This window comes from Elgaria multicarinata, chromosome 1, assembly GCF_023053635.1.
Source record: "Elgaria multicarinata webbii isolate HBS135686 ecotype San Diego chromosome 1, rElgMul1.1.pri, whole genome shotgun sequence".
Lineage (NCBI taxonomy): Eukaryota > Metazoa > Chordata > Lepidosauria > Squamata > Anguidae > Elgaria > Elgaria multicarinata.
In genome coordinates this window covers 217,799,491-217,921,386 of record NC_086171.1, presented here as the reverse complement: position 1 = coordinate 217,921,386, position 121,896 = coordinate 217,799,491, and the positions used below count along the sequence as shown (strand labels likewise).

Genomic DNA, 121,896 nt, shown 5'->3' with positions numbered 1-121,896 from the left:
TTCCTTTCTGTTGAGACCAGCCTGTTCGCCTTATGTAGAATGCAGACAGGCATTGCTGACAGAAGATGATGTTATGATCACACTGGGAGATGAGCGAGTAAATGAACCCCAGTGTTGTGGGTGGCGTTATTATTTGGTCCTGTGAGGCTGTTCCCAGAGTAGATTTGGGGACAGAGCAGGCACCGGGGTCTATCGCAGGGTGGGGTCCCTGTGATTGTATCCTTCTCAAGTGGCCCCTATCCCCTCTGAAATGTGGCAAGGCAGGGCTGAAGCCCCGATACCTTCCCAGGCATTTCTGCGGAATTATGGAAATGAAAAGCAGTGAGCCAGCCCCACAGGGAAGATGGGGGGTGCCTTGTGGTTTGGCCAGTTAGAGCACTGCACCCACTTTAATGCACCCAAACCCCATCATCCACAGCCAAGCATCCACAGCAGTCTCCTAGAATCAGAATCATAGAATAGCAGAGTTGGAAGGGGCCTACAAGGCCATCGAGTCCAACCCCCTGCTCAAGGCAGGAATCCACCCTAAAGCATCCCTGACAGATGGTTGTCCAGCTGCCTCTTGAATGCCTCTAGTGTGGGAGAGCCCAGAACCTCCCTAGGTAGCTGATTCCATTGTCGCACTGCTCTAACAGTCAGGAAGTTTTTCCTGATGTCCAGCCGGAATCTGGCTTCCTGTAACTTGAGCCCGTTATTCCGTGTCCTGCACTCTGGGAGGATCGAGAAGAGATCCTGGCCCTCCTCTGTGTGACAACCTTTTAAGAATTTGAAGAGTGCGATCATGTCTCCCCTCCATCTTCTCTTCTCCAGGCTAAACATGCCCAGTTCTTTCAGTCTCTCTTCATAGGGCTTTGTTTCCAGACCCCTGATCATCCTGGTTGCCCTCCTTTGAACACGCTCCAGCTTGTCTGCGTCCTTCTTGAATTGTGGAGCCCAGAACGACACAATACTCTAGATGCCTAACCAGGGCCGAATAGAGAGGAACCAGGACCTCACGCAACTTGGAAGCTATACTTCTATGAATGCAGCCCAAAATAGCATTTGCCTTTCTTGCAGCCACATCGCACTGTTGGCTCATATTCAGCTTGTGATCTACAACAGCTCCAAGATCCTTCTCGTTTGTAGTACTGCTGAGCAATTTGACTACAGCACACGGTTGTGGAAGGATGAGCTGTTGTATTAGCAATGAATTCCATTTTAGCTACCAACTCACAGACAGCAGCAACCGCCTCCTTCTCACAAGAGTAATACCTATGCGGAAATGTGCTCCAATATTGAGAGCTTCTGGGCAGAGCCGCGGAGTCACCTGTAGTGCAAGTGGGATTGTGTTGGCTGGTGAATTCAGCCATGAAAAATGGACCCAGAGGTGCAGGGAGGCCAGGGTCAATTCAACTGCACAAGTATGCTGGGAGACATTTATAGGGGTGCTAAGAAAACGGAACACCTTTTGAGAGGTGCACCCCAGGAAGGATACAGAGAGTCTTGGATTGGGCCTCTTTTGCAGATGCTGGGCACAGCAAGGATGTTGTGGGCCTGCCCCAACAGAGTATGGGCACAAAGCCCAGGGATTGCACAACTGTGGTGTACACAAATACTGATTTTTCAGTGCTGACTCAGGACCAAGCCATTTGGCTGCCTGAATCAGCCGGTGTCCAGCCTCCCCAATCCTCTGGTTAGGACCAACACTTTACAACGTCTAGCTACACTGTTCAGACACCTGCCTATTACACACACACACACGCCCTGCTGAGGTGCCACCTGCAACTCTTACATGCAATTGTTAGAGGGTGCAATCAACTAAATTTAAGCGAATTTCAGTCCTATTGTTAAGTGGGAAATTTGAGAAGGCTCTTAACTCCCTTCCAATAAAAACTAAATGGTACGCCTGGGTTCTTTCCAGCTCAGCTCCTTGGAAGAGAGCTATTAATCACACTGCCACAAAGGCCAACCAGCCCAAGAGAACGTCCTCCTGACCAAGTGGTGCGTAAGATTCGGAGAAAATGTCACGGATGAGTCTATCAGAATTCCTGGCGTCGCTGGAGCTTGAGACTGAGGCAAATGTTAATTCTTGGAAATTCATAGAATCCTAGAATAGCAGAGTTGGAAGGGGCCTACAAGGCCATCGAGTCCAACCCCCTACTCAATGCAGGAATCCACCCTAAAGCATCCCTGACAGAGGGTTGCCCAGCTGCCTCTTGAAGGCCTCTAGTGTGGAAGAGCCCACAACCTCCCTAGGTCACTGGTTCCATCGTCGAACTGCTCTAATAGTCAGGAAGTTTTTCCTGATGTCCAGCTGGAATCTGGACATTAGGAAATTAGACCCAACCGTGAGCCCTTTTTTTAAAAAAAAATTATTCAATACTTAAACATACATCAATACAATAAAAAAGAAACAACATAATACATAAATGTTGGATAACCTTAATAACTTATATTCTAGCTTAATCTGTTAACTTAATCATACTTAACATAAAAGTGCACCCCCCACCACGGGATCTTATTCCTGTTTCCAAAATCTCATTGTTTCTTCTGGAGGTGCTTTCCCACTCCTCTTAGATAAGACAAATTCTAGGAACTGTTTCCATATTCCCTCAAAATCATTCGTTTTTGTCATCCCTCGTCTCACTTTTATATTACATGTTAATTTATCATTAATAGCAATCTCCCATATCTCTTTATAAAAATCTTCTATACGATAATCCCCTTGAACCTTCCAGTTCCTAGATATCATTAACCTTGCTGCTGTTAGCAAATTCGTTGTCAGTTATTTTGTCTCTTAGTTACAATTTAATTATCCATATAATGATAACAATGCCACTATAGGTGTCTCTCCAATCTCCATTCCTAAAATTTCTTGAGGGGAGACATGAAAGCACTCTTCAAATACTTAAAAGGTTGTCACACAGAGGAGGGCCAGGATCTCTTCTCGATCCTCCCAGAGTGCAGGACACGGAATAACGGGCTCAAGTTAAAGGAAGCCAGATTCCAGCTGGACATCAGGAAAAACTTCCTCACTGTTAGAGCAGTACCACAATGGAATCAGTTACCTAGGGAAGTTGTGGGCTCTCCCACACTAGAGGCCTTCAAGAGGCAGCTGGACAACCATCTGTCAGGGATGCTTTATGGTGGATTTCTGCATTAAGCAGGGGGTTGGACTCGATGGCCTTGTAGGCCCCTTCCAACTCTGTGATTCTATGATATACCGCCCCATAGCCGAAGCTCTCTGGGCGGTTTACAAAAATTAAAACACAGAACATTAAAAGCAAATATACAAAATTTAAAGCCTCACTATTATTTATTTATTTATTTATTTATTTATATAGCACCATCAATGTACATGGTGCTCACGTGATTTGGAAGCTGTACTTCTATTAATGCAGCCCAAAATAGCATTTGCCTTTCTTGCAGCCATATTGTACTGTTGGCTCATATTCAGCTTGTGATCTACAACAATTCCAAGATCCTTGTTTGTAGTATTGCTGAGCCAAGTATCTCCCATCTTGTAACGTGTGTTTGTTTGGAGTGAGTGATGCTGTGTGTGTGTGTGTGTGCGCGTGTGAGTTGGGGGGATGATTTGGAAGTGATATTCCTATTAAATAATGCATTTTAGACCCATAGACATTCCTTTCCAATTTGTTTATCCAACCCCCTTTCAAAGCTGTCCAAATTGGTGGCCATGACCATGTCTTGTGGTAGTGAGTTCCATAGTTTAACTCTGTGCTGCGTGAAGAAGTCCTTCCTTTTCTCTGTCCTGAATCTCCCACCAATCAGCTTCATTGGGATAATGACCCCACTGGGTTCTAGTATTATGGAAGAGGGAGAAAAATGCCCGCTTATCCACATTCTCCACACCAGGCATGATTTTGTACACTTCTATCATGTCTCCCCTTCCTTGCCTTTCTTCCAAGCTGAAGACCCCCAGCTGTTGTAGCCTCCTCTGTCCCTTGACCATGTGAATTGCCCTTTTATCCCTGGGACGTGCATCACGGTCTGAAAGCATTCTCAGGAGAGACAGGTGTGCAGGGTCTGAGCTCAGAGCAATGGCGAAAGGGGGAGAAGAACTCTGGGCGAAACCTTTGACCCGGTGCATCAGGAGCCATGGAAGAGTCATCCACGGCGCCACGCTGGCTAAAGCAAAGACCTCCAGCCATCCGGAAGGTGAAAAATAAACTCTTTATTCAGTGATTTTGCATCGTGAATTCCCATCAGTGGAACATCCAAAAACAGTTTTTGCAAAAGAAGTTGGTTAAAAAATAAAGCAAGTAAACAACCGGCTGCACACAGTCAAGCTTAGGAATACTATCACGGCAATATATATATATTGTATACACAAACACACATGACTATATTGCTCACATTATTCAGCCGTTTTTCTCTTGTGCTGGCTTAATTGTTTTTGTTTTAAAAAAGTGTTCCTTAGCAGTGTGCAACAGGATGACCCAGCAGCTTCTTGGGACAAACAGGGAACTTTGAAACCAGAAAGGGGCTTCACTGACTGGGGCTTGTGTGAGTTTTGTGGCTCAGATCGGTAAAGGATGTCCCTCTGTTCTCCCAGTGGAGAAGAGAGCAAAGGGTGGGGGGCTGATGACACTAGAAGCCTTGGCCCCGAGGGACGGAGGTTCTCGACTGGAATGTTGCCCCCCACAGCAAGAGAGCACCTTCGCCTCTGCCTCGCAGACTAGTCGGGCCCCTGCAGCCACCTCGGCTAGTGAACTGGACATGTCACTTCAGATAGGGTGACCCTATGGAAAGGAGGACAGGGCTCCTGTATCTTTAACAGTTGCGTAGAAAAGGGAATTTCAGCAGATGTCATTTGCATATATGGAGAACCTGGTGAAATCCCCTCTTCATCACAACAGTTAAAGGTGCAGGAGCTATACTAAAGTGACCAGATTTGAAAGAGGGCAGGGCTCCTGCAGCTTTAACTGTTGTGATGAAGAGGAAATTTACCAGGTTCCTCATATATACAAAGGACACCTGCTGAAATTCCCCTTTCAATACAACTGTTAAAGATACAGGAGCCCTGTCCTCCTCTTCATATGGTCACCCTACTTCAGACCACACAAGGCTAAAAGGGGGCACATGAGGCCATGATCCCAGCATTCCCTCCTCCTCTTTCACCCCTCTCCTCATAGCCAGTCTTTTAGAGAAGCTGGGACCGTCCAACTTTTTCACGATCGACTCCTCCGCTTCCTTGGCTGTGCTCCACCCATATATCCCAGTCCCTGCACTCTTGCTCCATCTTTGGCGTGTCCACAGATGTGTCGGACCACACCTCCCCATGGCCCTGCAGGCTAGGGATTATAGGAGTTGTAGTCCAATGCATCTGGTGCCAGGGGAGCATTGCCATGAAAGGTGCCAACCTCTTTCCCCCCCTGCAGATAAAAACATCCCCGGTGGGCTTCTGACCAGACGCACAGCTGTGGAAGGCATGAGAGTCCAAGTCCATTGCGAAATGGCGAGGGGCAAGGACCTCATGGCTACAAGCCGACACCTTTGCCAGTTCTAACAGAAATGGTCTCGGTGTTTCTGTTCCCCAGAAACGGCACTGGAGGGGGACAGAGAGCTGTTTCCTTGTTCTCAAAGTTCGCTTCGCTTTCCTGCAGAGCCTTTTCAGTTACAAACACAGCTAAATAATTAAAGATAGCCAAGGAAAAGGTTTAAGCGGGAAGCTGTTGAACCCGGGCCGAGCAGCTGCAGCCGGCATCCCTGGCTGCTCCGAGCTGCTCTCTGACTTTGATGTCTGTGTTTGTCTCCCAGGCACGGCTGCCGGCTGCCTGCCCACCGCCTCTCCGGCTTCGTCTTAAACATGAAACGTTCTACTTGTCAGAGTTTTTACAGAAAGCACGCCTGCGTAGAGTTGACATCTAGAGGCTCAAAAGCGGGCAGCTCCTAGGATGCCGCTTCGTTACTTTAAACACTATTTTTCAAGTCAATTTAAGGAATATTGAGGTCATCTGTTCCTTTTGTGCTTTCCCCTGGGCGCCTCTCTGTCTGTTCTTTGTGCTCAGGTTCTGTACAGCTCTTGAAGTGATGCCACCAGACTGAAAAAACCCAAGACTGAAGGCCCATGTGCTTCTCAGTCGCGACGGAAAGGGTGGCTGGAGAGCTCTCAGCCCCGCGCAAAACAACGGTGCCCGGCCTTCGCCTGGCGAGGGCAGCTGGGTGGATGCAAGATCAGGGTTTTAGCAGAAACACATTCCAAGGGGTTCTGGGGAACGGCTCTGTCTGTGTACCGCAAGAGCCCTGACATGATAAGATAGCGGCTGTAGGTTTTAGTGGATAGTTTTGGAGTTAGAGACGTTTCTTTCACTTAAGGAATGTCCGGCAATCGTTAACTGTTGAAAAGCATGTAAACAACCACTTGGGGAACAGTGAGGAGGGGAGCATCTGTGCCCCTCCCCACAATGCCAAATGCCCTTGTGCAGATGCACTGGGACACTCCCAAGGCTCTGGCTCCCAGCTGTAGACTGCCAAGAACCACGTCCCAAAGTGGACAGCGTCCACACAGAGGCAATCGTGTTTCTAAGATCACTGGAATTTCCACAAGGGTTGGCTCAACAATACTTTATTTATTTATACGAGTCCTCTTTTGGCCCAAACAAAGACCGGTTTCGCACATCGTCAACAACCCGTAGGTTTCCGGAAATGGAGCAGCCGCTGCCGTGTGCGCTGCGTCCTGCCATCTTCCGCTGCAGCGAACGCCCCAGGGACAGCTCGCCCTTGGCTTGTTTATGCGGCATCTGAACCCAGAACTCAAGAGGTGTTTGGAGATGAACACCCTGGAGTTTGAACCCGTGGTTAAACCATGGGTCTGTTCGCCGTGGGTTGTTGCTGATGTTCAAACCAGGTCTTACACTTAAAATGTTCCACAATTTAAAAAACATTTAAACGTTAAAACAACACCGACAAGCAGAAATCGAGAGCAGAAGAAAACCTTAAAATCAGAGTGTGGGAGTAAGAGACTTAAGTTGCAATCCCATGGATGTTTAGACGGAAAAGAGCCCCCACGCTCCCCAGCTAGCCACGTTTTGTAGGACATTTTCGGTTGTTGAAATATGCATATGATTTAGGGTGACCATATGACCGGATTTGCCCAGATTTGCCCGGGTTTTTGATGACAAATCCGGGAGGGAGAGGGGAAATCCGGATTTCCCCCAAAAAAGCAGCTCTAATGGGAATTAACAAAAATGCTTATAACTCTGTCATTTTTTAAGATAGTCATGAAACTTGGCACCATGATAGCTTTTAGGTAGAGCTTTAGCCATACCAAATTTGAAACAGATCTGTTCATCCATTGATTTTTAGGAATTTTTTAAAATTTGAGGATTTAATTTTTTTAATGTTATTTTTAAAGATAAAAGAGATGAAACTTGGCACCATGATTGCTCTTAACAAGGACTTTAGCTATGCCAAGTTTGAAACAGATCTGTCCAGCCATTGAGCTTTAGGATTTTTTTTTAAAGTTTGAGGTTGTTCTTCTTTTTGGTTTCCAAAATATGGTCACCCTAATAGGATTGCACCCTTAAAATGCTGAAAAGCCACAGGGAAGAAAAAAGTTTGTAACAGCCCTCCTAAAACGGAATAAAAATAGGGCCAGCCTAACATCATTGGAGAGAGAGAGTTCCACAGCAGTGGTGCTGCCACAGAGAAGGCCCTGTCCTATGTTCCCAACTTCAAGATGGCGCCATATACACCAGTGCTGGTTCTTAGATGGCTTTTGCATGATGGTGGCAAAACGCCTCAGAAACATTGTGGCCCCTGTGTGGAAGTGTCGTGGAGGCCATAATTATTTCAATGGGCCACGGAAAACTCGTAGTAAGGGCCACCCATGTCTGAAATGAGTATTTCTAGGGAAGTGAGTCGCCTTAAGGCAGCCTCCCCAAGCTGGAGGTTACCAAATCAAGGAAGGATACCTTAAGGAGTGACCTGCTCCCCCTCACTAGCCCCCATGGTATCTCCTGGCCTATACATGCAACAGCCTGAGGTGGGAATGAGGTGGTAAAGTCCAGAAGTGGGAGAATGGACTGTACCACTCCAGACAACATGAGGTGGGGGTGTCACTTTTTGTATTGTTTCCCAATGCAAACCATTTCCCTGCACATAGAAAATTAGCCCAGCAGGGAGCTTTAGAACTTGCACAGGCCTATATATATAATGGAGGAGCACTCAAAACTTATGTATTCCACCTGCAGCCTGAAGCAGCCTAGAATTCTACTTCATTTCTGCTGCATGGGAGCTAAGGAAATCGTGTGATCTGGGGAAGGACTCCGTACATGACCAAATTGCCAATTTCCATTCCCTGATGAAAACTAAAAAGGAAGCATTTAGCGTTGGGTGTGGGGTGATGTGGGTACGTTGCCCTACTTGGGGTTACTGTGTAAGGGCCATTGCTTAAAAGGCCGCCTCGGGTTCCCTTTGCTACTGGAGTCATCCGTCTTGCCAAAGAGGAGGCTCATTGCAATAGGGGCAATCAATGGGTCACGGCGGGGGGGCCTTGTCCCCGTCGCCAAACAGGAGGCCCCTCGCGACCCTCGCCCTTTCACGGCTGGCTTTATTTGGGCAGAGGGGCAATGATGACGTTCCGGTGTCCCTTCACCCCTTTCAGCTTGTCGCTCTCGAAATCCACCACCAGCTTCCGCAGGCCCGACTGCCGAGGCACGAAGTCCAGCTTCACTTTGGCTTCCTCGCCTGGCCCAAGGGGGCGGTCACTGCAGGGAGAGAAGAGAGGGCCGAGAGGTCAGCGGCCTGGAGGCAAGCCTCACCCCCCACCCCCCGGCCTCCTCCCAGCCTCCCTCTTTGGGGCGGCAGTCTGAGCGGTCGCTGGAATTAAGTCCAGGCTCATTTCCTGTGCTGGTTATTGTTATTTACTTTTTGTTATTTTAGTTCGTTAGTATCGTGTAGTTTGTCCAGCAAAGTTGGGTTATGGATAAAGAAAAGAAATAAGGAGGAATTCCCTTCTACGTACATCCCATAGGTAGTTGGTGCATGGCTGCAAAAAAAAGTGTGCCTGCGCTTCATGCTAAAAAAGCACATGCAGGCTGCCTTGACGGCCATCTGGTTCAGGCCGGCCAGAGACCTCGAGGAAGCCTACGGGAAGGCGAGGAAAGAAGGCAGCACCCACCCCCCTATCTTGGCTGGGGTACCCCCACCCAGCATCTGGTAATAGATCCAGAGGGAGAAGCAGTTAATAAATATTATTATTATTATTATTATTATTATTATTATTATTATTATTATTATTGTCTTTCTTCGATTGTAAGACACCATTGATTGTAAGACGCACACTAATTTCAGTGCCAACAGGAAAAAAAACCCTAAGACACACCAGCGATTCTAAGACGCACCCCATTTTTAGAGATGTTTATATGGGGAAAAAGTGTGTCTTAGAATCGAAGAAACAGGGTATTATTATTGGGATTCCATCCATGTAGTTCTCATGGCTAACAGGCATCCATACAGCTATGCTGAACCTATCTCGTCCTGTAACCCTAATTTCCTAACTGCTTCAAGCACTGGATGAATACATCTCAGAGTGCAGGACACGGAATAACGGGCTCAAGTTAAAGGAAGCCAGATTCCAGCTGGACATCAGGAAAAACTTCCTGACTATTAGAGCAGTACGACAATGGAACCAGTGACCTAGGGAGGTGGTGGGCTCTCCCACACTAGAGGCCTTCAAGAGGCAGCTGGACAACCATCTGTCAGGGATGCTTTAGGGTGGATTCCTGCACTGCGTGGGGGGTTGGACTCGATGGCCTTGTAGGCCCCTTCCGACTCTGCTATTCTATGATTCTATGATCTCAGGGTCCTTATGGACAATGTGCTTGTGGATCAGGACCCGCTGCAAACGCACCTCCCTCGTGCCTTAGCAGCCCACTTGCCTGACGTACTGGCCAGCAAATCAAATGCTGATTCAGCCATCTGTCTGCCCGGTCCCACGGCCAATGCTTTAGGTGAGGTCCCAACCCAGGTAAAAATATATATATAATGTTTTGAAGAGCTGCATGTACCTCTTGTCTTCAATTAAATGCAGACTCCTATCCCCCTTTTATTTGTTGGTTTTCTTAAACGTTGGAAAACCCACTTTGAGAAGAGGCTTGGTGACCTCAGTGATTCCTCACCCCTCAACACTGTGATCAGCTGGTTTTGGCAGCTGTCCACGCCATTCAACGGGAGGGGAGGCATGGGGCCCCCAGTGTTTAACCTTGGCCCATGCCATCATAGAATCATAGAACAGCAGAGTTGGAAGGGGCCTACAAGGCCATCGAGTCCAACCCCCTGCTCAATGCAGGAATCCACCCTAAAGCATCCCTGACAGATGGTTGTCCAGCTGCCTCTTGAAGGCCTCTAGTGTGGGAGAGCCCACAACCTCACCAGGCAACTGGTTCCATTGTCGTACTGCTCTAACAGTTAGGAAGTTTTTCCTGATGTCCAGCTGGAATCTGGTTTCCTTTAACTTGAGCCCATGGTTCCGTGTCCTGCACTCTCAGAGGATCGAGAAGAGATCCTGGCCCTCCTCTGTGTGACAACTTTTTAAGTATTTGAAGAGTGCTATCAACAAACCAGGCACCAGCGGCCCTTGCCAGTGACTTGGGTGGCAACGCGCCATCAAACACTTAAAAGCCAAGAGGAAACACCTACAGCTCTTTGACCTTCTGTCCTTCCACGAGGCCGGCACCTTCCATGGTGAAGACGCAGCCGCTCAGCGGGGTGGGCAGTGGGTTGGTCAGCGAGAGCTCTGCCTGCAGTTTGCGCTTCTGCATCGGCTCCCCCATGACCTGCATTGTAAAAGAAGAAGAGTTGTCATCCGTGTGCACCGGCCGGGATGTCGCCACGTGTGCGCCTCAGTGTGGTGTCAAGCCATGAGAGGCAGGAGGAATCGCATGCTTCCTGGCAGCCTGCTGTGGCTGGAGTAAGTGGGCGCCGCGGTCTCCTAGGAAGCCCCGAGGCTACATCACGCGGGCCTTGTCTCAAGGGAGTGGGGCTGGACCCACATGCTGTGGGGCCACACAGTTATTCCCACGATCCAGAACATGCTCTTCCCATGAGTCATGGCCTATTCATGAGCAAAGAAAGGAAGCCAGGATGTGGATGTGGCTGGACAGCTACATGTGAAAAGGAAGAAAGGGAAGGGCTGAAGGTGGGCAGGAAGGAAGGAAGACCCACCCACCCACACGTCCTTCAGTCTTTCCCACCTGGCTGCAATGGAAAGACCGCCCTTTGTCACCAGGGACTGCTGGGGCTGGTTGCTGTGCAAATATCTCGCTTGTAGGAGGGGGTCTGATGGGGCCAGCAGAGTCACTGGGGAGGGCTCTGCTCTCCATGACCCCTTGGACCTAATCATGAAGCCAAATTTGGATACGTTGCACCATCTGGGCACGAAATTTGGAGTGCCCTCTCTTCCTTTCAAAAGGGACTGATCTTGCAACAGGCGTGGGCAACCTCACCCACTTCCCAGAAGCTCCAGGGATTGTCCAACGTTGCCTTACCCTGACTTTGATATCAGGGTTTTTGACAACGATGTCTCTGACGCCAAGGACCATCTCTTTGGTCTCATGTTCCATAAGGAGAGCCATCACCTTGATCATATTGTCCTGCGTCAGGCAGTCACCGTACTTCTCGTAGAGGACGCGCAAGGGGACAACCTTCTCTAGACAGCCCCCCCAGGAGGAAAACAACACACGGATTGTCAAAGTCAGAACCAAGACGCCTCTCGGCTCTCTAGCTTTAAAGATCCCACCACGCCACATAAAACGGCATCAGAGGTCCCTTCTGGTAATGGGATGGCATCTTTTGCACATACCCAGTTGAGAGAGAGAGAGAGAAATTCAATTAGGCAGCTATGGAACCACAACAGGCAGAAAGCATTCTGAGATGTGCATGACGTCCAAGAACCAACCCCTCCCTGTGAGGTGTGACACATGCGCAGCTGCAGCAGAAAGCACCAGGCTGCTCCCCCACCCCTGCAGCACCATGGTAAAGTCTAGTAAAGGAACATGCCCTGTGACATGATAGAGTCGTGCTCAGTGTTCTCCTGTCCCCACAGCACCACCTTGGCCACACTCGCAGGAGGTGGGCGCTCAAGGACCTCATGTCACAAGTTCCCTTTGACTAGAATCATAGAACCATAGAACAGTAGAGTTGGAAGGGGCCTAAAAGGCCATCGAGTCCAACCCCCCGCTCAATGCAGGAATCCACCTTGAAGCATCCCTGACAGACAGTTGTCCAGCTGCCTCTTGAAGGCCTCTAGTGTGGGAGAGCCCACAACCTCCCTAGGGAACTGGTTCCATTGTCGTACTGCTCTAACAGTCAGGAGGTTTTTCCTGATGTCCAGCCGGAATCTGGCTTCCTGTCACTTGAGACCATGAATCCTCACTCTGGGAGGATCAAGAAGAGATCCTGGCACTCCTCTGTGTGACAACCTTTCAAGTATTTGAAGAGTGCTCTCATGTCTCCCCTCAATCTTCTCTTCTCCAGGCTAAACATGCCCAGTTCTTTCAGTCTCTCCTCATAGGGCTTTGTTTCCAGATGCCTGATCATCCTGGTTGCCCTCCTCTGAATACGCTCCTGCTTGTCTGTGTCCTTGAAGTGTGGAGCCCTAAACTGTTCCCTGGAAGAGGATATAGCTGTGGAGCTGCTACTCTGAGTGGCTGCCATACATCCACGATACAGCCTTGTGGACAACAGCACAAGAGCTCAAATTTTAGGATGCTTTTAGTATGTTTTTAGTATGTTTTTTAGGAAGTTTTAACAATGTATACTGTGTTTGATTAATATTTTATGTATTTTATACTTGTTGTTCCCTGCCTCGATCAGGATGGAGAGGTGGGTTAGAAATTATTATTATTATTATTATTATTATTATTATTATTATTATTATTATTATTATTAAAAGCCTGCTGCAGCCAAGCACAAGTCAGCTACCCTGGGAGGCATTTAGCTTGGCTCACTTCTCCCCTCTGCTAAGATGCGCAGCGTTTCCTTTGGGGCCCTGACCTCGCCTATTTACGCCTCTCCCGAGTTCTGCCAAGCAGCAGGGCCTCTTCCACTGAAGAACGCTTTAATGCAGTTGGGTTCAAGCTAAGGTTGTTCTTGTAAAAGGTTTCTGCTGTACCTAAAATGCTAGAGTGCAGTCAGAAATAGCTCAGTGGCGGGGAGCAACATGTGGGATCAAAACGAATTGGATTCCTTCCCAGCTGTGGAAAAAAAACGTCACTTCTCTATGAGAAGATGCACAGTACGAGAGGGAGGGAGGGAGAGTTTGCCTTTTCTGTTCTAGTTTCCATTGTTTGCTCCTTCAGCTTTCTGTCTGATCACAGAATCATAGAATAGCAGAGTTGGAAGGGGCCTACAAGGCCATTGAGTCCAACCCCCTGCTCAATGCAGGAATCCACCCTAAAGCATCCCTGACAGAGGGTTGTCCAGCGGCCTCTTGAAGGCCTCTAGTGTGGGAGAGCCCACAACCTCCCTAGGTCACTGGTTCCATTGTCGTACTGCTCTAACAGTCAGGAAGTTTTTCCTGATGTCCAGCCGGAATCTGGCTTCCTTTAACTTGAGCCCATTCTTCCGTGTCCTGCACTCTGGGAGGATCGAGAAGAGATCCTGGCCCTCCTCTGTGTGACAATCTTTCAAGTCCTTGAAGAGTGCTCCCATGTCTCCCCTCCATCTTCTCTTCTCCAGGCTAAACATGCCCAGTTCTTTCAGTCTCTCTTCATAGGGCTTTGTTTCCAGACCCCTGATCATCCTGGTTGCCCTCCTCTGAACGTGCTCCAACCATAGCAGTGCTGACCTGTGCATGCGTTACAAGTTCTAAGTTAATGCGAATTCACGAGGGGCTTTCCACTCCCCTTTTTCACCCGTGAGAACGGTGCGCTCACAGGGGCGATGTAGCTTTGGAGCTGGGAGCACAGGGCTCCGCCTGACGGCTGTGCAGCTTACAACTCCTAAGGCTCCAAATCGTATCTCTGTCCTCTGTTCAGATGTTGCCCAAGTTGATGGCCGCTCTGGTGAAGAGTCTAGAAGGCCACTGGGGTGCGTGACGGGAGCGCCGGCCCGTGTAGCCAAGAGCAGCCCCTCGCCCGCAGCCCTGTCCCGTACGGCTGTCGGGAAGGCCAGCCCCCTGGGCTCCTCGCCCACGTCCGCTCAAGGGCCGTTAATCTCAAGTGCTCCGATGGTGTTCAAGGCACGTCGTGAGGAACGAGAAGGCGCAGCTGGCTTGGACAGGCCGTGGATCTGCTCAGGCGCCGAGAACCAACACAAAGGAAAAACAACACAAAAGCATTTTCGGATTAACGAGGAGCGACAGGCGCATGGAAGGAAAAGCGAGGTGGAGCTGGGAGCCAAGATCGCTGCTTCTCAGGGATAAAAGCAGCCAGTATGAAGGAGCATCCAGTCCTGCGTGGAGGTTTAGGGCAGGATGCCATAGCCGGAAGGGGACAAAAGCGGTGGATCAACTGTTCCAGTACCAATGAGGGGTTTCTATGATAGATCATGGAGCTGCCCAACTAGTCTGACACCTCTGTGGTCTCCAAAGGACAGAAATGCCCAGCAAGGCAGATTCTGCCGAAACCGAAGCAGAGGAAACTCCAGTGGCTGTGGCCTCTAAAAAGGGCACCCGTGGCATAAAGTGGCCTTCCGAGGGATGGCCCCCTGGGCAGCAGCTGCTTTTTGGCACTCGGCTTGGCTCACGTCCGTGAAGCTGAAGTGGGCTTCTGCCAAACAGCTGCAGGCCTTCAGCCTCAACCTTCTTTGCAGAGAGAAATTTCCCTTCCACCCCACTCCAGTCAGCGAAATGACAAACTGCTTTCGAGTTCCTCCCCAAAGGGCACCCAGCCTCTGTGCCTTCAAACGAAGGCCATTGTCATCCCACGAGGCTCACGTTGCCTTTGAGCCTCTCTCTCTCTCTCTCCAGGTCTCATCTGTGTCATTCATGGGGAAGCGCAGAGGCCTTTGTCATGGGAACGGTCACCCTGGCCAACTTGGGGTCTGACAGTCCCATTCCTGATGGAAGGAGCCCATGTGAAAATTTATTTATTTATATTTATTTATTGCACTTATATACCGCCCCCATAGCCAGGGCTCTCTGGGCGGTTTACAGAAATTCTAAAATTAAGATAAAAACAAGTATACAAAATTTAAAATTCTAAAACACAGAACATACACACCTAAAGCATTAAAAGCCATTAAAAAACTAAACATGTGGGTGATTAAGATGTGCCGCTATATGCCTGAACAAAGAGGAAAGTCTTAACCTGGCGCCGGAAAGATAGCAGTGTTGGTGCCAGGTGAGCCTCGTCAGGGAGATCGTTCCAAAGTCTGGGGGCCACCACTGAAAAGGCCCTGCCCCTTGTTGCCACACTCCAAGCCTCTCTTGGAGTAGGCACCCGGAGGAGGACCTTAGATGTTGAGCGTAGTGACCGGGTATATTCACATCAGGGGAGAGGCGTTCCGTCAGGTATTGTGGTCCCAAGCCGTGTAAGGCTTTATAGGTCTAAACCAGCACCTTGAATTGGGCTCGGAAACATACAGGCAGCCAGTGCAAGCGGACCAGAGCAGGGGTTATACGGTCGAACCTTCTGGTTCCCGAAATCAATCTGGCCGCTGCATTTTGCACGAGCTGCAGCTTCCAAACCGTCTTCAAAGGCAGCCCTACGTAGAGGGCAGTGCAGTAATCGAACTTGCAGGTTACCGGAGCATGGACAACTGAAGCCAGGTTATCCCTGCAGTGCAAGAGAAGGGGAAAGGCCCGTGGTGCTCCTGTCCTGCCTCTGGACTCCCCGTTGGGGCATCCGGCTGGCCACTGTGGAGACAGAATGCTGGACTAGACAAGCCTTTGGTCTGACCCAGCTCCAGGGCCCTTCTTGGGCCTCACCCCTCCCTCCCTCCCTCCCTCCCTCCCTCCCTCTCCTGCTTCATCCGCCGGCTTCCCTTCCGCATCCCATAACTGGTGCCTGCTGCCCTTCTCCTTGCAGCACCCAGCAACACAACAGGCCCCCTCCCCACACGAGGAGGAAAGGGGACTTCACACTCCCTCTGCGCTTGTGCTGGAGTGCCGCTTGGTGCACCGCCAGGGTGCCTTGATTTGGGCAATCAGGTCAGCTCTTCCAGTGCCCCAATCTCTGGGGGGCCTTGGCAAACATTGCTCCATGTGGCTAACAGGGACTGGCGTAGGGCAAGGCCTGGGCAGCCATCAGCCCCCAGATGGAGGTCAGCGGTGCAACAGTACCTGTTTTTACCTGGGACAGGGTTCACCCAAGCAGGAGCCCCGTAACCCCCTGTCCTGACATACCCTCAGTATGACAGAAGAGTGACAATTCTGGCCACTGGCCAAGGTAAATGGCACTGCTCCATTTGGGCCACGAACAATGCCTCGCTTAAGCTCCCACCTCCACCTCCAAGTCAGGCCGGAAGGGCTGTTTATCTCTGCGGCTTTGCCTGCGGCTGAGTTCCCCACCACTGCCCACAGATGGAATTTGAGAAGAATCCGGCTCCATCAGTCACACAATGCAAGCGCATTGTTCGATTGAACCAGCCCCCAGGTGCTCTTACGTAAGGGAGCTGAATTAAATCCCAGCTGCTGGCATAGGAGGACCGGTGGAGGACAGGAAATTGCCAGCTCCAGGGGAAACGCGCTCTTCTGTTTGCGCTTCATGGAGCAGGGTGTGAATCCAGGCCCTTGGTGCCAATCTCCGCAGCACGGGAGACGAGCCGAGATGGGCTCTCTCCATCATAGGGTTGAGCCAGACTCAGAGCAAGTCCCAAGTGTGCAGCAGCAAACTGAGGGAGGTGGTGGGCTCTCCCACACTAGAGGCCTTCAAGAGGCAGCTGGACAGCCATCTGTCAGGGATGCTTTAGGGTGGGTTCCTGCATTGAGCAGGGGGTTGGACTCGATGGCCTTGTGGGCCCCTTCCAACTCTACTTTTCTATGATTCTATGAAATCATAGAATATGAGGCTGAAACAACTGGCCATGTTTAGCCTGGAGAAGAGAAGACTAGGTGTGGGGGAGACATGATAGCACTCTTCAAATACTTGAAAGGTTGTCACACAGAGGAGAGCCAGGATCTCTTCTCGATCCTCCCAGAGTGCAGGACACGGAATAATGGGCTCAAGTGACAGGAAGCCAGATTCCAGCTGGACATCAGGAAAAACTTCCTGACTGTTAGAGCAGTACGACAATGGAATCAGTTTCCTAGGATGGTTGTGGGCTCTCCCACACTAGAGGCCTTCAAGAGGCAGCTGGACAGCCACCTGTCAGGGATGCTTTAGGGTGGGTTCCTGCATTGAGCAGGGGGTTGGACTTGATGGCCGTAGAGGCCCCTTCCAGCTCAACTTTTCTATGATTCTATGATTCTCCTACACCATCCTCAAAACTCTTCCTCTTTAACCTCCGTCTGTGCCTTCTTCCCACCCCACCCCCCTTTCTCCTTCTTCTCCCCTTCTATATTTGGACTCACAGACACATATTCAGTGGTAAGTTACACACTGTATAATAGACGGTGCATTATGTACTTTTCTGTTAACCATTATGTCACATATCCTGCCAAGATCACTAACATCTGGGATATTGATGGGCTTTTGTTAACCTGATAAATGCCAGTTCTTATTTACACACTTTTAAGTAAACTGCTGATCGTTTTCTTATGTTTTAATCCTTCATGAACAATTCACATCATTCTTTTAAAGCTTTGTTTTCACCATTTTGGTTCTCTAATAGCAAAGTGCTTATTTTCAGCCATGCTCACTGACTCATAGAATCATAGAACAGCAGAGTTGGAAGGGGCCTACAAGGCCATCGAGTCCAACCCCCTGCTCAATGCAGGAATCCACCCTAAAGAACCCCAACAGATGGCTGTCCAGCTGCCTCTTGAAGGCCTCTAGTGTGGGAGAGCCCACGACCTCCCTAGGTCACTGATTCCATTGTCGTACTGCTCTAACAGTCAGGACGTTTTTCCTGATGTCAGCTGGAATCTGGCTTCCTTTAACTTGAGCCCGTTATTCCGTGTCCTGCACTCTGGGAGGATTGAGAAGAGATCCTGGCCCTCCTCTGTGTGACAACCTTTCAAGTATTTGAAGAGTGCCATCATGTCTCCCCTCCATCTTCTCTTTTCCAGGCTAAACATGCCCAGTTCTTTCAGTCTCTCTTCCTAGGGCTTTGTTTCCAGACCCCTGATCCTCCTGGTTGCCCTCCCCTGAACATGCTTCAGCTTGTCGGCGTCCTTCTTGAATTGTGGAGCCCAGAACTGGACACAATCCTCTAGATGAGGCCTAACCAGGGCCGAATAGAGAGGAACCAGTACCTCCCGTGATTTGGAAGCTATACTTCTATTAATGCAGCCCAAAATAGCATTTGCCTTTCTTGCAGCCATATCGCACTGTTGGCTCATATTCAGCTTGTGATCTACAACAATTCCAAGATCTTTCTCGTTTGTAGTATTGCTGAGCCAAGTGTCCCCCATCTTGTAACTGTGCCTTTGGTTTCTATTTCCAAAGTGAAACGACTCCCTACACATGCTCAGGGTTCAGGGATGTCTAAGTGGCCGCACTGGCATGTCAGCTAGGCAACATGTTAACAAAAGGGCCGCAAGTATCATTACGCTCCATTCTGTGCAGACTTGAGCATATCTTAAACCCTCTCCAATTTTATCCCACCGTGTGTTAGTTTTTACCCCAAATCTGAAAACCACGAAACCATCCCATTGTGATATTACTTCCAGTTCTGTTTGTATAAATGGTTCAAGAGTAAGCAAATCTGAATACGTTCCTTTGTACTGAATCGTTCACCCTGCTTTTGCTAGCCTTGGGGAAGAGTTTTGAAGCCTCCTCTCTGTGGCCACTGGAGATCCAAGCTCCAGTGTCACTTGCCCACACATTTAAAAGTTTGCTTTTGCAGCTATAAGGCCTAGAGCCTTGACTTTTTAAAAAAAGAAAGAAGGAAAAGAAACTTGAGATTCTGTCATTACACAGCGTGATCAGGTAAACATGGAATGTTCAGGGCCTGAGTATTCCCATATTTTAACACTTGGGTCATACTAACACATGAAGCTGCCTTGTACTGAATCAGACCATCAGTCCACCCAGCCCAGTACTGTATATGCCAGGGGTGAGCAAAAGGTAATTTTCCAGATGTTTTTGACTTCAACTCCCAGCATTCTTGACCACTGGCCATGTTTACGGAAGCTGAAGTCCAAAACATCTGGAGATCTACCTTCTTCCAACACCCCACCAGGGGTGCTGAACGTGGGCACTCCCACCCTACAGGCCTTCAAGGAGCAGCTGGACAGCCATCTGTCAGGGATGCTTTAGGGTGGATTCCTGCACTGAGCAGGGGGTTGGACTTGATGGCCTTGCAGGCCCCTTCCAACTCTGCTATTCTATGCTTCTATGATTCCATGAGATCCTGGCCCTCCCCTGTGTGACAACCTTTCAAGTATATGAAGAGTGCTCTCATGTCTCCCCTCAATCTTCTCTTCTGCAGGCTAAATATGCCCAGTTCTTTCAGTCTCTCTTCATAGGGCTTTGTTTCCAGACCCCTGATCATCCTGGTTGCCCTCCTCTGAACACCATCTAGTCCAGCACTCTGTTCACACAGAGTGGGCAGTGAGGGAGAGATCTGGATTTGATGCCTGAATTCTGCAGAGAGTGTTCATCCTAGCCGGGGGGAGGGGTTGGGGGAGGGTTTGTGTTCTGCTTCAGCCAGCAAAATGCCTTGGGCTGGCACTATATTGAGAAACTGGGTGAAATTCTGGAAGATGAGACACTTACTATGCAATTGCCCTGCTTCATGGAGGGGAATTTTATGGGGGAGGGGGAATCAGATGTCTTCTTCTTGGTTAGGCCTCATCTAGAGTATTGCGTCTAGTTCTGGGCTCCACAATTCAAGAAGGACGCAGACAAGCTGGAGCGTGTTCAGAGGAGAGCAACCAGGATGATCAGGGGTCTGGAAACAAAGCCCTATGAAGAGAGACTGAAAGAACTGGGCAGGTTTAGCCTGGAGAAGAGGAGACTGAGGGGAGACATGAGAGCACTCTTCAAATACTTGAAAGGTTGTCACACAGAGGAGGGCCAGGATCTCTTCTCGATCCTCCCAGAGTCCAGGACACGGAATAACGGGCTCAAGTTACAGGAAGCCAGATTCCAGCTGGACATCAGGAAAAACTTCCTGACTGTTAGAGCAGTACGACAATGGAACCAGTTACCTAGGGAGGTTGTGGGCCCTCCCACACTAGAGGCCTTCAAGAGGCAGCTGGACAGCCACCTGTCAGGGATGCTTTAGGGTGGATTCCTGCATTGAGCAGGGGGTTGGACTCGATGGCCTTGTAGGCCCCTTCCAACTCTGCTATTCTATGATTCTAAGATTCTTCCTCTTCTTCTTGGGGAGATATCTGGAGCTTCCGGAAACTGAACCAAAGCACAGCTCTGTTTTACCTTGAAACTGAAGTATGATGCCTATCTGAGTCTGTGAGCCAAAGTGCCCCTCCCCCCCGGTCTGAAGCACATTCAGATTGGCACCTTTTTCCCTTTTGTGCACAGCCCTGTTAGGGAAGACTTGAGGGCTCCTCTAAAGGAGCCATTTATTTTACGCTTGTGATTGGCCACTCACTGAAGTTTATGGGTCAATTACATGACACTGTCAATGACCAGGACATCTCCTGCTGAATCCTCTCTAAATCTTGGGATAAAAAGAACCACTTTTAAAGTAGTAGTAGCCAGGAAACAGCAGGATCTTCCCCCACTAGATGGCGCTGTCTCAATAGAACTCAATGGAAATGAATAGAGGAGAAATATTCAACTCAAATCCTTTGTCGCCCCTCTCCTCCCATATAATGCAGCCCATAACAATTGCACCAAAGAACCAGGAAACGCACAAGCCCCGGGTAAACAATGTGATTTCCCTTAAGGTAGAGATGCTCTGAGCCAGGTGAAGTGATGGTCTGACCCAGTTTAAGCAGCTTCACATGCTGTATAACAGTTGGGCGCTGAATCCACTCTGGGTTTCAGTCAGAAAGGCTGGTTTGGACTGAAACCTCGAGCAGATTCTCTGCCCCACTGACACGGGAGACACCAACCTCCACTTCTATATAAGAATGTATATCTGCGCCCGTCTTTACCTGCATAAGGATCCAAATTGACATTGAGCAGATCTTTGCATCCACACTCCGGCCCCAGGGACCCGTTGTAGGTGACTGTGCGGGCGCCAAGCTTCAGGCGGCAGTGGCGCTCGGTGGCCGTGTTGTTGTTGATGACGGCAAAGACGTCGAAGTCGCTGCCGTTGTTCATGCCCTCAGAGCCTTTGATCCTGACTTTCAAGCCTTCCTCCATGGGCGGGGCCTTCTTCTGGGGCTTGGCCTTTTCAAACACAGCCCTCTCTTCCTCCGAGCCTGCCAAAAAGAAACAGTATTAGCTGCAGCTGCTCTTCTCCGGCATCAGCATGAGCTGCACGGAACACAGAACGTCACATCTCCTCGCGGCCGGAGGACCCAACACCTGGCTTCCCCACACCGCTGTTGTCCTCTTCCCGCGCCACCAGATGCCTGCCTCTGGGCTAGCTGAATTATTTTATTATTATTATTATTATGTACATGCTTACCCTTCCCTGTACCTGTTGGCATTCTCTTCCCCTCCTTATTGTTTTACTATGATTTTATTAGATTGTAAGCCTATGCGGCAGGGTCTTGCTATTTACTGTTTTACTCTGTACAGCACCATGTACATTGATGGTGCTATATAAATAAATAATAATAATAATAATAATAACATGGTGCTGTACAGAGTAAAACAGTAAATAGCAATACCCTGACGCATAGGCTTACATTTATCAGTTATGACATGGCTACTAGGTGTTGGCCCCCCAAGTATGGAACGATCTCCCTGACGAGGCTCGCCTAGCGCCAACATTTTATCTTTCTGATGCCAGGTCAAGACGTTTCTCTTTTCCCGGGCATTTAGCAGCACATGATGAATTTCAATTGATCCTGGATTCGTTTTTCATAGAATCATAGAATAGCAGAGTTGGAAGGGGCCTACAAGGCCATCGAGTCCAACCCCTGCTCAATGCAGGAATCCACCCTAAAGCATCCCTGACAGAGGGTTGTCCAGCTGCCTCTTGAAGGCCTCTAGTGTGGGAGAGCCCACAACCTCCCTAGGTCACTCATTCCATTGTCATACTGCTCTAACAGTCAGGAAGTTTTTCCTGATGTCCAGCCGGAATCTGGCTTCCTGTAACTTGAGCTCGTTATTCCGTGTCCTGCACTCTGGGAGGATCGAGAAGAGATCCTGGCCCTCCTCTGTGTGACAACCTTTCAAGTATTTGATGAATACTCACATGTCTCCCCTCAATCTTCTCTTCTCCAGGCTGATCGGTCATATATATATTCTGTGTATATTGTTTGTTTGTGTGTTTTTTATGTTTTAAAATTTTGCATATTGTATTTTTAATTATTTAAACTTTGTAAGCCCCCCAAAGAGCTTCAGTTATGGGGCAGTATAGATTTATTTATTTATTTATTTATTACATTTCTATACCGCCCAATAGCCGAAGCTATCTGGGCGGTTCACAAAAATTAAAACCATAATAAAACAACCAACAGTTTAAAATACAAAATACACTATAGAAAGCACAACCAGGATAAAACCATGCAGCAAAAATTGATGTAAGATTAAAATACAGAGTTAAAACAGTAAAATTTAAATTTAAGTTAAAATTAAGTGTTAAAATACTGAGAGAATAAGAAGGTCTTCAGCTGGTGATGAAAGGAGTACAGTGTAGGTGCCAGGCGGACCTCTCTGGGGAGCTCATTCCACAGCCGGGGTGCCACAGCGGAGAAGGCCCTGCTCCTAGTAGCCACCTGCCTCACTTCCTTTGGCAGGGGCTCACGGAGAAGGACCTCTGTGGACGATCTTAAGGTCCAGGCAGGTACATATGGGAGGAGGCATTCCTTCAAATAACCTGGCCCCAAACCGTTTAGGGCTTGGAATGTCAATACCAGCACTTTGAATCAGGCCTGGAAAGATCTGGAAATGTAATAAGCAATAATACTAATACTCCCAGTGTTTAATTTCTAAAGGAACTCTGCCCATGTTTAGGAGCATTCTTTTCTTTAGAATATGGAAGTAGAGGGGAATGGTCACAGATATGAATCCTTGCCATTTCTAAATGTTTAGATGAGGATGAGATAATGACTCTCACGTACAGGATCTGAGAACTCCCTGAGCCTCGCTTCCTTCTTCCCCCCCCCCCCACACAAGAGCTCATGATGTTGATGATGATAATAATAATAATAATAATAATAATAATAATAATAATAATATTTCTTACCCGCCTCTCCCTTTGGATCGAGGCGGGGAACAACATTAGAACAGGAATCAATACATCTTAAAAAATCATGATTTATCATTGATCTGGATAGGCCTGCCGGAAAAGGCTAGTCTTTAAAGCTGCCTTAAACTCACACATAGTGTTAATTTTGGCACAGGCCGTTCCACAATCTGGGGGTGAGAGAAGGAAAGGTCCTCTGGGAAACTGATGTCAGCCTAGTTTTAGCTGACTGAAGCAAGTTCTCCCCAGAGGACCTGAGTGTGCGGGGCGGACTATATGGGAGAAGGCGATCCCGCAGGTAACCTGGACCCAAACCATTTAGGGCTTTAAAGGTGATGATGCTCCTGTACCTTCACGGTGCTTGTAGTTGTGGGTGATGTCTTCCTTGGCATCTCTGCCCACGCTCTTGGTACTGATGTTCTTGCCCACGAAGGTGGAGGACATGGTCTTCTTCCGCGACATGTCGCTCTGCAGCACCAAATACGCCACGTCCGCATTGACCTCGGCAAAGACAAACTTTACGTCGTACTTCAGATTCACGTCTCCTTCCTTGACTGCTTTGACTGGAGTAGGCCCACAGCAGTAAACACCTGGGGAGTGGACGTAAGACCATCAGAAGAGCCCTGAGGCTGGATCAGACCCAGGGTCCATCTAGTCCAGCACTCTGTTCACACAGTGGCCAACCAGCCATCGGCCAGGGACCAACAAGGCAGGACATGGTGCAACAGCACCCTCCCACCCATGTTCCCCAGCAACTGGGGCACCCAGGCTCACTGCCTCTGATACTGAAGGTTGCACTTAGGCATCAGGAAAGGTGAAAGGTGCTGTCAATATGTAGCCTGACTACATGCTGGGGGAATTAGAGATTAAGGGGCCTTAGGAGACATTTAACTCAATCTCCAGCACCGAGGCCAAAAATAACCTCCTGTATATAATATCTGCTTATCCAGGCTCCATAGATGGAGATTCTGCAACTTATCAACATGAGAACTTGGCTTGTTCTGAGCCAACTATTTCCCCGTCTAGCCCCGGATTATTTCCTCTGGCACCGGCTCTCTGCAGTGTTTGCAGTTGTCCTTCCCAGCATTGACATCCTTCAAGCTCTAGGGCGAACCTCCTTGCGTGCAAAGGGCACAGTGTGGCCTCTCCCGAAGATCCTGATGAAATACACCCTAGAGCAGCCTTCCTCAACCTGGGGCGCTCCAGATGTGTTGGACTACAACTCCCAGAATGCCCCAGCCAGCTCTGCTGGCTGGGGCATTCTGGGAGGTGCAGTCCAACTCATCTGGAGCGCCCCAGGTTGAGGAAGGCTGCCCTAGCGTATCGAAGGAACTGGCTGAAGAACTGTCAGGGCTTCCGTTAATTATCGTTGAGTCCTGGAGAACTGGGGAGGTGCCAGAGAACTGGAGAAGGGCAAATGCAGCCCCCCTTCAAGAACAGAAGAAAAGAGGATCCCAGGAATTCTCGACCAGTGAGCCCAACATCATTTCAAATCCCTCCCAAACATGCCTTTGTTCACCCAGTCTTTCCCTGGCTCGCAATTAATTGTAATGTTCTATACTACTGTTGAAACTGAAATTGTTTTTAATATTGCATTTTAGAAGTGATTTTAATATGCTTAGGGATTAGGTGAGATTAAGAGGTACAGAAGTATCACTAATAAACACATGAGATGAAGACGAACACCCTCGTGCTGGGCAGAGCTACCTTCACTTTTCTCCTGGGGAGTTGGGTCCAGGGCCTGCCAGCCATTGTATCCACCTGAAAGATCTGGACGGGTCATCCAAGACTCCACCCAGCAGTGATAATTCCTGCAGTGATCATGGAAAGGAGGAGAGAGAGAGAGAGAGAGAGAGAGAAGAGAGGAGTGAGTTAGAAATACTGATAAGAGCTGCTTCTCCTGCGTTCTTCTCGAGGACTAACAGTCCAGAATATGTTGACCTGCTTCCAGCTGATAAGTGCTCAGCTGCCGGTTGGGCAATTTATCAGGTGGAAGCAGGTCAACCTCTTCTGGACTGTTACATTCCTTTCTGATAAAAGTCAGTCTTTGCTAGACATGGGAATCCTTACTCTACAAGTGGCTTGATAGTGAGGCTGTAGTTGCTCCCCTGGTATCTCACTGCAGAAAGAGAGGAATTCTTTGATTGCAAAGTTGGGGGGCGGCGGGGGGGGGGCGGCAAAATGTAGCCTTGGCTGCCCTCAGCGGTTGGTCAGCACAGGAGCCTTCAGTTGATGCTGCAAGGGAAGGCAGCGAAAGGAACCAATTTCTCAGCACCCCATCCCATAAACCATTCATCATTAGGACGCTACAAACAAAGTTTCCAAGTACTAGTCAGACGGGAACAAATGATATAAAAGCACACAGTTGCTTTTCATTATTTCCCGTCAGAAAATGTTTACTGCATGGATCTTGTGGACAGTCAGTGCACTTCAGTTCCTTGCTTCTTAGAGGTTCATAGAATCATAGAATAGCAGAGTTGGAAGGGGCCTACAAGGCCATCGAGTCCAACCCCCTGCTCAATGCAGGAATCCACCCTAAAGCATCCCTGACAGAGGGTTGTCCAGCTGCCTCTTGAAGGCCTCTAGGGTGGGAGAGCCCATAACCTCCCTAGGTAGCTGGTTCCATTGTCGTACTGCTCTAACAGTCAGGAAGTTTTTCCTGATGTCCAGCTGGAATCTGGCTTCCTTTAACTTGAGCCCGTTATTCCGTGTCCTGCACTCTGGGAGGATCGAGAAGAGATTCTGGCCCTCCTCTGGGTGAGAACCAATACATCCTGGTTGCCCTCCTCTGAACACGCTCCAGCTTGTCTGCATCCTTCTTGAATTGTGGAGCCCAGAACTGGACGCAATACTCTAGATGAGGCCTAACCAGGGCCGAATAGAGAGGAACCAGTACCTCACGCGATTTGGAAGTTATACTTCTATTAATGCAGCCCAAAATAGCATTGACCTTTTTTGCGGCCATATCGCACTGTTGGCTCATATTCAGCTTGCGATCTACAACAATTCCAAGATCCTTCTCGTTTGTAATATTGCTGAGCCAAGTATCCCCCATCTTGTAACTGTGCATTTGGTTTCTATTTCCTAAATGTAGAACTTGGCATTCATCCCTATTAGATTTCATCCTGTTGTTTTCAGCCCAGCACTCCTGCCTATCAAGATCACTTTGAAGTTTGTTTCTGTCTTCCAGGGTATTAGCTATCCCACCCAATTTGGTGTCATCTGCAAATTTGATCAGCGTTCCCTGCACCTCCTTGTCCAAATCATTAATAAAAATGTTGAAGAGCACTGGGCCCAGGACTGAGCCCTGCGGCACCCCACTTGTTGCCTCTCCCCAGTTTGAGAAGGTTCCATTGATAAGTACTCTTTGAGTCCGATTCTGTAGCCAACTGTGAATCCACCTAATAGTTGTTCCATCTAGCCCACTTTTAGCTAGTTTGTTAATCAGAATATCATGGGGCACTTTGTCGAAAGCTTTGCTGAAGTCAAGATATATGACGTTCCCAGCATTCCCACAGTCTGCAAGGGAGGTTACCCGATCAAAAAATGAGATCAAATTCATCAGATGAGTGTTTTATTGCACACTCACTACTGCCCATGTGCACGTGTCCTATAGATGACGATGCCCGCCTCCTGTGCCTTCCACTTGTTTTTCCATCGCAAAATAGACCCTTTTTAATCTGACTTTTAAAAACAGAATGTGCTGTGATCTCCTGCAGTGTGCAGGAAAAGCGGTGTGATTAAAATGCGCCCTGAATGGGCCATGTGGCCTTTGTTTACTTTCTTCTCAAGGAAGAAAGATGAAGTAATGAGGGAGAAAAGCAGGGCGGAGAAGTGACGCCAAGGAAATGCAATTTCCCACCATGTGATGATGCTCTTAGGTGGTTCAGCAAGACCCTTAGCTTCATCAGATGATAGTTTTATGGCACCCTCGCAATTGGCCACTCCGGATCCTCACGGGATATTTTGATGACACAGCGATCCTTGCAAACATTTCCTGCTCTTTCCGTCATTTTCCTCGCTTCAAAATACCACCCAGAAAATCTGATTCTTCTGGCTGTAACGCTAATTGGCGCTATTTCCTGCCATGTACAGGAGAGGTTGCGCCATAAAACCACTACCTCTGAACAGGCCCCGTGGTCATTGCTTGTTACCTCTTTCTTTCCCGTGTGAAGGAAGAGGAAGCTGCTCGTCCCTGTTGTGGCACAGAAACAGGAGGCAAAGTGACGGGAGGGAAACATGATTCCCCCCTCCCCCCTCTGATGATCCTCTCAGTTCCTACACATCTCAGGGCAGAGTTAGGGTCACTGTGCCAATTGCTGGAGGCAGGTATTGCAACTTGAATTTTCTTGTTCTGGGGTGCTGAGCTGACATGGAACCAGTGACCTAGGGAGGTGGTGGACTCTCAGGCCTTCAAGAGGCAGCTGGACAACCCTCTGTCAGGTATGCTTTAGGGTGGATTCCTGCACTGAGCAGGGGGTTGGACTTGATGGCCTTTTAGGACCCTTCCAACTCTGCTGTTCTATGATTCTATGATTCTATGACATTACCCTGTAATTGTTGGTTGTTTTATTATGTTCTTCATGGTTTTAATTTTTGTGAACCACCCAGAGAGCTTCAGCTATTGGGCAGTATAAAAATGTAATTAATTAATGTAATTAATTTATAAATAAATAAATAAAGTGATGTCTTCACTCAGTATTTAACAGAGCTCCCTCTACCTTTTTTTGTTTTGTTTTTAATCACTGGAGACATCCGTGCTTCTGAAGAGTCAGAGAAACACAAAAGCTTCTCGTGCAAACTGTACTCAGGCAATTCTAGGGAGCGGAGCGACCCTTGTCCTTCCAGACGCCCTTGGAAAACTCTCTAAGCAAGTTGTTGCTCCCTTAAGAATTGCATGTTATAGAATTAAGCTAGAATACATCTTATCAAATGTTTATTTTATATTATTGTGTATTATGTAGTATTGTTTTATTGTATTGATGTATTGATTTGTATTGATTTACATTGATGTTTAATAAAAAGTTTTTTTTAAAAAAAGAACTGCCTGTTCGTTTGTTTGCTTGTTTTTAAAAGAGGAGGGTGGTCTGTATATCAAACAACAATTTTAGGTTGAAAATCAACCATTTGAGGACTCTGTGCTACAAGGGAGTCCAATGAAACGGAGTGTCAAGTTTCTAGCGCTCCACCACCTACGGTTTAGGCTGTGCACTGAATTAAAGGACTCCAGATATGTGCTGTTTGCCCTAAACTATTCATCAGCTGTTTGTTTATATTTCTATCCTGCCCTTCCATTGTAAAACATCGCTCAGGGCAAGAGCTCAGGCGGAGAAGGGTTTTTCCCAGCCCGGCTACTTGAGACACACACACACACACGCACACACACCCCGGCCCGCTCCATCCTGCTCTTTTTAAAGCTGGAGGTGCCAGAGGCTGACTCAGTGACTGCGTCCACACCAAGTCTGAGCTCGACCACTGAATCATGGCCCTTCAACAAAACTTACTTCCCTCTAGGACTCAAAGCCCCAGCGGTCAGGCAGTGATTTCCTGCTACCACAAGAACATTAAAGTTCCTCCAAGGGCAGAGCATGAGATTTGAACCCACAACCTCACAGTTATAAAGGCAATCAGATTCTAAGATCTGAAATGCTGTGTGTGTGTGCACGCACGTGTGCGTGCATGCGTGCATGCGAGCGTGCGTGTTGGGCAAAAGGTGCAAGGCCAGCCCTGACCCTCACCCATCCACTCACCATATGAGTTCACGGTTTCCCTTTTGCAGTCTCCAGTTCTCATCTAAATATTGCTCTATAATCAAGTTGCCATTCGTATCGTGGGCCGAGCTGAAGTTGGTGACCACGCGGGTGGGGATTCCCAGGCAGCGGAGCACTATGGAGGGAGTGGGGTGGGGGGTGCAGGAGGACAGAGGTGAAAGACAGTCAGGCATCTTCACGGAAACCAGCTCACAGCTGCTGCATCCAGACCTGGCAACCTCTGAACATCTAAAAGCGGGAGAGATTTGCTGCCCCCACAATCCACAGCTTCAAAAATCTGTACCACGCACATAATGAATGTAAAGCCAGAGAAATCGAGGCAAATCTACTAACAGTTGCATTCCTTTGAGTCCTGTTCTTAAATATATGGTAAAAACTAGGGTGACCCTTATGGAAAGGAGGACAGGGCTCCTGTATCTTTAACAGTTGCATAGAAAAGGGGAATTTCAGCAGGTGCCATTTTTATGCAGGCAGCACCTGGTGAAATTCCCTCTTCATCACAGCAGTTGAAGCTGCAGGAGCCCTGCCCTCTTTTGTATCTGGTCACTCTAGCTATACTCCTGCAGCTTTCACTTTTGTGATGAAGAGGACATTTCACCAGGTTCTCCATATTTACAAATGACACCTGCTGAAATCCCCTTTTCTACGCAACTGGTCACCCTAGTAAAAACAAAAGCCCTAAATTGGAACATGAGGTTTAGTTCCCAAAGGAAGGGTTTTAAACCTGGGTTTACCATCCATGTGTGGAATGTGTGTGTGTGTGTGTGTGTATTGGGAGGACCTGGAGGAGAGAACCAGGGGGAGGCGTTGCATAAACCGGGGTTCTCAGATATGATTTCCTGGCTAATAAGCAGGGAAATTGGCTAGAAGGTAGGGTGACCCTATGAAAAGGGCTCCTGTATCTTTAACAGTTGCATAGAAAACGGAATTTCAGCAGGTGTCATTTGTAGATATGGAGAACCTGGTGAAATTCCCTCTTCATCACAACAGTTAAAGGTGCAGGAGCTATACTAGAGGGACCAGATTTGAAAGAGGGCAGCTTTAACGGTTGTGATGAAGAGGGAATTTCCCCAGGTTCTCCATATATACAAATCACCTGATGAAATTCCCTTTTCAATGCAACTCTTAAAGATACAGGAGCCCGGTCCTCCTTTTAATAGGGTCACCAGCTTTGGTTTTGCAGTGTCAGGGTCTTAGATCACAGTTCAGGTTAAGCAGAGTTTTTGGCACGGAACAAAATCTATTTATTCATTTATTTACAACTATCTTAGGGCCTGTAAGGGCAAAACTGACATGAAATAAATGAATGAATGATACCCTTATATTCTACCCTTAAAGTATCAAATATTCCTTCATGTTCTTCATGTCTAATGTTAATTGACTTCTTTTGCTTTCAAAAATAGCGTTCCCACACTGTATCCCTGGTTTGTTCATGGCATTTCCTCATCGCACGGGCTTGCAGCATGGGCCCAGCAAGGCAGGCTAATCAAAGAGCCCACAAGGGGTTTTTAAAATCATGTTTGCAGTTTCCTGCCAAGTGGGAAAAAGCGCAGAGCATCTTGCCCTGAGAGCGGACTGGGAGAGATTCCGTTTCCCTCACTCGGATCCCCTGGCGAGATTAAATTCAGGACCTCAAGGCAACCACCAGCTGAGCAGTTGTAAGAGCACAGCCCTTCGTCTGACAAAACACAACCGTATCTGCGCCTCGGCGCACATTCCTGCAGTGGCTTGAATCAGAACTGCGCAAGAGCGGTGTTCAGAGACACTAGGGGAAAAAGACCAGTAACTTCTATACTGAAACTGAATCATTTTCGCCCTGTTCCCACCCACTCCAACCTGTGCCGACCTCCTTAAATACCATCACAGTTCATAACTGGGAACAGTGGGAGGGGTGGGTTCAGATTAGGAGCATCTAGATCAAAAAAATTACAAGCAAATTGGCAATAAACAAATTGTCTGGCCAGCCGGCCAGCCACCCACCCGCCTCTTCGTGCCTGTAGAGTCGCTGAACTCCCTATTTTGCTTTATCTGCCATGGCTGTAACAGGGAGGTTGGGATATCAGGGAGGATCAGAGAAGGGCCTGGCGGCTCTCCCAGGGCAAGGAGTTCCATCACAACTGAGGCGCTGCAACGGAGAAGGGCCTTTGTTCCCAGCAACTCTTTGCCAAGCATGCAAAAGGACTTCCCCTGGTTGATCTCCGTGGGTGGACAGGATTGTATGGGAGAAGACGGGCCCTCTGTCCCAAGCCGTAGGGAATGAGGGGGTGGGGTGGACCATTTAACGCCTTCCTGTCCTGTTTCAGCTCTATATCAACCTCCCAAGCTGCTTTCTTCTTCTCTGATGAAAAAAAAAAGTCCTTGGAAGCTGCAGAATAGTGGTAGTTGGGGATCAGGGGTCAAAGGGTCACTTCTGGGGAGGCTGCTCTTGTGTTCACGCTCTGCTTTTGGGCTTCCCAGTGCGGCCACTGTGGGAACAGAATGCTGGGCTACGTAAGCCTTTGGTCTGATCCAGACTCAGGGCTCTTCTGATGTTCATAACAATACGAATCATGGAGGAAAGAATCGCAGAGCTGCATATAAGGCAGCCTTATAGAATCATAGAATAGCAGAGTTGGAAGGGGCCTCTTAAGGCCATGGAGTCCAACCCCCTGCTCAATGCAGGAATCCACCCTAAAGCATCCCTGACAGAGGGTTGTCCAGCTGCCTCTTGAAGGCCTCTAGGGTGGGAGAGCCCACAACCTCCCTAGGTCACTGGTTCCATTGTCGTACTGCTCTAACAGTCAGGACGTTTTTCCTGATGTCCAGCTGGAATCTGGTTTCCTGTAACTTGAGCCTGTTATTCCGTGTCCTTCCCCATGCTGTTACCCTCCAGAGGCGTGGGACAGCAAATCCCATATTTCCTAGCCAGCGTGGGGATTATGGGACTTGCCATCTCCCTTGTTGCCAGGTCAGAGGATGGCAACAAGGGAGAGGGCCTTTTCAGTGGTGGCCCCCCAATTATGGAATGATCTCCCCGACGAGGCTCACCTGGCGCCAACATTGTTATCTTTTCAGTGCCAGGTCAAGACTTTTCTCTTCTCCCAGGCAGTTAACAGCATATGCGAAGTTTTTAACTGACCCCAGAATAGTTGATTTAACTGGATATTGTTGTTTTTATGCTTTTGATGGTTTAAAATTTTTGTATATTTGTTTTTAATGTTCACTGTTTTTAACCTTTGTAAACCGGCCAGTCAGCTATGGGGTGATATATAAATGTAATAAATAAATAAAAATATAAAACTTCTGGAGGTACTAGGTTGGAGAAGGCTGATATAAGTTTACAAGTTTGAGCCACTGACTCTCCTGTAGGGGAGAATTGTACCCAGGAGACGGCATGCTGATAGCTGCTGTGAATTCCTCACCTGTGCAGGCCACAGCTGCAAAAACCCAGCACTGCCCATATCGGACCGGCTGGCATCCATACTCCTGCCACCTCTGGAGGATGTCCACACTCCCGTTCCAAGCCATGGGGTTCACTCCGTCGCTATACGGGCTGACCCATCGCCCATACAGGATGCCTTTGTCATCGTTACAATTCACCTGCACCCCAAGAAACAAGAGGAGATGGCGTGGATCAGAGCCAAAGTAGCAATTCATTCAGATGCAGTGGACTCTTCTAAAAATGTAAGAGCCAAAATGTGTCACATCCCAGTATTAAGGTCCAAAATTTGAGAGCCAAAGGAACCTTCAGCCCTGTTGATAGAGTACAGAAAGAGAAACGTGGAAATTGCCTTCAGTTTGCCAAATTTATACAAGTTGCAGAATTCAAGTGTCCTTGGTACAGAATTTTAATTTAATGTTAGTCTTTAGCGTAGTGAACACGTGGTCCTGAGAACTGGGCATCTCAGCTTTAGGGCAGTAGTGAACCAAGGCGTGCGGAGCGCGGTCTCCTGAGGTGGAGAGACAGCGAGTGCCTCTTCAGGACCATGGGATGGACAGGAGGCTGCCGAGACAGGAGGGCCCCCCACGGGCACAGCCTCCCCTTGGGCGTCAGACTCACCATGGCGCTCACCACCCTGCTGACATAGACGGGGCTGTTCCGGCGGGAGCAGTCCTTGTCTTGGTTGAGAAGGAACTTGGGATTGGTGTCCAGCAGCTGGAGGCAGATGTCCAGAATCCCTTCTTCAAACTAGTGCAGGAGGAGAAAGAGAAGACGGAAGAAATGAGTTGGGGCCAGCAGGGGATGTTAGGGCAGAAGAAAACACCCAGCTCTTCCTCAGAGTTGCCAGCTTTTAAGGGCTGAGCCAGACAGGTTGCTCAATGCGACAATGGAATGGGTGTGTCTCTTTCTCTTGTTGTCACTCTAAAGAGCCCCCGTGGGAAGGGGAGCATGAGCAGGACTGTGGCAGGTGGGGAGGGGGCTTAACCTCCTCCCCTCTGCTGTGAAATTTCCCCCCTGCTGCTCTTCACTGGATGGTAGCCAATGGCAGCGTCCCCCCTCAACCAAAAGCCGGGGTGCGCGTGGTAGTTGCCATTTTTTACCTGGTGCAAAACCGTGGAATGCATTTGGGCATTTCTGATCAGGTGAAGCATTTGAAGACTTTTCAGGGGGTCCTATTTAGGGTCGTGAATTACAACAGACAGGCAGACAAACACAAATCCCAGTAAACGAACTTGTGGAGAAGAAATATAGTTCTCTATTGATCCATCTCCGGCCCTATCTGCACGTAAGGGTCTTCGGGGAGGGAGAGGGGACAATCCTAGACGTACCTGCTTCTGGGATCATCCCTGGGCAGCTAATCAGGAGCACGACGTCCCAGGAGGGAAGAGGAACGTCATGCCTGCCATTTTTTAAAACAAACAAACAACGAGCCGGAGTGCACTTGCGCTCCAGCGAAAAGTAAGTGTGTGTGTGGGGGGGAGCCCCGACCCTGCTCTCCCCTCAATGTCCCTGGACTCCCCCCGGTCTGGCTCATTCCCTCTGCTGACCCCCCCCCCACTACTCGCAGGGATGAGGGAAGAAGACGGGATGGGCAGCCACACCGCCCACGGTCCTCAGGATTGTCCCGGGACCGCGGGTAAAACCGGGAAAATGGAGGGATTGTCCCAGTGTGCTCCCAGGGTCCCCTGTGTGTCATCTGGATGCACCGGGACGATCCCAGGAAAAACTGAAGGTGTATAAAGGGCCTCCATTTTCCTGCCTTTCCACAAAATGCTCTCCACCATTCAAACCACGTCGCCAGCCCCTCAGGGTCAATACAAATAAAACCAAAAGGGGAGAAGTTACACATTCCATTAAAAACCACTCACTTTTTAAAAAAATCACCTTACTAAAATTACTCACAAAGTCTGACAGTGAAACCACTACTGATTAAAACACTGAGATAGAAATAAGTTAAAATTACATTTGCAATTTAGAAACGCTCAAGTTTAAAATAGAACTACTAAGTTCCCCACAAAGTTAGCCCTGTCTGAATGTTGAATGCCTCTTGCTGTCAACGGCCATCTCATTCAAAGTTCCAGTGTGGTGTAGTGGCTAAAGTGCTGGACCGGGAGACGGGAGATCCAGGTTCTAGACCCCACTTGGCCATGGAAGCCCACGGGGTGACTTTGGGCCAGTCACAGACTCTCAGCCCAACCTACCTCAAAGGGTGGTTGTTGTGAGGATAAAATGGAGAGGAGGAGGATTATGTATGCCGCCTTGGGTTCCTTGGAGGAAAAATGCGGGATACAAATGCTTATCAAATTTGCAGATGATACAAAATTGGGTGGGATAGCTAATACCCTGGAAGACAGAAACAAACTTCAAAGTGATCTTGATACGCTGGAGTGCTGGGCTGAAAACAACAGAATGAAATTTAACAGGGATAAAGGCCAAGTTCTACATCTAGGAAATAGAAACCAAAGGCACAGTTACAAGATGGGGGATACTTGGTTCAGCAATACTACAAACGAGAAGGATCTTGGAATTGTTGTAGATCGCAAGCTGAACATGAGCCAACAGTGCGATATGGCTGCAAGAAAGGCCAATGCTATTTTGGGCTGCATTAATAGAAGTATAGCTTCCAAATCACGTGAGGTACTGGTTCCTCTCTATTTAGCCCTGGTTAGGCCTCATCTAGAGTATTGTGTCCAGTTCTGGGCTCCACAGTTCAAGAAGGACGCAGACAAGCTGGAACGTGTTCAGAAGAGGGCAGCCAGGATGATCAGGGGTCTGGAAACAAAGCCCTATGAAGAGAGACTTGGGCCATAGCTAGACCTAAGGTTTATCCCTGGATCATCCAGGGGTCAAACCTGTTCATCTAGGTGACACACAGGGGATCCAGTGCTCAGGCAGGGGCGAACCCTGGATGATCCCAGGATAAACCTTAGGTCTAGCTGTGGCCTGAAAGAACTGGGCATGTTTAGCCTGGAGAAGAGAAGATGGAGGGGAGACATGAGAGCACTCTTCAAATACTTGAAAGGTTGTCACACAGAGGAGGGCCAGGATCTCTTCTCGATCCTCCCAGAGTGCAGGACACGGAATAACGGGCTCAAGTTAAAGGAAGCCAGATTCCAGCTGGACATCAGGAAAAACTTCCTGACTGTTAGAGCAGTGCGACAATGGAATCAGTGACCTAGGGAGGTTGTGGGCTCTCCCACCCTAGAGGCCTTCAAGAGGCAGCCAGACAACCATCTGTCAGGGATGCTTTAGGGTGGATTCCTGCATTGAGCAGGGGGTTGGACTCAATGGCCTTTTAGGTAGGGGTGTGCACGGACCCCCCGCTCTGCTTCACTTGCAGATCCGCCATTTTCCGGATCGGGCCGCTCCGCCCCGCCCCCGCTCCGCCCACTTCCGCTCCGCTCCGCCCGGAGCTCCGGATCCGGATCCGGAGCTCCGTTTCCCCCCCCCATAGGCTTGCATTGAAAGCTAAAAAATTATACAACTTTTTTTCTGTTCAAGTTAGAAACCTCATGTTTGGCACCATGACACCTCATGGGGATATACACACGCACGCCAAGTTTCAAAGCAATCCCATCATCCCCTGATTTTTGGCAAATTTTTGAAAATCGGGCACCCCACACACAACATCCCTGCGAGGTGGGCAGGGGAGGAGGGAGGGAAGGCAGGCAGGCATGCAGCTGACATTTCTGGGGGCATAAGGAAGTGAGCCAAGGATAAGCCAGTAATGCATATAAAATGGAATAAATCAATAAATAAACAAAGGAGGGGTGGAATTAAAAGCAGCAGTGTTGCTCAATAAACAGCAAGAAGAATTTTTTTAAAAAGGCTATATCTGTCTTTTACCAGCAATAGGGGGACGTGCCCGGGGGAGGGGGAAGTAGCTGCCAGTTCAAGACAGCCACCAACAGCTCTGAGAAGAAGTAAAATGCTCACTTCGACTCAGAACAGGCATTGCTCCACCACTGAAAAGTGAGCATTCACTTCAACTCATGATAGGCATTGCTCCACCGTTTTACTCTCTTTGGAAGGCTCTAATGGCCTTCCAGTGCAGGAGAGAGTGGGGGCACGTCCACGATGAGATGCCCTAGGGGAGCTCATCCCCTTGCACCACATCGATTCAGTTGTTCACCAAGGTTAGGGTGGGGAGCAGTGCTGTGTTTCTATCTCTTATTCTTGGCTTAGTATATGATTTCAGGTTGTGTTTGTGCATTTGGTAGGGCTACTGTTTTAAAAAACACTGGGAAAAGCCCGTTCAGATGAAGAAAGAGAAGTTTCCCAGAATCCCAAGTTACCCGTTTTGCCTATCCCCTCCTCTAACTTTGGGATCATGTGATCATGACCGGGAGCTGACTCTGCCCCTCAGCCCTTTGAAAAAGGTATTTTTCCCGCCGATTTTTAAAAAACTTCTAGCGCGCGACCCGGACAACGCAGAAAGCTGAGAGTAGTCTCAAAATGACCCGCATCCATGACTCTCTGTGCACAAGAATTTTCAGAACGATAGCTTAAAAACCAACCCAGTTATGCCCGAGTCTTTCCCTCAATGCAATCCTATGGGCGAAAAGCCGAAAACGCCGTTTGAGCCGCGCGGTTGACCCGATTTTCACAAAAATATAGCACGCGACCCAGACAACGCAGAGAGGTGAGAGTGGTGTCAAAATGACCCCCATCCACGACTCTCTGTGCACAAGAATTTTCAGAACGATAGCTTAAAAACCAACCCAGTTATGCCCGAGTCTTTCCCTCAATGCAATCCTATGGGCAAAAAGCCGAAAACGCCGTTTGAGCCGCACGGTTGACCCGATTTTCACAAAAATATAGCACGCGACTCAGACAACGCAGAGAGGTGAGAGTGGTCTCAAAATTACCCCCATCCACGACTCTCTGAGCACAAGAATTTCTAGAACGATAGCTTCAAAAAGAACGTAGTTATGCGCGATTATTTGCCGCAATGCAATCCTATGGTGAAATGTTTTCAAGATGGCGACCGGAGCGCTCCGCCTGAACTAGGAGCTCCGAAAAATGGCCGCTTCTCTTCGCCTTGCTTCTAGGGGGTCCGCGGTCCGCTCCTACTCCGCCTCTGGGTAAGGCGGAGCAGGCCAATCCGCTACTGCTTCTACGCTCCTAATCGGAGCGGATCACACCCCTACTTTTAGGCCCCTTCCAACTCTACTATTCTATGATTCTATGTAATAATAATAATAATAATAATAATAATAATAATAATAATAATAATAAATAAATAAATCTTCTCACTCTCTCTATATTTTGTGTTGCAGTCGTATACAATATGACTTGGTAAGACATGTCCTCCTGCTCATGTGGGCGATTATACTCTGAGCTGGCACCTGCTCCATGGCAACACCAGGGCAGACAAAAAACGCTCCCTGGGACAAGCATGCCGTGGACAGCACGATAGACAGAGCACGAGGTCTTCCTCCACGCAAATGCAGAATCTCTGGTTTGCACGAACGTGGACGTGCCTGCCGTCCCAGCAGGCAGTCTTTGGAGGAGACGCTCCCTCCAAGCACCTCAAAAACTGGCTCTGCTACAGAGCATTTGCCTCTTGCGCCCATCGAAGGATTTCCGCCGTGTCCCTCACAGATGGAGAGATGTTTTCTCTTGAACAGGATGGAACCTGCAAAGTCCCGGGCACAAGGCGGAAGCTGATGCCCAAGCACGCGGCTCCAACAAGAGGCCTTTTGTTCAAAGCTGCCTGGAATGCACTTGACGGTGACACCCGCCCACAAGGAGAGGGTTAAAAATATTGGCCCGGCCTGGCCTGCCTAGGAGGTGCAAAGACGTTGTGTCAGTTATTTTAGGAATTTCCTGCACAGAGCAGTGAAAGGGAGTGGAGTTGGGGCGGTGGGATTACTGTGGCGGTGCTGCCTTGCCTCTATCCTCCTGTGATGTTTGTTCGATCTGCACAAAAGTGGAAGCTTACAAAGGCACCAATGTCTCCAGTGGCTTCTCCTTCTCCTCCTCCTCCTGCAAAAAAGAGGCCGTATAAAGACTGTCCAGAACTTCCAACCACTCGGACAGAGGCCAGACTTACACCAAGCAGAATATGACACTTTGGAAGTGCTTCAAAAGCTGCCTATGGCGCACGTGTCCTGGGCCCTAACAGTTGTCACTACTGTTGTAAACCATTTTAAAGCAGGAGTGTAGATCCTGCCAAAGTTGAACGTCAAAGAATCCTTTCCCAGGCTTCAAACTGTCTTATTCTTTCTATCCCCTTGTACCCCTTTCCCAGGCCTGAAAGAAGAACATAAGACAGGGTGACCATTTGGAAAGGAGGACAGGGCTCCTGTATCTTTAACAGGTGCATAGAAAAGGGGAATTTAAACAGGAGTCATTTGTATGCATGCAGCACCTGATGAAATCCCCTCTTCCTCACAACAGTTAAAGCTGCAGGAGCCCTGACCTCTTGACCAGATGCAAAAGAGGGCAGGGCTCCTGCAGCTTTAACTGCTGTGATGAAGGGGAAATTTCCCCAGGTTCCCCATATATACAAATGACACCTGCTGAAATTCCCTTTTCAATACAACTGTGAAAGATACAGGAGCCCGGTCCTCCTTTTCATGTGGTCACCCTACTAATACTGCCTGGAATCTACCTGCATACATAAAATGACACCTGCTGAAATTCTCTTTTCTGTGCAACTGTTAAAGATACAGGAGCCCGCTCCTCCTTTTCACAGGGTCACCCTACCTAAGATGTTAAACTGGGACTTGACCTTGGGGTGCCCAGCCAAGTTTCAAGGCCAAACAAGGATTGTAGGTCACAAAAGAGAGAAATGCATAGTCAGGATGCAAAATAGTTTATTCACAAGAAGCCCTATCTGGTAGGGTGACCCTATGGAAAGGAGGGCAGGGCTCCTGCATCTTTAATAGTTGCATAGAAAAGGGACTTTGTATGCATGCAGCACCTGGTGAAATTCCCTCTTCATCTCTACAGTTAAAGCTGCAGGGGTTATACTAGAGTGACCAGATACAAAAGAGGGCAGAGCTCCTGTAGCTTTCACTGTTTGTTTATTTATTTATTTTTTTATTTTATTTTATTTATTACATTTATATACCGCCCCACAGCCGAAGCTCTCTGGGCGGTTTACAACAATTAAAAATAGTAAACATTAAAAGTATACAAAATTTAAAAACATAAAAACAGTATAAAAACAACAGTATCCATTTAAAAACAACAATTCTGTTGTGATGAAGAGGGAATTTCACCAGGTGCTGAATGCATACAAAGGACACCTGCTGAAACCCCCCTTTCAATGCAACTGTTAAAGATACAGGAGCCCCGTCCTCCTTTCCATAGGGTCACTCTACTATCTGGGCCAATCTTAGCTGAGCTAGGACTGACTGGCACTCTTTTTCCTGACTTAGGCTTCCTTCACGACAGGCAGAAATTCAACTGATGAAGTTGGTGATGGCCACCAAGGTAGATGGCTTTAAAAGGGGCTTAGAGAAATTAAAGGAGGATAAGGTTACCAACGTCCCCTACTCACGATAGCTTGTTGCCAGCTCTGAACTTCAGGGGTTGGGGGACAAAGGGGGAAGAAGGACCTCAAGGCCTGCTTGTTGGTTTCCCAGAGGTGTCTGCTTGGCTACGATGGGGAACCAGGGGGGAATCTACACTACTGCTTCAAAGCGCTTTATAACAGTTTTGACAACTGTTGGGCCCCAGGACACACTCCAGATACAGGTTTCAAAACGTTTTCAAAGCGCTTTAAAGCGCTTTAAAAGCAGTAGTGTAGATCCCCCCAGATGCTGGACTAGATGGGCCTCGAGGGTGATGCCGCCTTCCGTTCCTCCGTTAAGCTTGCCCTGGCACAGAGAGGCAGTCAAGCGCCCGTCTGTCAGGCAACGCACCTGCCCCACTATCTGCAGCCAAGAGATAAGCGCAGCTAATGCGCGTGCAGACGGAGCGCTTTCTCCCTTGCGGAAGCGGCTGGCTCAGCTGCGCTGCGGAGGCCAAGCTTGGCGCCGGCCGGCACAACGGGGCCTTCTCAGGGAGGCGCCTGCTTTGAACGCAGCGGCCTCTTTAAAAACATCAGAAGAGCCCTGAGGCTGGATCACACCAAGGGTCCATCTAGTCCAGCACTCTGTTCACACAGGGGCCAACCAGCCATCGGCCAGGGATGAACAAGCAGGACATGGTGCAACAGCACCCTCCCGCCCAGGTTCCCTCTTTGGAGGCGGCAGGGGGAGGATTCAAATACAGGATCTGCAACGGACAGTCTGAAGTGGTGAGTTCCAAGGAAAAGCCTCGCCCCACACTTGACCCTGCTCCACATACAAAGTGGTGCTCAACTCTCCCTTTGGCAGCAAAGGCCCCGGAGAAAGTCCTTCGACACCGGTCCCTTGACTCAAGGGCTGCCGAACGACGACTTCGGTGGAGACCCTGCGGCTGCGGATTGATTTAGGACAAGAGGGCAAAAGACAGGAGGGTCTGGCATGGCTCTCCTCCAGACAGACAGACAGAGAGAGAGAGAGAGAGAGAGAGAGAGAACAGCCCCCTTTCTGCCTTGGATGGAGCCCTCAGAAGCAAGTTTTATCTTAAAGCCCAGGAAGCGTTGGGCAGCCTGACAGGCAGCTTGAATGCTTCTGGCCTGTTTGTGCAGTGCAGATTAGATGTTCAGTGACGCTTCGGACAGGAACGGAGAAAGGCGTGGAACGGCCTCCCACAGAAAGAGCAGAGCAGAGCCGGGGGGGGGGGGGGAGGTCACGGCAACGGCCAGGCCACGAGGCAGCTCAGCGCTGTACCAGCTGGGAAGAAGACGGGGGGGGGGGGGCGCAGGGCTTCCTGCCATCAGGCATTTGACCTGCCCAACCGGTACTTTTGTCTCAGGTTTGGTATTCAGCCTTTTACAGGCTAAGCCAGCCATTCGGATGCAACCTTTCGATTCCGCAACCTGCTCTCTTAAGCGCCACTCCCTGATCCACCACATAGTGACCAGTGTGGTCTAGCGGCTAAAGTGTTGGACTGGGAGATGGGAGATCTATTGTTCCTCTTTACAAAAAATAAAGATTTTTTTGCTGAAACCTGATAGCAAGTGAACTGCACTAAAAGTGGCTGTTTTTGCACCAGCAGTGGCCAAATATGGTTAGAGTTCATTAATTCCCAAGCGCTTGGCTGTTATTTGGGTTAGTGTGCAATTATATGATGACTTCATTTGATTTTAGCTATTTTTATTCTTTTAAAATGGGTGCATTTTTTTCTGCTGTCATTATTGGACAGCTGTGAGAACTCTGTTTTTTTGTGGTGAGATGAGTATTTCCTACAGTTGAATGTTTGTGCTTAAATTTTTGTGGTGCAGCGTTGAAACAAATCAAGCTGAAACTGAATTACCCTGTATAAAGTGTGCCATCAGTATTTTACAAATAGGAGCGCTGAGGCAGACGGAGCACTACCTGCCCAAAGCCAGGCAAAGGCAGGATTTATTGATTTGATTCCTGCCCTATCTTCCTACCAAAATCAAAATGGCACGCAAGGTGGCTTAGGGTGACCATATGAAAAGGAGGACAGGGAATTTCAGCAGGCGTCATCTGTAGGCATGCATCAGCTGGTGAAATTCCTTCTTCATCACAACAGTTAAAGCTGCAGGAGCCCTGCCCTCTTTTAAATCTGGTCACTCTAGTATAGCTCCTGCACCTTTAACTGTGGTGATGAAGAGGGAATTTCACCAGGTTCTCCATATATACAAATGACACCTGCTAAAATTCCCTTTTCTATGCAACTGTTAAAGATACAGGAGCCCTGTCCTCCTTTTCATAGGGTCACCCTATTGAACCCATTTCTTAGATCTAAATTATAAAAGCTCTCCCTGTGTCATTCCATCATCCGAAGACACCTGCTACATAGATGGAAATCTAGCCGGGTCCTTCCTGCTTTCTGCATATCGTTCGCTTGGATCTGGATGACGCTCTTGCGCCTGTTGCTTCACTGAGGGAGGCCAGTCTAGATGGCCACAAGGTCTCTCCCAGCTCTGCAGTTCCATAATGAGAAGGTTCACCTCCCCACAGTTCCACCAGACATTCAGTGGAACTTCCTTCAGGCTCACAGATAACCCCGAGGGAGGGTCATCGCTTATGATTGTGCATGCATAGAAGGTCACGGGGATGGAGAATTTGGACTCCAGTCAGCACTGGTATGCAAGTAATGCAGAAGTTTCCCTGGTCATGCCTGAGTTCAATGATTTACAGCCTGTTTGCTGACGACCCAAACTCCGCGGCCTCCAGAGTATACACAGGCCTCCTTCCTCGCCCACTCAGTCCCGAGGGTTCCAGAGTCAGCTTGATTTTCACATCCAGAGATCAGGCCTTTCCACAAAATCAAAGAAAATGGGACAGCTTTCGTTGAGCATGAAAGGTCAAAGGATTTCAATGGGGGAGATTTAGATGTGATTTTTAGAAAATGTTATCTTGTAGTTACAATCTGGCTGATCCAAATCAATACCTCTGAATAACAGAATACAGCAAGGAATGTTGAAACTGTCTGCTCCAAAAGGTAAGAAGAACATGCTGATTTGCAATAAACCATGATGGAGAATCCATTTCCTCTCATCTTGCTCTAAACTTGAGATCCTAAACCCAGTCTTCCCCAAATGGGCAGCCTTCAGATGTGTTGGACTACAACTCCTATGCTGACTGGGGAGCCTGGGAGTTGTAGTCCAACACACCTGGAGAGTGCCCAGTTGAGGTACAGTGGTCTAAACCTTAGCAAGTGTGCAAGTTTAATCAAAAGGGCGAGAGATACTTTTTAATCTACCTTTGACCATTCAAAAATTGTGGAATGGGTAAGCTATATATTTAAATGCATGAAAATGAACTTAGACTAGATGGACCTCTGGTATGATCTAGCAAGGCTCTTCTTATGTTCTTATGAATGAGCGAAACAGTGGACAAAGCTGTTATGGAGTTAAATTTGCAGTTGGTGAGTTAAAAACAGGCCAGGTATATGGATCACCTGGCATGGTATTATTCCTGGGGCACTGGTACAGCTGCTGCTGCTTCCACTGTGTGAATTGGGAGCAATTTAGCCTACATGGCTTTTGTATACCTCCAGGATATATATCCATAATTCGGCATCAGGAGAGGATGGTACCGTATGCTCTCGGGCTCAGGAGAAAGACTTATCCAACCCCAAAACCATGAATTTGTACAATAAGGAAACGTGATCGTCTCCCGTGTGATGACGCTCTCTATAAAACAGAGACATCCGACCATAAAAAGTATTTTTTCCTAGTAGGTCAGGTTTTAAAATATGGTTGAGCAGCACAGCACAGCACACGGCAGCTTTATATGTTTAAACAAGCCTGCTTCAGTCACTGTGCTTATTTTCACACTGCATGTCTAAAATAAAATGAGCTGCCGGGGGAATGCTCACTACACACTCTGTAAAAGTGTGTGTTTTTCTGTAGATATTCAACTCCTGTGCTCTATAATGATGGCTCCCAGCGAGTGGCAAAGGAAGCATACATACTTCTTTTCTTTCTTTCTTTTTTAGGGTGGCAGGCATTTTGAAACCCCCCAAATTCAAAAGCCACTTCAGAAGAGCGGGCAACCTGGGGAAAACCAAAAAACCAACCAAATCAAAACAGCTGATTTTGAAACGGCTAAGAAATGGTCAATTCAGTACAGCTGCAAAGTGTTCTTTTGCAAAGTGTTTGCAATTGTGTTGTACCCGGCCTCAATCCAGAGGCATTGAGCCGAGGGTTGGACTCGATGGCCTTATAGGCCCCTTCCAACTCTACTATTCTATGATTCTATTAAATTTATATTGATTTTATATTGGGGTTTTTTTATGTTTCTGATGATTTTTAAATTTTGTATACTCCTTAATGTTTACTGTTTTTAACTTTTGTAAACCACCCAGAGAGCACAGCTATGGGGCAGTATATAAATGTAATAAATAAATGTAATAAATAAATTATTATTATTATTATTATTATTATTATTATTATTATTATTATTATTATTATTGCCGAAAGGACAGTGCAGGGCAAGAAATACATTCACAACAAACATGGGATTGGCACTACTGGGGTGGGGGGAAGAGGGAGGAGGAGGTGTCCCAGGAGAATTCTTTGCGTTGATGGATCATTGTTGAAAACATGCCCCCTGAGGAAGAAATCCTGAAACGCGTTGGGCCTACAAATAAATCCCCTTTCGGCATGTGAAGTTCCTCCCTCTTTCTCCACTCGCCTCCCAAGAGATAAACTCACCTGCCCAAAGTTCCATGGGGTGGGATAGATGTAACTGTCTATTCCCTGGTAGATAAGTCCATGCTGAGTCAGCACGTATTCCACGCGCTCATCTTCGTTTTCCAGAAAGACGGAATCCGCTGGGCCAAAGAGAGAAAGCACACATGCAGCCACAGACAAAGCAAATGGCAGAACACAGGCATGGCAGAGATCCCCCAAGGGGCACCTAGAGGTGTACAAAGGGTGCTTCCAGAGGAGGCTTTTATGGTGTCCTCAACCTGACTGACGCACGGAATTTCATGGAGGGGGTCGTCTTCCAATGATAACCCTGCCGTGTTTTCCCACCGCTTCTTCCATCTTTTTTCTTACCATGGAAAATCCATTGAGAAAGAAGAGGAGGCGGAACAGTGGCCCGAGGCCATCCGATTCTTAGCGCGAGGAGCGCACTGGAAGCAGTCGACGCTCAGGGTAGGTATAATGTCTACAGCTGCTTCCCCCAACTTGGCGCCTTTCAGACGGGTTGGACTACAATTCCCCAAATCCCCCAGCCAGCTATCCTGGCAGGAGGATTATGGGAACTGCAGTCCAACACACCTGGAGGGTACCAGGTTGGGAAAGGCTGGCCTACAGACATCTAATTTATGAGGAGTTCAACAAATCCAGTCACTCCATGAATCCATCAGTGGGGTTCAGCTTAAAAAGGAAACACACCTTTCTGCCAATCAAAGCAGAGAAGTGGCTTCTCTGGGTTGAGCTACGACTTGGTGGGGGCAGTGGAAGCTGCTCAGTTAACAGGCAATTTGCCTGAAGCAATTGCCACAGCAGAGCCAATGACACCGCCGTCCTTTAAAGATGTACCTAGCAGCTATGTCTGCCAACCACGCCGCTTTTTCTACTCTAAAGTAACCATAGGGGCCCCAATCTGGATCAGGACCCTAGCGTGTTTGTGTTTTTGCCCTGGTTGCAGCTGGAGAGTGAAGGGATAAATGCCCACTCCCTGCAGACTGCAGCCCTACTAACACCGAATTACTTAAAGCAAAAAGAAGAGGCAGCCCACGTGCTGAGCTATTCACGTCCTCCTCATTGCTGTTGGAGCCAAGTGTAGCTTCCTCCTGTCCTTATCTCTGGGCCTTTCAGTGCAAACTCTGGTGGAATCCCAGAAACTGGAGGGCTCAGCAGGGGCCCAGCGATGAGTGACGCGCCGTCTCCCCTCCTCCGGGTGATTCCCTCCCGCTCCTCCTCCAAGGCCCTGGTCAAGATCCGGGACACCAGCAGAACCTTTGCAGGAGCACCTGAGCTGCACTGCACTCGCTCCTTCTCTCCCGCTGCCAGTTCCGCTGTCCCAGGCACAGCTAGATGTCTTTGCCATTCCATGCCTCTCCTCCGTTGCTCCATTTCCCTCTCTTACCCACCCAGTATCAAATTTTAACCCATTAGGGATCAGACCCGGTCGTGTACAGCCTCTAGCACTCCACAGAACGTTCAATAACTGGGCAGGCCAGTTTGGCTAATGGGGAAAGTCCAACATGTTTGGTTCTGCCGAAGTGTTCCAGGATCCCGTGCAATATTGCCAAGGATAATGGGATTATCTGGGAGCAGAGTGCCAGCAACAGTGCAAGGGATCTGGGAGCACACATGGCCCGTTGGAAGGGCTGCTCCCTCACAGGAACCGAAACTAGAAGAGTTTCTGGCGCCTCTGCCTCATAGAATCATAGAATAGCAGAGTTGGAAGGGGCCTACAAGGCCATCGAGTCCAACCCCTGCTCAATGCAGGAATCCACCTTCAAGCATACCTAACAAATGGTTGTCCAGCTGCCTCTTGAAGGCCTCTAGTGTGGGAGAGCCCAGCACCTCCCTAGGGAACTGATTCCATTGTCGTACTGCTCTAACAGTCAGGAAGTTTTTCCTGCTGTCCAGCCAGAATCTGGCTTCCTGTCACTTGAGCCCGTTATTCCGTGTCCTGCACTCTGGGAGGATCAAGAAGAGATCCTGGCCCTCCTCTGTGTGACAACCTTTTAAGTCTTTGAAGAGTGCCATCACTGCCTCCATTGCCCTGTTTCTGTTATCACCCCAGGGTGGATTCTATTTTAGAATGTAAACCCCTTGGTGGAGGGTGTATTTCATTTTTCATAAGGACCATGCAGATAGAGAAAATACTGCTACTACCAAGAATAATGTGTGAAATAGTTTGAGCACTTGGAATACATTTTTTTTATTTTGGAGAGAGGGATACATAATACTCTCTCTCTCTCATAATACTAGAACCCAAAGAAGTCATCCCATGAACTGAATGGTGGGAGATTCTGGACAGATAAAAGGTGCATAGTTAATCTATGGAATTCACTACCACAAGATGTAGTGATGGCCACCGATTTCAGTGGCTTTAAAAGGGAGTTGGATACATTCCTGGAGGAGAAGGATATCAATGCCTACTAGTCCTGATGCCTTTATGCTACTTCCAGTGTCATAAGCCTATGTGTGTTTAGACCCACATGGTCTTCATCAGTGGGAAAAGATTAAACATTTTTTTAAAAAAGTTATTGCCCCAAATACGTGACTTTCAGTAGGACCAAAAATATTGGCTCCTATAAATCTCCTATGCATCTATCTCGGATAGAAAGTCCAGGGGACTTAACGTTCCCTCCTGTCGTTACAAAACATGACTTCCAAGTTGTGTCCGAAGCAGAAATTCAATCCTTAGAAATTCAATCCAATGATTAAATATATATTTTCTTAGTATGTACAGCTCCATTTGTATTTAAGAATATTGTTCTATACTGCCTTATATTAGTTTCCTTAAACACTTTTGTTTTTCGGATTGATTTTGGTTTAAGATAACACTTTTCCACTATATATGTCTATGTGCACCAGTTGCTGGGGAACATGGGTGGGAGGGTGCTGTTGCGCTCATGTTATTATTATTATTATTATTATTATTATTATTATTATTATTATTATTTATTTATATAGCACCATCAATGTACATGGTGCTGTCCTGCTTGTGGGTTTCTGTGGACCACTGTGTGGATAGAATGCTGGACTAGTTGGACCCTTGGCCTGGTCCAACAGGACTCTTCTTATGTTCTTGTTACATAAATGCTAATAATTATTATTGGATGGCTGGTGTATCTCCGGGATAGGGTTCAGCGCTTGTGGGAGACCTACCTGGACACCACGGGTTAAAGAGCAAGGTGAATTCCCCGAGGCTGAAGCTGGAGCCCTGATGCTCTGTGGAGGCATCCATGGTCAGCCGGTAGCGGCCAATCCGGGCGTCAGGAGGGGAGGAGATGGTCACAGACAGGGAAGCTCCATCCTGGCTTTCCACGGCTGAGCTCCATGTGGCTTCTTCCAGGGTGCAAGAGAGGGGGAAAGGGGATTTGGTCCCTGACGATTCAATGGGGCACGGCCCTGCAGAAGGAAGGAAACAGGCTAGTAAGTCATGTGTATGAATGCAACCTATGGGACATATTTATTTATTTATTACGCTTATATACCGCTCCCATAGCCAGGGCTCTCTGGGCGGTTTACAGAAATTCTAAAATTAAGATAAAAACGAGAATAGAACATTTAAAATTCTAAAACACAGAACATACACACATAAAGCATTAAAAACCGATTAAAAACTAAACATGTGGGTGATTAAGATGTGCTGCCATATGCCTGGGCAAAGAGGAAAGTCTTAACCTGGCACTGGAAAGATAGCAGCGTTGGCGCCAGGCGAGCCTCGTCAGGGAGATCATTCCATAGTCTGGGGGCCACCACCAAAAAGGCCCTGTCCCTCGTTGCCACACTCTGAGCCTCTCTCGGAGTAGGCACCCGGAGGAGGACCTTAGATGTTGAATGTAGTGACTGGGTATATTCACGTCGGGAGAGGCGTTCCGTCAGGTATGGTGGTCCCAAGCCGTGTAAGGCTTTATAGGTCAAAACCAGCACCTTGAATTGGACTTGGAAACATACAGGCAGCCAGTGCAAGCGGACCAGAGCAGGTGTTATATGGTCGAACCTTCTGGTTCCCGAAATCAATCTGGCCGCTGCATTTTGCACAAGCTTCTGAGGGTCCTCTCCAGACAGGTCTGCAGCTGGCTGCTGGACACTGCAGTCACCTGGGCATCCCCAGTGAGCTCCGAGCGCAGGTGAATTCCTAGTCTGTGTCTTTTAAGGGGAGTTGCAACGGCACTGACCTCACACAGAAGGCCTTGCCTGGCACACCCTTCTCAAGCCAAGCGCTACCTCTTGAAAAGCCTGAAGAAAGGGTAAAAACAACACAACCTCTCCCCTGTATGTGAAGGAACAAGGTGAAGGGTTTTGGAAAATAGGTTCTATTACTGAGGTACGGAACAGCAGGTGTAGTTTTAGATGTTTTTACACTGTGTAATATAGCAGGCAATCCCTCCGAGCTGACGTGTGGTTTGTGGTAACAGAACACAAAGTAAAGTTTATTGAAATTTAACAAATCTTTAGTATTTCCATTCAGATCAAACCTGCATATTTTTATATTCAAAATAACAATCCCAAGTTCCTTAAAATTCTTCTCACTCCTCACACCAAACACTCTCACAAAGCACAAGCTAGACTAAAACTCCTAGAACAAAACCAAACTTCCCACCAAACAAACAAAACTCAAACTCAACCTCCTCAGCCAACCGATTTATACTCCCCCTCTCACCACATCATCAGCCACACCCACTCAGTCAAATATTCTGCACTCGCTAGACGTACAAACTCCAGACATACCTAAGGGACAGAAAGGTGGGTATCGCCACAGGAGTGCAACCCCGTCTGAGCCCAGTTGTAAGCCTCTATCCGAAGTAGTCGGTTTCCCCACCCACAGTATCTCTGTCTTGTCTGGATTAAGTTTCCTTGTCTGGACTAGGTTGGGGAGACCTGCTGCAGCCCTTCAACACCACACAAAAACCTGTTTGATGACCAGAGGTGGAGAAAAGTAAGCGTGCACAGCAAGAAACCACGATGCCTCCCGCACTGCACGGCCAAACCTCTGAAAAATGGGCTGCCTGCCTCCAGCACATGCATTATGCATTTGTTTACAACACCGAGGTATTTTGCTCTCTCGCTCTCTGCAGGAATGATCTCGGAGATTCACGCAGAAACAGTTAAAACAAGCATAGAATCCAATATCTGAAAACCAGAATGAAAAAAAGGAAGGTTGAAAAGCTAGCAACAGAAACCATGACAGCAGCGGTCAGACCCCAAGCCCAAAGCTCTGTGATTTGACACCAGCCTGCAAAGGCAGAAAGGAAAATGGTAATTCTGGCCCCACAGGTGGGTGAGTGATGGTGGCTGGGATCCAATTCACAGGCCAAGACAGAAAAAGCCGAAGACTCAATGGAGCCCTGGTGCCTCATCAGACAGCTCTGAGCAGGATCAGGGCTGGGGCGGGTTTTTTTAAATATATATTTTAGGGATGTGCTCCGCTTCTCCTTGAACCGGAGAAGCAGGAGCGGAGCGGGGGGCTTCGCCTACCCTTAAGGCGGAGGCGAAGAGGATTGGGGGGCCGGTGGATCGAGGCGAAGAGGATCGCCTCAATCCGGAGCTTTGCCTGAAGGTAAGTGGGGGGGAGGGGGACTAATCTGGTGCTGCCGGCGCCGCCATTCATGCAGCGGCGGCAGCGGCACCAGGTAAGGGAGGAGGGGCACTTACCTTCCTCCATCGCAAGCTTCAATTAAGGCCCCGGTTGAAGCCGGAAGTGAAGGCCGAGGCCTCTTCCGGCTTCAACTGGGACCTCAATTGAAGCCCGCGACGGAGGAAGGTAAGGGGGCGGCTGCTGGGCCGGGGGCTGGGGCGGGGGTCTGGCCTACCTGGCGCCGCCGGCACCGCCATCCATGCAGCTGTGGCGCCGGCGGCGCCAGGTAAGGGAGCAGGGAGGAGGGACGCTTACCTTCCTCCGTCGCCGGCTTCAATTGAGGCCCCGGTTGAAGCTGGAAGTAAAGGCCGAGGCCTCTTCCAGCTTCAACCGGGGCCTCAATTGAATCCCGCGATGGAGGAAGGTAAGGGGGCGGGGTGGGTGGGTGGTTTCTCTGGCGGCGGCGCCGTTGATATAGTGACGGCGGTGAAGCCGGATCTCGCTCTGCAGAGCGGAGCGGGAGACGGGCGGAGCGGCGCGAAGACGATCAGGCCCGATCTGCATTTTCCGGATCGGGCCACGAAGCGGATTGGGGGGTCCGTGCACACCCCTAATATATTTTGTCTGTTTATTTGCAATTACTTTTAGGCCACCATTACGGGCAGACCCAGGGCCGGCGCTACCATAGAGGCCACTCAGGCGGCCGCCTAGAGCGCCAAGCTAAGAGGGGCGCCGTGCATAGTGCAGCACTCACACGCGTGGGCTGTGAGCCAGCCTGGCCCGAGGATTCAGCTGGGCCTGGGCAAGCGAGATGGCACCCCGTGCCCGCCCAGCCAAAGCAAAGCCAGGGATGCTGGGGTAGAGGGTGGGCGGCTCCATGTTCGGACTTCCAGAACGTGAATGGGGTGCATGGGGTTTTTGAGTGAATGCATGTCTTCATGCGTGTGTTTGTTTGCAGTGGGTGATGCTGAGTGTGTGCGTGTGAGTTGGGGGGTGGATGATTTGGACGTGATGTTCCTATTAAATAATGCATTTTAGACCCTTAGACGTTCCTTTCCAATTTGTTTGCTGTAATTGTCATGACGCATTTCTTGCACTTTAAAATAAATTTAGCAGTTTCAAGTTTTGGGCTTCTTATTTTTTCCAGGAAACATCTGTCCTTAAAAGTCAAAAGTTGGCATTTTTGGGGTGTTTTTTTTTTAAAGTAGCTCACCTTGCCTAGGGTGTAAAATAGCCTGGCCCCGGCTCTGGGCAGACCCGCTGCGGAGCGGCGTGCCTGTCTTCCATGCAGCGCTGGCCTCATGGCTTCAATCACCAAGTGTTTATTTCCAGCGTGCAGCTGCCTGTGGGGGACTGACGGGACGTGATGAGAGAAGACTCCCCTCTTCCCCCGGCTCCACTCGTGACAGGCTGAGGCGGCTTCATGATCTGGGTCTCCTGGCGGTCGGACAACCCCGGCACCGCCAGCGGCGCTGCTTCGCCCTTTCCCTAGCCATTCCAAAGAGGCCGCTCCTGACAAGGAAGGGCAGAGGCTTACGCAGGCTGGGGCGCTCAGTCCAGAGGAGTAGACTGTTCAAAGCCCTGCTTTGTACCTCAGCACTGTAAAACGGACTCCTTGGTTTTATGTGAGTGGTGCAAAAGGCATCCAAATATCATTTATTAAATTAAATAACTACATGCGCTATTTTGAGTGGCCACAGCAGTGTACTGGCAGGCGCCTGCACCCTCCGGCCATATGCCTTCCTCCAAGAACTTGCCACACACAGCATTTCACAATGCCAGCCCTCGCTTGCAAGCCAGACTTTGGGGGGCGCAAAACCATACGTGGCCCCAGGAATACAGCTCTCCTAGGAGCCTAGGAAGCTGCCTGATGCTGACCCAGACCTGCCCTCACCCTGGCCCACCTAGCCCAATGTTGTCAACACTGACTGACAGCAATGGCTCCCCAGGGTTCTCCTAGCCATGCCGAAAGAAGCCGAGCATTGAACCGGGGACCTCCTGGGCGCCACCACGCATGTGCTCTACCAGTGAGCCACAGTTTGGGCATTAACTGAAGAGAGCATGTTTGCTCATCCTCAGGGTCTGATGGATTTCCAAATTGGGATCTCAGAAAGAACTCCCCGCCAAAGTCAAGGAGGCTTCTAGCCTAGAATGTGTTTGACTTCTCCGGCCAAATCCAACTTGGCTTACTTGCTTGAGTCTTGGGAGTGTGTAGGCCTGGCACTGGACTCCACAGCTGGGTAATGCTCATTGAAGGCACACCATTCGTGTGCTGAAGTGCCTCAGAATGGGGATTGTCTGTGTTAGCTGCTGCCAATGGAGCAGCTCACAACCACTCAGCTAGTGTCACTGTGGAAGGATGGCAGAGACCTGAGAGACCGCTTGCACATGCTAGGCGCATGGAAGCTGTACATTTGCATGAGCGCTGTCCAACCATGAGCCCAGTGAGAGCCTTGCGTGGGGAGGGTGTTCACCAGCTAGAACACACTCTAAGCATTTATGGCTTGGATCCTAAGTTGCTCCTCCACGTACGAGAGGAATGATTTCTACCAATTCGTCCCTCACCATTGTCAAGAGTTTCCCAGCTGCCAGGACCGAGCCCCTGACCTATACAACAATGGGATTGCTCCTCGTTGAATATAAACCTGAATTTTCGTAGATTCGAATCTAGGCAAAGAGCCTCACACTGCAGCAGCAAATGTGATATAGGTCCTGAATTTACTGCTCAGAATATGCAGTCATAGGAGAGCCCTTGTAGAACAAAGTTGCTCCTGTGGGCGTGAACCTTTTTTTTTTTTTGTAGTGCAGTTATTAATGTGCACATGTGCACATACGAAGCTACGGAACCCTAACATTTTTTCTGCGCAGATTCATATAAGAGAAAAACCGGGGTGGGGGGACGACGATGACAAGGCAGCAGAGGAGGATGTGAGAGGAGGACTGAACATGTCTCCTCCTTCTGGCTGCCCATTCCCCACCTCTTTGTTTTAATTTTATAAGCTCTATCTGCGGAGCTCCGCATATTCATATAATTAAAAATGAAAACAGCGGGAAGGAACGAGGCAGCCAGAGGAGGATACGATAGGTGGGAAGGCGGGAAATCGGCCAATCACTTTGTCCTGCCCTCAAAGCTACGCCCACATTTCAAAATGCGATTTAACTCCCCCAATGACACAACTATAATGCAGTGCAAACTCGAAGGTTGATCCAAAAGCCGTGGTAAATCGCAACTACGAATATGCGCGTTTTCCAGTTAAAAAACCGGCGCTGCGGCGAAAGGATGGCTGCGTCATGTGTCCTGAAATGCGAATCTATGCATTTAGGTTGGGGTAAAGAAGCTGTATAGACACCCCCCGGGTCTTCAGAGAGCTCAGAGATCTACAAAAGGGGGAGGAAGGAAAGACCCATTCCACGAACACGAAACTTTGTTCCATTCGTGGAAGACAAGTTAGGATCCAAACATCTGCCTTTCCTTCGTCTGTGGGTGGCAAAAGTGGCCACCTCTCCATGCCTTTTTGGATCCTTATAGTTTGGGAGCTCTGGCCATATTAACTCAGAATGGTGTGCTTGAACCAAGCTCACATAAATCTGCCTTTTTTCAGGGTGACAGAGATGCACTGGAGGGAAAAGGCTTCTCTTGGAGACCCAGCAATGGCGAGTGTGCCACAAAAGAGGGAAAAGGAAAAGAGGGCTGGAGTGCAGTTCATAGAATCATAGAATAGCAGAGTTGGAAGGGGCCCACAAGGCCATCGAGTCCAACCCCCTGCTCAAGGCAGGAATCCACCCTAAAGCATACCTAACAAATGGTTGTCCAGCTGCCTCTTGAAGGCCTCTCGTGTGGGAGAGCCCACAACCTCCCTAGGTCACTGGTTCCATTGTCGTACTGCTCTAACAGTCAGGAAGTTTTTCCTGATGTCCAGCCGGAATCTGGCTTCCTGTCACTTGAGCCCGTTATTCCGTGTCCTGCACTCTGGGAGGATCGAGAAGAGATCCTGGCCCTCCTCTGTGTGACAACCTTTTAAGTATTTGAAGAGTTCTCTTATCCCCCTTCCGCACTCTGAAAGCAGGCGTTGCCTAGCAGCATGCGCAGAGCAGTAAAGCAGCAGTTTCTGCAGCTGAAACTCTCCCCACGGCCTTGTTAAGTATATGAAAAGAAATACTTGCTTAGTCATTAAAATTGTGTGTGTATGGCTATCTCAGGGTTAAACAGAGAAAGTCTATCTGTGGGCAATTACCTTGAGATAGAGGCTGTTCTGGGAACCTTGCCAAGATTCTAAGTTAGCCTCATCACAGCTGTATGTAATGTAGATAAGAATTGTGTAGATCTGTATATAGTTTCTCACTTGTGTAAAATGGAACTGATCACTGCTTACTGATCACTGCTCTATAATCACTGCTCTCTGTGCATGCCTCAGTGTGCTGATCTGAACTGATCTGAATTGAACTGCACAGAAGCCTGAAGGAAATAAACCAGCTCTGCTGTGTAAGACCTGCGTGATGTGTGTTTGTTTCTGAGCACAAACAGAGTTCCAGAGAGGAGAAAAGTTCTGGCACAATAACCCAACAAAGGTTATGGGCCCAGACCAGTCCAGTCCAGGCAGCCCAGTCTAGACCAGTCTAGCCTAAGACCAGCCTTCGCCAGCCTAACCCAGGCAGAAGAACCAGAACTTGGTGGGAACGGTGCAGTATCAGAACCAGGAGTCTGCTAAAACAGAAAACTGTTGATGAAGGAAGACATCAAGCTAAAGCCAGTGCTGCAAAGTGAGGAAAAATCTCAGTCGGCTGACTCTGAGGAGGACTCTGAGCAGGAGGACGGTGAGATACCAATTCCTAAAGCAGAGGGAATGGCAGGAGCTAATATGTCTGGTTTGCATCAATTGTTAGAAAAGCTGAATGACTCTAACTATGCATTATGGTCTTACAAAATGCAAATGTATCTGATTCAGGCTGAACTGTGGTATGTAGTCACAGAGGATCCACCAGATAGAGCAGATCCACAGAATGCTAAATGGTTTAAGGACGATGCAAAAGCAATGGCAGTTATTGCATTAGCTGTGGAAGACTCTCAAATTTCCTTCATTCAGTTTTTGAATACATCAAAAGAGTGCTGGAATGTGCTACAAGCTGTATATCAAAGAGAAACAGCGGGCAGTAAAGTAATTCTAACCCGGAAGCTGTATGGAATGAAGCTGAAACTAGGGGAGTCTATGTCAAACCATTTGAAAAGCATGAGAGAAATCTTCAATCAACTCAGGGCACGAGGGATGGAGTTTACAACTATACACCAAGTCTATGTGATTTTGTCAAGTCTTGATTCATCGTACGACGCGGTTGTCACCATGATGGAAAGTCAAGAGGAGAAAAATTTAACCCTCGAGTATGTAGCTGGAAAACTACTGGAAACCTATGAAAGAAGACAAGCTTCAAAACAACAGAGCCTTAAACATCCTGTGGCTGAATTTCAACAAAACCATAAAACTTCTGATGTGGTGGCTGCATTAAAGGCAAGGAAATGCTTTAACTGTGGTTCCACAGAACACTTAAGGCGGGATTGCAACAAGAAGAAAAAGCTGTTGACAGCAAAGTGGAGAGAAGAAAACAACATGAATGAAGCTGAATCAACAAAGAAGTGTCTTCTAGCAAGAATCAAAGAGACAATGAATCCTTGGTTTTTGGACTCTGGGGCTTCAATAAGTATGGCAAAAGACAAACTTTCATTTGTAACCTTGGAAACTTCTACTTCAAAGCAAAAGTGTGTTACCCTTGCAAATGGAACAAAAATCCAGATTTGTGGTGTGGGTAATGTATATTTTGATTGTCTGGGAGTTGAACTACAAAGTGTTTTATATGTACCAGAATTAGAAACAAACCTTCTAAGTGTGTTTCAGTTAGCAGAAATGGGGTATGAGGTTTGTTTTACTGAAGAAAATTGTACTATAAAACAGGGAAACAAGGTGTGTGTGCAGGGAATAATGAAAGAATCTTTGTATGTGATTAATACTTGTACAAAAAATGAAGTTGTAGCCAGCAAAGTCACAACAAAAACAATAGCCAATTGCAAACCACACCAAGAGTGTATCCATTTAACTCATAAAAGGTTTGGTCATGCTAACTATAAAATAATTTCTAAGATTCCAGAATTGTGTGAAGGGGTGAAAATCAAACCATGTTCTAACTATGTAGAATGTAATGTATGCAGTGAAACCAAGTGTCATAAGTCAAACATTCCAAAACACAGTGAGAGAACAACAAAAAGAATTTTTGAATTAATACATGCAGATCTTGCAGGTCCTTTTGAGACAAGTCAAGGAGGAAACAGATTTTTCTTGTCTATTGTTGATGATTACAGTAGATTTGGATTTGTGTATGTGTTAAAACAGAAGAGTGAAACTTTTGGAAAGTTCAAAGCGTTTGTTAAGTGGAGTAAAAATAGATTTAAAGAACCTATAGCTAATCTAAGAACGGACCGGGGAGGTGAATTTCTTAGCAACCAATTTAAAAAATTCCTCAGTGATGAGGGTATACAACATGACCTTACTGCTCCATATTCACCATTTCAAAATGGAGTTGCAGAAAGGAAAAACAGAACCTTGCAGAACATGTTAAGAGCTCTATTGAAAGAGTCAGGATTGTCTAACCTGTTCTGGGCAGAAGCTTTGTCCACCTCAAATTATTTGTTAAACAGGCTTTACCACTCTGTACATGAAAAAACCCCATATGAAATGTTTTACAAAAGAAAACCTAGAGTGTCACATATAAGGGTTTTTGGAAGTAAATGTTTTGCTCATGTTCAGAAAGAAAACAGACCAGGAAAGCTAGCTCAAAGAGGTTTGGAATGTAAACTGTTGGGATATGATACACAAACAAAAGGCTATCGTTTGTGGTCTCCATATCACAAAAGTGTAATTGTGAGCAGAGATGTAGTTTTTCATGAACAAATGCAGGAAACAAAACAGTATGTAAGTTTGCCTGTAGAACAGAAAGCTGTAGAAACAGAAGAAATTCCTGAACAATCTCAGCAAGAGAGGGAGGGGGAAGAAACTGTAGAGGAGGAAACTATGCCTGTAACTATGCCAAGAGGATCAGAAAGGGAACGCAAAGCTCCAATTCGTTATTCAGATGAATACCAAAGCAAACAGGTTTCTCATAGAGCTTTACTAATAGCCTATGAACCTACTTCATTTGAGGAAATTCAGGAAATGGAACCTACAGAAGCTCAGGGCTGGCATGAAGCAATGTCAGAGGAAATCAGAGCAATGGAAAAAAATGAAACGTGGGAGCTAGTACCTTTACCTGAAGGTCTTAAAGCCATTAACAGTAAATGGGTATTCAAAGTAAAACAAAATGAGGAAGGACAGGTGGAACGTTCAATGGTAAAACACAAAGAGATGCTTTTAAAGCTGGGTCTCAGATTGTAACACAATTTAAACAACATGCGCAAGAGGAGGACTGTTAAGTATATGAAAAGAAATACTTGCTTAGTCATTAAAATTGTGTGTGTATGGCTATCTCAGGGTTAAACAGAGAAAGTCTATCTGTGGGCAATTACCTTGAGATAGAGGCTGTTCTGGGAACCTTGCCAAGATTCTAAGTTAGCCTCATCACAGCTGTATGTAATGTAGATAAGAATTGTGTAGATCTGTATATAGTTTCTCACTTGTGTAAAATGGAACTGATCACTGCTTACTGATCACTGCTCTATAATCACTGCTCTCTGTGTATGCCTCAGTGTGCTGATCTGAACTGATCTGAATTGAACTGCACAGAAGCCTGAAGGAAATAAACCAGCTCTGCTGTGTAAGACCTGCGTGATGTGTGTTTGTTTCTGAGCACAAACAGAGTTCCAGAGAGGAGAAAAGTTCTGGCACAATAACCCAACAGGCCTGAGTTCGATCCCAGCAGAAGCTGGTTTCAGGCAGCCAGCTCGGGTCGACTCAGCCTCCCATCCTCCCGAGGTCGGTAAAATGAGTACCCAGTTAGCTGGGGGAAAGGTAATAATGGCCGGGGAAGGCAATGGCAAACCACCCCGCTATAAGGCCTGCCAAGAAAACGTCAGTGAAAGCTGGCGTCCCTCCAAGAGTCAGTAATGACTCAGTGCTTGCACGAGAGGAGGAATGACCATTAAGCATTAGCAACATCAGAAACGTTGGAAGCAGCTTTATACTGAGTGAGACTCTGGCTCCATCTAGCCCAGTACTGTCGACACTGACTGGCAGCAGCGACTCTCCCAGGGTTTCAGGCTGGAGTCTTTCCCAGCCCAAACCTGGAGATGTTGGAGACTGAACCTGGGACCTTCTGCATGCAAAGGAGGGGCTCTACCAGTGAGCCGCAGCCCCTCCCATTAACTAGCCCCCCTCCCTGTTACTCCCTAAGTAACAATAAAAGTGATGCCACTTGATAGATCCATGGCCATTGCCAGAATTTTGTGAACCGCCCAGAGAGCTTCGGCTATTGGGCGGTATAAAAATGTAATAAATAAATAAAAATAAATAAATAAATTATGCTCCGTTTGGCCCACTGAAAAGTCATAGAATCATAGAATAGTAGAGTTGGAAGGGGCCTATAAGGCCATCAAGTCCACCCCCTGCTCAAGTCTGGGCTGACTGTCCTGAAATGTCCAGGTGAAAAGGCGGCCGCCCAATGCACGGAAAGCTGTAAACTTCCACTGGCCAGCAGTAGTGGGAAGAGGCAGCCCCCACCCCCACCCCCACCCCACGCCCGGTTGCAAGCCAGACAGAGCCCTCCTTTCACACCGCCCTCCGCTGATGCCCACAAGCAATGGAAACGTTGCTGGTCTGGCTGGCGGAGCTGCTTTGCCCTCCAGGGAGCAAGCCGGGGGGGGGGGGAGTGCCCCGTCACACGTTGCCCTCCCGCCCCTCCGGCCACAGTGACCGGCAGCCTTCCTTGCAAGGGGCATTTCGGGTGCTGCTTCCCATTCTGAGCGGCCTTCATCCCGGACTCACACTGGCTCCTTGGTCACCCCACCCTTGTTGTGGAGTCAAGTTCTCCGACCAAAAGTACACATGAGCTCAGAAGCCGGACAGAGCTGCTTGTCTTCCCTCGTTCAGCGGGGCCTCCTGGGCACAGCCCCGCCCCCAACGACTGGGACATGACTGGAGAAGCTGCAGCCGAGAACCCGGCCCGGCCACGGCTCCCTTCAGCCGCCCGAGCCATTACTCAGCTCCCCTGGGACTGAGAACAGAAATAGCTGTTTCTCCTCCACCGCCTTGTTCCTAGACAGGGTCAAGGAGTCCTCCTTTCTTCCCTCCCTCCCTCCCTCCCTCCGACAGCTGCTAATTCAGCCCTGCACAGACTTCCCGGGCGTGGGGACGGGCGTCTTTCTCCATGGGACGCGCCCGCAGGAGCTGTTTGTCCTGAGCTGGCTGCCCAAACAGTGCGGCCTGCGCAGACCATCGCCACCCCCGGTGGCTGATCAATAAAGCCTTCTTGTTGGACAGCGAGGTGGCAGGGAGCGAGGAGCCCAGCCGCGCCTCAGGCATGCACTCCCCCGCAGGCTTCCTGAACCTGAGGTTTGCAAGCTGACAGAGACACAAGCCCTTTCATCCAGGGGGCATGAATCAAGGATCGTACTGTTTGCTCCCCACCTTGGGACGGGTGGGACGAAACACCAGGACAAGGCGTCGGCTCCTCTTGTCCAGAGGTCAATTATCCTTTTCCTACCAGGCGTTTACAGGGCACGATCCCCCGGGGCTGCTTCCAGACTAGAACCTTTGAACCGTGCTGAGAAGCTGCAGTTGTGCTGTCAGCGGGGAAGGGGTCCAAAGAGAACATGATTTTCCCCATGAGATGTGCAATCTCCTGTTCACACAGCAAAGGGAAGCTGGGTGAGGGGGAATCATACCTGCTTTTCCAAGCCTGAGAGAACCTCCTGCGTTCTTTTGGGCAACAACCCTTTTCCTGCATAGCAACATTCACTCGTTTTACTTCTGAATGAGCACGCACCGAACTGGATGGACAAAAATGACCCATACTCCTCCACTATAAGATCATTGCTCGTGATATGGGGGCAAACTGGTACCAACCAGCTGCACGGTGAAGCCAGGAGGCAGGCCGGAACAGAAATGGATGAAAGGAGCCTGAGAGAAGCTCATCCTATACCTAGAATCATAGAATCCTAGAACAGTAGAGTTGGAAGGGGCCTACAAGGCCATTGAGTCTTGTAGGCCCCTTCCAATCGAGCAGAACGACAATGGAACCAGTGACCTAGGGAGGTTGTGGGCTCTCCCACACGAGAGGCCTTCAAGAGGCAGCTGGACAACCCTCTGTCGGGGATGCTTTAGGGTGGATTCCTGCATTGAGCAGGGGGTTGGACTTGATGGCCTTGTAGGCCCCTTCCAACTCTGCTATTCTATGATTCTATAACTAGGGTGACCATATGAAAAGAAGGACAGGGCTCCTGTAACTTTAACAGTAATGTAGAAAAGGGAGTTTCAGCAGCTGTCAATTGAAGAGGGTGACATTCCCTCTTCGTCACAACAATTAAAGCTACACTAGCTATAGTAGAGTGGCCAGATACAAAAGAGGGCAGGGCTTCTGCAGCTTTAACTGTTGTGATGAAGAGGGAATTTCACCCTCTTCAATTCACACCTGCTGAAACTCCCTTTTCTATATTACTGTTAAAGATGCAGGAGCCCTGTCCTCCTTTTCATATGGTCACCCTACTATAACCCCCTGCTCAATGCAGGAATCCACCCTAAAGCATCCCTGACAGAGGGCTGTCCAGCTGCCTCTTGAAGGCCTCTAGTGTGGGAGAGCCCACAACCTCCCTAAGTCACTGGTTCCATTGTCGTACTGCTCTAACAGTCAGGAAGTCATAGAATCATAGAATAGCAGAGTTGGGAGGGGCCTACAAGGCCATGGAGTCCAACCCCCTGCTCAAGGCAGGAATCCACCCTAAAGCATCCCTGACAGAGGGTTGTCCAGCTGCCTCTTGAAGGCCTCTAGTGTGGGAGAGCCCACAACCTCCCTAGGTCACTGGTTCCATTGTCGTACTGCTCTAACAGTGAGAGCTGCTCAAAATGGATATCTGAGCACTGCATGATGATGATGGTGATGCTTTAGGCTCAGCTGCAATTGTTCTGCTTTCGTTATTTTACTCGTCCAGTGACCAAGGAGAGAGCAGTCTGGGAGGCAAAGGCACAGTGCAGCACGGAGAACTCTGGGAAAGGCCAACCAGAGAGCTCCCTGCCTTTGTTTCCCTCCAGACCGGGAAGCCCAGCCACAGTCAACAGCTTCCGAGGTCCAAGGAGAACCCAGCCGGCCCTTTGCATCCGCTGACTCCCTTACGGAACTGGCAGCTGCAATGGCATCCTCTGGCCAGCTCCAACGGTGGCACAGAGGTCACCATGAGAAATGCCCACTGGGGAGTAAGGGGCCTGGGATGGCCAGGGGGTGCTGCTGTCAGAACCACCCGTTTGAGAGCCCCCTCAGGCCCCTGGCCATCTTTTTAACCAGGCAAGTAAATGCAGCAAGCACAGAGACCTGGACGTGGCCCTCTTGATGTCGCGGACAATCCTGGAGCTAGCGCTGAAGACTTTGCCAGCTGAGCTCAGCTTTGGGCTATTCGGCTTTCTTTGTTTTCTCTGGCAAGATAACAAGGAGAGGATGAACTCGCCCAGAGGCCTGCTTCCTTGCAAAGGCACACAGGACAAGGCAGAGGAGTGTGGGAAAGGCCGACCGACCGGAGAGCGTCCTCCTTTTGCTTCCTGCCCCTGAACGTTTTTGCTCCACCACCGGCTGCCTGAGGCACAGAGATAAAGCGAGAGCCGGGGCGTTTGGAGGCTGCCAGCTCCTCCTCCTCCTCTTCCCTTCCCTTCCCATCCCAGAGAGGACCAAGATGGGCTTCCAGACGGAGGGCTACTAGTGCTTGTGCAGCTATCCTGTCTTTTCCTCCTGGAGGGATTTTCTGTGATAAGAAGAAAGCCTGGGAGGGTTACAGGTGGGAGACGGTCACATCTGGATGTACACACACACACACACACACGCACACACCTGGATGTACACACCCCAACCGTAAAATTCTGTGATTGAAGAAGAGTAATTCACAATAAAAGCCTCATAATCACTCAGATGAACAACGCTGTAGGCATTAATCAATTAATTAGAGTGATAAGTCGTTTACGGATATGGGATAAGGAACGCCTCCTCCCATATGTACCTGCCTGGACCTTAAGATCATCTACAGGGGCCCTTCTCCATGAGCCCCTGCCAAAGGAAGTGAGGCAGGTGGCTACTAGAAGGAGGGCTTTCTCCGCTGTGGCACCCCGGCTGAGGAATGAGCTCCCCAGAGAGGTCCACCTGGCGCCTACACTGTACTGCTTTCATCGCCAGCTGAAGACTGTTTTATTCTCTCAGTATTTTAACACTTAATTTTAACTTAAATTTAAATTTTACTGTTTTAACTCTGTATTTTAATTTTATATCAATTTTGCTGAGTGGTTTTATCCTGGTTGTGCTTTTTATACTGTATTTTGTATTTGTGCTTTTAACCTGTTGGTTGTTTTATTATGGTTTTAACTTTTGTGAGCCGCCCAGAGAGCTTCGGCTATTGGGCGGTATAAAAATGTAATAAATAAATAAATAAATAAATATGTCCTTAATCACCTTTAATCATATATATATGAGAGCCAATGTGTTTTAGTGGCTAGAGTGCTGGACTGGGAGTCAGGAGAGCCGGGTTCTAGTCCCCACTTGGCCATGGAAGCTCACTGGGTGACTTTGGGCCGGTCACAGACTCTCAGCCCAACCCACCTCACAGGGTTGTTGTTGTGAGGATAAAATGGAAAGGAGGAGGAGGATTATGTACGCCGCCTTGGGTTCCTTGCAGGAAAAAAGGAGGGATATAAATGCAATAATACATACATAAATATTTAATCTGGATTTTAATTTTTCTCTGAGAGAGGGGGCCAGTCTGAGTGCCTCAGGTGTGTTTTCTTGACTAGTGGTTTTAAATAGGGTGACCCTATGAAAAGGAGAACTCCTGTATCTTTAACAGTTGCATAGAAAAGGGAATTTCAGCAGGTGTCATTTGTATGCATGGTGAAATTCCCTGTTCATCACAACAGTTAAAGCTGCAGGAGCCCTGCCCTCTTGACCAGATGAGGGCTGGGCTCCTGCAGCTTTAACTATTGTGATGAAAAGGGAATTTCACCAGGTGCTTTGTGCATACAAATGACAGCTGCTGAAATTCCCTTCTCTATGCAACTGTTAAAGATACAAGAGCCCTGTCCTCCTTTTCATAGGGTCACCCTATTTTAAATCCCAGTTGCTAATTTAACTGGTTTATTCCCAAAGATGACATGCAGCTCCCTAACAGGGCTCAGCAGGCCAGCCCTGCAGTGGGGTTCTCCCACCCCACCTCTCCTCTGGAACAGGTGGGGTGGGACGTCCTGTGGAGGGAAATCCCTGGGTGCATCAAATAGGGGCAGGGGCACAAATAAACCATTGGAAAATAAGCAAAAATAAAGAAAACGGCCAAAAATGTGCCTTTGCCCATAGCCTAAAATGCACAATTGTGCAGATGCAAATTCAAGGAGAAAGTTTTATTCCAGTTCTATATCTCCCTCCAGGTCCTTCAAGATAAGTGCAGGAGTGACATACATCCCCCTCTGGAGGAATCCTCTTCAGAGGATGATCCAGAACTCTCTGGGCCACCTATCTTAGAGTAGGGTGACCCTATGAAAAGCAGGACAGGGCTGCTGTATCTTTAACAGTTGCAAAGAAAAGGGAATTTCAGCAGTTGTCATTTGTATATATGGGGAACCTGGTGAAATTCCATCTTCATCACAACAGTTAAAGGTGCAGGAGCTATACTAGAGTGACGAGATTTAAAAGAGGGCAGGGCACCTGCAGTTTTAACTGTGGGGATGAAGAGGAAATTTAACCAGCTTCCACACATATATATATATATATATATATATATATATATATATATATATGACACCTGCTGAAATTCTCTTTTCAATACAACTTTTAAAGATACAGGAGCGCTGTCCTCCTTTTCATAGGGTCACCCTATCTTAGAGGAGCTACCGTCTTGCTTCACCAGGCCTTGAGGCAAATCGGGGGCCTCTGGCCCTTGGGAGAGGCTGCGTCCAGAACATTCCTCTGAGATGCAGAGACCTATCATGTCTCTGAGGGGAGACATGATGGCACTCTTCAAAGACTTAAAAGGTCGTCACACAGAGGAGGGCCAGGATCTCTTCTCGATCCTCCCAGACTGCAGGACACGGAATAACGGGCTCAAGTTACAGGAAGCCAGATTCTGGCTGGACATCAGGAAAAACTTCCTGACTGTTAGAGCAGTAAAACAATGGAATCAGTTGTCTGGTGAGGTTGTGGCCTCTCCCACACTAGAGGCCTTCAAGAGGCAGCTGGACAACCATCTGTCAGGGATGCTGATTCCTGCCTTGAGCAGGGGGTTGGACTTGATGGCCTTGTAGGCCCCTTCCAGATCTGCTATTCTATGATTCTATGGGTGCTCAGGTTTAAAAGCCGCCCGTTCCAGGCGGAGCGTTGCTGGAACAGTATCTTTTCTCCAGCACCCAGGGCTCACATTGCTTTCGTGTCTCTCTAGGACCACTGGACGGACTTTGGGAATCGCTTTCCATACGCCTGTATCTTTAACAGTTGCATAGAAAAGGGAATCCAAGCAGGTGTCCTTTGCATGCATGCAACACTGGGTGACATTCCATCACAACAGTGAAAGCTGCAGGAGCTATACTAGAGTGACCAGATTTTAAAGAGGACAGGGCTCCTGCAGCTTTAACTGTGGTGAGGAAGAGGGAATTTCACCAGGTTCTCCATATCTACAAATGACACCTGCTGAAATTCCCTTTTCTATGTAACTGTGAAAGATACAGGAGCCCTGTCCTCCTTTTCATAGGGTCACCCTACTGCAGATAGACCAATGGCCTTGGTCAGTATAGAGCAGCTTGCAGGCCCGATAGGTACCACAGTCAAGTCACAGGAAATGCCGTCTTTCCTTTTTGACTTCTGGAATGTTTTCTCTTCTGAAAGAACTGGGCATGTTTAGCCTGGAGAAGAGAAGATGGAGGGGAGACATGAGAGCACTCTTCAAATACTTAAAAGGTTGTCATACAGAGGAGGGCCAGGATCTCTTCTAGATCCTCCCAGAGTGCAGGACACGGAATAATGGGCTCAAGTGACAGGAAGCCAGATTCCGGCTGGACAGCAGGAAAAACCTCCTGACTGTTAGAGCAGTACGACAATGGAACCAGTGACCTAGGGAGGTGGTGGTCTCTCCCACACTAGAGGCTTTCAAGAGGCAGCTGGACAACCCTCTGTCAGGGATGCTTTAGGGTGGATTCCTGCATTGAGCAGGGGGTTGGACTAAATGGCCTTGTAGGCCCCTTCCAACTCTGCTATTCTATGATTCTATCAATTCGTGTGGCTTTCTCCCCCAACCTCCAGATGTATTTGGGCTGCCCGTGCTAGCTGGGGCTCTGGCGGGCGTCAGGCTGGGGAAGGAGGCATTATTTCTCCCCCATCCACCCCCCCCCAGCTATTGCCTATTGAGAAATCCAGTCACCAGCTCTGAAGTCCTTTGCGTGGATTCTTGGGGGCGCTCAGTGAAAGCACCTCCTGCTCATTGGAGAGGATTCCAAAGCGAACACATTCTGGGACTGCAGATAGGCAAAGGAAACAGTCATTGACTCAGCCAGATCTTCTACATTTGGGGAGGCTTTTGCTGCGCTTGGTATTTTCACCTCTGAATGAAGGCTAAGCTTAGACCACGTGCAGCCCAGGACAGGAGTGGTCTCAAAAACGCTAGCGGTGGTCTTCTTGTTTTCCTTCACTCTAAGCCTGCCAACCATTCTTTCTGTCAAAACTGGCCAGTGACTCCATCATTTCTTTCTTTCCTTTTTTAAAATCATAACTGATGCCAAATTTCTGTTATTGTTTGCATCATCCTGCCATGGACAATGAGGGAAAGAAAAACACAGATGAGGCCAGGTTGTTGCCAGGGCCTCCTTGCTTTGATGTTGGGACTCACAAGCTCCTGGCGGGGAAAGGGCGTCACGCTTGTGGAATTTCCCAGTGGTGCGCTGGGGATACATTTGGGGGCAGCGAGTCCAGAGGTGTTGCAAAAGCAAACAAACTGGGACTTGTGGAGGAAGCAGAGATTTCTGCAGAAACGGAGATGGGGAGAGAGAAGGCTCAGAGCGTGCCTGGGTGTTTTGTGTGGATGGGGAGCGTTGGGTGGAACAGTCCTCTCAGAGACACGTGGGAGAGACAGGGAGATGGGGTGGAAATGGAGCTGCAGGGATGGAGTAGGCAGGACAAGAGGAGGCATTTCTCTACGTTTTATACCCTCCAACTCGTTCTTTCACTGTATGTATCATGCTACTAGAATATATTGAATTAAAAGTTGACCTACAAAGCTTTTCACTGTCTAGCTCCTTCCTATCTCTCCTCTCTCATCTCACACTATTGCCCCGCTCGTGCTCTTCGCTCCTCTGATGCCATGTTTCTCGCCTGCCCAAGGGCCTCTACTTCCCTTGCTCGGCTTCGTCCATTTTCTTCTGCTGCTCCTTATGCCTGGAACGCTCTTCCAGAACATTTGAGAACTACAAGTTCAACCGCAGCTTTTAAAGCTCAGCTAAAAACTTTTCTTTTTCCTAAAGCTTTTAAAACTTGATTTTGTTCTGACTTTATACTGTTAGTTTTACCCTACCCAGTGCCTGTTTACCCTACCCTGTGCCTGTTTGCATTCTCTTCCCCTCCTTATTGTTTTATTATGGTTTTATTAGAATGTAAGCCTATGCGGCAGGGTCTTGCTATTTACTGTTTTACTCTGTACAGCACCATGTACATTGATGGTGCTATATAAATAAATAAATTAATAATAATAATAATAATAATAATAATAATAATAAAAGTGTGCTCCCTAATAAATAATCAATATATGAAATCCAGCCCCCAAAGTCCTGTACTGTCATCTCCCACACTAGAGGCCTTCAAAAGGCAGCTGGACAACCATCTTTCAGGGATGCTTTAGGCTGGATTCCTGCTTTGTGCAGGGGGTTGGACTCGATGGCCTCAGAGGCCCCTTCCAACTCTACGATTCTATGATATGTGGGCGAGAGATTTCACTTTTACCAGCAGCGTGCTTGACACAAATTTAGCTTTTCCTGGAATGGAGATAAGTAGTGGGTAAAGATTGTCCTACTTGGTTGATTAACTTCTCAACCTCTTTTTCCCTCTGGTTGCTGCTCTTCAGTCTATTACTTACTCCCGTCTCTTCCTTCACCCATCACGCCCACCTGTGGTCTGCCTGTACATCAACTCCCCTATTGTGAGGGATTTTAAACCCAGCCAAACTGTCAATTTCACCTTTCCTCACCAATACTCAATTGCGAACATTCTGCTGCTGCTGCTATCCTTGTTCCCTGCTCTGCTGCAATGTTGGTGACATCATACCAGCTTAGCCAATCAGTGCCAGAAGCTCCACTGTTGTAAACACAATACAATCCAGGTTGCTGTTTAGCAGTGTTTGGTTGGTCTACAGAGGGCCCCTTGCTCTTCCTCAGCCAATGGTGGGGGCTTGGGCATGTGGTCTGAAGCAGCCTCTGCATGAATGCCCCGAGCGAGCCCACCAACCCTCTAGGCAATTAGTTCCATTTCATCAAACTGCTGTAACCGATTCTCCTAACGCTCAGCCAAAATCCTGCCCCCTGTAACTTAAGCCCTTTCGGTCTAGCCCATCCGCCTGGCATAGCAGAGAATACATTTTCCCTGTTCCTATGTGAGAGCTATCCGGGTCTTTGAAGCTCCCCCTCTCCTCGCTCCCCCGTCCCCCTTCCATCTCTTCATCCCGTTCCAATTGACCTCCACAGTACATCCTTCTACATCCTTCTTAAAGTGGGTGAAGTGGAACTATTATTTCCTGCATCTTGGAAACTATTAGCATTTTTGGTAGCTATATCACACCGTGATTGACTCATTTGTATTACCGGAACTGGGAGAGGTTAGCCTCTCCCAGCTTTGCCTGCTGGGTACTCAGTGCAGCGCCAACATAAACTTGAGGATCAGGGGGGAGCATTGTTGTGGTCTCCAGGAATTCTGTCTCCCTCTCTAGGCTGCTTGTCCATTCGAGTGCCAATCTTGAGTTCTTGTACTCTTGGGTGTTGGATACCCGGGACAGATAGGGATTCTCCTGGTGTACCGCCCACCCAACAGCCCATCAATCTCCCTACCTGAGCTTATGGAGGTGGTCTTGCATTGAGTACTGAGAACACCTAGGATGATGCTTGTGGGGGATCTCAACTTCCATGCCAGGACTGCATGGGCATGATCTCTTCTCGATCCTCCCAGAGTGCAGGACACGGAATAACGGGCTCAAGTTAAAGGAAGCCAGATTCTGGCTGGACATAAGGAAAAACTTCCTCACTGTTAGAGCAGTACAACCGTGGAACCCGTTACCTAGGGAGGTTGTGGGCTCTCCCACACTGGAGGCATTCAAGAAGCAACTGGACAACCATCTGTCAGGGATGCTTTTAGGGTGGATTCCAGCATGGAGCAGGGGATTGGACTTGATGGCCTAATAGGCGCCTTCCAAGTCTACTGTTCTATGATTCTATGACTTCATGGCTGCCATTACAACCATGGAGCTGTCCTAACATGTCTTCAGCCCAGTAAATTTGGTTTGTCTTTCTCGACTGAACAGAAGGCTGGTGATTTGAAAGTGGGAGGAATCATCATCTATGTCATTGTCATGGTGGGAGACTTCCCAATGTGGAGACTCTCTGCACGCTTTCCCTTCCACAAGGATGGGGGGACCTATTAAAATGGTCCCACCATGGAGGCTAATGGATTCTGATGGATTCCAAAGGGCTCTGAGGGATTCTTCTGCTGGACTTGCTGGAGCTCCCATTGAAGTCCTGGTCTCTGTGGAATGCAGCTTTTCTGAGTGGGTCATGGCCTGGGAGAGAGACGATGGAAACCTACCTAACCTGGATCAGGAAGATGTTGACAGCTAAGGACCAGTTGTCCACACTCACTTCCTGCTCAAGGTGGTCAAGTCAGTGGTAAAGGCATAGAATCATAGAATAGCAGAGTTGTAAGGGGCCTACAAGGACATTGAGTCCAACCCCCTGCTCAAGGCAGGAATCCACCCTAAAGCATCCCTGTCAGATGGCTGTCCAGCTGCGTCTTGAATGCCTCTAGTGTGGGAGAGCCCACAACCTCCCTAGGGAACTGATTCCATTGTCGCACTGCTCTAACAGTCAGGAAGTTTTTCCTGATGTCCAGCTAGAATCTGGCTTCCTTTAACTTGAGCCTGTTATTCCGTGTCCAGCACTCTGGGAGGATCGAGAAGAGATCCTGGCCCTCCTCTGTGTGACAACCTTTTAAGTATTTGAAGAGTGCTATCATGTCTCCCCTCCATCTTCTCTTCTCCAGGCTAAACAAGCTCAGTTCTTTCAGTCTCTCTTCATGGGGCTTTGTTTCCAGACCCCTGATCATCCTGGTTGCCCTCCTCTGAACACACTCCAGCTTGTCTGCATCCTTCTTGAATTGTGGAGCCCAGAACTGGATGCAATACTCTAGATGAGGCCTAACCAGGGCTGAATAGAGAGGAACCAGTACCTCACTAGTTTGCAGGTGTGCTGTAGGAACACCATGATCAGCAGCCTAATGGTCATCCTAGAATCCTAGAATCATAGAATAGCAGAGTTGGAAGGGGCCTACAAGGCCATCGAGTCCAATCCCCTGCTCAAGGCAGGAATCCACCCTTGGTATCTGTAAGACTGACTGCTCATTTTGAGAGAGAGTTTTGGAAACTTATGATGTCTTTGCAATATGTGTCTTCTTATTTACAAATATATAAGCAGAGCATAGTAGCCACAAATACACTCTTCCTAGTGGAGTTGCTAATTCTGAATCAGGTCCCTGCCCCTGAGGGTGTTTCAGATAAATAACAGCTATCAAAAATTATCTCCCCCTCTCCCTGCCCCTTAACTGGCTCCAGACTATTTCTCTGTCCCCTCCAACTAGCTTGGAAAAGGACACCTGTGCAAACTGTGCTGGATATCACTTTCCAAAAGCTGGAGAGCAATCCCCAGCTATCGAGAGTCCATTTCCTGTTGTCAGTTCCTATTAAGAAACTTCTGATTTATGAGCAAGCTGTCAGCCTAATGGTCAGTCAGCATCAATAACATTATATAATAGTCGCCAATTTTTATATCTAAAAGGAGAATGACAGGTAGAAGGGAACTATTAATGGAAAACCATGATGGATCCATTAAAAATACCTGCAGAAATACATTCTTCAGCTGACATTTTAAGGCAAAGCCGAAGGAACAGTGGCAAACATTTTGCAAATTCTATAAAGGTGGATGTACCCAGCAATTGAGCAATCATCTATTGATAAGCAGTATTATTATTAGTTTTAGACTAATACCGTATTTCTTCGATTGTACGACGCCATTGATTGTAAGACGCACACTAATTTCAGTACCACCAACAGAAAAAAAGCTTTGATTCTAAGAAATAATAAACGCACACGTGATTATAAGATGCACCCCATTTTTAGAGATGTTTATATGGGGGGGGGAGAGTGCGTATTAGAATCGAAGAAATACGGTATTAGTCGCCTTGAACTATTTGCGAAAAAGCTGGATACTTTCTTTTTTTAAAAGCAACAACAAATAAATCTGTATTGTTTCAATTTGTTTTGGACCCTTCAGCAAATTTGGAGACAATCTTTCAAAGCAACCTTTCACTGCTGTGACTTATGACTCAAGTCGTGACAGTGGTGGATTCCCCAAAGAACAATTATGTTGGGGGCTAAAGAACACCCACAGGCATGTTTCTGGAAGCAAGCCTGAAACGCAGCTCTGACTTGAACCATTCAGAGGGGAGCAACTGGTGGACTGAGATGCGCTCCAGGTCCAGACCTGCCATACACCTTCCAAGGCCACTTTTCAGTTTGTCATAAATTCTACTGTCCAATCCTGCACACTCAGTTCAGCGCGGCTAAACCTGGGGCTGAAACCCAGGGCCTGAGCGTCTGCACAGGATTGCAGCCTGGGCTGCCTGCCTCTGATTCAGAAGGCCAAGGAGCACTTGCCTGTCTCCACGGTGAACGTGAGCGTGTCCACTCCTTCCTGGTACGCCCTCCCAGCGAAGTGCAGGGTGACCATGAAGGGCTGCCCCCTGCGAATGACGAGGTGCTGGCAGCCCGTCTCGGAGGTCCGGTGGTCTCGATTGTTGTGCTCGCATTCCAGGTCACATGTTCCTAACTGCAGATCTGCAAGACAGAGAGCAAAAGAAGAGAGGTTTCTACAGGGGAACTGTAAAGCCGTGCTAAATCGTCTTCCTTTTCCGAGATAAAAATGGTCAGGAAAGCACCAGTACGGATGAGTGCCCCTGCCTTAAAAACTCTTGGATTTAGGAAATAGAAACCAAATGCACAGTTACAAGATGGGGGATACTTGGCTCAGCAGTACTACAAACGAGAAGGATCTTGGAGTTGTTGTAGATCACAAGCTGAATATGATCCAACAGTGCGATATGGCTGCAAGAAAGGCCAATGCTATTTAGGGCTGCATTAATAGAAGTATAGCTTCCAAATCGCGTGAGGTCCTGGTTCCTCTCTATTCGGCCCTGGTTAGGCCTCATCTAGAGTATTGCGTCCAGTTCTGCACTCCACAATTAAAGAAGGACGCAGACAAGCTGGAGCGTGTTCAGAGGAGGGCAACCAGGATGATCAGGGGTCTGGAAACAAATCCCTATGAAGAGAGACTGAAAGAACTGGGCATGCTTAGCCTGGAGAAGAGAAGATGGAGGGGAGACATACGACAATGGAATCAGTTACCTAGGGAGGTTGTGGGCTCTCCCACTTTAGAGGCCTTCAAGAGGCAGCTGGACAACCATCTGTCAGGGATGCTGTAGGGTGGATTCCTGCATTGAGCAGGGGGTTGGACTCGATGGCCTTGTAGGCCCCTTCCAACTCTGCTATTCTATGATTCTATAAAAATGGTCAGGAAAGCACCAGTACGGATAAGTGCCCCTGCCTTAAAAACTCTTGGATGATCACCAGGAGAACAATGAGGTTATTTATCTGTTGGAAATGCAGCAACTTCCTTGTCAAGTGCCTTTCTTGCTCCGGACAACACACACAGAGACACACAGACCAGAATGATGTAAAATTCTGAGAGGTTATACCTAGTTCTGCTCTTTTGCAAGAGGTGAAAGGTGCGGGTTGAGACCAAGAGCTTCTCTCTGTTGAGGTGAACTTTACCCAGTGCTGCGTTCAAACACCCATGGGAGTTGTCCATCATGTGAACAATGTACAACTTTCAATACAACTGTTAAAGATACAGGAGCCTGGTCCTCCTTTCCTTAGGGTCACCCTAATCCACCCCCTCTTGCTGGCAGCTGGTTCCTACACTAATCACCCCGTTGCTATTTTCCCTCTACACGCTTCATCTCCAACGTGAGCCAGGTTCTTGAGCCCCCTCTTCACCTTCCCTTGGGAAGAAGAACAAAGCAAAGTTTAATTGCTCTCGCTGCCGGCTCATTCTCCAAGACTTGAGATGCCTCTCTGAAATAGGTTTCCAACAGCAGCTGGGACATTTTGCCGTTTTAAAGTTCCAATTCTGCCATTTTAAAAATGTGCAACAGGCGAATAAAGAACTTCTTGTACGTTGGCCAACCAGGTGCCTCGGAAGCGTCCAAACCCCAAGCAAGACACGAGGACTGTTGCACCCCCCCCCAACTATTATTCCGAGAGGCCTCGCTGCCCCTCATTCTGGACGTTCCATATAGACCTCATCATCAACATCAGCCTTCATCACTTTTATATAGCTGCCCATCAACGCCTTTTCGCAGGGTGGTTTTAAAGCAAAACAACAACAACATTAAAATTTTAATTAATATCTCAAAACATAAAATTCAACAAAGTACTTTCCTCTCTGGTGGAAAAAAATAAAACAAGGTAGGAGCTCAAATAATGATCAAACCCAACTCACGCAGAGAGCCAAGACTTTGTTTTAAATGCCTGCTGTTTATAAGACCTTCTCTGTGGTGGCCCCCAACCCCCTGGAAAGCCCCTCCCTCATGCACTTCGGGAGGCGGAAAATGGACCATCCCTTAAAACGCCTCCCGAAAAACACATCTTTCCACATAGGCTTTCACTGGGCTGTAACTGCTGCTGGGTTTATTTTTGGTTATACACGGTATTTTGAAACTTTTAAAGCTTTACATGTGGTATTTTATGGTTTTAATTGTGAACTGCCTCAGCTACTGGGCAGTTCACTGTTTTTAATTGTGAGCCTCAGCTACTGGGCAGTATAAAAATGTAATGCAAAAATAGAAGGGGTCTTTACCTGGCACAAGAAAGATGATAAGGAAGGCGCCAGGTGAGCCTCTCTTGAGAAGCTAGTCCTCTGCTGGGTGCCCCCATGTCTCTAGAAGTCTTCAGCCTCACTTCACTTGGTGGAGACACACATAGCTAGACCTAAGGTTTATCCCTGGATCGTCCAGGGGTCAAACCTGTTCATCTAGGTGACACACAGGGGATCCAGTGCTCAGGCAGGAGCGAACCCTGGGTGATCCCAGGATAAACCTTCGGTCTAGCTGTGGCCGCAGAGCATGGCCTCTGAAGAGGACCTTAAGGTCTGGGAACGAGCCATTTGTAGGCAGACCTCTCCTCGTCATCCTCCCCTCTCCCTCATTTATTTGTCTCTCAGCCTCTTTGCAGCAACCACCATGCCATGACAGCTACAAACTCAGGAGAAGAAATCATCTCCCAGCCAATGCAGAAAGCAGCGCTGTGGCTTCTCTTCCAGAACCCAGGCCTGTTCATGGTGCAAATGTGCACCAGGGGGCATGGCGAGAACCCTGGTAAAAAGCAGCCAACTGGGCAACAGTAGGGTGACCATATGAAAAAGAAAACTGGGCTCCTGTATCTCTAACAGTTGTATTGAAAAGGAAATTTCAGCAGGTGTAATTTGTATATATGGAGAACATGGTGAAATTCCCTCTTCATCACAACAGTTAAAGCTGCAGGTGCCCTGCCCTCTTTTAAATCTGGTCACTCTAGTATAGCTCCTGCAGCTTTAACTGTTGTGATGAAGAGGGAATTTCACCATGTTCTCCATATATACAAATGACCCCTGCTGAAATTCCCTTTTCTATGCAACTGTTAAAGATACAGGAGTCCTGTTCTCCTTTCCATATGGTCACCGTAGGCAACACAGCAACTGTAGCTGATAGGTAGCGAAGATTAAAATTTGTCAACTGAAAGGCCAAAAAGCCAGCCAAAAAAACAGAAGTTTTTGTCCTCCACCCCTGGGGAACGTCATCAAAGAAAGGGATTCTGAAGTCTGACTGCAAGGTCCTTTCTTGCATTCCCACCAAACACAATCCTAAAGGCTTTTCCTTCTACGCCAGCAACACTCTTGAACTTCTGACTGTCAAGTGGGCCTCAGGCTGATGAGGCAACTGTTAGCGGTTTTACTATTTCCTCTCTGTTGACAACTTGGAGATAGTGAACCGTTGGCAAAAGGGCAGATGAGCCATGTGAGTAGAGGCACTCTTGTCTATGAATACCCAAGGCACACACAAGGGCGGAAGTCAGACTCGTGCCAAGGGAGGGGCCCACAACCTGAGGAATCACATCCACCATTGTTCTTGTGCAGTGGACAATTTGGCAGCCCTGTGTGTGTCTAGTGTACTTTGAAACAACCGGCAGCTGTAAACCGAAGTGCCGTTATTTCACGCAGGGGAAGAGACCAACGGCTCCCGCCCCGAGAGCCGACAGGAGGGATGCTTCCAAAATTACTCTCATCATCCACATTTCTCTCCAGATTTTGCAGCCGATGTATTTAGGAGTTCTGTTTGCTTTTATTCCTGAATTTTGTATAGAGCATTCTGCACACACATCTGCAATGAAGAAAGGCAGCAGGAAAGGGAACTTAGCATAATGGTACATGTTTCAGTTGCAACGGGATTCGTTTGCATGGTGTTTCACCAGCCCTCGGGAGAAAATTTGAACTCATCAGCAAAATGCCTCATAAAAAGAGTCCTGTTGCAAATATATATATTCATGTCAAGATGGCTTTTCTGCAGTGTCTCCATCAGTAACGGGGAGGGGAGCAGGCAGAGACACACATGAACCAAAGGAACTGTAAGCTACATCCAACTCTCCATATATATATATATATATATTCCAGATATATTTTTAGAAGTTCTCCTAGTTAAACCAGAATTCAGAGGTATGGAAAACATGGCAGAGTTGAACGATAATAAAGATGAAATTCTTTTGCCTCTACCTGAGGAGCAGAGCAGACGGGGTCAGCTCAAAGCACCTAGGTGTAAAACTGTATTATTATTCTGCTCTATTGAAAATTCTGATCCAAGAGTAGACCAAGGCCTTAGCTAGACCAGGCTTTATCCCGGGGCCAACCCCAGGATCGTCCCTGTGCCTCCAGATGACGCACAGGAGATCCCGGGATCAGGGAGGGATCATCCCTCCCTTGACCAGGGATACAGCCCTCCCCTTTGGGCCCACTTTTCCCATGGTCTCAGGCTGAGCCCGAGACTGCGGAGCCTGTGGCCCCTTTCCGTGGGTTTACCCAGCTCCACATGATTACTCACACAGAGCCAGGAGCCGCGCATGGGGCGCAGCGCTCCACAAGAGCACTGCGCCCATCGGGGGTAGGGTGGGGGGGAGTGGAGAAAGTAGTTAATTTTTTTTAAAAAAACCCTTACCTTTGCACACGACCATTCGTGAGCTCCATCTCCTTTAAAAAAAATGGCGGGCGTGATGCCTCTTTTCCTGAGGTCGTCGCGCCTTACGTGTAAATGGAGGAGGGATCCGGCTTCCTTTTAACTTGAGCCCGTTATTCCGTGTCCTGCACTCTGGGAGGATCGAGAAGTCCTCCACCCCGAACTTTCAGGTAGGTCTAGCTAAGGTCCAAGTTCCATAGAACATAAGAAGAACCACGCTGGATCAGACCATGGGTCGATTTAGTCCAGCATTCCGTTCGCACAGTGACCAGCGAGCTGCCAGATACGCACTGGTTCAAGTGCCCGGTGGAAGTGCATTTCCTCACACACACACACACACCTCCTTCCCACAGCAACTCCTCCACTCTCCTGAAGATGCCACACAGACAGTAAGGAGCCCCTGCTGAATGGGGTAAGACATTGTGCGTGGGGCAAAAAGGGGAATCCCCCAAAATTGGTCGGAGAAAGTTTCGCGAGCGGAGCCCCTCTTCTCACGGAAAGTCCCTTCCTCTGGATCCAACTTGGCATATGTCTCTATGCCTTCGTCTAATGCCATTTTGGAACCATCCAAATTGGTGGCCATCACTAAAACTTGCATGGTTGCCCCTCTTGGCTTATTAAATCCGGTAGGTAGGAGATGTCTGGCTGGGACCAGGAGGTTGCAAATTCCTCTTTGAAAGATGGGTGCTACCAGCCACTTAAAACGAGGCAGTAAGGCCATGTGTTCATAAACCCAGCCTGAACCCAGAAGATGAAAACAACTATAGGCCAGTTGCCAACACACCTTTCATGGACAACGTGCCCAAATGAGCAGTTGCTGATTAATTCCAGCCGCTCCAGGATGAAACTGATTTTCTAGATCCATTTCAGTCCAGTTGGAGGCCTGGATTTGGAATGGAATCTACCTTGGTTGCCCTATAGGATAATCTGTGCCAGTTGAAGGATAGAGGAAGTATGGGCAGGTTGAGAAGAGAAGATGGAGGGGAGACATGAGAGCACTCTTCAAATACTTGAAAGGTTGTCACACAGAGGAGGGCCGGGATCTCTTCTCGGTCCTCCCAGAGTGCAGGACACGGAATAACGGGCTCAAGTTAAAGGAAGCCAGATTCCGGCTGGACATCAGGAAAAACTTCCTGACTGTTAGAGCAGTGCGACAATGGGATCAGTTACCTAGGGAGGTTGTGGGCTCTCCCACACTAGAGGCCTTCAAGAGGCAGCTGGACAACCATCTGCCAGGGATGCTTTAGGGTGGATTCCTGCATTGAGCAGGGGGTTGGACTCGATGGCCTTTTAGGCCCCTTCCAACTCTGCTATTCTATGATTCTATGACCTTGTTGGTTCTCTTGGAATTCTCAGCAGTTTTCAATACCATCAGAGTATCCTTCTGGGTCGGCTGTCTGGGTTGGGATATGGGGCACCATATGCTGTAGTTTCACCAACCTGCTTTGTTCCAGAAATAAGCATTTGCACTCATTTCTGTTTTTATAAGGATACTGTTGTTTTTATGCTTTTTATGTTTTTAAGCTTTGTGTATTTGTTTTTAATGTTTACTGTTTTTAGCTTCTGTAAACCGCCCAGAGAGCTTCAGCTATGGGGTGGTATATAAATGCAATCAATCAATCAATCAATCAATCAATAAAATTTCTGGTTGCCCCAGAAGCACTAAATCTCTGTTCCACAAGTGGTTGGTGCCCGTTGTGGAAGGAAATTGGTGAGGTGCAACAGAATCTGTGTGGGAGTAGGCACCCCCAAACAGTCCATCTCATCCTGCATTCTGTTCACACAATGGCTGCCCAGCTGCCCACGGGAAACCCATGAGCAGGACATTTATTTATTTATTTATTTATTTATTGCATATACCGCCCAATAGCCAAAGCTCCTGGGTAGTGCAACAGCACCCTCCCACCCATGTTCCCCAGCAACTGGTGTATGTAGGCTTACTGCCTCTGATACTGGAGGTAGCACACAACCATCAGGGCTAGTAGCCATCAATAGCCTTCTTATCCAACCCCCTTTTAAAGCCATCCAAATTGGTAATCTTCACCACATCTTGTGGTACTGAATGTCATAGTTTAAATCTGCGCTGTGTGAACAAGTACTTCCCTTTATTCGTCTTGAATCTCCCACCCATCAGCTTCATGAGATGACCCCAGGTTGTAGTAGCACAAAAGAAAAATGTTTCCCCATCCACGTTCTCCACATCATGCTTAATTTTGTACACCTCAAGGCCATCCCATTCAACATTCTGTTTTTCAAGAACAGCACACCACTGCATTGAGCAAGGGGTTGGACTAGATAGCCTTATAGAGCCCTTTCAACTCCACTGTTCTACTATTCTATGATTCTATTCTCATATGAGTACCATTCCCAGTTGCTATTTGCTTTCGCTACCTGCTAATCAGAAGTCTATTGTTGCTATCATTCAAGTGTCCAATCCTTTTTTTTTTTAGTCATCTAAGCTAGTGGCTATTGCTACATCTTGTAGTAGTGAACCTCAAAACCATAAAGCAAATGGGCATTGTATAAAATACTTCCTTTGGTTAGTCCTGAAGCACTGCCAAATAGCTTCATTGGGTGATGCCCAGATTCTGGTGTGACACATTACTCTCTACAATGTGTTCATAATGTATGAACTTTTATTGTGATTCATCTCTCCCTACTTCCCAAAGGCTCTGCCTAATTTTTCGCTGGGAAAGGAACAAAGGTCTTTAAAATCTGCTTTGCAAGACTTTACATCAGAGCTATCCAGGAACTCACTTTTAGCACGTCTGAACTGAAGTTGCATATAAGGCATATAAGCGAGGAGCTCAGGTTTTGCAAGACCTGTTTGTGTTTGCCTGCAGAAAAGCTGAAGTGGTTTTTGCTTTGATGTAGCAAGCTGTGCTTTTGCAAAGCTGACCTTCACTACACTGAATGGTTTTCAGGAGACCTCAAATGAAAATAAAACTGGTCTGAACAAAGTGAAGAGATTGCATTTTTAAGCAAAAGTGACAGCCAGGAGTGAGAGATTTCAGTCTCTAGAACAGTCCCTGATAGAACCATTAAAGGCAGCCTAAATATAAATTAAAAACAGCGAATTAGGAATTAAGGTTGTATTTATTTATTACATTTTTATACCGCCCGATAGCTGAAGCTCTCTGGGCGGTTCAGAAAAGAGTGCTGGAACAGATGAAAGGCATATGTTAATATTCATTCAGGACAGTTTGCACTAATAAACTTAGGAAAGAAGGATCTACCCAAAGGAATTGTTAAAAATTCCCCTGATTAAAGCACCTCTTTGCATTGTGTGACACAGACTCTGACTCCACAGAAGAGATTATGAGTTTTTAAAAGAAACCCAAGGCTAGAAAGCGAAAGAGTGTATGTGTGTGAGAGAGCATTTATTGTATTTTCTTGGCCAATGCAGAAGCACGTACAGAAAAGATGCAGCTCAAACAGGAATTTTCTATCTGTGGGACTTTTGTAGGAGAACTTCTCTATGGATTATGCCCTTATATATCCAGGACATGCAGGAACTCTGAAATAAATACATATTTAATAGCTGCCTGCACAGCCCTGTGCGATTATGTTCCATGTTCAAAGTTCAAAGTTTCCTTCTGTCTTTCTTGCATTGTTGTTAGTTTAGTTTATTTTTGTCCTTAAAAGCACACATCAACAGAGGCAGTTTTGCTACAGAGAACACCGACCAATAAGGCTTCCTTTCCCCCCACAAATCGTTTCGGTGTTTTTGAGCTTGTTTCATCCTGCTTTTAAATCAAGAGTTTCTACTTTCTGCTTTTGCTTCTTTCTTTTTTTTACAGTACTTTAAATACAACTTATTGGATAGCTTAGATTAAACAAGTAAAATAACGGCAGATTATTTTTATAAGGCGGTTTTAAAGGAACTCTGCCATTTATAGAGCGAGTGAGTAAACGTAACGTGCTCGCCACTCTCCTGAGTTTGATGTGGAATTAGAAACATGAATGCACACCCTTACATGCACGCACGCACAAGGAGTGCGGGGATCCCTTTGCAATGCTCATGTTACAATTAGGCAAAAGCGTTCAGAGAAACTGAAGAGCAGCAAGCAGAAGCCAGAAGCCGTGTCGTTAGTCTGCACAGGTTTTTCTTTCTTGCTTTAGTTTTACCTTCTGCCATGTTGCTCAGCACAAGGGTCCTTTAAATTCTCTGCCCTGGATTTGCCTTCTGTTGCTCCCAGATCTGTTGCCAGCGCACCTCCCAACTCTTGTGTCCATTTATATAGTCATCCAGAGCACACACCCCTTCAGCTGGGTGGATATCAGGCCGTCAGACCGAAAGTGAGACCAAATAAAGAAAAAAGGAAAAAGAAAAAAAAAAAAAGCTATTTCCAGGAAAAAAATAAGTCTGCACTTCTTTTAACATTGAAAATGAATTAGCTGCAGGAAACGGTTGTTGATTACAAAGTCAGCGGTGACATGGAGATACGCTGCTGTTTGAGAGGGGACTTTTCTGGTTGGAGAAAGAGTCCCCTCTAGCTGGCTCATTTGGGCAGAATCTCTCCCGTGGGCCCAGGAATGGCACTGCTGATGCCCACGCAGCAAACTGGGACGCTTTGAGGAAGGCCTTCTGGATTTCTGTGGAGGCAGAAGCAGCTCCAGCTTTTAAAATCTCACTCTTCTCTGGTGAATGATCAGTGACTTGCTTCTGAGTAAACACCTATAGAACTGGATTACTGTAATGCGCTCTACTGGGGCTGCCTTTGAAGAGTGTTCGGAAACTCCAGCTGGTTCAAAGAGCTGCAGCCAGATTGTTGACCTGGGCTGGTTACAGGGAGCAGACAACTCCCCTGTTAAAACAGCTCCACTGGCTTCCAGTCTGTTTCCGGGCACAATTCAAAGTGCTGGTTATGACCTATAAAGCTCTATATGGTTCGGGTCCAGGTTATTTGAAAGAACGTATCCTCCCTTATGAGCCTGCCCGTGCTTTGAGATCTTCTGGAGAGGCCCTTCTTTCAGTCCCACCTTCTTCACAGGCATGCTTGGTGGCAACATGGGAGAGGGCCTTCTCGGTGGCTGCTCCGGTGCTCTGGAACTCTCTTCCCGGGGAAGCTAGGCTGGCTCCCTCCTTGATGGGCTTTCGGAAGCAGGCGAAAACTTGATTGTTCCGGCAGGCCTTTGGAGAATAATCTGGCCCTCCATCTATGTTAATGACTGATAATTTTGTTGTGTATTTTAAATGTTTATGGTTTTGTTCCCCCCACCCCATGTATATTTTAAACTTTGTAAGGCTGCCTTGAGGCCCAGTATTGGGCAAAAGGCAGGATACAAATAAATAAATATAATAATAATAATAATAATAATAATAATAATAATAATAATAATATTAATATAGAACTGATATTGTGCTCACTCAGAAGCTTCTTTTTTTTAAAAAAAGTCTAAAACAGCAAACTGGAAAGAAGTGCTCTGCAACCCCATGCTTACTTCTGAGGTCTTACTTCTGTTTGCTCAGAAGTAAGTCTCTCTCTGTTCATTGGGGTTTACTCAAAAGTAAGCATGCATGGGATTTTAGTATGACTTGGATGTAAATGCAATTAAAATCAATGGGATTTACTCTTGGGTAAGGGAACCCGCAGATCTCTATTTTATGAACTTGGAGATGCACAGCTTCGCATGAGCAAAGGAAAGGAAAACTGATCCTTCGCACTTGTGGACTATCAGGAAAAGGGTTTAAGGGGGGAAATTTTAAAAATCAACGGATGAACTAATCTGATTCAAATTTGTGGCATGGCTAATGCCCTCCTTGAGCTATCACCATGCCAAGTTTGATATCTTTATGTTTTAAAAATACACAGATGTAAGCATTTTGGTTACCTTGGAGCAAAGGAGCGGACCTGACCACCTTTACAAAAGAAAATGGTGGGAGATTCAGAGAAGACAAAAGAAAAGATTTCATTTCAGGTGGTGCACTGCAAGGGTGGCCCACATAGCGTCCCAGACCATTTTTGCAGGCCCCGTCTCTCGCCCTGCCACCACCCTGGCTGCTGAAATCATGGTAGCAGTGAAAATTCTGGCGATTGTGCGTTAAAACTAGGTGTGCAGAGAAGGTGTGTGTCTATATGTTGCCTTGTTGATATCTGATTCCCTCAAAACCCTGTGGCATTGGTGCCATGAGGCGGAAACGATAATGTTAGACGCCAGGAGGGAGCGCGGGCTATCCGACTATCACTGGCAGCCATTTGGCTTGCCCAGCCTGGCCCTGATGAGGAAATGCTGCATCTTTTGAAATTCTGCCTCCTATCACACCCCACTGGGACAAATACAGGGTCAGCAGCCCTACTTATGTACATGAATAACACACACAGAGAGATCAGTCAGTGTTTCTCCTCATCCGTGCCAATATTCCACTTTGGCCGTGTGCACGCAGAATTCCTGGACGACCTCCCAGCGCCCAGCCTTCTAGCTACCCCACACAAAGGGGCGTTTTTGTTTATTGCAAAGAGTGGAACAGGAAACAGCGGCTTTCTTAATTTTTTCTAGACTACAGAAACTGTGATAACTGGAGTTACTAATGGGAGAGGCATTGGGCAATAACAGAGTTCCACAACGTAATATTTTCAAGCAAGCAATTAACCTTTTCAGACACTTTATCAAGGGAGCCTAAGAAATGAAGCTGCAGCCCCGGCAAACATCCGCCTTGTCCAGCCCGCCCTCTGCCTTGCGTCCCCGCGCACACTCGATGTGCCCAGAGCGATGCCCTCTCGCATAACCCAGACTGAGGCCACCGCTGACACATGAAGAAACAACGTGGTGACCTTGGAGCAACACAAAAGTCATGGTAAATCGACACTTTCAAAAAGTGCAGCTTTTGGGGGGGAAAGTCCATCATATAAACAATAGGACTGTGCATGGACCCCCCTGAACCACTTCACGGCCCGATCTGGGACTTCCGGATTGGGCCCGAACTGCTTTGGGTTGATCCGACCCTCCCCCGCTCTGCTCTGCAGAGCGAGATCCGGAGGGGCAGATTGAGATTTTGCCCCCCTTTCCCTACTTACTTGCCTCCGCGGTGGGCGGCGGAGGCTGGTAAGTGGGGAAGGGGCAACAAAATGGGGGATGAATAAGCCCCCATCCCCCTGCCCCCTTACCTGGCCGCATGGATTGCAGCGGCAGAGCCATCCACTTACCTGCCTCTGTTGCGGTCTGGCGCAGGCTTCAACTGAAGCCCAGGCCTGGGCCTCAGTTGAAGCCTGTGCCGGACCATGACGGACACATGTAAGCCCCCGTCCCCCCTGCCCCCTTACCTGGCTCCATTGCCATCGCCGCTCGGACTGTGGCAGCAGTGTCAACAGGTGCGCCCCCCTCCCCCCACTTACCTGCGTTTGGAGCTCCCCGACCTGATTCGGATCCGCCTTTGGCGGAGGCGAATCGGGCCACTCCGCTCCAGCTTCTATGACCCGAAACGGAGTGGAACACAGCCCTAATAAATAACACAGCACCACTGCACAGCCACGACGGGGTAAACGGGATATAGACGCCCCCCTAGTTTACAGGAAGAGGCATTATTATTATTATCATTATTTATTTATATAGCACCATCATGTTTGTTTGTAAACAAGTTGCCAAGACAGCAGATTTGACAGCAGCAGCAGCAGAGTGGGGCACCCAATGGGCCATGGTCAATCATAAAGTGCAGCAGCTCCTCCATGACAGTCCCCCATAGCCACGCCTCCAAGGAGAATCCAGATATGTAGGCAGTGGGGTTGATCTGTATTGACAAACCAGCAATTCTCACCTCCACCAGCTAATGGCTCTCAATTGCCAACTCAAGAGGAAGCTAACCCAAAAGACTTTGCATTACAACAGGAAACAAGAGAGTGTGGCTTGGAAAATTCATGACCCCTCAGCTCCTGGGGTGATTACCGCAAAGCTGAGTGGGCTCATAAAGTGCTGGTGCAGCCTCCATAGGGAGGGAGCACCCTGGTGTGCAAGATGGCGGAGTATCCCCACTGCTTCAAAGATGGGCTTGTTGCCAATGAGGAATGCAGCGTAGCATCAAACGAAAACTTTCATTCCTTCATACAAACATGCACGCTCTTCTTACTTAGCTTCTTCTCTCCAGCCCTGACGGACTCCTGAGAGTGCTGAGTCACTCACTGCTGTGTCACTTCTTGATTGGGCAAGTAGTACTTCAATCAAAGTCTATGGCCTTAGCCAGACGGGGCTTTATCACGGGTTAAACCCCGGGATCATCCCTGTGCCTCCACATGACACACGGGATCCCGGGATCAGGGAGGGATGATCCCTCCCTTGACCCGGGATAGAGCCCTCCACTTTGGGCCCGCTTTTTCCGTGGTCTCGGGCTAACCGTTGCCACAGTTTGACCCAGTTCTGCGCGATTCCTTGCTCAGAGCTGGGAGCTGCGCCCATCAGGGGAGTGGGGAAATTAAGTTAAATTTTAAAAAAGACCTACCTAAAGCACATGAGCGTTCGTGCGTTGCTTTTCCTTTAAAAATTAAAAAAATGGCGGGCGCGACGCCTCTCTTCCTGAGGTTGTCGCACCTCATGTGTAAACGGAAGATCTTCCCTCCTTCATCCTAGATTATCAGGTAGGTCTAGCTAAGGCCTATGTGTCCCTGACTTCCTCTTCTATCTGACTTCTTGTCTGTCTCACTTAATTCTACTGACTGATACACCCACCAGTATCAGAGGTGGGGTGCTTCACTGAATACTCATTGAAGAGAACATGCGCATAGCTGGCTGTTGCACTCCTGGTGGGCTTCCCTCAGGCATCTTGCTGGTTGGCCACTGAGAGAAGACAATGTTGCACCAGAGAGGCCGTTGGTCTGACCCATAAGAACATCAAAAAGAGCCCTGAGGCTGGATCAGACCAAGGGTCCGTCTAGTCCAGCACTCTGTTCACACAGTGGCTGACCAGCCATCGGCCAGGGACCCACAAGGCAGGACGTGGTGCAACAGCACCCTCCCACCCATGTTCCCCAGCAACTGGTGCACACATGCTTATTGCCTCGAATACTGGAGATAGCACACAACTAGATAGCATGCATGTGAACCGCCCAGAGAGCTTCAGCTATAGGGCAGTATACAAATGCAATAAATAATAAATAATAATAAATAATAAATAATAAATAATAATAATCAGGGCTTCTTACATGCTTCTGGTGTGTTCAATGCAACAGAGCCGGAAAGCAAAACGGGAGTCCAGCAAGAGACTTTTATCAAGCTCCTTGTCTGAGACTAGGGCTAGGACTGTCTGAGCCTTTTGGAAGGCGAAGAGCAAAGACAACTCCCAGAGCCTTCCCTTGAATCGTGGACTTCGGACCTGGAGTGCTTTGAGTTTCAGCTGGCATTTGTCCCGGTCGGCCTGCTGCACCTGGCAAGATGGACGGAGAGGTCTGCGGCTGTCTTCAAGGGCAGAGCGCCACGCAGCCACCTGCAGCAGCCCTCCGTCCATCCCCCCCGCTCTTCCCTCCATCCTGTAAATCAACCTAACTGAGAAGAGGTGCCTTATCTCCAGGTCGCAGGATGTGCCACGTAATTACACTCCAGGACCTCGTTAATCTGATGGGGGACGTGGAATACTAATGCGTGCGTTTCTGCTTCTCCTTTGCATCCGTGTAAGTTCACGGGCTTCTTCCTTGCCTGCTGAGTCTGGCCACAAGAGTTTTCTGTTGCCATAAAATGGCGTGCTACAAATCGAAGGACTATAAATCGAAGTAGCCTGTATGACAACCCCTGTCCTCTGATTCCCATAATACTCTTGCCCATGGCCTTCATTCCTCATGATAAGACCCCATCCGGTCCCCCCTTGTAGCAGAATTTCTAAGATGGGAATTGTAGTAGAGTTTCTGGGATGATCTGTTAGCAGTCTTAGAATCATAGAATAGCAGAGTTGGAAGGGGTCTACAAGGCCATCGAGTCCAACCCCCTGCTCAATGCAGGAATCCACCCTAAATTATCCCTGACAGAGGGTTGTCCAGCTGCCTCTTGAAGGCCTCTAGTGTGGGAGAGCCCACAACCTCCCTACGTAACTGGTTCCATTGTTGTACTGTTTTAACAGTTAGCTGTTTGTATATCATTATAAAACCAGAGAGCTTCAAGGTGGAGTTCAGTCTCCCTCCCAGTGTTGTTTGGAGCTCAGTCATGACGGTATTTCTGACTTGCAATGAAAGGCCCTTAGCTGTGAGGATGCTACCTGAAGTCATGTCGGTGTTTGGCCATTGACAAAGAAAATCCACGACACCCTTCTACACCTCATGCCTGGACCGTTCCCCCAAATGACCTCAGGAGGCCAAAATCCCGCCCTGCCCCTGCCAGCAGCACAACCCATGATGATCTCAAAGACTCCCACGTAGGCCACGGTTGTGCACGTTCGCCACTTCCTCTGAGGACACGGGCTGCAGCCTCTTCTTCCCCCACAAGTCTGGAGAGGAAGGATCCGCCAGGCAGCGCTCTCCCCCGCTGCTCCCTCCATTCCGCAAGTTAAGGACACACAGACAAGCACAAGTCAGCAGCCGAGATGCGGGGGTGGGGGGAAGTGGCCTCCAGTTCTTGGGAGAGTGAGTCAGTGGGGGTGGGCAGCTGGTTGCTGCCCAGGGGTCAACGTGAGGCCCTTCCTCCCTCAAATTCCTCCTTAAAACCCTCCTTTTCTGAACAGCCTTTGGAAGGAGGCTTCTCCAGAGAATCATAGAATAGTAGCGTTGGAAGGGGCCTACAAGGCCATCGAGTCCAACCCCCTGCTCAATGCAGGAATCCACCCTAAAGCATCCCTGACAGAGGGTTGTCCAGCTGCCTCTTGAAGGCCTCTAGGGTGGGAGAGCCCACAACCTCCCTAGGTCACTGGTTCTATTGTCGTACTGCTCTAACAGTCAGGACATTTTTCCTGATGTCCACCAGAATCTGGTTTCCTGTAACTTGAGCCCATTATTCCGTGTCCTGCACTCTGGGAGGATCGAGAAGAGATCCTGGCCCTCCTCTGTGAGGCAACCTTTCAAGTATTTGAAGCGTGCTCTCAGGTCTCCCCTCCATCTTCTCTTCTCCAGGCTAAACATGCCCAGTTCTTTCAGTCTCTCTTCATAGGGCTTTGTTTCCAGACCCCTGATCATCCTGGTTGCCCTCCACTGAACCCGATCCAGCTTGTCTGCATCCTTCTTGAATTGTGGAGCCCAGAACTGGACGCAATACTCTAGATGAGGCCTAACCAGGGCGGAATAGAGAGGAACCAGGACCTCACGTGATTTGGAAGCTATACTTCAATTAATGCAGCCCAAAATAACATCTGCATTTCTTGCAGCCATATTGCACTGTTGGCTCCTATTCAGCTTGCGATCTACAACAATTCCTTTTGTTCTTGTGTGCCTCCGCCTTCCGCCCACTCCCCACCCCCGTTACTGATGGAGACACTGCAGAAAAGCCCTCTTGATATAACCACGTGTATCATTGCAACGGGACACTTTTATGAGCATTGTAATGATCAGCGAATAATTTCCTCCTGAGGGTGGTAAAACACCATGCAAAAGGATTCAGAGAGCAAGCCTGTGGCCACTAGACAGTGTCTGAAGGTGGGCCACAGGATTATTTGATTTACTGGCTCTGAGGTCGAGCCAGTAAACCGCACTCTGGACCCCTGCCTCCCTCCCTTCATAACCGGCATGGAGAGAACTGTGTCAGCAGCTGCCTCTCCATGCTCAGAAACCTGAGCACGGAGATTGGGAAAAAGGGGCAGTCCTAAGGGCAAGTGGGTGGGGGGCATCCAGGGCAGCTACCGCATACAGCTTCCTCTAATTGCTCCAGCCCTCCTTCCCTCCTGCTCTGACGCGCCAGGGCAAGATGGGCGAAATTGCCTGGTGGCTAGCAAAATTGCAGGGCGACTGGAGCACAGCGTGAATCGCCTCCATGCTCCAACTGCCCTGCCTTAGAAAAGTCTGCGGCCTCTGGCCTCCAACTTGAGGCTGGCGACTATCAACATGAGATTAATTGATCAAGACTGAAACATGGGCCACAGCTAGACCTAAGGTTTATCGCAGGATCATCCCGGGTTCACCCCTGCCTGAGTACTGGATCACCTGTGTGTCACCTAGATGAACAGGTTTGACCCCTGGATGATCCAGGGATAAACCTTAGGTCTAGCTATGGCCATGGTTAATCCTGCAGTTAGTATTCTCTGGTAATGTCCCCTGCCTGCACGTCAATGTGTTTCAGCTTAGGTCTGGGAGAAACACTGATTTGACCAAACCTGTGTGAAACTAGCCAAGTAATTGAGTATTGCGTCCAGTTCTGGGCTCCACAATTCAAGAAGGACGCAGACAAGCTGGAGCGTGTTCAGAGGAGGGCAACCAGGATGATTAGGGGTCTGGAAACAAAGCCCTATGAAGAGAGTGAAAGAACTGGGCATGTTTAGCCTGGAGTAGATAAGATTGAGGGGAGACATGATAGCACTCTTCGAAGACTTGAAAGGTTGTCACACAAAGGAGGGCCAGGATCTCTTCTTGATCCTCCCAGAGTGCAGGACTCGGAATAACGGGCTCAAGTTACAGGAAGCCAGATTCTGGCTGGACATCAGGAAAAACCTCCTGACTGTTAGAGCAGTATGACAATGGAACCAGTTACTCAGGAAGTGGTGAGCTCTTCCACTCTAGAGGCCTTGAAGAAGCAGCTGGACAACCATCTGTCAGGGATGCTTTAGGGTGGATTCCTGCATTGAGCAGGGGGTTGGACTTGATGGCCTTATAGGCACCTTCCAACTCTGCTATTCTATGATAATTCAAGGAGAAATGGTGGTGTGAAATGGCTCTTCCAACAACTTTATTTCACTGAATAATTTCACTGATTCTTCAGCAGATTTATCTGACTGTAAGGTTCCATTGGGCGTTACTTCTGATAAAACATGCGTAGGGTTGCACAGTTAATCTTTGATTCTCCCAACACTTTCCATCCCCACAATGGCACAGGTTTGTTTTCAAATAAAGCATCTTTGTGCTTTTGGCAAGACATTCTTATATTTAAAAAATCCAAATGTACAAGACATTTCTCCTAGTAGTTCAAGTTTAAAAATTTGGTTGCACAGAACAGCGCGCTGTGACTTAATATTTTTTTAACAAGCCTGCTTCAATCACTGCCAGGTTTTTGAAGGGATATGTAACACTGCACCTCTCAAATCAAATGAGCAGCTGGAGAAATGATCTGACCAACCTGTAAAAAAAGCTGTGCTTTTACTGCAGGTATTCAATTGCTCTCCACTACAGCAATGGTGGCACCCAGTGAGTGACAAAGGAAAAATCCAACTTTTATAATGACAGCCATTTTTAATCCCAAAATTAAAAAAAAAAGAGCAGACCTCAGAAAATGGATAAAATAAATGGCAACAGCTCCAGTTCTGTTCCTGACAAAATGATTTTGTCTCACCCCGCCTCCAAATATATAACTGAAACAAAGCCACCAATTTTGAGAGAGGTGAAATGGCCGAGAAATAGCCCTTGCTGATTCAGTACAGCTGTTTTATTTGTATATTTTGTACAGCACCAGGTATATTGTTGGTGCTATATAAATAATAATAATAATAATAATAATAATAATAATAATAATAATAATACAGCCCTAGTTTCAACCACATGGTTGACCGTCCCAAGTCATTCCTAGGTCAATATAGGTAGGAATTCCAGCCCCTCTTGGGAGTTCTGTGCTCAAGGCAAAGCTATTATTATTATTATTATTATTATTATTATTATTATTATTATTATTATTATTTCTTACCCGCCTCTCCCTCTGGATCGAGGCGGGGAACAACATTGAATACAAAAATACATAAAACTCATTAAAACGTATGAAATGCATTATTAAAATAACAGCCAAATATCTTAAATATTTGGAAGAGGAGGGCTTTCTCCGCTGTGGCACCCCGGTTGTGGAATGAGCTCCCCAGAGAGGTCCGCCTGGCGCCTACACTGTACTCCTTTCGTCGCCAGCTGAAGACCTTTTTATTCTCTCAGTATTTTAACACTTAATTTTAACTTAAATTTAAATTATACTGTTTTAACTCTGTATTTTAACCTTATATCAATTTTGCTGCGTGGTTTTATCCTGGTTGTGCTTTTTATATTGTATTTTGTATTTGTATTTTTAACTTGTTGGTTGTTTTATGATGGTTTTAATTTTTGTGAACTGCCCAGAGAGCTTCGGCTATTGGGCGGTATAAAAATGTAATAAATAAATAAATAATAAATAAATTAAAATTTGACTGGGCTGGCCTGCAGGAAGAGATCAGTCTTTATAGCTTTTTTAAATTGTTGTTGCTACCCTGTTTCCCCGAAAGTAAGGCATCCCCCCGAAAATAAGACCTTTTTTTTTGTTCAACAATAAATGTGTACCGTATTCTTCTTCATGGAAAAATAAGACATCCCCTGAAAATAAGACCTAGCACATCTTTGGGAGCAAAAATGACTATAAGACACTGTCTTATTTTCGGGGAAACAGGGTATATCACATGTCAAGGTAACTCCATCAGAGCAACTGCCTCCAGTTTCAGAGGCAGTAAGCCTATATATACCAGTTGCTGGGGAACATGGGTTGGAGGGTGGTGTTGCACCTGTGTCCTGCTTGTGGTTCCTTGGTCGACAGCTGGTTGGCCCCTGTGGGAACAGAGTGCTGGACTAGATGGACCCTTGGTCTGATCCAGCCTCAGGGCTCTTCTGAAGTTCTTACCTTCTACGAGGCTCCAACTCCCATCACATCAGTGACCTGTGGGAAGAACAATGCAATGCCAGGAGCAGCCCTGACCTCCTCACCTGGACACCGGTATTTGCTCAGCTCCAGATCCGACGTTGTTCTTGCAGGATGAGGTTGCTCTTTCCTCCATCGCCAAGGGCACGCCAGGACTGAGGAGATATCCAGCACAGGATGGGTGTGTGTGTTTGTGTATGTGTGTGTGTTTGTTCCTTTGCTTTGGGCAGGAGATCTTCATGTGGAAGCTGAGGCGGCGGCTGCAGCTGAGACTGGACGGAGCTTTCTTAAAATTGCCACCTTCTCCTGTGTAAATTAACTTATTGTTGAAAAGCAACATCTAGATATGCTCAATGAACAAATGACAATAGCTTTAGTTAATGGGCCCTTGTATAAATAAAGCCAGACCGCTCACTTGAGGGAAGGGTGTTAAAGGCAAAACTGAAGTGCTTTGGCCCCATAATGAGAAGACAGGACACCCTGGAGAAGAGGCTGATGCTAGGGAAAGCGGAAGGCGAAAGGAAGAGGGGCCGACCAAGGGCAAGATGGAGGGATGATATTCTGGAGGTGACAGACTTGACCTTGGGGGAGCTAGGGGTGGCAATGGCCGACAGAAAGCTCTGGCGTGGGCTGGTCCATGAAGTCACGAAGAGTCGGAAGCGACTGAACGAATAAACAACAAATAATGATATGACACTTCCGCTGGGATACTTCCTTTCTGGGCTTTTCGTTTCCCATCTTTATTGCACCCAGCAGCTCTGTGTAAACTGTACGGGTCTGATGCTGGAATTTCAGGCTTCCAAGAAAAGCAAACTGTCTCCAGCTTCTCCTTCCGCTGCTCTCCGGCTCCTAAGAACCCTGAGCTGCCCTTTGCTCCCTCCCGCTGGTTCTCTTTTCAGCCCTTGCCTTGCAATGAATGCGCCTGTTCCAACCCTCTCTCTGGCTTGACGGACAGAGAGCTTTCGGTGCTCCATCAGACGGGTGCTTTATTGCATGCTCGTTGCTGGGCAGTCACAGATTTTCGTGGGTCCCTCCCACGATGCCCTCTGCCTCCCGCATGCCTCCCACCTCTTCTAACCTTCTTCACGTCACAAAAAAACACCCCAGTTAGAGCTCCATCACACCAACTCCCCCCCCCCGGTTTTCCTCCGCAACTTCTAGCTCTGTTTCATTAGCGCATCAAGCTAATGGCCCCTTTCCCATGGGTTTGTGGTATTGCACTATACCGCTGAAACCTCCCTTTGCTTGTTTGCTCTTCCACTCCACACCACCTCACCCCGCCCCTTCTCCTTCCTCCTCCAGTTCATTGGTTGTAACATTGTGATGGGCGTGGGCTCCCCCCCTTCCCCCCACTCTGGCTTTGTTGTCTAGTGATTTACCGATTTAATGTTTCATCAGCTGGGCTCCGTTTCTAAGGGCAATGAGAGTGAGGTTGGAGCAATAAAAGTCCATTTAACTGACTCACCACAAGTCCGTTGGTTCGACACAGTGCTGGAGGAGAAGAACCGCCCCACCCTCCCCTTTCGTCAGCAAGCTCTCCCTTCAAAGCACCCCCCAACAAAGGAAATAGTGAGAGGATGACACTACACAGGAGCTGAAGGGCACTTTAATTCTGTTTTTTGGGGAAATAATCTAGACTTTCCCCGCTCTAAGAAAACACGAAAAAGGGATGGGAAGGGGCAGGGTGTCTGCAAGACAGGTATTGCTTATGGCGCGTTAGGGGAGGTTTCAGCGTGGCCTGACCCCGGATTCCCCTGTGCATCATCTGGACGCACAGCAGGGAAACCGGGCCTCACAGCGTGCTAAGGCCTCATCTAGCAAGGCCCGGAGTCACAAAGAGCAAGGAAGGGGCTCAAAATATGGAGGTAGGCTTAGCCCTTTTCCTCTGCAAAAACTTTATCAGTTAAAGATTGTCTTTCCCAAGCTGCTTTTTCTCTACGGAAAAAATATGTGAGAACCCAGTATCTTTTCTCCTCTGGTGGGAGAGGCGAGATTTTGTTCAAAAGAAGGGTCACACCTCCCCAAACACCGCTGCTCCAATCAAATTTGGAACCCACCCTAGTGCATGATTTCAAACAACCTGGCCCACTCCAGATGCTTTGGACTACGAGCTCCATCACACCAACTTTTTTCCCCTGGTATGCACCTGCAATTTTGACCTCTGTTTCATTAGCGCAGCAAGTGCTGGTCCCTTACAGGTTGCTGCTGTTTTCTCTCCTGCTATTGCACACACCCCACCCCGCTCCTTCTCTCTCCCCCTCCAGTTCATTGGTCCTTGTTGGGTGATGGGCGTGGGCATCTTCCCTCCCCTTTGCTCTGATTTTGTTGTCTAGGGTTTTACTGATTCAGTGTTTAATTTGCTGGGTGCCGTTTCTGCGGGTAAGGAAGGTGGGGTTGGAGCAGCAAAAGTCCGTTCGTTCGACCGACAGATTCAGCAAACTGGAGGAGAATCGCCCCATCCTCCTCTTTTGTCAGCAGGATGGCCCCCAACAAAAGCAATGTAGACAGGGCCATAGTGGGAGGGCAGCAATACACTTGATGGAAGGGCGCTTTTACTTTGCGTGGAGAAAATATATCGGACTTTCTGGGTGTTTTTTTGTGGCGTGAGGAAAGCCAGAATGGCCGGGAGGCAGACGCCGTCGTGAGAGGGACCAACGAAAATGCGTGAGTGCCCAGCAATGAGCATGCAATAAAATGCTCGTCTGATGGGGCTCTACATCTCTTAGTGAGCTGGGAAATTTGGGGGGAATGTAGCTCAACGCTTCTGGAGAGTGCCTGGTTGGGGAAGGCTGGTTTAAAAACTCTGCAATGTCAGGAGGCACTCCTCACATCTTCTGAATCACGTCTGGTCAGGACCCTTAAAAACGTAAACATCAGATTCATAATTCTGGTATTTGAAGGCTCTTGCTAAGAGCTTCATCACACCAGGGTTATACTGTGCAATCACTGAAAATTGCGTGCAAAGGACTCCGAAGTTTTCCAGTTCCTCCGCTGTGGCACCCCGGTTGTGGAACGAGCTCCCCAGAGAGGTCCGCCTGGCGCCTACACTGTACTCCTTTCGTCGCCAGCTGAAGACCTTTTTATTCACTCAGTATTTTAACACTTAATTTTAACTTAAATTTAAATTTTACTGTTTTAACTCTGTATTTTAATCTTATATCAACTTTGCTGTGTGGTTTTATCCTGGTTGCGCTTTTTATACTGTATTTCGTAATTGTGTTTTAAACTGTTGGGTGTTTTACTGTGGTTTTAATTTTTGTGAACCTCCCAGAGAGCTTCGGCTATTGGGCGGTATAAAAATGTAATAAATAAATAAATAAATAAATAAAGTTTATAATCTGCTTTGACTGTGAAGTACTCCCAGGCATCCTGCTTTAATTGTGCTTCATACATAGTTGTTCTCCAAGGGGCCACTGGGGGCGCAAAAGAGGATTTGATATGTTTAAAGTACAAATTAAACAAATGCTTACATCTGCATAAGCTTTAAAGATAAAGACACCAAAATTAGCACAGTAATAGATATTAAGGAGAGCTTTCAGCATACCAAATTTGAATCGGATTGGGTCATCCATTGATTTTTAATGATTTTTTACATTTCTCCCCCTTAAACCCTTTCCTGGTATGCAAAGGATCTTCGGAGTGTCGCTGCCTGGGGTGTGATTTAGCTAACAACAACAATGACAACAGCTTTAGAACTTCATCCCACCTACCTGCTTCCCTCGGATTCTCCCCGTAGCGCTAAGCTTTCACGGTTGTTGTTGTTTTTGCTACCTGGCGACAGCGATCCCTTGCATACCAGGAAGTGAGTTGAAGGGGGAAATGTAAAAAAATCATAAAAAATCAATGGATGACCCAATCCAATTCAAATTTGGTATGCTTAAAGCTCTCCCTAATATCTATTACCGTGCCAATTTTGGTGCCTTTATCTTTAAAGCTTACGCAGATGTAAGCATTTCTTTAAAATCCTGCTCCTGCGTCCCAGTGGCGGCTCGGAAGATATGCTCAAAATGTAGGGGCTAAATATAGCGAATCTTTTGGCTTTATTGCACAATTAAGGCAGGATGCCTGGGAGTGCTTCACAATCAAAGAAGATTATAAGGTGGAAAACTTCTGAGTCCTTTGCATGCAATTCGCAGTGATTGCACAGTATAACGCTGGTGTGATGAAGCTCTTTAGGAGCGAATCTTTAGTTGTTCTCTGAGCGGCCAATGGGGGCACAGGAGGATGATTTGATATGTTTAAAGTACAAATTAAACAAATGCTTACATCTGCGTAATTTTTAAAGATAAAGACATCAAAATTGGCACAGTAATAGATATTAAGGAGGGCTTTCAGCATACCAAGTTTGAATCGGATTGGGTCATCTGTTGATTTTTTAATGATTTTTCACATTTCTCCCACTTAAACTCTTTCCTGGTATGCAAAGGATCTTAGGATCGCCACCGCCCGGGGTGTGATTTAGCTAACAACAACAACAACAACAGCTTTACGCTATGGGGATAATTCAAGGGAAATGGGTATGTGGGATGAAGCCTTTAAGGCATATTAACGCTACCTTAATATGGCTACCAGGAGGAGGGCCTTCTCTGCTGTGGCACCCCAGCTGTGGAATGAGCTCCCTAAGGAGGTTCGCTTGGCACCTACATTATATGTTTTTAGACGCCAGGTGAAGACCTTTTTACTCTCCCAGCATTTTAACAGTCTATAAATAAATTTTAACTTGGTGTTTTAAATTTGTAATTTTGCATTGCTGCTGTTTTTATCTGGTTGAGCTTTTATATTGTATTTTATATTATGGTTTTATGCTGCTGTTTTATACTTTGAATGGTTTTAATTTTTGTGAACCGCCCAGAGAGCTCCGGCTATTGGGCGGTATAGAAATGTAATAAATAAATAAATAAATAAATATCCTGATGCAAGCTACGAAAAAGGAGAATTTCCACACAAAAAGTCCCAAGGTGGTTGAAAGAGCATCCTCCTGGCCCAGGTTTGTGCCAGCTCTAGCAGAATCTGGCAGCCCAGCTTGTTGTGGTCTCTGCCTGGAGAACGGCCGGGCGAGCGTGACCTCCACTTACTAATGCATTTCCTCTCCAGGCCCAGCTTGGACGGGCCTTCCTCCATGACCTCAGCCAGCACGCAGCACCGGCCAAATGTGAAGCGAGCAAAACAGAGCAGCTCCCTGCAAAGAGGGCTAGATCCACTCTGAGCTTGGGCTCCAAATGGCCTTTGGGGTGTTGTTTATTCAGTTAAAGAATCGTCTGTCACGTTTTAGAACACAGAGAACACAAAGTGAACCCCCAGGGCCTGATGAGGCTACCGGAGGGCAGCGGCATTTCCTCCTTGTGTTGCCCTGCTTGAGTTCTCCACAGCGGTCCTCCACGGGTCACAGGAGGGGGCCAAGAGCCCGTTGACGCTGATGGCTGCCTAACTTCTCTCTGGTTTAGCTTAGGAGTGACTCAGCACCACCAGGATTTGGCAGAGAGCATCTTGTCTCCGGCCTCCTTGCTCCTGATGGGACACTGGAGCAGAACAGCATGACCCAGAATCAGTGGCAGGGTTTACTTGAAGGAATACCCCAACTGGAGAAGGCTGACGCACTGGAGTGCACCAGAAAAACACACGCACCATTGATTCCATGTGGCCCTCTGGCTCCCTCTACTTACTTATTTATTTATTTATTTATTTATTTATTTATTACATTTGTATACCTCCCAATAGCCGAAGCTCTCTGGGCGGTTCACAAAAATTAAAACCACAATAAAACAACCAACAGGTTAAAAGCACGCATACAAAATACAGTATAAAAAGCACAACCAGGATAAAAACCACGCAGCAAAATTGATATAAGATTAAAATACAGAGTTAGAACAGTTAAATTTAAGTTAAAATTAAGTGTTAAAATACTGAGAGAATAAAAAGGTCTTCTACTCCGGCGTCCCATCAGGACTTAAAGGGAAATGTTGAAAATGGAAATGTAATTCAATCAAAATGTATTTTACAGTGGCTTTTTTGTTGTAATTGGCTGGTTGTATGCATTTTTTAAATATTGTTTTCAAAATTTTATGTACTCTGACCTGGGATTGCCTTTGGTTATGAAAGAGCTAGGTGGCACAAACACTTGGCTGCTGCTGCTGCTGATTTGCATTTTTATACCGCCCAATAGCTTGGGTGACCATATTTTGGAAACCAAAAAAGGAGGACAATATGGCCGCCCTCAAGGGAGTGCGGCCACCCCAACATGCTCACCTAAAACTAATAGTGATAGCTATAGGTCAGAAAATGAGTCTGATTAAATGTCATGCATATTCGATGAATCTTGGTCTCCCCTCCTTTTTCTCAGTTCTTTTTATGGGAATGGGGGCTTTATGTCTTGACACTGGAGGACTAGCGGAGACAGAAATGATTTTCTTTGTTACTAATGTTGGTGGTTTCTTCTGTTGTTTTTTTAAAATTGTTTTTTGCCTGCTCCTCATAAACTGGAAGAAACAAAGAGGTTCCTTACAGTTCAGGTGTTCCTAACAGCTTGTAGCTCCATTTGTTACCCAAAAACTGTTAAAGATACAATTTAGGTTGGATTCCTGCACTGAGCAAGGGGTTGGACTTGATGGCCTTACAGGCCCCTTCCAACTCTACTATTCTATGATTCTATGACCCATTGCCTTTTTCAAGATGGACAGCACCATTTAGACTTCATAATAAGAGTCCTAGCCCTACAGACACTGAGACACAGGGGTGGGGGAGTTTTTCCAGTACTATGAACGCTGCTATCTTTCCGGCACCAGGTCAAGACCTTCCTCTTTGCCCAGGCATATAGCTCCGGCTATTGGGCGGTATAAAAATGCAATAAATAAATAAATAAATAAATAAATAAATAAATAAATAAATAAATGGAAGTCAAAAGCCCCCACACACACATTCAAGGGATGGGGGAATGGGGGGGGCTTTGTGACGTAGGGACAGCTGCCCCGGGGGGGCTTTGTGACATCACAGACCACCTGTCCAGTCAGGCAAAGTATAAAATGGGGCTGGGGGCTCACCTGCGGCTCATTTCAGCTGGGGAGTCCAGAGGCAGCTGCGGCCAGAAGGCAAGTCTGACTTGTTAGTCCGACTTGCTAAGCAGGGCGAAGGGAAACTCCTGGCCTACCCACCCCCACAACGAAGCCAGCTAACGCCTAAGCCAAGAATGCCTTTGGCATTCATGGCTGCAACATTCCATCAAGGGGCAGATGGAGCCTCGGCCACCTGGGCAAAGTAGGTGGACTGCGGGAGAGGTAGGCCCCAAGGAGGAGTACCCAGGCGAGCCCCCTGCTTAATGGGTGTTTCTGCCTTGCAGCAGCCCGGAGGAGGAGGAGGAGGAGGAGGAGGAAGAGGACAATAGGGCTGTGCTCAAGGGTGTGTGGCCACCTTTAGGTAGGGCCTAAACTCAACATGTCCGGCCCCCAAGGGGGCGTGGCCTTGGTCACATGCCTAATTCTACACCTTACAATGAACACAAAAGTGTTCTACATGATATCTTGATATTAAAATCACTGAAATAAAGAACAAGTGAGACATTCAATGGTTCAGAAATTAACATTTATTTTTATTTACTGTACAAATTTTAAGACTTTTCTTCCGATGTGCCCTGGAATATGGGGGTGAGGAAAAACGGGGAAGGAAACAGCCAGAAAATGGGGGTGAGAAAAAAAGGGGGGAAGGAGAAAATGGGGGAAAGAAGCAGATAGAAAATGGGAAGGAGAAAAAAAGGGGGGAGGAGAAAATAGTGGAAGGAAACAGCCAGGAAATGGGTGGTGAGAAAAAAAAGGGGGAAGGAGAAAAAGGAGGGCAATAGAGAAGACTTTTCAGGGAGACTGTTAGATTGAGAGGAGGTATTTATGGAGGGGGGGCTCCATAAGACTCACCTCTGGAAAATCTACCACCACCCTCACCAGCCTTCATCGCAGCCCCTCAGGGCACCATAGGAACCATGACGAGGCCACAGGCAGGGAGAGCCAGAAACACACACCTCCGACTCCCAAGCGAAGCGGGGGGGGAACAGGATGGCTGCTCTGCTGGCCCAGCCCCAGTCTCCTGAGCGGGACAACTGAGCCGCCCTCGGCCCGTGCCTGAAGATGGGGCAGAGGATGGCTGCACTCCCATCCAGCTGCCTTCTTGGTGCTGCTGGTCATCATCTGCTGCGCCGCGCCGCCCACTGCTGCTTCTGCCTGCTGCTCCCACCACAATGGCAGCTGCTGCAGCACAGCAGTAGGGCAGCCAGGCAGCCAGGTCTTCAGTGCCCTCTAAATCTCACAAGATCTCAGCTGGGAAGTCTTGCAGGAAACCAGAAGTCTCGCCGGAAGTCTCGTGAGACTTCCAGTTTCCTGAGGAAGAAGACTGGGCTGACGGGGAAAAGAAGGCCTAACTCAACTGCAGGGCTGGGAGCCTCCCCTCCGTTTTACAGGTGAGTTGGCCCTCGACTCCGGTCGCTCCGGTCGGCCTGCTTTTCCCTGAGACGTCCGGACTTCTCCGGAGGGTATGGTCAGGCTACCAACAGCTGAAGCTCCCTGGGTGGTTCACAAAAACTAAAACAATTCAAAGTATAAAACAAACAGTATAAAAAACATGATATAAAATACACATTAAAACGGATTAAAACATACCATACATGATTAAAACATCCTGAAAACATCCTGAAAACATTCTAAAATTCCACTGGATAGGCCTGCCAGAATAGATCAGTCATTATTGCTCTTTTAAATTCTAAAAGGCCGTCCAGTTGACGAGTCTCCAACGTCAGGCTGTTCCACAGTCTGGGAGCAGTGGAAGAAAACGTCCTCTGGGTAATAGTTGTCAGTCTTGTTTTTGCTAGCTGAAGTGGATTCTTCCCAGAGGACCTGAGTGTGTGGGGCGTATTGTACGGGAGAAGGCGATCCTGCAGGTAGCCTGGACCCAAACCATGTAGGGCTTTATAACCAACACTTTGTAAAAGCCATAGCAAAACCATCCTGGTTTATTTGGATATAACTTACAGCATGGATGGGCGACATCCAGAGGTCCAGGGACTGCATTGCTCCCACGGACCCCCACAGGGACCACATTCCTGCTCCCAACTGCCCCACCTCCCCAGTGTACCAGCAGAAGCTCAAAGAGGTGATTTTTCTTGAAAATGAGGCATATGGGGAGGACCTGTCTTATTTGGGGACAAACTCATCCTCTCCGTGGGCCTGGGCTTCATCTTCACAAGCACAGGAGGGGCACGCCTTGTTGTTATTCTCCACAGTATGCTGAAATGGGCTCCACTCCATCATCGTTACATGGCAGAACCATCCGTCCCTAAAACCCAGGTGTGTATGTGGAGAGTAGAACCAACGCTTTACACAGAGAGGCTTGTTACCTGCCTCTCTCCAGGTTCCTCCCTGCCACTACTGTTTAAGGAATGGAAATGGGGAATAACTAACCTACAATACTGGCTGCCCATGAGAGCACCTCATTGGCACAAATAAATTCCACTCCGAAAGGTATTGCGCCAGCGAATTAGCCCAGTCCTTTTACAACTCTGGAGCTGCGCAGCTCTGGAGCTAACAACACATCGGAGAAGCGAATTAACGAAGTCCCTTTGCAACTCTGGAGCTGCGCAGCTCTGGAGCTAACAACACATCGGAGAAATGAATTAACCAAGTCCCTTTGCAACTCTGGAGCTGCGCAGTTCTGAAGCTAACAACACATCAGGGCAAGGAATTAACAAAGTCCCTGAGTTAATTATTGCAGGAAGCACAGAGACGTCTCTCAATGGAGTGAATGGGGAAGGGTCAGCCTGCTTCAGCCTGCCCCGTCGAGAGCGTCGGGATTAAAATAAATGGGGCTAGGAATAAAAAGAATATGATAATCGGAGTCTACTACCGACCACCCAATCAAGGAGAAGACGAGGACAAAACTTTTGAGAAACAAATTGCCAGTGTTTCAAGGAAGTGTGATGTAGTAGTGATGGGGGACTTCAATTACCCTAATATCTGTTGGGAGACCATTACTGCCAAAAGCGGCCCTTCGAAGAAATTCCTGACATGTATGGGTGATAACTTTCTCCTACAGAAAGTGGTGGAAGGAACTAGAGGATCGGCAATCCTTGACTTGTTATTGACCAATAGGGATGACTTAGTGGATAAAGTGGCAGTTACGGGAACTCTGGGGGAAAGTGACCATGTCATACTTGAATTCTTGATTATGAAGGAGACAAAAGTCGAGTGTAGCCATACACGTACTCTGGATTTTAAGAAAGCTGATTTTAATAAACTCAGAACTATAATAAGTAAGGTCCCGTGGCAAGGGAGCCTAATGAGAAAAGGAGTGCAGGATGGGTGGGAGTATTTAAAAAAGGAAATTTTAAAGGCACAGTTACAAACAATTCCAACAAGGAGAAAAGATAAAAGACAACAGAGGAAACCAATGTGGCTCCACAAAAAGCTTAGAGATGACCTGAAAACAAAAAGGGATACATATAGGAAGTGGAAGGAAGGGCAGGCTACAAAAGAAGAGTACAGACAGGTGGCGCAGAAGTGCCGAAATGGCGTCAGGAAGGCTAAAGCTGTGAATGAGCTGAGATTAGCGAGGGATGCTAAAAGCAATAAAAAGGCTTTCTTCAGATACGTGAGTAGTAAAAGACAGAGGAAAGAAATGGTGGTTCAACTGCTTAATGAGGATGGCAAATTGATAACAGACGACAAAGAAAAGGCAGAAGTGCTCAATTCCTCCTTTGCTTCGGTCTTCTCACAAAAGCGGGTCTATGACCCCCCTGGAAAAAGTGAAGCAAAAGTTGAGGGGGCAGGATTGCAGTTTGAGATTGATAAACAAATGGTCAAAGAACATCTAATTTCCTTAAATGAGTTTAAATCTCCAGGGCCCAATGAACTGCATCCTGGAGTAATGAAGGAGCTAGCAGAAGAACTCTCAGAACCTTTGTCTATTATCTTTGCAAAATCATGGATGATGGGTGAGGTGCCGGACGACTGGAGGAGGGCTAATGTTGTCCCTATCTTCAAAAAGGGCAAAAAGGAGGAACCTGGGAACTACAGACCAGTCAGTCTGACATCCATCCCTGGGAAAATTCTGGAGCAGATTATAAAGAAGTCAATCTGTAAACACCTTGAAATCAATGCAGTGATTACTAGAAGCCAACATGGATTTGTCAGGAACAAATCCTGTCAGACTAATTTGATCTCATTTTTTGATAGGATAACCTCCCTTGTGGACTGTGGGAATGCTGTGGACGTCATATATCTTGACTTCAGCAAAGCTTTTGACAAAGTACCACATGACATTCTGATTAACAAACTAGCCAAAAGTGGGCTAGATGGAACAACTATTAGGTGGATTCACAGTTGGCTACAGAATCGGACTCAAAGAGTACTTATCAATGGAACCTTCTCAAACTGGGGAGAGGCAACGAGTGGGGTGCCGCAGGGCTCAGTCCTGGGCCCAGGGCTCTTCAACATTTTTATTAATGATTTGGACGAGGAGGTGCAGGGAACGGTGATCAAATTTGCAGATGACACCAACTTGGGTGGGATAGCTAATACCCTGGAAGACAGAAACAAACTTCAAAGTGATCTTGATAGGCTGGAGTGCTGGGCTGAAAACAACAGAATGAAATTTAATAGGGATAAATGCCAAGTTCTACATTTAGGAAATAGAAACCAAATGCACAGTTACAAGATGGGGGATACTTGGCTCAGCAGTACTACAAACGAGAAAGATCTTGGAATTGTTGTAGATCGCAAACTGAATATGAGCCAAGAGTGTGATATGGCTGCAAGAAAGGCCAATGCTATTTTGGGCTGCATTAATAGAAGTATAGCTTCCAAAGCGCGTGAGGTCCTGGTTCCTCTCTATTTGGCCCTGGTTAGGCCTCATCTAGGGTATTGCGTCCAGTTCTGGGCTCCACAATTCAAGAAGGACGCAGACAAGTTGCAGTGTGTTCAGAGGAGGGCAGCCAGGATGATCAGGGGTCTGGAAACAAAGCCCTATGAAGAGAGACTGAAAGAACTGGGCATGTTTAGCTTGGAGAAGAGAAGATGGAGGGGAGACCTGATAGCACTCTTCAAATACTTAAAAGGTTGTCACACAGAGGAGGGCCAGGATCTCTTCTCGATCCTCCCAGAGTGTAGGGCACGGATTAATGGGCTCAAGTTAAAGGAAGCCAGCTGGACATCAGGAAAAACTTCCTGACTGTTAGAGTAGTACGACAATGGAATCAGTTCCCTAGGGAGGTTTTGGGCTCTCCCACACTGGAGGTATTCAAGAGGGCAGCTGGACAACCATCTGTCAAGTATGCTGTAGGGTGGATTCCTGCATGAGCAGGGGGTTGGACTCGATGGCCTTGTAGGCCCCTTCCAACTCTGCTATTCTATGATTCTATGATTCTATCCACTACCCTTGTATCCTCCTCCCTCGTTACTCCTTCTTAGTTGCTGGTGCCAGAAGCTCCACCCCTTCTTTCCCTTCCATCACAATTAACTGTTCATCTTCCTGGGCCCCGTCTATACGACAGCGGGATTGCTTCTCATTTAATTTTAACCTGAATTTTCATTGATTCGAATGTAGCTAAAGAGCGTCACACTGCAGCAGCAACACTGATTTATTTCCTGAATTTATTTTTATAGTGAGTTATTAATACACACATACGCATTATCGCATTATCCTATATACGATGATAAAGAGTAGAAGTGAATGAAGCTATAAATCTTATCTGCGGAGCTCCGCAGATTCATATAACACACAAACTGGAAGCGGGGGGGAAGGAACGAGGCTACAGGGGGAAAGGAACGAGGCAGCAGAACACGTTTCCTCGTCTGGCTGCCCGTTTCCCTCTCTTTCTTTTTGTGAACCGCCCAGAAATCTTCGCATATTGGGCAGTACAGAAATGCACTAAATATATATTTAAATAGAGGAATAAATTTGTTTTAAGAAGCTTTCTCTGCGGGGCTCCACAGAGAGACTTCAAACTAAAATCGGCGCGAACGAACGAGGCAGCCGATTAGTGCGAAATTGGGAAATCGGCCAATCACATTATCCTACCCTGAAAGCTCTGCCCTCATGTCAAAATCTGATTTAACTCCCCCAAAGACACATAGCGAAAATGTGGTGCAAACTCCGACATGATCTAAAAGTCGCGATAAATCGCGAATGCGAAGATGCGCATTATCACGGTTGAAACCCGGCGCTGTGGGGAATGGACAGCTGCGTCGTAAAAGCCAAAACGCAAATATGCGCAGTTAGGTCGGGGTAAACAAGCCGTATAGACAAGCCCCCTGGTGAGTCTCCAGAGATCCACTTCCCTTTCCCCCATCTCCTGATCTTCTCTACTTCTCCTTCAGCATCGCAGTTGCGCCTGACTCTACACCCAGCAAATCTTCTTCACCCATCACTCCTTGATGTTCCCAGTAGTATTTCCATGTTAATGCACTGGAATTTGGATGAGCTACAGACCATGTCTCAGCAGTTCTTGAGGAGGCCAATGACATGCGACACACAGAAGAACATAAAAGAGCCTTGAAGAGGGATTAGAATCAAAGGTCTGTGATGTCTAGGGTTCTGTTTGCCCCAGTGTCCACCTAGAAACTGCCAGTTAGCCCATAAACAGGGCCTGAAGTTGAGAGCGAGCCCCCCACCCCCACCCCGCCCACCTCTTGGCCTGCTGGAGACGACTGAAGTTGTAGACCAATACATACGGAGGGCACTTGGTTGGGAAAGGCTGCTCCAGAGGGTAGAGCATGAAGCAATTGGTTGAAGCTACAACGAAAAGGAGGTATTTTGAGGAAATGGGTTTCAAAGTGAGAAATTCACGGAGGAATTTATCTTGGCACAGTTTTTTGCTTCTGACGCCAAAACCTAGGCTTTGTCTGAAGTGAACCAAAGAGCATCCCCTCAAGGCTCTCATAACTTCCTTAGGGTTTAAAAGACCTGCTAGCAAAGAGGAAGAGCTGGAGAACTTGAACTTTCTTTGTTCTGTTGAAGTTGGCTTTGGGCAGCATTCATGACTGACTTCAGAGTTTACCAACTGCTTGGGCTGTATTTCCAAGCAACCTCTGAGAAGTCCCTGTCTCAGCACGCCAAGCACCCTCAGCTGACCTCACTCAGAGGGACCTTTTCCTCACCTCTTAGCAGTTTCACATCCTCTGGAAGTCTCTCTTCGGAGGTTTGGTGCAGATGACCAGTTCACCATATGGCAAATGTGGGTGGGTGGGGGGCATTTTGCTGGTTATCTAAATGAGCTTTCAAATGCTAAAGTCATGCAGGGCTTTATCACCAGCCCCCTTCCACTACCGGCTTGTTCTGTTACTCAGTGTCCTTCGAGCTGGAGGGCTCTTGTTGTTGTTGTTTATTCGTTCAGTCGTTTCCGACTCTTCGTGACTTCATGGACCAGCCCACGCCAGAGCTTTCTGTCGGCTGTCGCCACCCCTAGCTCCCCCAAGGTCAAGTCTGTCACCTCCAGAATATCATCCATCCATCTTGCCCTTGGTCGGCCCCTCTTCCTTTTGCCTTCCACTTTCCCTAGCATCAGCCTCTTCTCCAGGGTATCCTGTCTTCTCATTAGGTGGCCAAAGTACTTCAGTTTTGCCTTTAACACCATTCCCTCAAGTGAGCAGTCTGGCTTTATTTCCTGGAGTATGGACTGGTTTGATCTTCCTGCAGTCCAAGGCACTCTCAGAATTTTCCTCCAACACCACAGTTTAAAAGCATCTATCTTCCTTCGCTCAGCCTTCCTTATGGTCCAGCTCTCGCAGCCGTAGGTTACTACGGGGAATACCATTGCTTTAACTATGCGGACCTTTGTTGTCAGTGTGGTGTCTCTGCTCTTAACTATTTTATCAAGATTTGTCATTGTTCTCCTCCCAAGAAGTCAACGTCTTCTGATTTCCTGGCTGCAGTCAGGGTCTGCAGTAATCTTTGCGCCCAGAAATACAAAGTCTGTCACTGCCTCCACGTTTTCTCCCTCTATTTGCCAGTTATCAATCAAGCTGGTTGCCATAATCTTGTTTTTTTTGAGGTTTAACTGCAACCCGGCTTTTGCACTTTCTTCTTTCACCTTTGTCATAAGGCTCCTCAGCTCCTCCTCGCTTTCAGCCATCAAAGTGGTGTCATCTGCATATCTGAGATTGTTAATGTTCCTTCCTGCGATTTTAACTCCAGCCTTGGATTCGTCAAGCCCAGCACGTTGCATGATGTGTTCTGCATACAAGTTGAATAGGTAAGGTGAGAGTATACAGCCCTGCCGTACTCCTTTCCCAATCTTAAACCAGTCCGTTGTTCCGTGGTCTGTTCTTACCGTTGCTACTTGTTCGTTATACAGATTCCTCAGGAGGCAGACAAGATGACTTGGTATCCCCATACCACCAAGAACTTGCCGCAGTTTGTTATGATCCACACAGTCAAAGGCTTTAGAATAGTCAATAAAACAGAAATAGATGTTTTTCTGGAACTCCCTGGCTTTCTCCATTATCCAGCGGATATTGGCAATTTGGTCTCTAGTTCCTCTGCCTTTTCTAAACCCAGCTTGTACATCTGGCAATTCTCACTCCATGAATTGCTGGAGTCTACCTTGCAGGATCTTGAGCATTACCTTGCTGGCATGTGAAATAAGTGCCACTGTCCGATAGTTTGAACATTCTTTAGTGTTTCCCTTTTTTGGTATGGGGATATAAGTTGATTTTTTCCAGTCTGATGGCCATTCTTGTGTTTTTCAAATTTGCTGGCATATGGCATGCATCACCTTGACAGCATCATCTTGCAATATTTTAAACAGTTCAGCTGGGATACCGTCGTCTCCTGCTGCCTTGTTATTAGCAATGCTTCTTAAGACCCATTCAACCTCACTCTTCAGGATGTCTGGCTCTAACTCACTGACCACACTGTCTGAGCTATCCCCGATATTATTATCCTTCCTATACAGATCTTCCGTATATTCTTGCCACCTTTTCTTGATCTCTTCTGTTTCTGTTAGGTCCTTGCCATCTTTGTTTTTGATCATACCTATTTTTGCCTGGAATTTACCTCCGATGTTTCTAATTTTCTGGAAGAGGTCTCTTGGCCTTCCTATTCTATTGTCTTCTTCCACTTCCGCACATTGCTTGTTTAAAAATAATTCCTTATCTCTTCTGGCTAACCTCTGGAATTTTGCATTTAATTGGGCATATCTTCCCCTATCACTGTTGCCTTTTGCTTTCCTTCTTTCTTGGTCTACTTCCAGTGTCTCAGCAGACAGCCATCTTGCCTTCTTGGTTTTCTTTTTCTTTGGGACTTTTTTGTTGCCACCTCTTGGACAATGTTGCGAACTTCTGTCCATAGTTCTTCCGGGAGCCTATCTACTAAATCTAGTCCCTTAAATCTATTCTTCACTTCCACTGCATATTCATTAGGAATATTAGTGAGCTCATATCTAACTGATCTGTGGGTCTTCCCTATTCTCTTTATTTTGATTCTAAATTGTGCAATAAGAAGTTCATGATCTGAACTACAGTCAGCTCCAGGTCTTGTTTTTACTGTCTGTATAGATGTCCACCACCTTTGGCTGCAAAGGATGTAGTCGATCTGATTTCGGTGTCGGCCATCTGGTGAAGACCATGTATAAAGCCGTCTTTTCGGTTGTTGGAAGAGAGTGTTTGCTATGCACAGTGAGTTGTCCTGGCAGAATTCTATCAGCCTATGTCCTGCTTCATTTTGTTCTCCTAGACCATGCTTACCTGTAATTCCAGATGTCATTTGACTGCCCACCTTAGCGTTCCAGTCTCCTGCAACGAAAATAACATCTCTTTTTGGTGTATTATCCAGTAGGTGCTGCAGATCCTCATAGAACTGATCTACTTCTGCTTCTTCAGCATCTGTGGTTGGAGCATATATTTGGATCACTGTGATGTTAAATGGCTTACCCTGAATTCGAATTGAGATCATTCTATCGTTTTTTGGATTGTATCCAAGCACTGCTTTAGCCACTTTATTATTAATTATGAAGGCTATTCCGTTTCTTCTGTGATCCTCTTGTCCACAGTAGTAGATCTGGTGGTGATCTGATGTGAAGTGGCCCATTCCAGTCCATTTCAGTTCACTGTTCAGTTCAGTTCTATATTTAATCTTGACATCTCACCAATAACCACATCCAATTTGCCCTGGCTCATAGATCTTACATTCCAGGTTCCTATGGTGTGTTGATCTTTAGAACATTGGATTCGTCGTTCACCACCAGCACCGTCGGCCGCTAGCCGTCCTTTCGGCTTTGAGCTAGCTGCGTCATCACATCTGGGGCTAGTTGAACTTATCCTCTGTTCCTCCCCAGTAGCAATTTGACCATCTTCCGACCTTGGGGTCCTATCTTCCGATGGTATATCAACATATCTCTGGTTGTACTGATCCATTTAGTTTTCATGGAAAGAATACTGGGGTGGGTTGCCATTACCTTCCCCAGGGATCGTATTTAGTCTGACCTCTCTACCATGACCTTCCCGTCTTGGGTGTCCCTTCACGGTTTAGCTCATGGCATCCTTGAGGTGCTCAAGCTCCAGCACCACGACAAGGTAACGATCTCCTTTGCTGGAGGAGGGCTCTTAGAATCATAGAATCATAGAATAGCAGAGTTGGAAGGGGCCTACAGGGCCATCGAGTCCAACCCCCTGCTCAAGGCAGGAATCCACCCTAAAGCATCCCTGACAGATGATTGTCCAGCTGCCTCTTGAAGGCCTCTAGGGTGGGAGAGCCCAAAACCTCCCTAGGTAACAGATTCCATTGTCGTACTGCTCTAATAGTAAGGAAGTTTTTCCTGATGCCCAGCCGGAATCTGGCTTCCTTCAGCTTGAGCCCGTTATTCCGTGTCCTGCACTCTGGGAGGATCGAGAAGCGATCCTGGCCCTCCTCTGTGTGACAACCTTCTAAGTATTTGAAGAGTGCTATCATGTCTCCCCTCCATCTTCTCTTCTCCAGGCTAAACATGCCCAGTTCTTTCAGTTTCTCTTCATAGGGCTTTGTTTCCAGACCCCTGATCATCCTGGCTGCCCTCCTCTGAACACACTGCAACTTGTCTGCGTCCTTCTTGAATTGGGGGCACCACTTGACGATGTCACTGGCAGGTCACAGAGGCACACCCAAGTTATAATGCATAGGACGGGGCACATGGCAGCAGAACCGCTTTGGAGCTGCATTTAAGGGGGAGAAAAACAGAGTAAAAGGACTTTCAGAAACTGTGCCCTTTCCAGAGGAAAGTGGCAGCACTGCTGTAGACTGGCAATAATGTCATGTATCTCAAATGGCCTCAAAGTGCTTGCCCTCTGCACTAAATCACCCATGAAGGTTGGCCCCCAGTTGCTTCTATGCCATCACAGCCAAAGGCTTCAAAAGCAAGCCTGAGCAGTGTATGGGAGGAGCTATCAGCTCCTGGGAAGCCCATCTCTTATTTAATGCTCAATTTGAACCAGCTAATTGTTGGAGCAACATAGAAGTTGAGCTTGTTTGTCTCGTAGCCCAAGCCCAAGGAGACTTCTGAGGAGGATTTGGATTCCTCAGCAAACTCCAACCCCATAGAAGACATGGAGCAGACTTAGGAGTCCTGTTGCAGGACGGCTTTGCCTGAGGTTCAAGGAGCCTGTCTGACCCCATCCTGAACCCTGCTGAGGTTCTTGACCCAGTGTGAAACTCATTGTTGGAGTGCCAACATGGCAGTCAGAAGACCCTTTCGCCCAGGGTTTACTCAGGAGGAAGAGTCTAGTTGAGAGAAGACCCAACTGTTGCCAATGAGTAATCAGAGCCAGCTGCAACTGCTGAATCAGGAACAGCATGTACATAAGTCCTCAGTCATGTCTCAGAACTTGTCCAGTACCTGCCTTTCAATCTTATATATATAAAAAAAGTCCCCAAGGCAGCCATCAAATCAAAACAAAATTACAACAATGTATCATAGCATCAATTATCAAAATAAAAGAGCACACCTGATAGGAGCGTGAATTTGTGGCCCTAGGCAGACTTGAAATTTGATAGAAACATCCAGGGGGGAAATGTGGTTATAGTCACCACACCGAAAAAAGGATATCATAGAGTTGGACAAAGTGCAGAAAAAGACAACTAAAACGATGAAGGGGCTGGAGCAACTCCCCTACATCTGGTACTGTTTAGTTTAGAGAAGCCAGGGGTGTGTTTCTTTAGTGTGCAGTTGGACACAAAATGTGCAGTTGGGGGAAAACGTGCAGTTGGAAATCTGATAATGTGCAGTTGGAAAAAGTGGTGGAAAAAATAAGACACATGCTATGTGTTACAAGTATGTGTTTATTAAGAACTTAACAATAGACAAAGCTTCCAAAGCTCTCTATTCGGCCCTGGTTAGGCCTCATCTAGAGTATTGTGTCCAGTTCTGGGCTCCACAATTCAAGAAGGACGCAGACAAGCTGGAGCGTGTTCAGAGGAGGGCAACCAGGATGATCAGGGGTCTGGAAACAAAGCCCTATTAAGAGAGACTGAAAGAACTGGGCATGTTTAGCCTGGAGAAGAGAAGATTTAGGGGAGAGTGCTATAAACTTAAAAGGTTGTCACACAGAGGAGGGCCAGGATCTCTTCTCGATCCTCCCAGAGTGCAGGACACGGAATAACGAGCTCAAGTTAAAGGAAGACAGATTCCAGCTGGACATCAGGAAAAACTTCCTGACTGTTAGAGCAGTACGACAATGGAATCAGTTGCCTGGTGAGGTGGTGGGCTCTCCCACACTAGAGGCCTTCAAGATGCAGCTGGACAACCATCTGTCATATTATTATTATTATTATTATTTATTTATATAGCACCATCAATGTACATGGTGCTGTACAGAGTAAAACAGTAAATAGCAAGACCCTGCCGCATAGGCTTACATTCTAATAAAATCATAATAAAACAATAAGGAGGGGAAGAGAATGCAAACAGGCACAGGGTAGGGTAAACAGGCACTGGGTAGGGTAAAACTAACAGTATAAAGTCAGAACAAAATCAAGTTTTAAAAGCTTTAGGAAAAAGAAAAGTTTTTAGCTGAGCTTTAAAAGCTGCGGTTGAACTTGTAGTTCTCAAATGTTCTGGAAGAGCGTTCCAGGCATAAGGGGCAGCAGAAGAAAATGGACGAAGCCGAGCAAGGGAAGTCATAGAGTTGTCATAGAGAGGAGGGCCAGGACATAGAATAACAGTCACATGGAAAAGGGAATTTCAACAGGTGCCATTTGTATATGTAGAACCTGGTGAAATTTCCTCTTCATCACAACAGTTAAAGCTGCAGGTGCCCTGCCCTCTTTCAAATCTGGTCAAAGCTTCTCCTGCAGCTTTAACTGTTGTGATGAAGAGGAAATTTCACCAGGTGCAACATGCATACAAATGACACCTGCTGAAATTCCCTTTTCTATGCAACTGTTAAAAATACAGGAGCCCGGTCCTCCTTTTCATAGGGTCACCCTATGTTAGCATGTGTCTTGTCTCAGCACTACCGCTACGTCTGCCTGTATTCAAACGTTCCCTGTTATCCAATCACTGCCCTGGGGGCGTGGACAGCTCATTTCGGCACCGGAATCAGCAGTTGTGATGGCGGTTCCCCTCGTGTTTAGTCACTGTCTACTGCTGTCATGCCCACACTAGAGGAATCCCCCTCCCCAGAAACCAGGGAGACACCAAACCAAGCACTGACACCAGTCCAGGAGGAGCTGGAGCCTTTGGGGGAGACAGCTCCATCTCTAGCCTCTGACTCTGGAGGAGAGGCTGAGAACGCCCGACCCCCAGGAGTGCCATCGCCTCAAGCAACAGGCCAGTGGGCCTCCTATAAGAAGGAGTGCTTGTTTGAGAAAATGGTCTCCTCAGCAGAAGGCAACTCCTCTGATGGACAGCAGCTGAGCCTGAGCGGGGCGTAGCAGTCTTGTGAATAAAAGCCAGCAGTGATTGCTTTCTGGTCATTGGAAACAATGTCTTACCAACTTCTCTTGCTGTGGCCTCCCATCCCTGCCTTGTTCCTGAACCTCTGTGCTATGACCTTGGACTTTTGCTTGACTGTTCTACAGGATTATGTACGTATGTCTTGGACTGATGCCCTGTGCCTGTTATCTGGATTACTTCTGCATTTGCCTGAACTTAAAGCTTGTCTGCTGGAACACTGGTCTGGGGTATTACTTGGTCTTGTGGTCATCTGTATAACTAAGACTGCTACAGCCAACACAGGACAACTGTGAGGCGTGGGGAAGTGGGCGTCCCACCGTAAGGAGTGAGTTGGTATATGTGATGGCTGCTGTATGTGATGGTTAAAGATGGTTACCTAGGGAGGTGGTGGGCTCTCCCACACTAGAGGCCTTCAAGAAGCAGCTGGACAACCATCTGTCAGGGATGCTGTAGGGTGGATTCCTGCATTGATCTGGACAGAGATAGCCTAGCTACAGTGATCCATGCTCTGATAACCTCTCATTTGGATTACTGCAATGCGGCATACGTGGGGCTGCCTTTGAAAATGGTCTGGAAACTTCAACTGGTACAAAACAGGGCAGCACGGTTACTAACAGGGAGGTCAGAGCATATAACACTGATTCTGGCCCACTTGCATTGGCTGCGTATATGTTTCTGAGCCCAATTCAAGTGCTGGTCTTAACCTATAAAGCCCTACATGGCTTGGGACCACAATACCTGACGGAACGCCTCTCCCGACATGAACCTACCCGTACACTGCACTCAAAATCTAAGGTCCTCCTCCGAGTGCCTACTCTGAGGGAAGCTCGGAGGATGGCAACAAGGGAGGGGGCCTTTTCAGTGGTGGCCCCCCGACTGTGGCATGATCTTCCCGATGAGGCTCGCCTGGCGCCAACATTGTTATCTTTTTGGCACCAGGTCAAGACTTTTCTCCTCTCCCAGGCATTTTAACAGCATTTAACAATGTTAAGTTTGTTTTTAATGGACCCCAGAATTGTTGTTTTTAAATGGATACTGTTGTTTTTATACTGTTTTTTATGTTTTTGATGGTTTTTAAATTTTGTATACTTTTAATGTTTACTGTTTTTAATTGTTGCAAACCGCCCAGAGAGCTTCAGCTGTGGGGCGGTATATAAATGTAATTAAATAAATAAATAAATATATAACAGGGACTGGCCGACGAGACCACATCACGCCAGTCCTTTTCCAGCTTCATTGGCTGCCAGTCCAGATCCTGGCCCGATTCAAAGTGCTGGTATTAACATTTAAACCCCTAAACGGCTTGGAGCCAGGCTATCTGAAGGAACGCCTCCTTCCGTATGTTCCTGCCCGGACCCTAAGGTCATCCTCAGGGGTCCTTCTCCGCGAGCCCCTGCCAAAGGAAGTGAGGCAGGTGGCTACCAGGAGCAGGGCCTTCTCTGCTGTGGCACCCCGGCTGTGGAATGAGCACCCTAAGGAGGTTCGCTTGGCACCTACATTATATGCTTTTAGATGCCAGGTGAAGACCTTTTTATTCTCCCAGCATTTTAACAGTCTATAAATAAATTTGAACTCTGTGTTTTAAATTTGTAATTTTGCATTGCTGCTGTTTTAAATTTGTAATTTTGCATTGCTGTTGAGCTTTTATATTGTATTTTATATTATGGTTTTATACTGTTGTTTTACACATTGAATGGTTTTAATTTTTGTGAACCACCCAGAGAGTTCCAGCTATTGGGCGGTATAGAAATGTAATAAATAAATAAATAAATAAATAAATAGAGCAGGGGGTTGGACTTGATGGCCTTGTAGGCCCCTTCCAACTCTGGTATTCTGTGATTCTATGAAATGTCCCACTGATGCAGTAAGAGAAAGCAAGCGTGTCCTGTTTAACTGGTGTTTCAATGGGTATAAGGAAGGAGAGTAGCACTTTAAGGGATGAGAGTGCATGTATAAAAATGGGACTGAGAAATAAAAACATTATAAAGACTCATATACATTGTTAGGAGTGCATGTGTAGCTTTGCCAAGGAAGAAAAATAATGGCAGTGCGCAAGAGTTATTTGCTCTGCCTCTGAACTCCTTCGTGGCCTAAAACATGACACCTCTTCGAGATGAGGCTGTAAATCCCTGAGACAGGGAGGATTGGAAAAAGTACAGGCCTTTCTTTTAGTGTGTTAATGGGACCGCAGTTGTCCTTGCAAGAGTCTTTCCTGTGCAGTAGGCTTCCAGAGCTACTAAATGTATATGTACAGATCTCTGGGATCAAAGCTGAACATTTGACAATTTAAGTTGCAAAGGTAAAAAAACAAAAAAGCATTCCAAAACTTGCATCGCCTTCATGAGGAGAGCAAAATGGCCACTTGAGTTTGTGATATGCAGCTCATCTTACTAAGACTCTGTGAAGTTCTTTGGAAACTGGATTGCCATTTGTAAGCTGACCGTGAAGAGCTCAAGACTAGTGTAAACTGAATTTAATGATGCGTGGAAACCTTCCTGAAGATTTATGTTGGTCTTCCGACAGCTGTGTGTCGGAGCAGCCGCTGCGCCTGCAGAAGAGACCAGGTTCCCGGCCAGGCATCTCCCGGTTTAGAAAGGATCAGGCAGATAGGAAAGGGATCTCTCTGGCAGAAATCTTTGAGCCCTGCTGCCAGTCACACTTCTGGGCAACAACAGGGACCAATGATCTGATCCTCTATAAGGAAGACGTGATAGCACTCTTCAAATACTTAGAAGGTTGTCACACAGAGGAGGGCCAGGATCTCTTCTCGATCCTCCCACAGTGCAGGACACGGAATAACGGGCTCAAGTTAAAGGAAGCCAGATTCCAGCTGGACATCAGGAAAAGTTCCTGACTGTTAGAGCAGTACAACAATGGAATCAGTTGCCTGGTGAGGTGGTGGGCTCTCCCACACTAGAGGCCTTCAAGAGGCAGCTGGACAACCCTCTGTCAGGGATGCTTTGAGGTGGATTCCTGCATTGAGCAGGGGGTTGGACTCAATGACCTTGTAGGCCCCTTCCAACTCTGCTATTCTATGATTCTATGAAGCGTCCTATGTTTTCTTCTGGGCAGAAACCTGGAAATGTGCCAGCTGTTGTCCCATGAAAATTCACTTTTGATGAAACTCAGTAGCAAGTTAAAGATTGGTGGAGAAATTTTGCCAGACACATTTTTAAAAACAACAACAACCAAATAAATGTTTTTATTTGATTTTTGTTCCAAGGTACACCATGATTTAAAGATATAATCAAAGTCACAACAGTAAACTTGTCTTCCGTTGTTGTTCAACAATTTCCAGGCCCCTGTATTAGAAAAAGTTAAATAGCCATATTTCCATGAACGGGTCTACTTTAATTGTTCCTCTGATTCATATATTATGCACTGTTAACTTCTTAACTAAAGCAACTGTCCAAATTCTGGAGAACCATCCATGCACTGTATAATGTATCGTTCAATATTGAACTATTTCCATCTTTGGAAATAGTTCAACATTTAATTAGGTTCTTACGGAATACATGTTTCTGTGTATCATCAAAATTGTGGCCAACAATGGTGTGTCTTTTGGATTGTTGGATATGGAAATTCTTTTTAGTAACGCTCAAAATTACACCGGTGCGTTGGCTGAAAAGCGATGTCAACATTCACCTCAGAACTTTGCTTTCGGCATAGTTCGATGGCACCTCTAGACCCATCTAATGTGTTTTTGTCTTCTGGGATCTGCTCGTCTTCATTATCCACGCAATTTTGCCAATCTCTCTTGGCTTGGAAGAAATGCGCAGAAGTCTTGCCATAGCCAAGGCAAGTGCGTGCCTTTGGATGGTCACCTCGCCATGTCAGCAGCTAGACAGGAAGCAGCCTGATCTGAGAGATTCCTCCCCTCTCGTTGTGAAATGAGTGTGAGCAGTCAGCTGTGTCATGCCGGAATACTCAGGTTTCCTCGAAGAGACGATAACTTCTGTTCCAGGGAACAGATGTCTGCCTTGCAAACCCAAACCACAACCGAGGTCAGATTGCATCTATGTTGGAGCCTTCTGACCTTTCAATAGCTGTTCTGTGTACATTTGCAACGGAATTTTGCCCTCCAGTATTTTTTACGAGGTAGAATAAAATAGCTTTTTAAATTTTCCATTGTTTCCACAATGGTATGACACATGTTTGATTTTGAACATTTTCTCATTTATTTTATTTATTTATTTATTACATTTTTATACCACCCAATAGCAGAAGCTCTCTGGGCAGTTCACAAAAATTAAAACCATAATAAAACAACCAACAGTCTAAAAACACAAATACAAAATACAGTATAAAAAGCACAACCAGGATAAAACCACGCAGCAGTAATTGATATAAGATTAAAATACAGAAATAGAAGAATAAAATTTAGATTTAAGTTAAAATTAAGTGTTAAAATACTGAGAGAACAAAAAGGTCTTCAGCTGGTGACGAAAGCAGTACAGTGTAGGCGCCAGGCGGACCTCTCTGGGGAGCTCATTCCACAACCGGGGTGCCACAGCGGAGAAAGCCCTCCTCCTAGTAGCCACCTGCCTCACTTCCTTTGGCAGGGGCTCATGGAGAAGGGCCCCTGTAGATGATCTTAAGGTCCGGGCAGGTACATATGGGAGGAGGCGTTCCTTTAAATAACCTGGCCCCAAACCGTTTAGGGCTTTGAATGTTAATACCAGCACTTTGAACTGGGCCCGGACCTGGACTGGCGTGATGTGGTCTCGCTAGCCAGTCACTGTTTGTAGGTGGGCTGCCCTGTTTTGTACCAGCTGAAGTTTCCGGACTGTTTTCAAAGGCAGCCCCACATATAACACATTGCAGTAATCCAAACGAGAGGTTATCAGAGAAATGGATAACTGTAGCTAGGCTATCTCTGTCCAGATAAGGGCGCAGTTGGTATATCAGCCTAAGCTGATAAAAGGTGCTCTTTGCCACTGAGTTCACCTGTGCCTCAAGTGACAGTTCTGGATCCAAGAGCACCCCCAAACTATGGACCCGATCCTTCTCATGCTCTAAGATGCACCACACGCTGCCAGTGGAGGCAGGTGGCTCCGATTTAGGTGGGGCTGTAAAGCCATTCTGGGTTTTTCAGAGCCAGCCAGACCTCTAAAGGAGCTCTCCAAGGTGCTTAACCCTGCCCTAAAATAGGTTCAGCATCTTGTAGAGCTCCTTCAGAGTTCTGTGTGGTACTTACTGAAAGACAGAATGGATTCGTAGCCCCATCAGAATTGGAGCCACCAGCCTCCACTGTTGAACCGTAATGTAAACTGTCTGCGTGGGAGAGACTAGGTTTCCTGGCAGAGAGAGATCAGGTGGTACATGGGCCTATGATAAAAAAGAAGGGAAGAAAGAAAATGATCCATGACCACCAACTCCCATCTGTAAGAATGTGGCCGTAACCCAGAGAGATGGTCTGCATGCACACAGGAGAAGAGATTAGTCCAAGGGTCCATCTGGACCAGTATTCTCACACAATGGCCATCCAGCTGTTGATGGGAGAGCCACAAGCAAGACATGAGTACAACAGCACCCTCCCTCCCTCCCAAGTTCCCCAGCAACTGGTGAACACAAGCTTACTGCCTCTGCAGTATACAGCCTTGAATACTGGAGATAGCACACAGCCATCAGGGCTAGTAGCCATGGATAGCCTTCACCTCCAGGAATTTATCCAACCCCCTTTCAAAGCCATTCAAATTGGTGGCCATCACTACATCTTGTGGTGTGAGTTCCATGATTTAACTATGCGCTGTGTGAAGAAGGACTTCCTTTTATTTGTCCTGGATCTCACACCAATCAGCTTCATGGGATGACCCCACTGTTATGGGGTGGGTGGGGGAAGAAATGTCTCCCTGTTCATATTCTCCAAACTATGCATGATTTTGTACACCTCTATCCTATCCCCCCTCAGCCTCCTTTTTTCCAAGCTAAACGCAGTTGATATACTCTTCCCTCCTAGGGGAGATGCTCCAGCCCCTTAATCGTTTTAGTTGTCCTTTCCTGCACTTTTCCCAGCTCTATGATGTCCTTTTTTTAGGTGTGGTGACCAGAACTGTACACAGTATTCTCAGTGACCTTTGTATAAGCAAACCATTTCCCAAAGAAACAATGTCTGGATTTGCCCCGATGCTGTGAACGCATGAGGCTGGCCCTGACCCCATGTGACTGATATCTGTTGGGAGACCAATACTGCCAAAAGCGGCCCTTCCAAGAAATTCCTGACATGTATGGGTGATAACTTTCTCCTACAGAAAGTGGTGGAAGGAACTAGAGGATCGGCAATCCTTGACTTGATATTGACCAGCAGGGATGACTTAGTGGATAAAGTGGCAGTTACGGGAACTCTGGGGGAAAGTGACCACGTCCTACTTGAATTCTTGATTATGAAGGAGACAAAAGCTGAGTGTAGCCATACACGTACTCTGGATTTTAGGAAAGCTGATTTTAATAAACTCAGAACTATGATAAGTAAGATCCCGTGGCAAGTGAGCCTAATGAGAAAAGGAGTGCAGGATGGGTGGGAGTATTTAAAAAAGGAAATTTTAAAGGCACAGTTACAAACAATTCCACCAAGGAGAAAAGATAGAAGACAACAGAGGAAACCAATGCAGCTCCACAAAAAGCTTAGAGATGACCTGAAAACAAAAAGGGATACATATAGGAAGTGGACGGAAGGCCAGGCTACAAAAGAAGAGTACAGACAGGTGGCGCAGAAGTGCCGAAATGGCGTCAGGAAGGCTAAAGCTGAGCATGAGCTGAGGTTAGCGAGGGATGCTAAAAGCAATAAAAAGGCTTTCTTCAGATACGTGAGTAGTAAAAGACAGAGGAAAGAAATGGTGGTTCAACTGCTTAATGAGGATGGCAAATTGATAACAGATGACAAAGAAAAGGCTGAAGTGCTCAATTCCTACTTTGCCTCAGTCTTCTCCCAAAAGTGGGTCTATGACCCCCCTGAAAAAAGTGAAGCAGAAGTTGAGGGGGCAGGATTACAGTTTGAGATTGATAAACAAATGGTCAAAGAACACCTAATTTCCTTGAATGAGTTCAAATCTCCAGGGCCCGATGAACTGCATCCTAGAGTAATGAAGGAGCTAGCGGAAGAACTCTCAGAACCTTTGTCTATTATCTTTGCAAAATCATGGAAGACGGGTGAGGTGCCGGACGACTGGAGGAGGGCTAACGTTATCCCTATCTTCAAAAAGGGCAAAAAGGAGGAACCTGGGAACTACAGACCAGTCAGTCTGACATCCATCCCTGGGAAAATATTGGAGCAGATTATAAAGAAGTCAATCTGTAAACACCTTGAAATCAATGCGGTGATCACTAGAAGCCGACATAGATTTGTCAAGAACAAGTCCTGTCAGACAAATTTGATCTCATTTTTTGATAGGATAATCTCCCTTGTGGACTGTGGGAATGCTGTGGACGTCATATATCTTGACTTCAGGAAAGCTTTTGACAAAGTACCGCATGACATTCTGATTAACAAACTAGCTAAAAGTGGGCTAGATGGAACAACTATTAGGTGGATCCACAGTTGGCTACAGAATCGGACTCAAAGAGTACTTATCAATGGAACCGTCTCAAACTGGGGAGAGGCAACGAGTGGGGTACCACAGGGCTCAGTCCTGGGCCCAGGGCTCTTCAACATTTTTATTAATGATTTGGACGAGGAGGTGCAGGGAACGCTTCTCAAATTTGCAGATGACACAAAATTGGGTGGGATAGCTAATACCCTGGAAGACAGAAACAAACTTCAAAGTGATCTTGATAGGCTGGAGTGCTGGGCTGAAAACAACAGGATAAAATTTAATAGGGATAAATGCCAAGTTCTACATTTAGGAAATAGAAACCAAAGGCACAGTCACAAGATGGGGGATACTTGGCTCAGAAATACTACAAACGAGAAAGATCTTGGAATTGTTGTAGACTGCAAGCTGAATATGAGACAACAGTGTGATATGGCTGCAAGAAAGGCAAATGCTATTTTGGGCTGCATTAATAGAAGTATTAGCTTCCAAATCACGGGAGGTACTGGTTCCTCTCTATTCGGCCCTGGTTGGGCCTCATCTAGAGTATTGCGTCCAGTTCTGGGCTCCACAATTCAAGAAGGATGCAGACAAGCTGGAGCATGTTCAGAGGAGGGCAACCAGGATGATCAGGGGTCTGGAAACAAAGCCCTATGAGGAGAGACTGAAAGAACTGGGCATGTTTAGCCTGGAGAAGAGAAGATGGAGGGGAGACATGAGAGCACTCTTCAAATACTTAAAAGGTTGTCACATAGCAGAGGGCCAGGATCTCTTCTCGATCCTCCCAGAGTGTAGGACACGGAATAACGGGCTCAAGTTAAAGGAAGCCAGATTCCAATTGGACATCAGGAAAAACTTCCTGACTGTTAGAGCAGTATGACAATAGAATCAGTTACCTAGGGAGGTTGTGGGCTCTCCCACACTAGAGGCCTTCAAGAGGCAGCTGGACAATCCTCTGTCAGGGATGCTTTAGGGTGGATTCCTGCATTGAGCAGGGGGTTGGACTCGATGGCCTTGTAGGCCCCTTCCAACTCTGCTATTCTATGACTCTTACGGAATGTCAGTAAAAGAGGAGTCGTTGCTAGCAAGCCCCGGGTTCCTCTAACCTTGATAAGCTAAGGCTTTGCTTTGGAAAAATTGCTTCCTGAGATCTGATCAAGGCCTGTCGACTTCCAGAAGTGGCCAGTAGATGCCTTCTGGAGCTCTGAAGCAGGGAGTGAAGGTGATGGTGGCTGCCTTCCTCTGTCCCTGGACTCCAGCACCCAGCTCTCAGATGGATTTACAGCCTGTGGACAATGGGGTGGCTAGAGCTGTTCTCGATAGCTTTTTTTCCCTTGGGATTTGTCCTGCGGCCTTTTAAAACCATCCTGATTAGACGCCAACATCACTTCTTTTGGCAGTGAATTATATAAATGGGCCTGGTGCCCTCCAAATGTATTGGGCTGCAACTCCCATCAAGCCAGGAATGGGGAAGGCTGGTCTGAGTTCATCAAGTATTGCAAGGGAAGGGAGAAAGTAGCTCTCCAGATGTTTCGGACTTCAACCCCCAGCATTCCGGGCCGTCGGCCCTGCTGTCAGGTGCTTAGAATCATAGCAGCATAGAGTCGGAAGGGGCCGCTTAGGTCATTGATCCCAACCGCCTGCTCTGTGCCAGGAATCCAGTTGAAAGCTTTCCCAGCAGATGGCTGTCCAGTCTGTGCTGGAATACCTCCAGGAATGGAGAGTCTTCTCACTTCCAAATCATTTGGAGATGTATCTTTTGCCCACCCCTGATGTACCGTATACACCAAGTATGTTATCAGGCTTGAGCTTACACCCAATCAAATTCATTGGCATTCAAGAGGAAGAGAACAATTTCTCTCTTACCTCTTTCCCCCAAAACTTTTTTTATGGGGAAATTTCTTATGAACTTTTCTGATCAGGAAAATGCTCATACCCCTAGATAGTAGGGGGTGCTTTTCTCTGTGTAGCGTTTTCAGCTCTATGATACCCCTTTTTGAGATGGGGCAACCAGGACTAAGGGCATTTCTGTGAGGTTCACCCAGTGCAATATGGCTGCAAGAAACGCAAATGCTACTTTGGGCTGCATTAATAGAGGTATAGCTTCCAAATCACGTGAGGTCCTGGTTCCCCTCTATTTGGCCCTGGTTAGGCCTCATCTAGAGTATTGCGTCCAGTTCTGGGCTCCACAATTCAAGAAGGACGCAGACAAGCTGGAGCGTGTTCAGAGGAGGGCAACCAGGATGATCAGGGGTCTGGAAACAAAGCCCTATGAAGAGAGACTGAAAGAACTGGGCATGTTTAGCCTAGAGAAGAGAAGATGGAGGGGAGACATGAGACCACTCTTCAAATACTGAAAAGGTTGTCCCACAGAGGAGGGCCAGGATCTCTTCTCGATCCTCCCAGAGTGCAGGACACGGAATAACGGGCTCAAGTTAAAGGAAGCCAGATTCCAGCTGGACATCAGGAAAAACTTCCTGTTAGAGCAGTACGACAATGGAACCAGTGACCTAGGGAAGTGGTGGGCTCTCCCACACTAGAGGCCTTCAAGAGGCAGCTGGACAACCATCTGTCAGAGATGCTTTAGGGTGGATTCCTGCATTGAGCAGGGGGTTGGACTCGATGGCCTCAAAGGCACCTTCCAACTCTATTCTAGGATTCTATGAAAATGCAGTTTTTCTGCTTTAAAATGAAG

At 47.5% G+C, this 121,896-nt stretch overlaps 1 protein-coding gene and 1 long non-coding RNA gene across 2 annotated transcripts; one reads left to right on the top strand and one right to left on the bottom strand.

The window, feature by feature from the left end:
• Positions 1-4,154: 4,154 nt before the first annotated feature.
• On the bottom strand, positions 4,155-80,417 carry TGM2 (transglutaminase 2). The gene is made up of 13 exons (XM_063147485.1): positions 80,205-80,417; positions 71,413-71,592; positions 47,885-48,127; positions 44,741-44,859; positions 33,130-33,258; positions 32,492-32,669; positions 29,070-29,205; positions 25,027-25,130; positions 23,670-23,909; positions 21,113-21,382; positions 11,493-11,653; positions 10,645-10,781; positions 4,155-8,711 (listed from the first exon to the last, which is right to left on the bottom strand). Exons 1-13 carry the CDS (start codon positions 80,212-80,214, stop codon positions 8,555-8,557), a joined length of 2,064 nt encoding a protein of 687 aa, XP_063003555.1. The 5' UTR covers positions 80,215-80,417; the 3' UTR covers positions 4,155-8,554.
• On the top strand, positions 42,771-44,304 carry LOC134395217 (uncharacterized). The gene is made up of 2 exons (XR_010025224.1): positions 42,771-43,023; positions 44,023-44,304. It is a non-coding gene; the product is annotated as an uncharacterized LOC134395217 (long non-coding RNA).
• Positions 80,418-121,896: the final 41,479 nt, after the last annotated feature.

What these genes read in the sequence shown, in the direction of transcription:
- TGM2 (XM_063147485.1), bottom strand. An exon ending in TGCAGCTGTGGCCTGCACAG is followed by an intron (nt 29,206 to 32,491) that starts GTGAGGAATTCA and finishes CTCCCTCCATAG; the next exon opens with TGCTCCGCTGCCTGGGAATC. An exon ending in GGAAACCGTGAACTCATATG is followed by an intron (nt 25,131 to 29,069) that starts GTGAGTGGATGG and finishes TGATCACTGCAG; the next exon opens with GAATTATCACTGCTGGGTGG.